At 36.8% G+C, this 144,179-nt stretch overlaps 1 protein-coding gene across 2 annotated transcripts; it reads right to left on the bottom strand.

The window, feature by feature from the left end:
- Positions 1-50,074: 50,074 nt before the first annotated feature.
- On the bottom strand, positions 50,075-140,249 carry LOC114709047 (casein kinase 2 subunit alpha' interacting protein). 2 transcript variants are annotated; one of them, XM_028892671.2, is made up of 3 exons: positions 140,035-140,249; positions 72,906-73,060; positions 50,075-52,549 (listed from the first exon to the last, which is right to left on the bottom strand). In XM_028892671.2, the coding sequence occupies exon 3, from the start codon at positions 52,257-52,259 to the stop codon at positions 50,106-50,108; it is 2,154 nt and encodes a 717-aa protein (XP_028748504.1). In that variant the 5' UTR covers positions 52,260-52,549; positions 72,906-73,060; positions 140,035-140,249; the 3' UTR covers positions 50,075-50,105. The 2 variants fall into 2 exon arrangements, with proteins under 2 accessions (XP_028748504.1, XP_037065560.1); XM_037209665.1 differs by having other exon boundaries at positions 72,910-73,060.
- Between the last annotated feature and the right edge of the window lie 3,930 nt (positions 140,250-144,179).

Raw genomic sequence — 144,179 nt, 5'->3', positions numbered from 1 at the left:
GGCCAGAGGCTAGACAGGAAGTATAGGTGGAACTAAAAGAGAGGAGAAAAGAAAGAACAGGAAGACAGAAGGAGTCACTGCCAGCCACCACCAAGACAAGCAGCATGTGAAGATGCCAGTAAGCCACGAGCTACTTGGCAAGGTATAGATTTATGGAAATGGATTAATTTAAGCTATAAGAACAGTTAGCAAGAAGCCTGCCATGGCCATATAGTTTGTAAGCAATATAAGTCTCTGTGTTTACGTGGTTGGGTCTGAGCGGCTGTGGGACTGGCGGGTGACAAAGATTTGTCCTGACTGTGGGCAAGGCAGGAAAACTCTAGCTACAAATGTACTTTAAGTTGACTAATATTTTTACTCGTATTATTTAAAAACTGCATAACTCAGTCACATATTTGCTTCATTGTATCTTCAGAAAATAACAAGCGTTTCTATTAATTATAAGAAATAAAATAATTTTTTGAAGATAATGTTATTATGTGAATAAAGTGGCTGACAAATAACCATACTGATCTTCACCCTAATGAAAATTAAGCCCATAGGGATTAAGCTGAAAATGTGTCTTATGGGACATTTTTCTGAATATTATTGCTATTTAGTTAAGCAAATCCAGTAATACAGAGCTGTGTTCTTTACTAATCATATCTCACGAGATTTTAGGAAAAAGCAGCTAAAGAAAAATGTGGCCATGTGTTTCTACAAGTGTCAGAATGGAAATAAAATTTTAACTATGAAAATGGATTCTGTAAGAGGAGACAAAGCCTTGTGGGAGCCTGAAACACTGAAGGAACAGGTGGAAGAAGGAAGTGCAGATGCCATGTGTGTTTATTCAGAGGTGATATTAGTGCAGACACACCAATCTGCAGCTGTCAGTCAAAGACATAACCTCCACGCTCACCCTTTGCAAATCATCAGGATGATATCTTCTCAATAATGGGAATTCATGCCATGGGGACATATTGGGAGTGACACCTGTCTTAAGAAGCTGATCCACCATTTACAATAAGTAGCCCTTACTGTCATTATAAACAATGAATTATTTTAGCTTTTACTTTTTCTATTTTTATACTTTGTTTTGGCATCAATATAAGTCACTGACCAAATTCCCTCACTTGCTTTCTTTCTCTTTCTGTCCATTCTTTGTGATGTTCCTCTTCTGCAGCATCCCAGAGCAGGGTAAAGTGATAGACAAGAGGGCGTGGGCTTATGGAAATGGCTCAGTGGGTAAAGGACTCGACCTTGAGAGTAATTGGTGCTTTCTTTAAGAGCTGCCATCCTCTACATTAAGTGGTATGAACACAATCCTTCTCCCTGTGTCCTTGGAATTCTCATTCCTCTACTCAAATAATGCTCTATAACACAAACACATTAACAATGGATAAAGTTTTTTTCTCTCTAAATTCCGTAAGAGATCTGAAGGAGAAAATTCACTGACACATGGATATTTACTTTCCAGAAAATCTTACACTTCTATGTTCTTAGCATCCAGCTACCCAGCCTCTGCTTTTCTGTCTCCCCTTCCAATACACAGCCTTCTGGATTCCCTGTTCCTCCTCCTTGGAATTACATTTTTTTTCTAGCTCTGTCTTAATCTCCATACCATTGCTTAGCACATCAAATCCAATTGGAGAGCCACTGTTTCCCAGGTGTAACAGCCATCTGTCTGATTGTATTTGGCTGTTCAGGTCTCTCTTGTCATGATAAGGGTGGAGTCACCATCACTGGAATAGACATGTTCTACACATGGAACTGTCTTTTGTGTTCATAATGCCTTTGTCAACACCGTCATTCAAGGACTCCACATACACACTACACAGTCATGACATTCTATATCACATGTAGGACAATCCAGGAATTCATTTGATATGAAATGAAGTCTAACCATAGGCTTCTACTTATGGTGGCATGTACTTTTTGTGCATACTCTATCGCTTAGTAATAGTTTTCTTATGTGTGGAATAAATGAAGCTACTAAAAAAAGGCTGGGTTATAATAACAGTTGAGAGGAAACCTTGAAAGTATAGGATTGCAAATAGATCCCTTTATATGTATCAGTTGTGAGAGCACTTATCCTTCACCAGCTAGCAACACGTTAGACTTTACAAGCAGACAGTGGAGGAACATTAAGATGGAAGTTCTGTTTTGGATTGGTCCTCCTTGTTCTCCTAAAGTGTGACTTCCAGCTCTGTAAGGGCAGGACACCAAGTGCTGATTACCCTCCAAGTATGACTCATGTTATTATTACTATTAGTATTGATAGCACCAGACAATGGACCATCTCCAAACAGCTGTGGCCAGAGTCAACCCACAAGTTTCTCTAGCCTGCAGCAGATCATACTTACCCCATCAAATTTAAGCATGATCTCCTTGGTAAACTTCCTCAGCCTTAGAAATGCCTTTAAAATTTTCTTCCCATTTAGTAAGTAATTTTTTAATGTCAGGTAATGATACAAATTCTCCCCTTCTAGACCATGAATGGTAGAATATATTAAAATTCTAAGTACAGTCTTTATTCAACAAATCACATGGCCGGTAACACATTTTTAAATGTCCTAAAAATAACTTAAATGTTGAGTTAAAATAAAAACATGCATTTTCCAACATACTAGGGGGAAACGGTCAAAGATAATGAGGTTAAAAAATGAATCAAGCAAAAGAAAAGTCTGTTAACTTTGTCATGTTTTTCATTAGAATCTCTCATGCTCTTGTCAAAATATCAGTTGCTTCCTATTATTTACAACAGGTGACATGACCTAAGTTGAAAAAACAGAACAACCCTAGTGACAGGGACAGATACAATTTCTTCAGAAGATGTTTGCCTGTCCTGAAGTAAAGACACCCAAGAATGCTGGTCTCCTGGGGTACATGTAGACTACTTTTCAGGTTGTAGATTAACTTGAAATTTCTCTCCTTTCTCTGTATTCAAAGCTGGACTCCACTGGAAAAGTTTTATTTGCTTTGCTTGGAAAACATAGTTTTACTAATATAGTAATAACAGGGACCAAGGAAGAAAACTGAGATTAACACTGGAGAATATAACTTCTCGAATGTGGCTACAATCATTGCCATAACATCATAGGAATAATAACCAAAAATCTTTTTTGTTTTTTTCCTTTTTTATGACTATTAAGAGATTTTTCTATTCATTTTACATACCACCCAGATTCCCCTCTCCTCCCTTGCCAACCCTCCCTCTATTCCCACCTCCTCCAAGGCAAAGTCTCCAATGGGGAGTCAGCAGAGGCTGATACATTCAGTTGAGGCAGGTCCAAGATCCTCCTCCCTGCACCAAAGCTCCTCTAAGTGTCCCATCATAGGCACTGGGCTCTGAAAAGCCGGCTCATGAACGAGGGATGAGTCTCAATCCCACTGCCCGCCTGGGGGGCCCCTAAACAGTTCAAGCTAAACAATTGTCTCGCCTATCCAGAGGGCCTAGTCCAGTACCATGGGGGCTCCTCAGCTATTAGTTAATGAAGACATCATGAGAATAGGGAGAAACAGAGTGCTAGAGAAGTTCCCAGGAATCCGCAAGAATGACTCCACATTAGACTACCGGCAATAGTCGAGAGAGAGAGAGAGAGAGAGAGAGAGAGAGAGAGAGAGAGAGAGAGAGAGAAATGAATTGGCCTACTCCGGTCATCAAAACTCTTATTTTTAAGTGGATTATATTCAATGCTATCCAATCCAAGTGGTTAGAAAAACATTAAGATTATGAAGCACATTCTTGAATGTTAACAGATTAGACCCAATTCCTATCTTTGGTGGGTTTTTTTTTTTTTTTTTATTCCTTGTGCAATCTTTGGGGTTTTCAGAATGATTTTATTATTTATAACTTTAGGCAAGTTTTGTCAATTATCTGAACACTGCAATCTTAAAATTATAAAATTATTATGCAAAGAGATTAAAAATACAGAGTTAAAACAAATACATGTATTTTCTATTATCTGTCATCCACATATTTACCAAATTATCATGAAAGAATGTATTTTTCAGAATAAACATGCCATAAAACTTGTAAGTGCATCAGAAATGTTAAACTGTTACCACTTGTGTTTGATCTAATATTGTACCATTTAAGTAGAAAAAAATTTAAGATAATAAAAAGCTGTGTGGACTCCATGTGAGGCAGTTAATTGCTCTAGATAAAAAATCTAAAACCTTGGGAATCTACTCAGTCTGAGCACAGTCATGGCTTATATTACATTACCACAAAACAAATTACAGAAAATCAAAACACAGTATAGAATTAGAGGTTGCATTGGAATGGTTCAGATGAAAATATAATTATCTCCCAGTGAGCGCTCACGTTCACAAAAGAAATATATATATATCTGTATCACCTGCCGGCTCAGTTTTCATTAATATGAAACAGGAAATTTCAAACACACAATTTATTCTACCTGTTGAAGTAAAATAAATGAAGGTGGGATTATCCTGCCCACTCCCCTTCAGGTTCACAAAACGGAAAGTAGGAAACTGTGCCATGTATACCCTCTGAAACCAGACTGACATTCAAACAAAACTTTGTAAAATATCATATGTCATAGGAAGAAAAACATCATGCAACAAGTACCATTGCTAGTGATTTATGAGTGTTTGAATGTTGTAGCTTTCTTGAAATAGGAAGGAAATTATACACATACACAGTTATAATATTTGTGGCAAGTTGTGGAATTTGATCACTCTAAGAATCATTTTCTGTATCTACAAAATAGATTCAATAATATTCTCTACATAGTTTTTGCAAAAATGACATACCACAATTGTAAGAAACTTAGTTCAGTCGCTAGAGGATACACATTTGAAAGTATTTGTTATTGTCTGGGAAATCACTTGTTCAGAGGTAAATCTGAGTCTTTCTATTCCCACATAATTCATCTTTTTGCTGCATCTGTTGAAGCATCAGTGAATCATGATAAGCATGATTTTTTTCATATTTGTACATGGAAAAAGAAGTTGGCATCACTCACACTACTTCTGTTGTTGGTGCCTGAGATAAAGTGACTTCTTTCTCCATCAACACACACACACACACACACACACACACACACACACACACACACATACAGATATCTTGATGTTATCTATACTCTATACATCATCTCCACTTTTGACATATGTAGAAGAGATTTGGAATTAGTATTTTAGTAGGATCCTGTCTTATCTGAAGCAAATATTAATAAATGAATTTGTCATGTCAATATGAAAAAACAACATTGAACACCAACTACTATTTACAAAACATTTCATGAGTTATCATACAAAGAAAGCACCCTTGTGAGTGTGGGTGGAAACCGGCATCAGAATCTATTACTAGATTACAGTAATGTCAATGGAAATTTTAGGTGGAAATACCCTTTGAATAAGACTCAATATCTTTAGTATTACACATATTGCAGGACAGAAGCATCATGTGAAATTGCATATGTGAAAATACACAAATGGAAAGATCAGCTAAGTTGTATTATAAATGTGCAATTGCATGACAAAGCCTCTTCAAAAGGAAAAGGAAGATACACTGTATACAGGAATAGGAAAATGCCTAAGTACAGACTTATGACTATCTCATTACATATGCTTTTCTAGTTCTTACATTTGGAACAGTTAATATTCTGTTGGGAGCATGAAGGTCTTTGTGTCTACAGATCTCCAAGGAAACCAGGAATGTTAATGACACAGATGTGTCTTCTCAAAAGAGCAGGCTGGGAATTGGAGGGGATTAACAACCTGGTGATCTGCATTGTCTGTTGGGCCAGGACACATCAAGCTTCCACAACTAGAAACAGAGGTGGCTAGTAGTCTAAACCTTTACATTATCTGTATAGCCAAGGTTTCCCCCAAGTTTCCACAACCAGGAACAGAGGTGACTGATAGGCCAAATGACCTCTACATTATTCATATGACCAAGACCAGGCCAGATCTTTCCTTAGTCCCTTAAGCTAATACAGGTAGCCTATCTTCAGAACCCATCTTGGAAGAAATGGCATGTACCTTGCATTAAGTTTTGATGTGATGATGCTTCCATGTGCACTGGGGATTGTATTATACCAGGAAACATTTTTCTTCCAAATTATAGTGTGTTTAAATATGCTAGTAATAAACTTTCCAGCATCTAGCATCCAAAGTTTGATACAGTCTAAATCAGGCAAAACTGAGTTTTCCTTTTTTTTTTTTTACTTCCCCTTCATTTTATTTATCATCTTATCTGTTTTCTTTTTTTATAACTTTTTATTCAAAAAATTTTCTTTCCTATTACATACCAACCCTTCTCCCACACCCCACTACCTGCCTCCATCCCACCCTCATCCCCTCCTCATAGGGGATAAGGCCTCCCTTGGGTAGTCAACACAGGCTGTTGTACCAAGTTGGGGCCAGACCTAACCCCTCCCCCACTGCATCAAGGCTGAGTAAGGCATCACTCCACAGGGAATAGGCTCTAAAAAGTCAGTTTGTGTACCCAGGATAAGTCCTGGTCCCATTGGCAGGGGGCCCACAAACACATCAAGCCATGTAACTTTCACCCACATTCAGAGGGCTTAGTGTGGTCCCATGCAAGCTCCTCAGTTGTCCGTCCAGAGTCCATGAATTCCCACTGGCCTGGGTCAGCTATCTCTGTGGTTTTTTTTCTCCATCATGATTCTGACCCCTCCTTGCTCTTATAATCCTTCCTCCCTCTCTTCAACAAAACTGAGTTTTCATGCTCACCTCTTCGTGGATTTTTCCCTGCCTGCCATGACAACTGCAGGGACCCCTTCAATATTTTTCCAAAATAAAATTCTTTGGGCAAAATAATTTCTTTGGATATTACTGGCAAGTAATTCTCAAATAGCAAACTGTCAGAGATACCACTCAGGATGCTATCCCAACAGTCTAGGAGATGGCCCAGTGAGTAAAGTGCCCATTGCACATGCATGAAGACCTGAATTTGATCCCCAGAATGTGTAAAGAGCCAAGCACAGTAATGCATACTGTATCTCAGCATTGGAGAGGCAGAGGCAGAACAATCTCTGAGGCCCACTGACCATCTTGCCTCACCTAATCAGGGTAGACTTGACTTTGGATGACTTTGGATATAGAGAAAGAAAGAAAGAAAGAAAGAAAGAAAGAAAGAAAGAGAGAGAGAGAGAGAGAGAGAGAGAGGGAGGGAGGGAGGGAGGAGGGAGGGAGGGAGGGAGGGAGGGAGGGAGGAAGGAAGGAAGGAAGGAAGGAAGGAAGGAAGGAAGGAAGGAAAAGAAATTTGGCAAGATTGCATATGGACCTTAATACAAAAGGAGAAAGCACAAAAACATAATTGATTAATTAGGAGATCATAGGAGAAAATGCTAAAACCAGTTTATGAGAACTGTTTTTAAAAGTTTGTTTTCTGGATATATAATGCTACATGTCTGTAATTAAGATAGTGTCAGGATGCATAAGCAAAGGTAGTGATAATTTGATTCCTGGTTTAAAATCACTCCACATTTAGCTAGTATGAAATAAGCTGCAATAGAAAAAGTTCAATGAAAGAACGCTTAAACTTAACTAGGCTATTCATTCATTGACATGTTTATTTGTTATAAATTTTGCTTCTCTCACACTATAAGGAAAAATATGGCTTCCTTCTGCAGCATGAATTTGTCTCAAGGATGTTTGCTGGTTGGTTTATAATTCTAAAATAATCATTTAAAATGCTTTGATTTTCTCTTTATCACGGGAATTCTGCCTGTGCTTGGGGCCATGGTGTCTCGGTGCTGGGTTTATATTAAAATAATCATTAAAATGCTGCTCTTACAGGAATTCTGCCTGGCTTCAAGTTAGACTCCCCTTTTCATGTGGTTCTGTTGCTAGCATTAATATACCAATACCTCCTTTTTTGAGTTTGTTACCCCAACTTATATTCAACATTTTTCTATCTTTATATATAAATTTAGAATGATAATATCAAGAAAAACTACAAAAGAAGTAAAGAGAATCTCTATGAAGCTTCATTTGAAAATACATTACATGCCTTTAATTCCCAGCATCAGGAAGGCAAAGCCAGGTGGATCTCTGTGAGTTCAAGGCCAGCTTGATCTACAGAGTAAGATCCAGAACAGGCACCAAAACTACACAGAGAAACCCTGTCTCAAAGTAAATATAAATAAATAAATAAATAAATAAATAAATAAATAAATAAAATACATTGCACAATGTGGAAGACAAGTATAACTTTGATCCTGTCAACCATGAGAGAAGAAAAAGCTTGGTTCACAGTGCTGAGAGGTTCAAAATAGAGAATACTCAGGTACAAGAACATTTCAATGATGACACATGAGAGAGCATTGAAGTGGAGCAAGAGCTGGGGTTCAGGGTGTACAGGTCAGTTTCTCCGTGGACCTACTACTGACGTTTTGGGACAAGCCTTTGTACTCTAAGCTTCATTCCCTAATAGATTTTTAATGAGATTAGCATCCTAAAAGGCTAGTAATATCTTCGGTTACATTTACTCGTGATATTGTTGCCACATTAAGAATAATGGGTGTGACTAAAGGCTTATTTATTAAGATTTTGTTGAACGTGGAGAGATGCTAATATGAAATCACACAAATAGAAGTCATTGCTGCAAATGGTTATAATATATCGAGTTAGTACATGTTGATATACAATTAATGAAACGGAGGCAAAATGAAATAATGTAAGAGGAAATCAGGACAAGGATAGATGGAAGAGGTTTTAATGAAAGGATTTTCGTATAAGGAAAGGAGTTGGACACAAATGTTTATTTAACCGACAGATCCTGTAGAAAAGAATTATGGGATTAAGTTTTTACGAAGAGCACTTACACTTTGCTCTTGAAGAGACCACATCGTTCTGTGCGCGATAATCATAGAAGAAAACAAGAGCCATCTTCCACCTGTCTACTAAAGGAGAGCTTGACTGCGACACTCGCTGATAACATACTCGGGCTGGCCTAAATTGTCAATTAGGAACAAAATTAGGGAGAGAATAGTTGTTCACAAAAGACACTGGAGAAAGGGGAGGAGAGAAACCAGGGGCACGTGTGGGTTTCACATGAGTTCAACGAATTACATATGGCATACGATCTCTATCTCTTCATTCTCACAAGACAGACATGGTAACTGCATGGATGTGTGTTCTCTACCACATACACCCTTGTATTACTGACTGCCTGACTCTAGGCATTTGGAGTTGTCTAGGCAGAAGCAGAGTAGCAGAGGAAAGAAATAGCTAAGCATAGTGCACGTAGCAGGCGCCAGGAAAATTACAGGTCGTTACATGACAGAATTGAAAGTTAGACAAGTGACCTTTTCTTTATGCGATTATAGACTTATATTTTGCAAACCTTAAACACTTGTTCCTGTTGAGCATCGCATCAAGTCAGTCTGCAAAAAGTGTGACAATAACCACGTAATTTGTTCTAGAAGCATTACTAGGACCCTCCAAGGATGTCTCCATGCACACGCGAAAGGATGGCGCTATCCCGCAAGAGACCGTTATCTTTTTGCGCCACTCTATAATCTGTATATTTAACATTGACTCATTAGCTACTCATGAGCATTTGCTGTCATTGTTTGAGTTGAAAACAATATTTCTAGATTCAGTCTCGAAATAACTTACCATCTCGTAACCTCTTGTATTGTGAGGCAAATCCTCCTTCTTGTTTTCATTGATCTCAACCCCTTAGTCGTTGTAGATTTACGCACGTGCGATTATCAAATGACGCCACATTTCCCTTTCATGGAGCCTCGAATCTCAGGAGCACAGCATACTCTGAACCAGGATGGCCTTCACACAGGTCGCACTGCAGATATAGAAGTGGCTGACTATGGCAATGTAAGCACTCACCATATGCTTTGCCAGAGACACGATATATCTATTTGTGTAATATTGCCATTTTCAACTTAGTTTCAGAAGCGAAAATATGTCTCAAGTGGAGTGACTATATTCAAACTGAGAAATATCCCGAGACATCTTAAGGGATAGGACCATATGCAGCTCTATAACAAGGTTATACAAATGGGAGTTGAAATGATTTTCCTATTGAAATATTCACAAAGTTGATCTATTACATAGGTCTCGCAAGCTGGACCCTTTCGAAATGTTAGGCCATTTGATCTCTGAAAAAGCAGGGACTCTCCTATTGTTTAGGGATTAATAAGGTTTAGTACTCTACTAATGAGAAAAGTCTTTCGCTCCGCTGTTTTGAATATTTCGAAGTCTTTTTTACGCTGCACTTCAGACTGTATTTAAGTGTAAGGTGTATCACATTGGATCATGTCATTCTAATATCAATAGCTCACTGACATTACACCTTGATCTCATATCAATTCACATTCCGAATCAGAGCATTCAACAACTAAAAAGTATATTATATGTGATCATAGGGTACCAGGTATCATGGCCAGATACAATTTGACAGTAAAGTTACACAGGCTATCTCAGTAAGTTCTTACTAGTATATGTATATACCACTTATGTCACTTTTGTTTATTACGATTAAAAAATAAATCTCACATTCACCATTTTCTTGAAATTTCATTGCTCTTCTCTTTTATAAGATAATGTGAAGAAACACATTCAGCATTGAAAGTTGTGAAGTATCCAAAAATAGCTAATCTGGGTCTTCTCATAAAACACTTGAAATATAGGCATTTAAACATTTGGTTTAACTGGTTCTTTTGCAGAGTTTAAGTGCTCAGTGGACCATAAAAAGTCAAGGTGAATCAAATGCTAAATGGATTTATTATGCCATCTTAAGAAATATGATTGCTTAGCTTAGATTTGAGAGGGTGCCCAGTGCATTATTTATCATAGAGAGTTAGTTAATAGTAATAATTGTAAATTTTAGTTAATTTATGACTGTAATTGCATAAATAGATAGTAGTTTATAATGAGGTCTTATGGTTCGTGGAATTTTATCCGTAAACTTGTACGGTTAAAACTACACTGGGACTAAAATGCTGAGGTAAGTTTATGGAAACTAGAAGTGACGCTCTTTCTTGGGTAAGATATATATTAAATATAAATAGATTTTTCTTTTAATTTAGTTCGGTTAGTATGTAATTTTTTAAGAAAAGAATTAATTCTGACATGGATTTTCTATCGCCTGTTAGCATCAGGAGAAAGTTAATTTTTAATTTATTCGTTAAAGCATTGACTTGGAGCAATTTCTTTCTATAAATTTGTTTATTATGTCTAGGTGGTGTATATGTGTGTGTGAAGTGGTGGGAGTTTCTAAATCTGACGTATAGCCTATCGTATAAGCACTTTATTAAGTTTTATTGAGGTGGTCTGACGCTCTGCATTATGGAAGACGGAGAGATGCAATAGACAGTTGTGAGCAACCAATGTGGGTCATAACGTAGCTCTTTGGCAAAAGCAACTCGCTATAATCATGTTCTGTCCATCCGGCTGAACTAAACCTCTCGTACTTTTGGTCAACCTTTACTGTTATCTATTTATGTATTTTAAGGGATAATTATGGTTCCCTCGTACAGTCGAGAGGAATGTTGAATATGTACATTGCTTTTCTGGCTTGCCAGCATGTTCCAGCTCAGTGTGGAAGAGGACCTTGTGACTGGAAGCAAGTCACATGGAAGCCACTCCAGCAGAGGCGCTAGGCACACACCTGGGATGACATGAGTCAGCAGAGGCGTTGAATCCCCTAGAACAAAATTTACACATGAGTGTTGTGATCGAGCCCCTGAACTTGGAGGTTCTGAATCGCCTGTGGAACATACCACTCGCGCGCTCGCACCTGCTCGAGGATGGGTAGCTTGACCGCCCTGGTCTAGTAACTAGCCGCATTCATCCAAAAAAGCAGTGCAGGCGAGGGGAGGTAGTCAGCTTTCCTTCAGTATCCAACCAACTTTTACAAAAACTAATAGGCAAGCCACATTTGAGCAATTCCGTTCTAGCGCATTTTTGACTCTTTTTCTCTCCGACTCATACAGTGGTTTGTGTGATTAGCAGTATGTAATGGTAATTGTAGTTTTCCTAGAATCTTAATGCAAGGTCAGGGTCTAGAAAACATATGAAGCTTTGGAGTGAAATACCTGGCAAGGTGTCATCAGAATTAGCTTTAGCTACACTTTCTCTGCCAGACGGCATAGTGTAGAAACACTAGTCGCTTTCACTATCATTCTAGTCATAAAGCCAGACGCAAGGCCCCCCCCCCCCCCTGCGCATCTGCTTTGCGTTATGTAATGGACCTAGGTCCCCTTTGGATGTTCCGGATACCACTCACAATTTAGAAAACAAAAAGAGTTTGAAATTTTGTTTTCTTTTACGGCTCTTTTGCGTTAACAAATCGGAAATTTCCTTTCTTTTGTGTTGTTTGTGTTCTCGTCTGTTTATATCTCCAGATCTTCTACAGATACTTTTCCTTAGAGTAACTGTGGAGGTAGGCTGAGGGAAGAAATGTTTGTAAAAGTTCTATACTCTCTCACAGTAAAATGGCAAGCATTACTGGAAAATGGTATTGTCATTACTTTTCATAATAGAGATGAACTGGGAGTCTGAAAGATTATAAAACTGCATAAAGCCTTTGGCAGATCAGTGAATGTATACAGGCAGAAAGTGTTAACAAAGAGACACAAATTCATTATGTCAAGATTTTTTAATATTACTATGTCTACAAACTGAGAATATGATATTTATTATTATGTAGTACTCTTTACCATAACCGGTTATCGGCTAGTGTATCTAATATGGATGCATCCAAAGGTGTGTAGTTTAGAGGATTAATTTTAACTTGCCTCACCAGGATGTAATGTAAAGTATAGCCCACATCATCTTGAGATTGGCCTGCAGATAAGATTATTAGTAAGTTAGGTATCAATGGTGTTTTTTCTTCCTTTCGTTTATATATTTTCAAGTGAAGCTGCTGCTTGATGTATCACCTTAAGTGATGCAAGACTTTTTAGTTATATGGATGTATTACCCACAATCCTATTTTGGTTAAAATATATAGTCCGTAGTGTTTGCCTCGACGAAACTTCAACGTTTCTATGACTATAGGCAATAATTTACAGCCTACTAGATTTCTTGAGTGTCGCATAAAAAAGGTCAAATACATAATACTCTAGATTTCATGGTTAATCGGCCAATTTCTTTTGAGAACACAAAGACTTGGTTGTGTCTCTTTTTTATCGGCCTTGACCTAAGAACTCATTACCTGTTTCTGACTAAGAGTTTGTGGCGTCCTACTACACATCATTACTAATTCAACCTTTAGTGCTATATTTATTATTACATCTATCTAAATTTAAGCTGAGTCAATCCTTCGTTTTGTGTGCCTCATATTGGGGTGTATGTAGTTGTCTCTGTTCTGAGATTAAAATATGTGTTGTTAGTGTGTGTGAGATAGTTTGCCTGTGTAGTTAGTATGATAAAGAGGACTCAAAGTTCAGAGGTCAATATCAAGGAAGATTCTTCTTATTATAGGAAATAAAATGTTTTGACGTATTATGTGTTCACTGTTTATGAAGAAATATTCGAGATGGTGAACTTGTCCAAGTCCTTCAATTGTCAGCTGGGCTTAGTTATCTATAGAAAGTACTTTAATTTCTTTTTATTGTATGGCGAGGAAAATTATTTATATTCTCACCTCGGGCGCTACGACTTGAGTGAACTTTTTTCCCTCTTTTACTCTTCATTTTCAATCACCTAAGTTATCCTAATAGACTCAATCACAGTAGATTCAACAGCAGCAAAGCACTTGGATATTGAAAAGTAGTTGGTGACTGTGTATGCTGAGACAGGTGAACAATCTTTCTGCTGGAAATCTTATTCAAAGCCCAAAGAAGGTGATTTTAGCTGTATCTGTGGAGAATAACTGTGATAGTGTGAGGCTCACTCATATATAAACCAAAACACCGACCGAGGGCAGCCAAAGAATTGGGATAAGCCGAAGAGGTAGCAGCCAGATAACTAAGAAAAGCATCGTGAAATGTTATGATGTTTGTTATTGCAAATTCCAGAATGGATTGGTACTGTATCTGGGTACTAGAAAAGACTACGGTATGTTACAAGTGTAAGTAAGTCACAAGTAGTGGGACTATCTACTTGTATCATGAATGACTCGGGTAATTTTTAATCTATTATTAAACATAAGCTACTATTTTTGCATGTTACTGAGAAAAGCAATGGTTTGGTTGATATTATAGATATCTTTAATGCATGTTAATATTTTTAATCAATGAGAAGCTTGGAATTTTATTTTTACATCCATTGGTACACACATTTAATTTGTTTAGAAACTATGTGTATTCTGTAATAATTTTGTTCTGTAAGCTTACCAATAATTGATTAGACACATGTATTAGAAAGAGTATCAAAGAATATTTAAAAAAAATAGCAGTGCTCCTAATTTGGGCATAATGGTACATAATCTAAGTGCCTGGGATTCAGAGGTATGAGAAGTGTTGAACACTAATATCAACACTACAAGTGAGTTCTAAGCCAGCTAGAGCTACATAATGAGACCCTGTCAAACAAAGACACACATACCCTAAAGCACATGATCCTATTTGTAAAATTTTTTTCACATTTAGTGCCTGAGCTCCAACTAATGAAAAATTCTCTTGTGGTATGTATCCTATGAAGCCATGAATTAAATAAGACATGGAGAATATAAGGACTAAATAATAACATGAAGGTTAACAGCATAGTTTATTTTGACATGTGCATAGCTTTAATTGAGTGTTCAAAGTCATGTGAATTATCAATTTGTGTGATTTCTCTTGTACAAGTATGGGAAAACTGTATATGCATATGGATGAAAGAAGTAGTGTTGATGGAAAGCATGTTATAACTTATGAGTCACAAATTAACCGGGAAATACACCTTGAAACATGCGGAAAAAAATTAAAAGAGGCAATGTCCAAAGCATTTTAAAGAATTTCATTTGGACACTTGTACGTCCTATTTTGTACTTTCAACTAAAAATGAGATTTGCTTATAATGAAAATAAAAGATAGATATAATTCATTTGATAAACAAAATGATAATTTTCATGAATTTTGGTTTCCCATTCTTAACTACATAGAGAACGAAGTTCAAGTTCTGTCTTCCTCCCTAGAACAACATACAATAAATCAAATGTCACACAGGTTTGCCCACAGACCAGTTTGGTGGGGAGGCACTTGTGACTCTAGCTTGTGTCAAGGTGAAATTAAACTAACCAACACAAGGATGCCACATGACAGAAATAATATCAAAATCAGAAGGAAAGGGAGGAACATATAAAGATATTTACTTGCATTATCAGATGATCAAAATTAAGTGAATTATAACCAAGAGTTGCTCAGGATGTAGAGGGTGGGCTTCTTTATGCTGTATGATAGTGACTGAACCCAGTCAGACATCATGCTTTGTAAGTATAAAATAAAAATGAACAGGCATGACAACCCACCATTTACCCTCCTAAGATTTATCTCATCATTGTATGAATGTCACAGGGAATTTAATCTTTGCAAGAAATAAATAGTTTGACTAGTGGAAACACATGAACTATGAACCAATAACTGAGGAGTCCCCATAGATCTGAATCAGGCCCTCTGGATAAGTGAAACAGTCAATTAGCTTGAACTGTTTGTGTCCCCAGGCAGTGGAACTGGGACCTGTCCTTGGTGCATGAGCTGACTTTTTGGAGCCTGGGGCCTATGCTCAGCCTGAGTGAAGGGAGGAGGGGACTGGACCTGCCAGGACTGAATCTTCCAGGCTGAGGTGAATCCCCAGGGAGAACTTGCCGTGGAGAAGATGGGAATGGGGGGTAGACTAGGGGGAGAAGGGGAGAAGAGAGGACAGGGGAATCCATGGCTAATATGTAAAATTAAATTAATCACAATAATAAATAAATAAATAAATAAATAATTTGAAACACCAATGTAAAGTGATGCCAAAATAGCTAAATAAATGTGGGACACACAAATAATTAAATTATGTAAGCAAAATTTTAAAATGAGGGGTGGCGCACATTTAGTGCACATCAAGCAGAGATATGTTGTAGTTCGAGCAGCCTGTTCAGAAATAAAAAGCACCAAAAAACAAGAAATGTTAAAAAAAAAAAAAAAAAAAACCCAAAAAAATTTTAAAATGAATATAACTGTTCATAAATTAGAGGAAATTGGAAATGTAATACTGAAAGAAGAATCCAGAAGATTTTTAACACTTCTATAAATTAAATCATGAAAGGTTGGAAATGAATGTTTGTGTAATGAGGTTAGAAAGAGGGAAAAAAGAGAAACAAATAAAAAAAACGCAAAAGGGATCATGCACGGATTACTGGTATTTCAGAAATAAACTGCTTTTCATTTAATCTTTCTAAAAATGTATCACTCAGGCAGTAACATTATATAACTTTGAATACAAACAAGGCATTTGTATAATTATCTTTTGTGCGGTGTTTCCTAGCATGAAACAAACAAACACAGATATGAGATCAATAAAAGACCAAAGCAGCAGTTCTACCAGAATCTAACCTGATGAACCAATGAGTTTATTGGAGTTATTTATAGACATGTAGGTAGGGATCACATACAAGAGCATGCAGCTTTATCACTTGTGATGACACATGAAAGTCTCACTCCGGGAGCCTCCTGCATGACTTGCAGGCAGCTACATGGATGTTTCCAATGGCCTGCAGCATATCATCTTTTTTTTTTTTTTTTTTTTTTGCGAGACAGGTTCTCTGTGTAGCTTTGCGCTTTCCTGGAGCTCACTTGGTAGCCAGGCTGCTCGAACTCACAGGATCCGCCTGGCTCTGCCTCCCGAGTGCTGGGATTAAAGGCGTGCGCCACCAACGCCCGGCACAGCATATCATCTTGGTTAGGGGAAAGGAGTTGTAAATTTTGTAAGATTCGGGAACTTTCTGAGACTTGTAGTTACATATTTCCTGGACCCTGTAAATTCTATCTACTTTATGAGTCATTAAAAAAAAACCTCCTTCCAGGATGGAGTATTTCAGTTGAGAGAAACTTGCTGCATGATGTCACTTGTGTCCCTTCTTCACATATCTTGATCATGTCTTTGGATTAACATTCCCTACCAAAACACAGAAATCTTTTGAGCATAAGGAGCTATATTTGTGTTCTACTAAACAGATGAATTAAATTTTAGTGACTTTCTCTAAAGGTGTATATTTAGATTGTTTTAATTTTGTGTCTACTAAAACATATGCCACAATGAATATCTTACAAATGTCTTTGGAAACTTATAAAACACAACTATACCTTTCTTACAAATAATTATCTTACTTATGTAAGTTTAACTACAGAATAAATGCCTAAACAGAAGTGATGAATTAAAGATTATATAAATTTTAATTATCTATTGTTATCTTCAGATACAAGGGATAATTTTATTCAAAACTAGATTAGGCATCTAGAGTTTCTATTTTTAATGTTTACATATTTGAGCCATATGAAATTTATTTTAATATGAAGTAGTGTTTATATAATTTTAATGAATCTGTTGTATCAGTAACAGGGACTAAAGTATCATTTCCTCACATTTCCTACTTACCAGTTATTTCCTATGATGTTCAATCTTTCATTTATTTGCATTCCTCTTGATAACATAAAACTTATATTCATGCTGTAGTATTGTGTTTTAAATGTTGCTTTTTCTTAATGCCTTTCATCAATATGTCCTTTGATATTTTCAAATGACTGCTTTGCAAGAATAAATTACAATTTTGTCACATTTGAGGAAGTTTGTCATAGTAGTTTATGTGGATAAAATTTTGTTTATTGGTCACTCTTTGAAGTATTAGCATATTAAATATTTTAATACAACAGGATAGAAACTAATCTTATTGGCTTCTTTAATTTTCTTCTTAAATTTTCTTCACATGAGCATTTTGTTTTCTAGATAAGCTTTTCTATATCATATTATCTTTTAATTGCATTAGTGGATGGCCTCATTCATTGTATTTCTAAGTTCATTAATTTTAAATTGTTAATTAAAATATAATACATCTTTTCTTCCCTTCCCTTTTCTTACTTAAACCTTTCCCATATCCCCTCCTTCAGGCCCTTCATATCATACCTTCTAGTTCTTCTCAAATTAGTGGGCTTTCTTTTTTGTTATTGTACATACATGTGGTGGTATTCTAATTGTACTGAAATGTGATTTTGATTGTATGTTAATAAATAAAGTTCCCGGGGGTCAGAGCTATTAGAGCCATAGACAGAGTGTGGTGGTGGTGGCGGCGGCGGCGGCGGCGGCAGCGCACGCCTTTAATCCCATAGATCTCTGTGTGTTCAGGGATACAGCCAGCATTGGAGACATATGCCTTTAAGACCTGGGGGCTGTACATACAGACAGTGATGAGGCAGTCACGTGTTTGGGTTTACAACCAATGAAAAGGCAGAATGACTATGAAACGACTTACACACAGGGAAATAGCTCTCTTTCGGGAAGCTGGGACCACCGCAGGAGGAAGGGTGAGATTTTAGCTCTGAGCTCTGACCTCTTGGCTTTCTCTTTTACGTTGGTTCTGTGTTTCTTATTTAATAAGATGGTTGGTTACATCTACACATACATGTGCAGACAAATTTCAAAATCGTCTTATTAAATAAAAAGCACAGAGCCTTAGAGAGATCAGGGAAATAGGAACAGCCACCAGCTAACCTTACCTCATCAACTCTGCAGCTTCCAAATGTCAGCTACTTCATGTATATCACGCCTTTATTGTCTTGCTTTCTGTCCTCTCATTGGCTCTTAGCCCAGCTACCTCACTTCCTTTTCACTGCCTATCTGTATAGACTTCCAGGTCTCTATGTTTGGTACTGGGATTAAAGGCATGTGTCACCTCGCTTAGCTCTGTTCCCTAGTATAGCCTTGAATACACAGAGACCCTGTCTGCTAAGTGATGAGATTAAGGGCATGTGCTACCACCAACTGACTTCTATGTTTACTTAAAATGGCTTGCTATTTCCTCTGATCTCCAGGCAAACTTTATTAAAGCACAAATAGAATATCACCACATACATGCACACACACAAAGTACCTTCAACCTGGTGAGTTTATTTAGTGTTACTTATATGTACATGATTTCATGGCTGACCACGTTGTTTTAGATAATGAATTAGGAAGCTCTGTCCTGGGGAAGACTATTTTTCCTGCTTTCACCATTCCTTAGTTGTCTTTAGTTCTTGTCTATGTGTGGGGGCCTGTGAGATTTCTCCCTTCTACATTATCAAGTCTATTTGTGTTGTTATTGTTCAGGTATTGTTAAGGCAGCCAGAAGTAGTTTGTCATTTCTAGGAGATACTACATAAGAAAGCCAATAATTTTCTATAATAATTTTCAAAATTATTTTGCGAGATACTTCTGCCTTTGAAATTTTTAGTTATATAATCATGCTATATACAACAAGAATAACAAATTCACACTTTCGTTCCCATTTTGACATTCATTATAACTTTCTCTTGACAATCTGCATTGGTGAGAAATTTTCTAACAATGTTAAATAATAATAACAAGTTGCTGTCCATGTCTGTAGACTTACTGCTGCCAAAATGTAAGAGTTTAAAACAAAACCAATATTTTTTCTTTCATATTTCTCTGCTCATTTTTGATATATATTGGAAATTTTTCTGCTGTTTTTATTTAGAGTTGTTCTTCTAGATAGCCTTGGTCCTGGAGACCAGATGGAACACTGTCCCTGCGAAGTTTATCTTGTTTCCACATCCTGTCACAGCATCCCACTCTTCTTGTTCTTACAGCACATTTTTTTCTATAACATACTGAGACTTTCAACACTGAAATTCTGAAGTGCATAGTTAGTCCCAATAACTTGGGAGGGAGAGACAGGTGGATCTCTGTGAGTTCTAAACCAACCTGGTCTATATAATGTGTTCTAGGACAGCCAGAGCTACCCAATGAGACCATGTCTCAAAACAAAATGAGAAAGGGAAATGGAGCATGATAAAAATGGCCAGAATTTTCTTGAGTCTTAAACTCAGATCCAGTTAAACTATTTCTGCCACCTTACTTTGTAAGGTCTTACATTAGCTCTATGAATCATTTTCAAAAAGCAGGAAAACTTTATTCCCTAATGGAAAGTGAAAAAGACATGGTTAAATTTAACTGTTCGACATAACTTGTAACAATTTGGGCATGGTTCAGTTATCCCCCACAGTTTCCTATGGTGGTTCTTTTAGCCTCAGGATGGTAAAATTGGAAAGTTAAGAGTTTTTAAGTGTTGGGACTAATGAGGGGTTCTTTGCTCCATTGGAGATGCGCCATCAACATACATAAAGATGCGAGAAGGCCAGCAAAATACAATGATAGACTCCTAGTATCTCAGTCAAGAACTAGGCTTCAGTTCCCACCTCTTGAAACTGGAGTTTCTGAAAGAACCACAAATGATGGACAATCAATCTCCAGCGCCCCCCATCCCACCCCACACACACAGCAAGGATGAGGGGAACTGCAAATACCAGGCCTGAGCCAGCCCCCACAGTATCTCAAGGCAAAGACCAAATAGGGACAAATCTTCTAACACGCCCCCCCGCAACAAGGAAATTAACCAAATTTGCCCAATGATGGTGAAACTATAGCCTTCGCCAACCCCTGCTAGCCCTAACCAATTAGGAACAGACAAACATGATTGCCACTCATGTAAGCCAATCCTAGAATGACCTCACTGCCCTTAGAATTCCTCTAGCTGTGTATAAGAGAGCCTACAAGCTTCTCTCATGGTCGTCATTTTGCCTTTGTGTCAGATGTGCGGCCCCAGCATGCTGGAACTCTTACTCGCGAAATAATTGCTGATTGCATATGGTGAATGGTGGTCTTTTGTGGGACTTCTCTAGGACTCTAACAAGATGTTTCTTATTGGATCCTTGTTCTCTTGAGAAGTTTGCTATAAAAGCCTGGGTCTGACTTACAGATGATGTAAAACCAAAAACAGGTTTTGTTGTCAGAATGAAAGTATGCACAGTAGTGAATTCTTGGACTAGAACTGAGCCTTACTTGTAAGGCTCTGTGGCTTGTGGTTCTAATCTTTGTGCTCTTGGCTTCATCCTGGGGCTTTTGTTCCATAAGGAACAATACAGGTAAATTATTGAGTAGTCTAGTTTATTAGTGAGCTTCCTGTCATAGGAGATGTGATGCCTAGAGTATTCTTATTTCCCTCCCTTTCAGAGCATATGTATACAATTTTTTAAACTATGCAACTTTCCTGTGTATCACAACAATTTACTCCAGTAAATAAAAGTCACACTCACTTACTTTTTCCAATAGCTCCTCTCTACCTTAAACTGATAGCCAAAGGACTATGAAACAACACCATTAAAATTCTTAGTGGCCTCTTGGGAGGTGTATTCCTGGAGACCTCTAATTCTTCTTCTCTCAGAAGCCATTAATTGCCTTTAGCTCTTCAATAGGGGTGGTGCCTTTTGAAGTTTCCTTGATCCCAGATGGGATGTCAACTATTATTGTCACTGTGAAGGTCATGTTCAGCACTACATTGTTCAGATGTCAAGGGTGCAGCATCCCTATCATATACAGAAGAACTTCAGAGAAGACAGACATGATTTGGACTTGCGGCTTTCACAATTTCTCCAGCCCCAAGTGATAATCCATAAATACACACAAATGTGAGCAATGCTAAATGGACTCAACAACAATAATGAAAGAATATGGTGGGATGAAGTTGAGATGAAATGGATGGGGCACCAGAGGAGTTGTGCAGTGAGGGGGAATGTGGGATAGAAATGATTTAGAGTGAGTACTCATTTATGGAATTCTCAAAACTAATAATAAATTGTGTAAAAGGTTCTTAGCAGCCATGCTATCTAGCAGAGGCCCAGACTCTCTCTCAGCTGTAGAAGAGGTAAACCACTAACCTAGAGCCTCAGGGGGCTCCTTGACTCCTTCTCTAGTTTGAAAGAGTTGAAATGTGTTCTTACTATTCATTGGAATTATGAAAGAGTTCATCTGTGAACCCATCTGGAGACATCTATTATTTTTACATGTTTAACTGTCTGAACATTTCCTCTCTCATTTTACAGCCACTACTCTATTGATTTGTTTTAGGTTTCAGCCTGGATTGATTTGCTTTTTAATTTCCCTAGGAAATTACATACTTCCACAGTTTATTTTTTAAATATATATAGACCAAAGAGGGAAAAATTACTCATATCCCTCCATTCTTGATAAATTTACAAATTCCAAAGTATAATTTGGTGTATTTTGGCTTCATCGAAATTTGGGTCAGATAAGGATGCAGACTGAACCAGATCAAATCTAAAATGAAATTCTTCAATTGTGATTTCCTCAAATAGGAGAAACAGCCCAGAAAAAAATCCTTTGGCAATGTTTGACTTCAAGCATAGTATACTCTTTCCCAATAAACTCAATAGGCCCACTTTTTCCTCTAGCTCTGAAAGAGATTTGTGTTTTTCTTTTGAACAACAGATGAAATACAGGCTTGCTTTGTGAGACCATGTTTTATGAAAAGTAGGTACATTTAAGCCCTAAAGTAGTCATCACATGCTGCATGCCAAAGAGCTCACAGTATGAAAAGCAGAAGTGTGATCTAGTCAGTTACCAGATAGTTCTCTTTTTAATGAATTAATATTTATTTTCATGGTATTGAAGTGAGAGCAAATGAATGATATTTATAAATTTTGACACAGAAAAATGTCTTAAGCATAACCACATGAGTTAAAAGAAGCCAAAACAAGCATAAATAATAACTGTTAATAATATATGACTACCAATATCCTTTTTTTTCTTTTCAAGAATAATCCATCCTTATCCTTTTTTATTATTTCTCTTTCTTCTTTGGCTAAGATTGGCCTTGAACTCAGTATCCTCTACTTCTTCAGCCTCCCACATGCTAGGACTACACATATGTATCATCTGGCTCCTGCTTTTCCTAATCTTGAGGGAAGATTCTGGAATCTCTGTAATGTTGTATTTTCTTTTCTTTAATCTTCTTTTCTAAGGAATTTTTTATTCATTTTACATACCAACCACAGATCCCCTTCTCTTACTTCATCATGCCACCCCCTTCCTTCCCCCCAATCCACCCCCTATGCCCTCCTTCAACAAGGTAAGACCTCCCATGGGGGAGTCAGCAGAACCTGGTACATCCAGTAGAGGCAGGTCCAAGCCCCTCCCCCTGCATCAAGGCTGTGCAAGGTGTCCCACCATAGGTAGTGGGCTCCAAAAAGCCAGCTCACGCACCAGAGAAAGAATACAAGAAACTAGACATCAAAATAACAAACAATCCAATTAAAAAATGGGCTACAGAGCTAAACAGAACATTCTCAACAGAAGAATTTCAAATGGCTGAAAGACATTTAAGGAATTGCTCAATATCCTTAGTCATCAGGGAAATGCAAATCAAAACAACTCTGAGATATCGTCTTACATCTGTCAGAGTGGCTAAGATCAAAAACATTAATGACAGCTTATGTTGGAGAAGATGCAGAGCAAGGGGAACACTCCTCCACTGTTGGTGGGAATGCAAATTTGTACAGCCACTTTGGAAATCAGTATGGCAGTTTCTCAGAAAACTAGGAATCAATCTTCCTCAAGACCCAGCTATACCACTCTTGGGCATATACCCAAAGAATGATTAATCATACCATAAGGACACATGCTCTATATGTTCATAGCATTGTTCGTAATAGCCAGACCTAGAAACAACCTAGATGCCCCTCAACTGAATAATGAATAAAGAAAATGTGGCACATATACACAATGGAGTACTACTCTGTGCAGAGAAAAACAATGACATCGTGAGGTTTGTAGGCAAATGGATGCAACTAGAAAATATCATCCTGAGTGAGGTAACCCAGACTCAGAGAGACAAACATGATATGTACTAACTCATAAATGGATACTAGATGTAAAGTAGAGGATAACCAGACAACAGTTAGTTCTTAACCCCACTCAGCTCCCATCAGGGCACATTCATAGGGAAGAAGATGGTGAGGCTTTTGGAAGCCCTTCAGAGTTACTGAGAGAAGAACATAACTGAAGATTTGAAGAGAAATCTGCTCCTAAACTCTGTGTTTTCCTTGGTTGGTACCAATCCCATGCATTTTTGCACGTACTCTTTCAATTTTAGTCGTCAAGGTCACAGTCACTTCTTTATTTCATTAAAGACTATGTTTTTTCTCTGTCACTTGGGTTTGTGTTCTGGTTTTTCTCATGGCATTTTTAGAAAACAAATTGAATTAAAGGACTTTCCTGTCTCACATTTAATCTAAAATCAAGCTTCTTATTCAATTTTGTCATTTTTATTTTAGGATTATCTAAAATTTTGATTTAACAAAAAAACTTTACATCTTAGTAAACTAAATAGTTGAATTATAATAACCTGTTTTTATCCTGATGATTAATTTTCCAATTGATTTGGTTTACAGTTGACTTTTAAAACATATCAACTTCAAAACATATATAATCTAATATAATATTGACATTAGAGTTTGTAGATACTTTAGGATTCTGTCTCTAAAGTAATAAACAAAGTAAATTTCAATTACAGTATTTTATTTCAAAAGTCATAACAATGTGTAATGTGTTGGATTTAATATTCACTGAAATGAGTATGGTGATTTAACTATATTAATTAAATAAGAAAAGTATGAGAAACTTAGAGTTCAAGCATGTGCATCTGTTCTCAAGCCCATCCATGCCAAAATCTATTGCTGGTTTTATTTAAATCACTGTGGAGCAAACTCTTCCTTCTGTCATATGTACTCATCCTGACTGAGTTCCCCAATTAATTTCTATATTTACTCATGTTTATAACAAGGGAAGGATTTGATTATAAGAGGAAGGTTTTTTTTTTAATATTCCCTCTAAAGTATATTCATTTCACCTATCATTTCTCATTATTCTCCTAGGACGTTTCTCTTTTCATTTCTTCATTCAGCTGTATGTGTAAACAAGAATTTAGCATTTGCCAAAATCTGTGCTCATTTGCTGGAAATATAATATAGAGCAAGATGAACACTGCCTGTGCCTGTATGTAGCCCAAAATAAGGTAAGAAAGTTATTTTAAAAGTGAACTGAAAAGTATAATGTGCTTTGACAAATGCTAAAGTAGAGGAGGCACCAAGGCTAAGACAGCAGATAGAAAAAAGACACTCCAATCTAGAGAGTAAAAAACAATAAAAATAAGAAATAGTTTATGTGTATGGCATCATCTTTGTATGTTAACTGTCTATTACAGCTCTAAGCTTAGCAGAATCTCTTGCCTGCCTGGGAAGTTCGTGCTTTAATTAAGAGGTCTGAACAATTTGTGAATTTAAAAGATAGTAAACCATTTCCATTTTTCTCATTGTTTGTATACATTAGTACAATTATTTCTTCCACAAAGTTTGATTAATATAAAGAGATAGATCACAAAAGCAAATCAACAGAACATTATTGAAAAGAAAAAAATCCTTGCTTCTCAAATGCTATCTAAGCTTGAAGGTTCATGGCTGCACATACAAGATTATAAGCATGAACGTTCATGGCTGTACAACAGGCTTTCACCAACTCTTTACATATTGAAGAAAAAAATTATTGTTTTTTAACAATATTAAAATTATAGAATACCTTCCAAACAACATTTCTAGCTTTCTATTTCTAGACCTTATCTTGACAAAAAAATTCCATTTTTTTCAATTTATTAAAATAAATTTCAAAATATATAAGGTCCATGTGATAAAGTAATTCTTGTAGGCTTAAACAATGAATATAATTTTTTCCTTCATCTATTTTGACTTAACAACCAGATAGTACTCTAAAATTTCTTTTATCAAAAAAAGCTAGTAATAATTTCTATACACAACTGCTTTACAATTATTCATCAGCTGAGATCATTCAAGCCAAGTTAGATGTCTCACACATGTACTTTGACATAATTTCATTGAGATACTATACATTTTCCATGTGACATATTTCTAGATAAATATTTTTTGACACTAAGATAAAGACGTTGTTAAATAAATTACTCTGATATTGAAATGAAGAAATAATATACAATAGGATATTTTCACCAACATAGCCACTGTATGTGAATTTTACTTCAATGGCTGTGACAGAGCTCTGGAATAAAAACACATTTTCTCTGGAAGATTTTGACCTCTTACATTGATATTGTCAACCAAAATTTTACTTGGCCTAGATATCTGAACCAAGGACCTTGGAAATTGACTGTATTTTTGCCCTATATAATTTTCCTACTTTATAGGATTATTATCTATCTTGTGGTGGTTTGAATAAGGATGCCCCAATGCATAGACTCATGGGTTTGAATACTTGGCCATAGGGAGTAGCATTATTAGAAAGTTTGGCCTTGTTGGAGTAGGTGTGGCTTTGTTGGAAGTATGTCACTGGAGGTTGGGCTTTGAGGTCTCATGCTCTAGCTACACTCACTGTGGCACACCTTCTCCTAATGCTGCCTCAAGATCAAGATGTAGAACTCTCAGCTCCTTCTCCAGCACCATATCTACCTGTAGGCTTCCATGAGTGTCTCCATGATGGTAATGGATGTAACCTCTGAAAGTGTAAGCCAGTCCCAGTTAAGTGCTTTCCTTTGTAAGAATTGCCATGACTGAATGTACCAGGAGACCATACCCTCTTGGAGGAGGGGGTGGGAAATGGGTTGCAGGGTGGGTGTGGGAGGAGAGATGAGACAGGGATCTGTGGTAGATATATAAAATGAATTTTTAAAAATTTAATAAAAAAAAAAGAATTGCCATGGTCAAATGGATGGAACTAGAAAATATCATCCTGAGTGAGGTAACCCAGACTCACAAACACAAAAATGGTATGAAGTCACTCATAAGTGAATACTAGATGTAAAGCAAAAGATAAACTACAACCCACAGTTCCAGAGACCCTAGGAAACAAGGAGGACCCTAAGAGGGATGCATGGATCACCGTGGCAAGGGGAAACAGATGAGATCTCCATGAGTAAACTGGGAATGGGGGGGGATAGAGAGTAGGGGATGAGGAATGAGAACGTGAGGGAATGGGATGGTCAAGCTAGGGGAGGGATGGAGTGGGAGAGCAATGAAAGAGATATCTTGATAGAGGGAGACATTGTGGTGTAAGGGAGAAACCTGGTGCTAGAAAAATTCCCAGGAATCTACGAGGACAACCCCAGATTAGAATACTAGCAATAGTGGAGAGGGTGCCTGAACTAGCCTACCTCAATAATCAGGTCGGTGACTACCCTAACTGTCATCATAGAACCTTCATTCAGCAGCTGGTGGAAGCAGATGCAGAGATCCCGAGCCAAACACCAGGCTGAGCTTCAGGAGTCCAGTTGAAGAGAGGGAAGAGGGATTATATGAGCAAGGGTGGGTCAAGATCATGATGGAGAAATCTACATAGACAACTGAACCAAGCTCATAGGAACTCACAAACTTTAGACTGACCACTGTGGAACCTGAATAGAACCATATTAGGCCCTTTGCATACAGGAGATAGTTGTGTAGCTTGGTCTGTTTGAGGGGCCCCTGACAGTTGGATCAGGATCTAACCCTGCTGCATGAGTTGGCTTTCTGGGCCTATTACTTATGGTGGGAGAACTTGCCCACCCTTGATGCAGGGGAGAGAGACTTGGTCCTGCTTTAATTGAATGTATCAGGCTTTACTGACTTCCCATGGGAGGCCTTACCCTTTTGGAGGAGGAGATGAGTGGAGGCTGGGGTAAGGATGGTGGGGGAGCAGAAGGAGGGATGAGATGGGGATCTGTGTTTAGTATGTAAAATGAATAAAACAATTTTTTAAATAAAAGAATTGCTGTGGTCACATGCTCATGGTGTCTCTTCACAGCAATAAAAACCCTAAGACACATCTCAACAAAAATACAACATTGAAATTCTCATGGTAGAAAGAATAGCAGAAAAACTGCTTGATTGAATGCACAAGGTATGGGTGGGGAATAACAAAATAGTGATTTGTGTAAAGATCAGTCATATTTAAAAATATGTAGAAGATAAAATACGGCAGGTGAGGAATCCAGTGAGAGTCCTTGTGTTTCTGTGTTTGTTTTGATGGAGAATCCCGAAAGGAAACTAGAGGGAAAGAATCCACCAGGTGGGAGAGGTAATACTGAAGAGAAAGGACCTATGATCTTTTGTGCAAACTTTCTGCAAAGTTGAGATCCTAATAGACATTGAAGCAAATCCCTTAGATACAAAAAGGACATTTCCCTGTCAGTAGTGGGGGAAAAAATGGATGGCTGTAGTCAGTTTGCCATCAGGATGTTGAGAAAGTAATTAGGGAGGAGATTCTCTGTTTTCAGGGAATCAGAATGTAAGTAATTACTGAAACTGATAATGGATGATGGGAAGATGGAAATTTTACTAACATCAAAAAGGTTTGAAAAAGGCATGATTTAAGAGGAATTTTTGGCTGTTTTACAAGGACATACAACAAGGTTACTGAGCAGGGCTAAGGAGCCCATTAAGTTCAGCAGCTGTTAATTTATAGTGAGACCACAAGATCCCAGGTGGTCACTTTTTGTACTTGCTTGACTACTCAAGTTCAAGTTCAGACAATTTACTGGTAGGCTTATTTCCAGAACTGAGATTCTGCCAAATAGGTACCTCTAAAAGAGAGTCAAGGAAGCTTATAATATTAAAAAAGAATTTTTAAAAGAAAGACCTCGTTAATCTAGGCTGCAAAACAAGAAAAAAAAATTAAAATTACCAAGGAAGTGGAATAAAGAAAATTCAACAGACTAGAATTTGATGGCAACAAAATGATCACAGTGAGATTTAACAAACAAGATCTCAGGGAAAAAAAAATGATAATGTGACAAGCTGAGAGAAAAGGAGAACAGGGAGGTTCAAAGGGGATAAAATCAGATGACTCTGGAGATAGAGTCTGGAGTTAGATGGGAGGTCAAGGAAGCCACTTCAGTGCTGAAGTCATCCAGAGAGGTAGCAGCTTTGTGTTATTAGGAGAGTCTATATAATATGCATTGAGAAATTCAACAGAGAGGAACATCTAGAACTGGGAGTAGGTGATATATGTGAAAGTCTTAATACTGAAAGATAATGTTTGGGATGTGGCAAGAAGAAATTGGAATAATATCGCTTTTTTTTATAGCATTGCAATTTGAAAAAAAAAAAGGCACTTGAAAATACTATGCTAGTTAAATTTCCACTAGGGAAACAGTTTTATTCATGACAGATACACTAGAAGACACTCCCAAGGATGTCTGTACATTGTAGAAGTTTGTTATGGGAGTTTGTTAATGATGAAGTTGCAATTGTGTTGTGGTAGTTCTGTGGAAGGATTTCTTCAATGGGGCAATAACATGGAGGATCTTATGCAGGTACAAAAAAAAAACATAGTCACTTTAGACACTCCATTCAGAAAGGCTCATATGTTCTTGCTGACTGATAAAAATGAAATGGGAGGTGTGAAATTAGTCTGAAACGTTGTTTGAAGAGGAGGGGCCACTAAGCTTAGAATCTGGGGACTGAAGCAACTTTGAAACCAGCACACACAGAACTTAGACTCACCCAGAATGGGTTGGATAGATGATACTGGGTTCAGACACGTCCAATGGCATGAAGATCAATGTTACAGAAGATAGCCTTACTCAAGGCAATGATTTAAGAGTATCACAAATACAATCTTGTTTAACACTCTAAATAACTTGAGGAGGTTATACCACTGTCATTACAGTTTCTTGGAGGGAGTGCTGCAAAACTGGGGACAAAGAGATGATGCTTCTTTCCTGGTGTCTCACAGGTAATAGTGGAGTTGGGGTTGAAATCTGGCACTCTGGCATGCTACAACAGCTACTGCTTAAAGATAGGAGAGGATTGAACCTCTTCAACTTGATATGAGGAAGTAAAAGGTATAAAAGAGGATACACATAAAGGAACATATACAGCTGATTACAACCAATGTCCTCTTCATTCTTTACAAAATTCAAATTTTGTTCTAGACGACGATACAAATGTTAAAATTATATTTTATTCTGTAGCATCCCTTTCAGAGTATTTTGCACAGCTGTGACAACATCTTCTTCAAACGTGGAGTGGATGACAACAGTCAGATACTGGCACACTCAGCTGGAAGGATGGTGACTTCTCTGTCATTTGTCTCCTTCTCCTGGTCCTCACAATAACTGGAGCTGCACCATCCATAGTGGAACCACAGGTGAACTTGAGGGATGATGCTAAAAAGTAGGACTCTGGATCCTCAATGATACCTTGGCATTGCCATATTCCTCTGACTTCCTAGTCCCAAGCTACTCTATGTGGAAACAAAACACCTTTCTTGATTTAGCCACTGTTTAGGTCATTTTTGTTTATTTGCCTGTTTTTGTTAAATTAACTAGTCAATATATAAATTCAAGATGCTTTTAAAAGACTATTTTCCAAGTGAGGTCCTTTATTAGCAAGGAAGTAAGTTACTGAAATGTGCTTATTGAAGTAAGTAAAAGGAAGCTACTGATGACTTCAGAAGTGAAAACTGCTCAACCATCCGTTCCCTTATGCTTTCATCTCCATCCCCTACTCTTTATTGGCCACCCCTCATCCCCAGTTTACTCACGGAGATCTCATCTATTTCTCCTTCCCAGGGGGAAAGCAATGAAAGAGATACCATGATAGAGAGAGATACCATGGGGATAGAGAGAAACTCAGTGCTAGGGAAGTTGTCAGGAATCCACAAGGATGACCCCAGCCTGGACTAATAGCAATAGTGGAGAGGGTGCCTGAACTGAATTGACTTGCCCCAGAAATCAGACCAGTGAATACCCTATCATCACAGAGCTTTTCTCCAATGACTGATGGAAGCAGATGCAGAGTCCACAGCCAGTCACTAGACAGAGCTCCAGGAGTCCAGTCAAAGAGGGAGAAGAAGGATTCTATGAGCAAGTGCATCAGGATCATGATGGGGAAGCCTGCAGAGATGACCAAACCAACCTAGAGGGAAGTCATGAAAGTTGGATCAATGACTGTGGAGCTTACATGGGATTGGACTAGGCCCTCTGCATGGCAAGACAGTTGTGTCACTTGATCTGTTTGGGAGGCCCTCCTACAGTAAGATCAAAATCCATCCCTGGTGCATGAGCCGGCTTTGTGGAGCCCACTACCTATGATGGGACATCTCGTGCAGCCTTAAGGCAAGGGGAAGGGCTTGGATTTGCCTCTGCTGGATGTGCCTCGCTGTGGGTGGGAGTGGGGGGGGAGTGAGGGGTGGGGCAGTAGGGGGATCTGGGGGTGGGAGGAGGGAAATCATGATCTTTGATTGGTGTGTAAAATGAATGAAAAAATTTTAGTAAAAGAAGAGAAGTGAAAATTAAAACACTCAGGACTAATGGTTTTAAAGGTCCTTGTTAATTATAAAATTAGAGATAAGTGCAAATAGTACAAAGTAGAAAAGGAAAAATGGCAATAGTCTGAATGTTTTAAACATTAGGACCTTGTCTTAAAAATAGAGTACAACGATAAGGGTAGTGAGTAGAGGGAATATTGGACGATTTAGACTTGATGGTTTGCTTTTGATATTAAGAGATGTAAAGCCAGGCTTGGTGACTGAAACTTGAGAGTTTGATATGAGATGTCATGAATTCAAGAGCAACCCAGACTATATGAAAAGACCCCTTCTCAAAACAAAGCAATTTATTTGGAGAAGGGAGAACTATAGTTGTGTGTGCAATATTGGATATGCACAAAATTATATACTTATAATTCTATATGAGGAGAAGGAGAAAGAAGAGCATAGAGACAAATAAATAAATGAGACCAAGAAAGGTACTTTCAAATGGTGTGCATTTCTATTTATGTGTACTGCTGTAAGCAAAATTTCTAAATGAGGTCAAATCAGTTTAAGGCTCTCAAGTGAAATAAATACATACAACAACTAAAGACATGTAAGTTTTACACCATAGTGCAGACTGTAAGATATGCTTGCACCTGCATAGTCTTAATTTCTACTCTTGCTGGTAATTACATCAGGATACTTTATTAACAAAATATATTTAGACTTTTGATCAGACCAACTTTAAATTTTCAGTTGACTTCCAACTTATAAGTATTCTGGTAGGATATTATAGTCGTGAATATTCGAAATTGAAACTGAGAAGTTCATGGTGCATTTGAGAAATAGATGTTTCAGGAAGATTCTGTAGCACACTGTTCATGCACCAGCAAACACTTTAATGGACATTTCACCAGTCTACTGAAGCTCTATCCAAGCCAAAAAATATAAGGAATAAATTTATCTCTTGTCTGCTTCCTTTATAAAATAGCTATCCTTTTAAAGAACCTACAATTTTTTACCCATGTGATTCTCAAAAAATATTGAGACATGGGGCCAGGGAAGCAGGTAGCCCAACTGTAATCTTAACATCTCCAGCATCCCCTCCCAATACAATCTCCAGCCTTAACTCCATCTCTATAGCAGATCATCTACTATGGCCTCCCCTATTCTCTGCCCTCACCTAGAGCAGATCTCACAGACCTCCTCCGTCCTTTTTCCCAACGTGTCCTGTTATCCTTGCCTGAACTCCAGTAGGCTGTCCCTTGGAACCTGACAGGCAAGCCTCCAAAGAAACAAGTAGGCCAGCAAAACAGGTACTTTAGCTTCAACTCTTCACTCTCTTTCCTTGTCTCCAAATTTAATCCCCCAAGTCTCATCCCCAACTCTGTAGCAGACTACATGTTCTCTCTCTTAACTTCCTACTCCCATTTCTGGGGGACTAAGAAGATCCTAGTAGAACACTATGATTTTCCCTCTAATGTGGACACCTTCATGACCCTCTGTTGCTGTCTGTTTTTATTCTTTTGAGGGGACCTGCCACCCAGTTTCCAAATAAATAACACAGGGAGGTTTATTCTTAATTGTAAATGCTCAGCCTTAGCTTGGCTTATTTCTTGCCAGCTCTTCGTAACGTAAATTAACCTGTTTATCTTTTGCCTTGGAACGTTTCCCATTCTCTTACTTTGGTAAATCTTACTCTTACTCTGTGACCTGCTATGTAGCTGGGTGGCTGGTACCTGAAGACCTCCTTCTTTTCTGGCTACTACTTCTTTTTTCCCCCATATTTCTCCTTCTCCATATTCTCTCTACCTGCCAGCCCTGCCTATCCTCTCTTCTGCCTTTCCATTGGTCATTCAGTTCTTCATTAGATCATCAGATGCTTTAAACAGGCACAGTAACACAGCTTCACAGAGTTAAACAAATGCAACATAAACAAAAGTAACATACCTTAAAATAAGTCACCAATACACCGGCTCACTTCTAGTTACCCCCATTCATAAGTGTCAGCTCCCATTACCTAGAAAAACATTTTACCTGGTAAACACTGTGGCCACACCTGGGAAGATCCTAGAAGAATTCCCTGCAAGGCAACCCACAGCAATAAAGCCTCCTAAGAACCACAGAGAAGAAGAGAAACAAAGAAAGAAAACACCCACCCAACAAAGACAAGACTAGATATCCACACCTATAATTACAATCATCCCAAACCCAGATTCATTGATGCCAGTGTAAAAACACAATCAATAAGAGCCAGGACCATATGTCTTCACTATAGTTCAGCAACTCTACCATAATAGGCTATGAGAAATGCAACATAACTTAAACACAAGACAAGGACCTTAAAATAACCTTTATGAATACAATAGAGGTTCTTAAAGAAGAAATGAATAAATCCCTTGATGAATTCTATGAAAACATAAACAAGCAATGGAAAGAAAGAAATAAAACAGTTCAAGTCCTAAAAGTGGAAATAGAATTGATAAAGAAAACTCAAACTGTGGGAAATCTGCAATTGAAATATTTAGGAATGTAAAAAGAATCATAATGGCAATCCTCACCAACAGAATGCAAGAGAAGGAAGGGAGAATTTGAGTCAATGATGACAAATTCAAAGAAATGGAATCCTCAGTCAAAGAAAATGTAAAATTTAAATAACAGCAGGCATAAACATCAAGGAAATATGAAACATTATGAAAAAGACAAATATATGGATAATATGAAATAGGAAGGAAAAGAAATACAGGTCAAAGGAACAGAAAATTGTTGCCAGAAGTTTTCCTGTGTCCTACCTGGTCTGCAGCCACTCAGACCCAAGTAAACACACACAGGCTTATATTAATTAAAACTTCTTGGCCATTAGCTCAGGCTTCCTACTGAATAGCTCTTACACTTAAACTCAGACAATTTCTGTTAATCTATATGTCGCCACATGTTCTGTGGCTTTACGTGTGTGCCATTACATGCTGCTCCCTACATGGTAGGCTGGCATCTCCTGACTCAGCCTTCCTCTTCCCACAATTATCCTTGCCTGCTATACTTCCTGCTTGGCTACTGGCCAATCAGCATTTTATTTATCAGCCAATCAGAGAAACACATTCACAACATACAAAGCAATGTCACCCATCAGAAAATATTTTCAGCAAAACCATAGAAGAGGAAGTCCCCAACCTAAAGAAGGAGGTACCCATGAATGTATAAGAAGCATACAGAATACCAAATAGGCTAGGCCAGAAAAGGTATTCCCCTCAGCACATAATAATCAAAACACTAAACACACAGAATAAAGAAAGTATATATAAAGCAACAAAGGAAAAGATTAAGTAAATTATAAAGAGAGAACTACTAAAATAACACCTAACTTCTAAATGAAAATCTAAAAGCAAGAAGGGACTAGACAGATGTTCTAAAAAAAAATCTAAGAAACTGCAGATGCTATGCTAGACTACTATGACCAGCAAAACTTTCAACTACAATAAATGGAGGGAAAAAAATGTTCCATGATAAACTATATCTAAGCAGAATCTCTCTACAAATCCAACAAAACAGAAAGCCATAGAAGGAAAACTTCAGCTTGAAGAGGTTAATCACACCCCAAAAAACCACAAGGAATAAATAATCCCAGATAAGCAAATTAAAAGAGGGAGGTTAGAAGTATCACCATCTCTGACCTCAAATTGTACTATAGAGCTATAGTAATAAAGACATTATAGTATTGGCATAAAAACAGACATGTTGATCAACAGAATCCAATTGAAGACCCCCTACAAAAATCTTCACACATGTATACACATGCATTTTTATAAAGAAGACAGAAATACACATGAAATAAAGATGGTATTTTCAACAAATAGTACTGGTCAATTGCATGGCTGCATTTAGAAGAATCAAATAGATTCATACTTATCACTCTTCATAAACTCAACTCCAAATGGATCAAAGACCTCAATATAAAACCAGGTACACTGAAACTGATAGAAGAGAAAGTCAATAATATCCTTGAACTCATTGGCACAGGAAAAAGACTTTCTAAACAGAATATCATTGGCATAGGCACTATGATGAACAATTAACTCAGAAGTTTCCACACAGCAAAAGACACCATCATTCAAAGAGGTAGCCTACAGAATGAGAAAAGATTTTCATCAATTGTTGTTTTTGTTTTGTTTTGTTTTGTTTTGTTTTTTACTTTTTGCTTTTTGGGGCCCTGCCACCCAGATTCCAAATAAATACACTTTTTCTTACTTATGAATGCTGGGCCTTAGCTTGGCTTATTTCTAGCTAGTTTTTCTTAACTTAAATTATCCCATCTACCTTTTGCCTCTGGACTTTTACTTTTCTCTACTCTATATTTCTTTCTTTACTTCTGACTCCATAGGTGTCTGTGTGGCTGATACCTGGAGTCCTCCCCTCCTCCTCTCTCTCTCTCTCTCTCTCTCTCTCTCTTCTCTCTCTCTCTCTCTCTCTCTCTCTTGCTTCTCTATTTTTTCTGCCTAGCAGCCCCACCTATCCTTCTCCTGCCTAGCTATTGGCCATTCAGCTCTTTAGTATAACAATGAGGTACTTTAGAAAGGCAAAATAACACAGCTTCACAGAGTTAAACAAATGCAACATAAAAGAATGAAACACATCTTTGCATCATTAAAAAAATATTCCACAGCATAAATGAATGGAACACCATCTTCAACTAATTATCCACAACAATCAACTCCACATATGGTAGAGGGCTAATATCCAAAATATATAAAGTACTCAAACAACTAGATATCAAGAAAATAATTCAATTTTAAAATGGGGTACATTTCTAAACAGTGAATTCTCAATAGAGGAAACCCAAGTGGCTGAGAAACTTAAAAAATGGTCAACATCCTTAGTCATTGGGAAAATGTAAATCAAAACCACTTTGAGATTCCATCTTGCACCTGTCAGAATGGCTAAGATCAACAAAACAAGCAACAGCTCATGCTGGTGTGGATGTGAAGTAAGAAGTACACTCATTCATTGCTGGTGAGAGTGGGAACTTGTACAGTTAGAATGGAAATCATGTGGTGATTCCTCAGGAAGATCGGAATTGATCTACCACATGATCCAGTTATATCACTCTTGGGCATGTAACCAATGGATGCTTCATTCAACCACAGAGACATTTGCTCATCCATGTTCATTGCTACTCTATTCATAATAGCCAGAAATAGGAAACAATAAGTATGTCCTTCAACATATGAATTTATAAGACAATGGTATATTAATATGCTATTAAAGAAAATAAAATTATGAAATTTGTAGGTAAATGGCTAGAACTAGATAAAATCCATTCTGAGTGAGTTCTCCCAGAACCAGAAAGACAAATATAGCATGTATTCCCTTATATGTGGATATTAAGTGTGAAGCCAGTGATAAGAAAACTACAATCTATAGAACCATAGAAGTTACATATGGAGTAATGATCATTTTTATACTAAATTATGTCATAAAACTGCAACTATCATTAAAGCACAAAGCAGAGCAAATGAACTAAGGAAAACAGACTACCCTCTGTCATATGAGGATAGGGTGAGAAAAGGTTTCCAGGAACCAGATGTTTCTTGCATTTGCCATTATTTCACCCTGGATTTAGCAGAAAAATATTCCTGTTGATTGTAAGGCACTAGTCTATAACATATAGTTGTAGCTACCCAAGTACGCTAAGTTGATATTCCAGCTCCACATTTTTTGTTTATTTGTTGTTGTTGTTGTTGTTGTTGTTGTTGTTGTTGTTGTTTTTGTTGTTGTTTTCAGGTGCAGACTTTGAATGATTTCTTGGAGATTTCAGGGTTTGGCGCGCAAGTGATTTACATAAAATGAGCAATTTATGTTATGTAAATAAGTAAAGACCTGAACCTAATTACATTTTAACTTGGTAATTTTAGAAACGTGCACATTTTATGAATTTAAATAAAGCAAAAAATTATGGTAGTTTATGTATGTCACAGTAAGTAAATATGAGAGCAATGAATACAACAAATTAGTTAACCCATGAGGCTACTGTTAAGTATTTGGAATACTGTCAACAAGGGCATGAAGAAGAAAATCACATCTCATGTGATTTAGTAGGGAACAGACTTAGCTGTAATTTTAATACATGTAAGTCCACTGTGCAGACAACGTGAAGGACTATTGAAAAATGTGTACTTTCAGATGTACAAGTGAGACTAAAAGAGGCAAAGTGACTGGTCAATTGTCCCATAGTTTGCAAATGTGAAAGCCAGGTGCAAATTTTGTATGGGAAACTCACTGGTTTACTGACACTATTGGGAGAGAAGAGGCCAATGTATGGTGGCAGTTGTCAGCAAGGATGACAATTGTGACAGACTGATATTAAATTAAGACAAAGATAAACTCATGGACTTCCTCCTAGTAAGGAAGAAGCCAATACAATATGTTTAAGTTCTATTCTAGTGTTCTATTTGACAAAAAAAAAAAAAAAAAAAATTACACAGGTTATTCTAGAACAGAAGAAAGAGGAGTTGGTGGAAGAGCACAAGAAAAGAAGTAGGTAAAAATAGCACTTAATGCAAATTAAATTTGAATTTGAATTTTGGAGACAGTGATCTAGTTTACCCATCAGAGAAACAAAGTTTCACAGAGGTCCCGAAAATAGGGTAGAAGATGGGGACCCAGGTCACCAGCTGGTGGTGGGTGCTGCCACTCTCAGGCAGTCTGGTTACTTGTTTGTCTTGACCCTCTGGACAACCTGTTTTCTCCATCCTTTCCTTCAATTATCCATCCTACTCATTCATATTCACATAAAATTTTCCAAATAATTGAAAAGTCAATGAAATGGATTTTATAACCATTTATAAATTGAAAAGCAGCACATTAATAATTCCTTTGAATGTCCACTATTTCATCTTCTCATATTCCCATTAAAGTCATGGAAGATGAAACTTAGCACTCTAAGGTTGAGCACATCTGGCTATGGAGCACATGAAAAATAAAGGCGAGAAAACCTACATGAAACTGACTTTAGACGTAGCCTTTCTACATTTTCAGAAACAAACATCAGCCATCAAAGCAGACTCCTCAACCTGCACTATAAAGCACTGAACTTCACAATGGACAGACCAGGCACAGACTCTGCAGAATTCTGCATTAAGATTTACTTAAAGATTTCAAACTGTAGGTCTTCAAGGCCAAGGACAAAAGAGAGAAAACCTGAGCTTCCCAGTAAACTCCTGTAACCTTCCTTCCTGTCTTTGTTCTTGCATATGTTCTTTATTCTAGAAAAATAACATGCCAGGTTTTCAAGTACTGTTTTTTAAACTATTACCTTACACTTTAAAGTATTATCAAATATCACCAATTTGTGCCCAGAAAGTGGTATGGCTTATTTGATATTCAGTGGTGATCCATGCATTAGAAATTCATAAATTCTGGGTTTATATTATAATCATTATTATTAATAACCAGGAATAATTCTCTACAAGCATGCTGTAAGTAGGAATTATTCCGCATGAAAAATGCTAGTGATTCACTTAAAGGAAACTCCATTTAATAAAGTGGGTCCCAGTTGTCTGATTTTTTTCGTTGATACTGATGGGGTTGAAAAATAAAGAGTTCTTCCTAAGACAAACAATCAAAACTCCCAGGCAAGCCCTTTAAATATTTCAACCCAACAATTTCAAGTAATGTGTAAGTAAATGAATACCTAAAAGGTTATTCATTTGAACACCATGAAAATGTGTCCTAACTCTTAGACCCAGTGGATATGTCAAACAAAAAAAATAATCATTCTATTATCCAGTGCATTTACATAGTGTGTGTGCCCTGGCAAGTTCACTACTAACTACATACATATAGAAAGCTTCTGTTGCAAGTAGGTGGACGGGAGGAGAGGGAGCAGAGAACTGGGGAGCTACATTCCTTAAGAAGGAAAATGGAAAGAACTAGCCAGGGCACAAGGAATGTACTCAAACTAAAATATCTAATTTCTCCACAGAGGAAGGAAGAGCTGTGCTGGCAATTCCTAGAACGAGAGTGGTTTGTATGCATTTCAATTTTATGTCAAATCAAATAATTGTGAATCTTGATAAATATTCCATTTCAAAAGTATGCAATAAGATTATTAAATGGTCTTGCGAATAGTCCATAAAGCATGAAAATTAAAAAAATACATTTTTATAATAACTCAGAGATGTATCTTGCTGATGTGGACATTTGAAAGTAATGATGAGTAACCAAAAATTTTAAGAGTTTGGTTAAAACTCAAGCGGGAGACAGAAACAAACAAGCAAACAAAAAGTGGCAGTGCAGGATGATGATGCACAAGAAAACCTCAGACGATTTTCTAGATTTTCAGAGACAGAAGAAACCAATATAATGGTAGGAAATACTAAAAACAATATACCATCACCAATGCACAACAAACTGGGAGTCATAAGGAAGGTTCAAGGCCACAGTGGATGGAGTCATTTGCAAAGTTGAGCAACAAAAACAGTGATTACAAAAAGTACTCGTACATGCACTACATTCCAAAGACACTGGCTAGAAACATGTTTATATGAAAATTTAAAAAATAATTTAACCAGAAGAGGAACAAGATGGTAACAGAGAAAGTTCCTCTAATATTTCTCTCCAGTTTGAACAGCTGTGATCAAAATTACTTGCTTTCCTAGTCAAGCAGATCAAGACAGGAACTCAAGGCAGGAGCTTAAACAAGAAACTTAAAATAAACAATGCTTTCTGGCTTGCTTCCTCTGGCTGGCCCATGTATAGCCACGGTCTACTTGCACAGGGATGACACCAAGAACAATGAGCTGGATCTTCAAACATCAATCATTAATCAATAAAATGCCCTCAGTGGTTGGGGAGCTAGCTCAGCAGTTAATACTCACTGTTCTTGCAGGGGACCTCAATTCAGTTGCCAGCATACAAATGGTAGTTCATAACCATCTGTAACTCCAGTTTCAGGAGATCAACATTCAATATAGTTACATCCATGCAGGAAAAATACAAATACACATAAAGCTAAAATTATGAAGAAAAAGAAGAAGAGGAGGAGGAGGAGGAGGAGGAGGAAGAAGAAGAAGAAGAAAATAAGAAAATGCCCCATAAACATGCTCACAGGCTAATCTGATAAAGTCATTCCTCAAATGAGGTCCCCTATTTCTGAGTGACTTTAGTTTGTGTCAAGCTGACAAAAACTAACCAATACAACTTATATGAATGTGCTTTTGGCATGCATTACTATGCACAATGAATATGTGTAGTGGGTGGCCATTCCATCTTTGTCCTGGAAGTACTACCCCTATTGAGGCTTCCAGCAACTGTCATGCCTACAAGGCAGGGCCAAGATAGGAGCATTTAAGACTTGAGATCCTCTTGGTTCCTGGATCCTGAACACTGGAGGTAGACAGAGTTCTCCAGAGAACACTGCTGGACTGCACAACACCTTTCCTGGACCCTGTAACCTATACCTTTATTTGTAAGTTACCCCACAAAATCAACCTTCTTTTTAAGTACATAGAGTTGCCTTAGTTCTTCCACCAATAAATATGTGCTTATAAAACAAATAAATGAAATAAAAATTTTGGGTCTTATCCAATTCAGATTATGATTCATTGCATTTGAGATTGTGTAAAATAACTTACTTGTAAGCCAGGTCTTAGATGATAAACCCATGAATCAGATGCAAGCTATACATGATAGAGACTTTCCACATGTGTGCAAAATAGAACATAAAAAGAATGGCATTGAAATACTCTGTCATAACAAAAAAAATTTCATGAGCACCATACAACCAAAATTAGTTTAAAGATTTGTAATAAATTTGTACATTGTATTTATACATGGGTCTAAGTGTAAATACAAACATATACATACATACATGCACACACATACACACACACACACACACACATATATATATATATATATATATATCAGTAAAACTTAAAATGAATGTCTTACAAGGATGAACATTAAGCATACATGAATAAATAAGACATTCCACATTGTGAAATACATTGTGATAAAATATGTGCAGTTTTAAAACATATGAAAGTATTGTTGCTATGACTCTATAAATATTGAGCATGCTAAATATAATAGAAAAAAATGTACTATGAACCAAATTTATAATTATGCTCTAAGGAATGGATGACAGATCCTGGATGTTTACATAGATTGGTATTAGCATTTACTAAAGGTTTTCTTCTTTGTAAACAAAAGATTCAAAAAGGCTAGGTGGAGATGAATGATATTCAACACAGACCTTTAGAGGTTTGAAGTCTTTCATAACAAAAGCTAAATTGAAGATTAAAATCAGTTAAATAGTCAAAGAAAATATAACACTTAGTATTGAGCAGAAATATAGAACATTTTCAATGTCTTGGAGGACCTAATTTCAAAGCAAATTCATTTCTTCTAAAATGTATGTCTTATTAAAATGTGTATTTCCTATGGATTTGGATGACTATGAATAATAAGTGAAAGGGGGTAGCAGAGAAAACTCATATGCTACACAGTCACCAAAACTAAGAGAAACAAGAGAAGTGTTCATTTTAGGACACATTTCCAGGTGTTGATTATGGTAGACTTCTTTAGAAATTTCAACTAGAAATCTATACATGTAGGGAAATATCCATCTTTCTGTAGTTGGATTTTCTTTTACTTTAGCCCCATGTTGGGTGCCAAAATGTTGGGTTTTTTTTTATCTCTTCGCTCTTTGGAGGCGTGCCAACCAGCTCCCAAATAAACCACACACAGGTTTATTCTTAATTGTAAATGCCTGGCCATAGCTTGGCTTGTTTCTTGCCAGCTTTTCTTAACTTTACATTATCCCATCTACCTTTTGCTTCTAGTTTTCTTTCCTTTTCTTACTTCTGTAAAACTTTCTTTCACTCTTTCTTTGAGGCTGTGTGGCTGGGTGGCTGGCCTCTAGTATTCTCCTCTCCTTGGCCCATAGCATCCTCCTCTCCTTGTTCTCTTGCTCTTTCTTCTTCCACTCCCAGATTTTTCCTTCTATTTATTTTCTGTCTGCGAGCCCCACCTTTTTTTTCTCCTGCCTCACTATTGACTGTTCAGATTTTTATTAGACCATCAGGTCTTTTAGATGGGCAAAGTAACACAGATTCACAGATTTACACAAATGCAACATACAATGAAACACATCTTTTATATCATTAAACAAATGTTCCACAGCATAAACAAAAATAACACATCTTAAAATAACAATTTTATAAATATTTTGTTGTAACTATTCCCTGAAAAAAAAACCACTCTTAATATACATTTAAGTGTTCACTTCCAGTTAATCCATCTTCCTTGCAGGTGTGAAACATTTTAAAAAGATATTTGCACACATCTGTAAAACCAGCACTCAGGAGTGAAATCACAATGATGGCAAGTTACAGCACCTCCAGAGTGCTGGGTTTACAGGTGTGTGTCAATAGACCTAGCTCATAGTTTTCTTCCTTAAGGTTAATCTTAAGGAATAAGACAACAGGGAAACAGCTATAATTAGGTTTTTCTACAAATACCAAATCATCATCCAGGTATGTGAAACCACATTATATGATTGGCACAATTGAATGTGAACTCACAGGGTCCATGTTTTGTTGCCCTGCACTTCATTAGATATTACTGGTATTTTGAGATTATTTTCTCAAATAACCTCCTTCTTCAATGGATAAATTGAGAATACTTGCGACTTTCTTTAAATATTATCTCATATCTCAAAAACCTGAAAAAAAAAAGTATTTCTGACACTGACAAGTGTAACAAGTCTTTTTCTGTCCCAGTCAGTCAGTTCCCAAATAATGACACAGAGACTTTTTATTAATTATGAAATCTCAGCCTATAGCTCAGATTTGTTCCTAACTACTTAAATTATATCTTAAATTAACCCATTTATATTAATCTATGTTCTATCATGGGGCATTGCTTCTTCCATCTTGTACCTTCTGTTTCCTCTCCTTGTCTCCTGGTGTCTCCTTCATGCCTAGATTCCTCTTCCTCTTCCTTTCTCTCCCTGGAGAAACTACTCTATTATCTATCCTATCTTGGTGAGTCCAAAGTTTTATACCTAAACCACTTTCTATCATAACTTGGATTACCTTGCTAAAAGATATCTTATTAGACCTTAAAATATCTTTTTAGATAAATAACTTAAGCTTTTATGTTTCTCAATCTTATAAACTTTACATCTCTTATGTAAGGTTCTTTTCTGAATTTGATAACAAGGAAAACTGTAAAACTATAACTATCTAGTCTTCAACCACATCAGAGACCCGAGAAGGATATAATATTACCTGAATAAAAAGGAAATACAGAGCAAGCATCTTCCAAAACTATAGAAATTATAGAAGCATCTTGCTATCTGGATAGTTACTCAAGATTCCTCTGCGATTTTGGGGTACCATCTTTGGCCTATGGGCCTAGAATATCTGATTAACTTTTCTGTGAGGAATTTTGAAGGATTGTCTTACCATGTCTTGCCAAAGTCCAGCAGTAACTTTCTTTTGTGTTCTGCCCATCAAATTTGGACAGAATACTGTCAGCAGAGAAGGCAAGGGTAGTTTTTTGTCCAGTGTCCAACTTTGCCACAATAAAAGCAAACTACATATGGAAGTTCTTCAATTCTTGTCATCCATTTTTGAAGTAAATTGGTGCTGCCAGGAGCAGATGTGTCTCAATGGCATAAAAGCCTTAGATTATTAAACATTTTAAGTCCAATATTCTGTATGTCTCTGAAGTATTTGAAGACCACTTTAATCTCTGTTTAACTTTGACAACATATCTAACATGACTACAAGTTTGATTATTAAAGATGACTACTAAGCTGTATTTCTTAATTATGCATTACATTTTTAAATGAGCTACATAGGTACAATACCTTAAACAAGAGTAGTAGAAATATATACAGCATAAAAATACTCTAAATTTGTGTCAACATACAAAATATCTTAAACAAAAGTAGAAACAAATATAGAGTATGTTCTAACAAAAATAACCTTAAATTTGTTTCAATATACAAAAATACCTAAAACAAGAGTAGGAACATATATGGAACATATTCTAACAAAAACAACCTTAAATTTGTGTCAATATAAAAAAATCCATAATAATGTAAAATATTTGAGATTAATAGCTGCTTTTTAGTTTATAGTAGATTCAATAATCTACCCTCTTATCCTATATTTTGCATATCCCCTTTTTCTTTTCAGAAAGAGATCCTTGAATCCAACTTCCCTTGCTTAGTTTCCTCTCTTGCCATTACTAGTAACAATTTGAAAGCACCCCCCCTAAACGATGACAAACATTTGTAAACCACCAAATGACCAAAAAGCACACACCCACCTCTTGGGAATGTGGGTGTTGTAGCCTTAAAATTACTTCATGTTGTCTGGGGGCACTGGCATCTTCAGGGGATCCTGAGAAAATTGAGATAATGGTCAAGTCCTGGGAGAGCTAGCTGCATCATTTGTTGTCCAGTATCTGTGTGATGAGAAAGTGCAGGCTTATCTGAAATCTTGGCTAGAGTAATCATTTTGAAGTTGATCTGGATGTAGAATTTTTGAGAAATGAGAAACTTCAACACAGGCATTCTGAGACACTTTATCATCTGGTTTACTTATTTTTATTGGTGTCTGGTACTTTTTTTCTGAAAACACACAAACTTTGAACGGATATATTTCTGTATTGACACAAGTGTGGAATGTGTTGTGTGCACAAATCAGCTAAAGATGATTTCCTCCTCTATGTTGAGCAAGTAAAAGGCATCTGTCAACTTTATAAGTCCATTTGAACTAAATAATCAAGGTGTAATATAAATCTATGTTTATGTCATATGAAAGGATGGCATTTAATAATAAGTCATGAGGACTCTGCATCCAACAAGACTTATCATGTCTCATCCCAGTCTCAGAGCTGCTCCCATGTCAAGGGATCAGCTTACATGTTGCCTGTCTTATAGTTTTTCTCACTTTTTCCCTTCAGTTCTATAGCTAAGATATTCAAGAGGGCTCCCCTGGTCAAATCTGATCGCTATTAACTTTGAAGAAATCCATAGCTTTTCCTTTCCTGTGGAAACAAAGGCTTAACCTCTTCCCCAATGCAACACATTGCCTGACTTCCATTTTGAAGTCAAGGCGTCTCTAAAGGATATAGGCTGGTTTAACTCAGCAGCCCCTTTCATAATCCAGTGTCTCTTGGCAGCAATTGTTTTGTGTTCATCAGCATTTAAAAAATTTAGTCAACAAAGCACCATACCAGATCAAGATGCACTGTGTATTTCCCATCCTTACATGGATATATATATTTCTTTACTCTTTCTTAAGGACTTTATTATTTTTAATTACTTATTTTTTTCTGTAACTGTCCACTCCCATTTTGTACTGTATCTATTTAAAGGCTTTCTCAGTCTAGAGTGCTTTACTGTATGCCTGCAGCTTTCTCTGACCATGTGAGTCAAGCCTTAAATCTGCAGCACAACTCTGCACATGGTGCTGGCTGACTTAAGCCCAGAGGCAACAGCTAGGAATCGAATCTGTATATAACATGGTCTACCTGAGAGACTGAAGGACTAGGAAGACATGTCTGGCCCTGTGTTTGTATGTTTGCAACTTTTTTTAAAGTTTTCTCAGGTCCCATGTTGGACACCATATGTAGTGAGTCTTTTTCTATCCCAGCCAGCCAGCTTCCAAGTAATGACACAGAGGCTCTTATTAACTATGAAAGCTCAGCCTATAGCTTAGGCTTATTCCTAACTGGCTCATAAAACTTAAATTAACCCATTTATATTAATCTAGGTTTTATCATGTGGTGTTACCTCTCTTCTATCTTGCACCTCCTGTTTTCATCTCTGTGTCTCTGATGTCTCCTCCTTTCCCTTTCTCTCCCTGGAAATCCCACCTATACCTCCAAACTAGCTATTGAATGTTAGCTTTTTATTATGCCAATAACAGAAATACATGTTCACACAATATACAAATCTCCTACAAGAGAGCAGATTGTCCCCTCTTTTGGGATATACTGATAGTTCCCAGAAGATACAAGACAGAGTTGGGTCAGTGTTGTTCATACCAATGTTGTCCCATACATTTCATGAAGTCTTACTTAAAACACATTGAAAGTAGACATTGTTAGAATCCAGAGCAAGATAAATAACTTACACAGCAATTCAGAAGTTTTTAAAAGGCAAATAATTCTAAAAGTAAATCATGTCATAAGTCAAAAAAAAATCAGGAGGGAAAAAAAACAACAAAATTAAGTGAATGCAAGAGAGTGCAAAAGGAAATTAAAAAGAAGACAGGTCTTCTGATGCCATCTGCTTTCTTGGCATAACACGGACTGTGCCAATAACAATATGGCAGTAACAGCAGAACCTAGCTTTTGTTAATGTCATCCTTTGATGCAAACTCCAAAATATCCCCTGATGATGATAATGATGCTATAAGACCATCAGGTCTACACCTCAAGGTGGTTTAAAACCTAAACAACAAAAAGGAAATCCTGACATACATGAAGACATGACAAACAAATAGAAGGATTATCTGTCCCAATTTTTTAGCAAGACTGCATAGAGTGAATAAATTACATAGAATGGAGCTTCAATGAAAAGCTGAGTAAATTACATTAGTAAATAAACATCAGTTGAATGCCTCAATATATATATATATATATATATATATATATATATATATATATATAGAGAGAGAGAGAGAGAGAGAGAGAGAGAGTATGTTTCAGCACCACTATTTTCTAAGGATTAGTATACAATCAGATTGAGATAGGATCTCTCCTCATGGAATTTTGTCTTGTTGAGAGGATATCACAGAAACAATTACAAAAATGATGTGTTATCATCAGAAGTTTAACATGAAAAGAGCCTGTGGCAGGGATTTCTGAAGAGGTTACAGAAGACCTCAAACACATTAACATTACCAATAGTACCATTTTACCTATGTTTTTTGCCAATATAAGAGGTAAAAAGAACAATTCATAATTAACTGTATTAGAATGATTCAGACTAATGAAGCACTACTTCAATTTTTTAAGTGAATAGCTTCAATAGTATGAATTCAATATTTCCAAATATTTTAGAGAAATTTATTTCAAAGACAAGATTTAAACCAAAGCAAAAGAAATCAGAAAAAAATTCCCAACAAGAATTTTTAATGCAGTGAGTTAAAAGCTGCATTATGTTATAGTAATTGAGAGCAATACAATGGGTGAACATAATGTTTCTGATCACAGGAAAGCCAATTGACCCTTTTTGTATGCTGAACAAGAAGAAGTTTCCCAGAACATGCCAAGGCAAAGCAGATCCCTTTTGGATAAAAATACACAAATAGAAGATCTTTCCAGACAAGAAGATTGTGGGTTTAAAACATATGGTGGGATAAAGCCCTTACTATAATTTATGCATTGTAAAGAAATCATAGTGTCTGAAGCAACTAAGAGGACACAAGAGAAAAGAAGTCAGTTTTGAAAAAGCACTATGATTTCAGCCAGTGAGGTGGCTCAGATCCTATGGTACTTTGAATGAGAACAGTCCCCATGGGCTGGAGAGATGGCTCAGCCGTTAAAGGCTAGGCTCACAACCAAAAATACAAGAGAACAGTCCCCATTAGACTCATATATTTGAATGTTTGGCCCCCAGTTAATAGAACTGTTTGGGAAAGACTAGGAGAGTGGCCTTGTTGAAGGAAGTGTCGTCTTGGAGAAGGTGTCATTAGGAGTAGGGCTTTGAGGTTTCAAAAGCCCACACTCCTGTTCCTAGTCCCCCCCACCCCTCACCCCCCGCTCTGTTTGCTGCCTGTGGATCAGGGTGTAAAGTTCTCAGCTACTACTCTAGCACCATACTTGTTTGTTTCCCACCATGATGATCACGGACTAACCCTCTGAAACTATAACCTCCCAAGTAAATGCTTTCTTTATAAAAGTTGTCTTGGTCAAGGTGCCTCTTCACAGCAATAGAATAGTAGCTAAGACAGGTGGTAAAGGCACTTGCCATGTAAGTCTGGTGACCTAAGTTTGATCTCTTGAACCCACATAAAGGAGGAAAGAGAGAACTGATTCCAGAAAATTGTCCTCTGATCTTTACACATGAGTACTATGGTACATAGACTGACAGACAGACATACACACACACACACACACACACACACACACAGAGAGAGAGAGAGAGAGAGAGAGAGAGAGAGAGAGAGAGAGAGAGAGAGAGAGAGATAGAGAGAGAGAACTTTCTCCAGTCTTGCCAGCCCTGTGGTTGAGATGAATCTCTCCCACCCACTTCCCGAAGCTGCTTGGTCCCAAGTAAACACACAGAAGCTTATATTATTTACAAACTATATGGCCTATAGGTCAGGCTTCTTGTTAGCTAGCTCTTATAACTTAACTCAACCCATTTCTGTTCATCTCTATGTTGCCACATGGCTGTGGCATTACTGGTCTGCTGGCATCTTGTTGCTTCTTGGGTGGTTGGCTGGCATCTACTCTTCACACCTGTCTCTTTCCCTTATCTCTGCTTAGATTTTCTGCCTGCCTCAAAGCTGCTTTGCAATAGGCCAAAGCAGCTTATTTATTAACCAATGGGAGCAACATATATTCACAACATACAGAAAGATATCCCATAGTACACAAACAAACACAAAATAATAATGATGATGATAATGATGATGATGATTATAAATTAAAAAGAAAGAAACCATCATATTTCATCTAGGAATTTAAACACCCATAAAATAGAAGATAATAGCTGACTTAAGTTATAGACAATGGAGAACTATCAACTTTGTGTATCTCAGATGTATTCAGAAGTACAAATGCAATTTTACAGGTCATTGCTACAATCCATGTGACAAATAGCTATGATCACAACTAGGATAAACTGTGAGAGTGATGGGGGCTGTGGGGCAACAATGAAGGGGATCCTAGCAACAATAAAGCTGTACAATTCATGGCCTGAGTAGGAGACAGGTAGTGAAAACAGTCCCACATGATTAGATAAAGATGGAAATTATCATTGTAAAAATGAGGAATTGTGTCTTGGCCATGTTGAGTTTGAGTTGTTCCAGCCATGTTCAGTCTGCATTCTGGTGATCTGGGTTGGAGAAACAGGAGTGTAAATTACTAGTTCTTAATATAGACACTGATTATCAGCCTTAGGTCTATCAACAATCTATCAGTAGATCCTGGAAATGAAGCATATTTTAAGGTATTCTTTTTATTAACTCAATGTTTGCTTATATGAAAGTAATAAGCAAATGACATTAAACACGGTGTCTGAAAAGTCTGCCCCATCACCATTCCATAGAGCTGTTTATTAGTTACTCTTCCTTCAAATTTGTTACCTAAGATTGAGGAAATTAATCTCAAACTATGTGATAGTGACAAAAAAATTATTCTAGAAGTGAATGTTTGAAATGATTTCTTTTGTGTATGTTCTCACCTATTGAATGAGACAGAGATTTCCTTTAGAGCTGGAAAAACAGATTTGCATAAATTGGCTTAATAATACTGCTATTAACATACCTTATGAAGGAGAATAACCACATACTGTTCAGAACCAGATGGGAGGGGTATTTCTGATATTTTGGCCAAGTCTCATAAGCTTATTTATTATCATTTATACAGTTGCTGCAATAAGCAAGGAATTCTGTTAAAAATGTAGAATTTGGTATTCAGCTTTTAGAAGATACCAGTTTAACCTCCGACTAACAAATACATTTTTAAAAAATATTTCTCCTTAAATTAGGTGCTTCATTAGCTAAAATAGTCATACTCATTTTTTTAATAAGAATATAAATAAGCATGGTAGGAAAACAGGCATTAGTGTCAAAGAACTAGAAAATCATTGCTTTCAAAGAGACAGAAAGTTGATTTAATCAGGATTTCTCATTTTGGAACTTTGTTTGGAGATATCTGAGCAGTGTGTTCGTTCCCTTTTTCCCCTTTTTCATGGTTTTCGTGTTGCGAGTCCTCACACGTTTGGTTTTGGGTAACGCGGGTTGTCTCATTTTCGGGGTTTCAGAACTTGTACCCCGTATGAACTCAAGCCAGGAAACCCCTGGGGGTAACCGGTGGTGACTTCTTACCTTGGAAAGGACATAACTTGGGAGGGGAGCTGGAGTGGGGTCTTTGCAAGGAGAGGATGAAGAGGGAAAGCCGGTAGATGAGGAGGAGGAAGAAGAGGAATAGGAGGAGCAAGAAGAAGAAGACGAAGAAGATGGGGTTTGAACTGGGGTTTGGGGCTGAACAGTATTCCTGTTTTTAACATAGAGCAGCCAGTCAACAGCCTGGGGTTCTTGGCTTATACCTCTGTCCTCAGAGGATACAGCCAACCACTTTTGATTTGTCTTAATCCCCTGGATAAAATCAGATTCAGATGCAGGAAAAAAGTGTGTTATCTTCTCTAATTCTTCAAGATTACCATCAAGGGCTTCTGAATTATCTTCAGGTTGATCATCTTTCATGGGTAGTTGATAGCAGGATGAGGAAGCCTCTGGTAGAGAAAGGATAAGGACTATTTTCACGTCTACTTTCCCATCAGCCCTGCTCTCAGGTGTTGGAATGACGAAGAGTGTTGCACATCGAGGATCCTTCTTTCCTGTAAGATGGCTACATTGAGATTTTATGCAGGAACCACATTCTAAACAAACAGTGTATGTTGATGAAAGACGGGGACCAGGACGAGGATTTGGCTTTCCCCTCATTCTTCGAAAGAGAATTTGCCTAGAGAGATCCTTCTGAATTGTAGACTTGGAGATAGAATTGACAATTTTATTGACGACATCGACAGGGACAGTTCCACCTTTAATAATGCAGGGATGACTATAATCTAAAGACCATGGGACTTCATTCTCTGCTTCTGTCTTCAAACTTTGTTCAACATTTCCTTTACTCTGGAGTCTGGAACTCGGAACTGAAGCATTTTTGTTCTTCGTGCACAGCTTGGGACTTGAAACTCTTTGGCCTGAGATATTTGGTTTAGGATGAACTGATGGTAGTTGACGGGCTCTGTGTTTGTCCTTGGGTGAAGTAGTACTCTGGACCTTGGATTGACAAACAGGTGAGCTGAGGACCCGGGTACTGTGATCACCTTTGAGCGCTGTTTTAGGTTTTGGCTGGCACACAGGCAAACTGTGAGATGGATGAGTAGAATGTGATAATACAGGTGGTTTCCTTGATTTTACTTGAGACAATGGCAAACTCAGAACATTGTTATTAGAGTTTGATGCAGGACTTTTCAGAGGTCTACAGTCAGGCAAGGTTGAATTCTGAGCTGTTTGACTGGACTCCAGGGAAGATAAAGTTGAAGGGGAGTCATTTCTTTGAAGTTTGTGGTTGAATGGTGGTGAGCTAAACGTTTTTTGACTGGATTCTAATAAAGATGACCAAAGGCAATCCAATGAGGATTCCTTCTGTGATATAGATCTACATAATGTTGTGTTAGGTTCACTTGGACTCGATACCAAAGAAGGTGAAGTCCAGATGATATTTAAGGAAGGTGTTTCTTGATATTGAAGGGAAGATGATGATGATGTGGAGTCTCTTTGAGTAGACTCCAGTGAAGATGATTTCCAGCAAAGGTCAATACCTGATGATGTCTGAGGCTTTGGAAGGGGTAATCTTGATCTCACAGATATTTGGCTAGGTTCCGATGATGAAGTACTGCTAAAGCTAGATGAAGATGTTGTCTGAGGTTTGTGGTGAGACAAAGATGAGTCCAAGGATTTCCAAGAGGGGTTCAATGAACTTTTTGAGTAGGGGTCTTTTTGAAAGTGTTTGGAATATAATGATGATGATTTCATACCCCTGGTAGTGGAACCTTGTCTCACTTTAGAGTTTGGAGAAGGCAGAGTTGAGAAGCTCTGGGCCTTTTTGTTAAAGCTTGATGGGGGCACTGTGACTGTATTTTGAGATTGTTCTTTGGCCACAGGTTGACTGGTGAATTGGTTTAGCACTGAATTGTTTGTAGTTTGTTGCTGAGAATTGTCTAAATGCACCAAGTCTTGATCATGATATGCTAATGGTACCATCTTGTGCTATAGTAGAGATCTTTAGGGAAACAGTTTGCCTACAGGAATGTTTTAGTAACAGTCTTTAAAGCAAGGATCCATGGACAATGGGCACTTAAATAAGCACTAGTAGTTCTAATTTCTATCTTGTTATATTTGTGTTAATGGTAAATGTTGTAGAATGTATCACAGTTAAGCAGTAAATGAAATAGGGGAAGGGATGTCACCATTTAAGATTATCCTCTGTCTTCCATTTAATTTCCAAGAGCTTTTGGTTTTTTTCCTCTCTGTCTCTCTTTAAGGAAAAATTCCTGTTAAGAAAATAGTAAAGAGTTTAGAAAAATTCCTGTTAACTAAATAGTAAAGAGTTTACAGGATATAATTTTCTGACACCGTAGTGACTAGAACACAGGATTTCTAAGCTAATACCCAGAATGTGTACCCCAACCACCACACATACCTTTTGAGTTAAATTTTCTAAACCCATTACAAATCCATAAAATAGATATTTTCAATTTACTGAGCTAAAGATGAAAGTAGCACACCTATCAATTTCTAGCATTTCCTAGGATGGATGTGCTCAAAAAATAAGAGCCACAATTACTTCCACCTTATCAATTATTGCATTCCTTCACAGAGATTCTTAGGCCAAACAGTAGCATCTTAGAGAAAGGTGAAATACAAGTTTGAAAATGTTAGCTTCAAATTTAGATTCAGTTCTTCTTAATTGTCACATATTGACTTGCGTCTAAAACTCAAAACATCTAATTGAAGGTCTTCTGGATTTAGTCTCTTTTCTGTTTGTCACCACTGCATCATTGGAAGCATGTGCTCTGCCCCTTTTAAGATGACTCACTTTGTGAAATGCTTCTTTCTTCCTGCATCTCTTTTCTGTCTAGGTTCCTACATTATTCTTTATTTGACTCTCACATACAACACAGTTTTCAGCCACATCACTGTGGTGATTTAAATGGAAATGGCCCCTAAAGGCTCAAAAATTTGAATGTTTGCCCCTGCCCCAGTTGGTAGAAATGTTTTGGAAGGATTAAAAAATGTGGTCTTACTGGAGGTGTGTCATTTTCAAGTTTCAAAAGTTGATTCCCTTCCCAATTAGCTTCCTCTCTCCCTCTTGCTTATGAATGAGCTATGAGCTCTCAGCTACTCCTTCAGTGCTGTGCTTACCCGCCTACTGCCGTTCTCCTAGTCATGGACTCATCTCTTGAAAATGTAAGCCCCAATAAACTCTTCTAAGTTGCCTTGATCATGATGCCTTGATGCAGCAATAGAAAATTAACTATGGCAATTACCATTTCTCTTTTCATGTAATCCCTGAGTGAGTTAATCAATTATGTTTAGAATTTGAAAAGAAACTACAGAAGTTTCATAAGCTTCTTTCCTGGTGCTACTTAAAGAAGTGCACACTGAGATATGAGACATGATGTGTTACTGCTTTTTCTACTCCTTCATCCCCCTACCATGACCAACCTAATATATGATGAAAACAGTATACTCCTCACATTTATCAGCTTATTCAAATAATGTAATGGTGATTGCATTATTTCCAAAGACATTCCCATTTTGTCAAGGATAGCTTTCATAGACTTAATCTCACTCTCCTTGTAATTATTTCAAGCATATCTTGTGAGTATCCTAGTGTATCTGCTTTTAAGTGTTCAGTCGTTAGTATCAACAGTACTTATTAATTATATATCAATCTTCCTTATACTGGGTTTTAGAAAACCTGGTCTTGGTTTTCTCTTCTGTATAAAAAATGCATTTTCAACTAAGCACCAAACTTCTCCATCTATAAGTGCCGATGATAATTCAAACAGAAAACAAATAAAACCTAGTTAATTTCTCTTCTAGAGAAATTTATTTTCCCATGTCTTCTATAGTGGTCCTAAAATTTAGACCTTAATTTTAGAATCTTTATAATGACAGAAGATAATTTTATTTTCTAAAGCTATTTAAATGCCAAGATTCATTGATTTTGCCACTTTCATGTCTTATTTTTCCAGTCGGACCATTTCAGTTTTTCTACAGGCACATCTCATGCCGATAAATGTGTGATTATAGTTTCTTCCATAAATCACTTGCCCATTTTCCTCCACTAAACATAAAATAGTGAACTCTTTCTGGACAGACACTCCTGATGCTCGTTCAGCTTTTGGTGTGTCTGCAAAGAAGTAGTGTGTGTGGACTTTCTCCAATTTCTGACTTTTGGTCTGGGATGTATTGTCACCTAGTATCTAAAAGAGAAAAGAAAATGTGAACCCTATGAGACACTGAGTGGCACCCTAAGCATCTAATGGTTAATATCTAGCACTCTGTGTTCGCCTCCTTCTTGACTTCCACATCATCTTCCTGTGGAATAATACCAATTAGACATTTTAATCAATAAACTGTCACTTTCCCTTAATTTTAGAAATCAAATTTAGAAGGCAAATGCAAATCACAGAAAGACATACATATGACAACACACACATGAGACAAACATGTGGGTCATATTGATGGTCTCTGGATAGTACAAAGAAAAGACAAATAGGGAAATTAGAAAGATAAGGCAAACACAAACAACCACTTCACAACTGAGGATATTTGAATGATCTGCACATACGTGAAAAATAAAAGTTCAGACTCCTCAGAAGCCAACAAATTACATGTTTAAACAACTGAGTCAAGACAGTTGTTTAGCTTGAACTGTTTAGGGGGCCCCCAGGCAGTAGGATCGGGATCTGTCCTAGTTGCATGACCCAGCTTTTTGGAGCCTAGTGCCTATAGTGAGACACTCTGCACAGCCTTGGTGCAGGGAGAAGGGGCTTGGACCTGCCTCAACTGAGTGTACCAGGCTCTGTTGATTCCCCATGGGAGAAATTGCCTTGAAGGAGGTGGGAATGGAGGATGAGTGGGGGGCGAGGCTGGGGAGTGGGAGGAGGGAGGACAGGAGAATCTGTGGTTGATATGTAAATTAAATAGAAGCTCTCTTAAAAAATTATTTAAAGAAACTGAGTGATGTATTAGTAAACATCATCAGAATGTGATAGACAAATGAAAACTGAAAAAGTCAATACCTGCAAAGAATTTATATTAAATAGAATGCTCATGTGCTGCCCTAGAAATGTAAATTGGCACAGTCTGTTTGAGAAATTACCTAGTTAGATCCATTAATTAAATTAGTTTCATTATTAAAGAATTTCCACTACAAAGAACATTACAGCAGACATATGTGCATTGAACAAGGCATTCTTTGAGTTTTTTCATAATAACTACAAACTAGGTCAAGTGTTGATCAATGATAGAATATGTATAATGTATATTCATTCAAAGAAATATCAAACAATGAAAATTAACAGAAATATAGCACTAATGCAACTGCATACATAAATCTCACATGGAAAATATTAAGTAAAAGAATCATATATAACCACTGGATATTTCATGAATTTATATACAAAACAACAAGTTAGTTTCCCTGACCACACTGCTAAAATGAGTGTGCTTGGTGAGGCAGAGATTAGGAGAGAGGCTCATCTGGGGAGGTAATGCTGTTCTGTCTCTGGACCTGGATCCTGATGGTATAAATGAGTTCACTTGGTGATAATTGAGCCCTAACACTTATGTTATGCGCATTCTTGTAGATCCCTTCACTAAAATAAAAGTGTTAAAGTAGATGACTTGAGGCTAATTAGAAAAGACACGTCTGAAACAGAATTGCACTGAAAGGTGGAACATTAAAGAACAAACTAAGATCTGGCTCACAGATGCAGTGAACCCCACACCCCACCCCCAAAAAAATTGAGAAAAGGAGAGGAAGAATGCAAGGTAGAAATTCTGCTAACATATCAACAAGAATAAAGGAATTCAAAACAGCTGGAAAGAGCAAGAAGAATCTAAAGGCAAAAAAAAAATATAGAAAATAACATTTCTGAATGCTTCTACTTTCAGAATTACTAAAAAAAGTCACTTCTATTTCAAAAGCATATCTTGCAATAAGCATAGAAAAATTACAGGTAGCAAACGAAATGCTAGAACTCCAGGTACCAGGTAAAGCTAAAATTACTGCAGAAAATGAACACCATTATAAAATCATTAAGTCAAATATTAGCTATGATCTAATGCTTTTATTCTTGAGTTGATTCAAATGTTCCATCAATAGTCATAATATTAAAGGTCTTCAAAGTAAGGTAAATATAGAAAAGATCGAAAATTGTTCTATAAAAGTATGTATAATTCATATATTTAAGGATAACAGGTGCATATGTAAAGGAAAATAATACAATAATTCACAAGTGGAAATAAATGAAACCCTTAATCATTTTTAATGTGTGTATGGGAGTTTTGTCTGTATGTGTGAATGTGTACCATGTGCATGCCTGGTGCCTGGAGACCAGAAGACAGCTTTGGATTTCTTGAAACTGAAGTTTGGTCTGCTGTGAGCTGTCATGTGGATGCTGGGAGTTGAATCTGAGTACTTGGGAAGAGCAGTCAGTGCTCTTATCTACTGAACCAGCCCATATTAATTTTTTGTATCCTTTTCCCTTTTCTCTTCCTTCTTCCAAACTCTCCTATATACCCCTTCTTTCTATCTTTCAAATTCATTGGCTCTTTCTCGTGTGTGTGTGTGTGTGTGTGTGTGTGTGTGTGTGTGTGATAATATTAATTATACTTATATTTTATGTTTTCAGGACTGATCACTTGATACTGGATAACCAATTCATGTGTTTTTTCCTGGACAAGACTATCTCTCCCATTTGTAGAATCCTGTATTTGCCCATAAATCTGTCTAGGGTTAAGGCCTTATGGGCTCTCTGCCTTCCCTGTTAGCTTGTGTGTTGATGTCATCACAGTTCAGGTCTTATTTAGGTAGTCATGCTGTTGAGACTCCACAGATGTAGATGCTGACATTTCTAGGAGACATAATCTCACAGCAAACTTTGTATTCCTCTGGCTTTTACAATATTTCTGTCACCCCCTCCACAATGATTGCTGATCCTTAAGTGCAGGATTTGTGTTGTAGATATATCAGTGGGCACTGGGTTGCACAGCTTTGCATTCTGATTGGCTATGTTTTTCTCTAATGGTCTCTGTCTGTTGCAAAGAGATGTTTCCTTGAAAAAGATGAGAACTACACTTATCTGTAGGCACAAGGACAAATATTAAGAATGCAGTTAGGGACAAAGCAGGTTTACTAATGGGCTAGCTATAGGTTCTTCTCTGAGATCCATGATTTCACTATCCCTGGGTAGTAATCTAGGTTTCCAGTTCAGGCATGATTTCTGCAGAGTTCACGGCCAGTGAGATTTTAGGTATTTGGTAATTAAGATATCCACACAAGATTTGTCTTTCTAATATGTTTTGTTTATTTCCACAAACATTACCTATAATACCAATCCTAATATAAATGTTAAACAGTCTTCTCATCAAGCAAGGAACAGTTGGTCAGGTAGAAAATACTGCAGGGTTCTAACTGGGAATGTACTCTGGTTGTGATTAGAACGCTTCAGGAGCTTTTAAGGTGCAACCCACATCCATCATGAAATCTTTCTTCTCTGTGGCAGGCCAGGAGGATGGCACTGGTGGAGATCCAGAACATCCTTGAGAGTTTCTCCCGGGGGCTAACAGTAAGAGGTGGGCATGTGTGAGCTCAACAATGGTGCTTGGAACCCCACAGTCACCAAGGCCAGGACCACACACAGAGGCCAGTCTCAAAGTCCTCTTGCCAGTGTGTAGCAAAGTAGAGGCTTCTGATGCCATGTCCTGGGAGCACAGCATAGCATTGCTAAGAACCATTTCTCATTGCAACAGATGGAGACCATTACAAGACCACCACAACTTGTCAAAATACAAATAATAACTGATTGTGGGGTTCTGGGACAAGCAGATTCATCTACAACACAGGTCTTGCACCTCAATTTCAAGGAATATCATGGGAGTGGGTATAGAGAGACTATAAGGGCCAGAAGACCAGCAGGTCTTCTGTGAGACTGAATCTCCTAGAATTAACAGGAAAGTTGTATCCCTGAAACCTCAACAATATGGATGCCTGAACAACAGCAATGATAATACCAAAATACATGTTGATGTGGAAGGAGGAGAATGCCCTGAATTTGAGATGAAGTAAAAGCATACATGGAGGGGGTGAGAAGAACAAATGGGAAGAGAGTCATACATACATACATATATTACATTTTAATTTTAAAAAGTAAACTGTATGTTTGAAAAGTAAAAAAATGAAAGTATCATTTCTAATACTCTAGGAATGCACTTTTTAAATGGGAAACCACAAAAGAAGTCATAATTCAACAAATTTCTATAATACATATTAAGTGGGTTAAAGTGATGGTGTAGACAAAAAGGCAGCAATTGCCACATATTTGATAGATTTGAGTAGAGAGACTAAATAGGTGTGATTTGCTATCCTAGACTGGCTAATAGACCAGGAAGATGACATTAACTAAAAAATTCACAAAGTTCTGTGAAATTCTGTAGGTATTGCTATCCCAACAGTTATGTCTTTGTTTTGATAAATGACATCATTTCACCTAATGAAAACCCTAATGACCCTCATAGAAAATCAGTGAAATATAAAAGTAAATTCAGTGAAGTTGCAGCCTGCAAAATAAATATACAAAGATCAGTTGCATCTTATAGAGATAATACAATAACAAACCATTCATAAAAGCCAAGATTTTTTTAAGTAGGATTTTCCCTCTTGGTTTCATTTTTGGCAAGTTATTGGCATAGAGAAAAATCTCTCAATTTTTGCATGTAATTTTATAGCTTGCTAATTTACTGAAAGTGTTTATTAGTCTTAAGAGTTTCTTTAAAAAAGATTTTCTTAGTGTGGAGTCTTGATGGCTTTTTACATTTAGAAACATGTTTCCTGAAGATAGAGGTAATTTGGCTTCTTCATATGTGTATTTCTTTTCTTTCTTCCTCTTGTCTTGATGAGCATCACACTGAAAAGGAGTGGTCATTTTTGTCTTATGGCAGATTTGAGAGGAAATGCTCTAAGGTTTTCCTTGTTACTATAATGTCTCTAGATTATTGTAGATGCCTTTTATTATGTTGAAGATTATGCCAAGTTGTACTGTCAGCTCAAGTTGTGATCTGTCCCCCACCACCCTAAAGCTGTATCAGTTTCAGTGTGCTAACCCTAGGGAAATGCATTGGCATAGGAGATCACTTCCTAAATATAACACCAGAGGCACAGATACTGAGAGAAACAATCAATCAATGGGATCTCTTGAAACTGAGAAGCTTTTGTAGAACAAAAGACATGGTCAACAAGACAAATCAACAGCCTACAGAATGGGAAAAGGTCTTCACCAATCCCATATCTGACAGGAGGATAATATCCGGAATATATAAAGAACTCAAGAAATTAGACATCAAAATGCCCAACAGTCCAATTAAGAAATGGGCTATAGAACTAAACAGAGAATTCTCAACAGAGGAAGCTCAAATGGCTGAAAGACATCTAAGGCCCTCTGGATAAGTGAGACAGTTGATTAGCTTGAACTGTTTGGGAGGCACCCAGGCAGTGGGACCAGGACCTGTCCTTAGTGCATGAGCTGGCTGTTTGGAACCTGGAGCCTATGCAGGGACACTTAGCTCAGCCTGGGGGGAGGGGCCTGGACTGAATCTACCAGGTTGAGCTGAATCCCCAGGGGAGTCTTTGCCCTGGAGGAGATGGGAATAGGGGGTGGGCTGGGAGAAAATGTGGTGGAGGGGCAGGAGAGGGGAGAACAGGGGAATCCGTGGCTGATATGTAAAATTAAATTGAATTATAAAATAAAAAAAAAAACAGTTTATTTCAGTTTATAGTTCCACATCATAGACAATCATCACAGGACATAAGGGCAACAACTCAAGCAGAGTAGGAACCTGAGCTCAGGAACTGGAGCAGAAGCCATGGAGGAGTACTTACTGGCTTGCTCCCCCTGCCTTGTTCAGTCTGACTTTTTACATACGGTATGACCACCTGCCCAAGGAAGGTAACACCCACCATGGGCTGGGCACTCCCACATTAGTCATTGATTTTTAAAAAATGATCTATAAACTACCCTACAGGCTGAATTTATAGAGGCATTTTCTCAATTGTTCCCTCTTCTCAGATAACTCTAGCTTGTGTCAAGTTGACAGAAACAGCAACAAAAACTAGAACACTGTCCTTTCCCTGTTAACCAAGTCACAATGTAATAGTGTGTTGAATGTGTGACTACACAAACATTGACTTTATCAATGATAATGAATGAGGTGTCAAGTTTCCATAGATCAACCATTTCTGCCAAGGGCTTTCTTTGTAGAAATGGTCCCTAGATATAAATGAGTAGTGACAATACTTTGAATACTACACGAGACACAGTTCTCTAGAAAGCAGCTGTGCAAACAAATGGAAGAGCCTTGGAAAACCATGGCACATTTGCAGGCTTGTTGATTGCACTGCATGTCTAATTCAAGATATTTTGCTTATACAAAATCATGAAGGGAGGCTGCAGAGGATAATTTGGTAGGTTACACATTGACTTCATTTTATTTGTTTCATGTTTTCCACTTAACAGAACACTCTCAGTTGTCTGAATCTAGAATGATTAGATTTCAGTAACACAGATTGTCTTCCAAATGCATTAAACTAGCTAATGCATACACATAACATTTCCATATCAGTGTATATGACAATGGCCAAATGTTAATCTTCTAGAGATAAGAAAGAAGCATTATATTTTGAATTATCATATTTGACAAATAGTTAGCAATATTAGTTTCCTTTTTGCTAATGTAGGATGCCATTTTCTTATCATGACAACAAACCCAAATATCATCATGAGAAGTAACATTATTTTCTGCTATGTTTTATAGTTTAAGTATTATATGACATTTGCTGATCAGAAAGAAAGGCTTCAATTACTTCTTAAAATGAACTAGTATTAATGTCTTTGACTAGTTTAAAACATTTTACAAGGTTTTCCATTAAAGATTAATTCTTTTGTATCCTTGATTCCATGATTCAAAATATTTTTATTTGATCTCAGTGATTTTTTTAAATATAATATTTGTACAAACCATTCCAGGAAAAAACAAATTAATTATGAATGGAATTAAATACAATTTTAGTTATCTTCCTTACCAATTATAATTCACTTATTTATATTAGTAACAGTATGAATTAGTGTTAGAGACATGGTCTCACTACATTGCTCATCATAGCCCCAAACACCTGGATTTGTGGGATCATCTTGCTTCAGCCTCCCAGCAGGCTTAGATTCCCTCCTGCCTTACACCAGAGTGCCCAGCTAGTAGCTTCTGTTTTAAAATATAAAAACTGAAAGATCTATGAGACAGCTCTACAATGTTTCCTATAGGAAATATTGCCCGTTGATGATTTGAAATGATTTTTCTAAGTATTTTCCCTTAGTATTATATTGAAAGTAATAATATGCATATATATATATATAGAGAGAGAGAGAGACAGAGAGAGACAGAGAGACAGAGAAACAGAGAGACAGAGAGAGAGAGAAGTCTACTTAGATTCCTGACATCACAAACACAAATTTGAATCACCCAATCAAGCCTTTTATGTTTTGTCTTGTTTCTTACACATTGCTACTCCCAGAAAACTAGACAATGAGCAATGAAGCCATATCAAACACAACATTCAGTACTCATTCAGCCTTCAGCACATTGGAAGTTGGTTCTTTTTTAATTATTTATTTTTATTTTATGTATATTGGTGTATTGCCTGCATATATGCCTGTGTGAGGGTGTCAGATTTTCTGGACCGAGTTTACAGACAGTTGTGAGCTGCCATGTGAGTGCTGGGAATTGAACCCAGGTCATCTGGAAGAGCAGCCCCTGCTCTTAGACACTGAGCCATCTCTCCAGCCATGATATGTTTCTTTATGTTGCACTCTGGCAGCCCCTTCCACTGACATGAACTAATATCCTTGCTATTTCATAAAGAACCCCAGCCTGGCCCCGCAGCCCATATTCACAAGATACTTCAATCTTGTTCTCTCTAGTGCAGGGTAAGAAGGACTTTCCACCCTCAGTCCTTCCCTCTGGACTTAGAAGTTTGTTTGATTTCTGTTGCTCTATTCTAAGGGATAGATATCCTTCAGAACCGTCCTCCTCTCTCCCTGCCTGCTGCCAGCATCTGTTTTCAGTCATGTCCAACATGTCTTCCAAAGGCTTCCCCTCAACCTCCTGACCTTTCCCTCCTGCCCAGATCCCTGCACCTCTTCTCCCAATTTGCACTCCATTTTCCTAACTCCATTCTAAAGCTGTCTTCTCCTTCACATGCAAGTTCATTGTTTTTATACATTCCAGCACTTCTGGGTCTATCAAAATGACTATGCCAGCAATTTTAAGTATTTGAGGTAAACACAGATGCTACATAGAACAGCAGTGCCAAACACCAAACACTTAATATAAACAGTATGTTTATGAACCCCCTGGTGCAGGCTAATGTATCTTATCTAGCCAGAGTATTGAATGTGTGTAAGAAAGGGGGGGAGGGAAAGCCTTAAAAATGTTGGACTTGAATATCACACTTACGTATTATTTTCTCAGATTCCTTAAGCTAGAAGTGTCTGAAGTATGGGATTTGTGCCTCAGCATTTTCTTAAAAGCACACACAGTTTCTTTCCATGTTGAAACCCAACCACAGGGTCAGTTATCAAAGACATTAGAGTAAAATATGAAGTTGAGTTATGTTGTATGAAAATCTCATGAAGACACATTTTAATTGATTGTAATATGTGATAATTGGTTATATGCAGTTTCTTTATTTTAGGAAACATAAAAAAAAACCTCATGAGCACCTATGTTCAAATAGGAAACGAGGCAACAGTGCGGAGTTGTTCATGTTTCTGGTGTGGTATCAGAAAATCTAAGTCAAGCAGTCAGAACTAAACCCAGCTCTGATTTATTCTAACTTTATACCTTGAGCAAATTATTTAACCTGTGAAATAAATAGAATCATACATATCTCATAAAAGCATTTTACAAAGCAACTATAAAAATGCAGAATTCTTGGCAAAACATGTAATAATACATGCATGATCAATAACATCTTTTTTTAAGATTTGTTTAATTTTAATTATGTGTGCATTCACACACATGCTCACTTGTGCATGTGCACATGAATAGGTGTGAGTACAGGTGTCCTTGGAGGCTAAAAGAGGACATAGAATCCCCTTGAACTAGAGTTATACAGTTGCAAGTTGCCTGATGTGGGTGGTGAGAATCAACCTCAGGTCCTCTGCAAGAGCAGTGTGTTCTTACTACGGAACCATCACTCCAGCCCTATTTCAACAATTTTTATTACCATAAAATAATCACCTATGTCTCCATATACAGCAGAAACTCAAATTATGAAAATATCTCCTTCATAATGCTTTATAAGTTGACTGATCACTGTGTTCCTGAGAACCTGAGGTAGTTTTCTGCACCTGTACATTTATAAGGAGATATTGAAACTTGTGAATATTTGAGCTGGGGATGGAGCTGAGTGCAAGAGTTCTTGTTTCACATGTGCCAAGCCTCAGATTCAATTATTTTCACCAAAAAAAAAATAATAATAAAGAACAAATGAAAAAGAGTGAAAAATTTGTGAATAAGTAATTCAGAAATCAAATCAAAATTAAAGAGACTTTATGATGGTTTTATATATGTACATCTATATATACACATATATGTATATACACATGTGTATATATATATATAGGTGTAATTTATCTGTATATATTTGCTACATAATATCATCATATGCTCACATGCTAATATAATATTAAAAAATTAACACGATATATAGACTTTAGCTTTCCAAACATAATATTGACCTTAAATAAAAGTAATTTTTTTATTTTCTCAAGAATTATATATTTTAGCCTCTCACATTATTTAAAAAGAAGTTTTCCTAGCTTATCATTGTAGCTTATGCCTATATGTCTGACCCTCTGAAGGCAGAGGATGGAATATTATGAATTCAAGGTCTGTCTGGATTACATGGAAAGTTTAAGGCTAATCTAGGCTGCATCGTGAAACCCTGTCTCTAGACAAAAATAAACAAATAAGCATTACTTATCTTGGTTTCTGTTTTTAAAATAATCCCTTTCTATTTTAAGTCTAAGACAATTCTGTTTTACTGGGGACACAAAACACAGGTCTCATCTCAAAGGGAAAAATAAATTTGTGCAGAGCCCAATGTAAAAGACTGTGGCCCAGGACATGAATACAAATTGCTCTGGAAGACATGTTCTGATATGGAAATGGCTACTTGAATTTTATAATCAGAAAATAAATTTGTAAATCAAGGAATTTTCCAAAGACACTCGTAGACATCAGGCAGGCAGAGGAAAACCAAGCAAAGATAACATGATAGGCTTGGGGCATTATCTGTTCATGTTCTTACAGAGTGGTTTGGAAAGTCAATAGATCCCAAAGTGTTTGTCTCAAGGTTAGACTCGTCTAAGGTGAGACACAGAGGAAGGCAATGAACAAATACTAAGGAGCCTAAAGTTAGCTCAAGCTAACTCTCACTCCAGATTTACAATATTCCAACTCTGTACAGGAAGTCCCTACTAATCTCCTTCTTAGAATCCTTAACACAGGAGTACCTTTTTTCTCTAGGAATCTCAGTTCGTGTTAGTGACAGGAAAAAAAGAGAAGTATTTTACCAAAGAAAGAACCCATCTTCTAATTCATACCATTTTTCAAAAATGTGTAGAAATGTTAGAGCAATTATGAGGCCATTGAAATTGAAGAATCTGATAAGAAAACAACTCTACATTCAAGAATTTAAACCAGTATACAATCAATCATAGAAGTACACTATATAAATTTTATTGCTTTTTTTTTGGGGGGGGGGGCTGGTATAACAGCCAAAGAAGAAATAACCTCAACCTCAGCTAGGGTAGGAAACCAACAAGCATGTTCCATTTAAATCCTGTTTCTTTATTTTTCTTCCTATAGTTAAAAAAAAAAACTCTCCTCTCTCTCTCTCTTTCTCTCTCTCTCTCTCTCTCTCTCTCTCTCTCTCTCTCTCTCTCCCTCTTTGCAGAAGCTACACCGTCTTAAGAGTCTTAAGAGAAATGTGAGGCAGGCACGTTTCAGACACACTTGGCTTCCAAATCCAGACCTTGAAGAATAACAAACTTTAATTGTTTTCTTGGCAAGAGCTAAAGATTAATCAGATATATCTTTAAAAAGAAACACCTTAACACCTCTCTGGTGTCTGGCAGTTAGCTAATAGAAGCTCCTTTTGTTATTGCAATGTAATGTTCCTTCCTTTGAAAAACTCATGAACTTCTCTAGGCAACAGAAAGATAAATCCGTCATTTATTAAATTATACTCTCCTTTTGAGTCACCTTTGAACTCTTGGCATGGGTTATTAAGCAAGGCAGCCAAAGTTTCTTTTTGCACCTGCAAAGGACAGTTGAATCTACAATTAAGGATCATTTCCTCTTCTTTGAAATTCAAATAATGGTGCTAAAACAGTGTAATATTTTCTACATGCATCTGGTCAGGCGATTTCCTGACATGTGCGATGAAGTAACAAGATGAATGTATAAGATTGATTCAGAAAGATGCTGAAATAATTTCTAGGTGACTCAAGAAAGGCAGGCAGCTTCTAGATATAAGGATGAGTACAGAGTTGTGTATACAGACACCCTCTGAAATGATTTTTAGGGACAAAAAAATAACAAAAGATAGCATCAGCTTCTTCACACACAAATAAAAATAGGGTCAACATTAATGGTACTTAAGGTAAAACATACTATAGAAATTACTATTTCTAGTACCTGCTGTGAGATGTCTTTCTGTACACTGTGAATATGTGTTGCTATGATTGGTAAACAAAGAAACTACTCTGGCCTATGGCAAGTCAGGCTATAGCCAGGCAGGAAATCCAAGAGGGAGACAGAAAGAAGGAAGGCAGAGGCGAGGGAGAGGCCAAACCACCATCCAAGAAACAACATGTAATGGGACGCAGGTAAAGCCATGGAACATGTGGCGATACATAGATTAATAGTTATGGGTTGAGTTAAGTTATAAGCGCTAGGTAGCAAGAAGCCTGCCATAAGCCATATACAGTTTGTAAATAATATTAAGCCTCTGAGTGATTATTTTATAAGCAGCGATGAGACCATGGGGCTGAGCGGGACTGGAGAAAACTTATGCCTACAAGTACCCATAAGGGTGATCCTTCCAGAAGGCTTATGTTCATGACTTACTTCCAGAGCAATATCCTTTCCTTGAGGAATGTTCACACCATGGTTTCAAACAGAATGTTCACTATTGGACTGTTCCAAAGTCCCACACACATACCTCTTTTGTAATGCCTGGAGATTGTATCTAGTATCTCTACTAATCCATTGGATACACTGTATCCTAACGCCTTGATTTTTGTTGTTGCTTGGTGCTTTTCCAGCTAATTTAAAGAGGAATTCGCTTTTAATTACAAATTCTACTTTTCTAAATATCATTTTGTAGAACTTTTTTTTTCCTTCATTCACATTGTCCCTGATTTCAAAATGCCACATGCAAAAGAGACAGTCATAGACTAATAAGTATAAGGAACTCACAAAACAGTTGTAGATTTTCTGTTTCCAGATCCTTCATTGAAATGATTTTGGGAATGATTAATGTGGAACTCAGTGTCCATAAGGATAAGTAAAATTTTAGAGTACTTAAGTAAATGCTAGATGTTATTGAATTTGATGTTAATGAAATGGGTCTGCTATGGTGGAGCATGCCTATAATCCCAGTATTTGGAAGGTAGAGAGACAGGAGGACTGAGTGTTCAAAAACAACCTCAAATGTATAACAAGTCCTGGGCCAGTATAGGGGACCACATGAAACCCTTTCTCATAAGAAAGAGAAGAGGAGAGAAGAAGGGAGGAGGAAGGCAGGAAGAAGAGAGGGAGAGGAAGGGAGGGAGGGAGAGGGGAAGGAAGGAAGGGGGAGAAGGAGGGAGGGGGGAAGGGAGGAGGGAGGGAGGGAAGAAGGATGGAGGGAGACAGAGAGAAAGAATAGGAGACAGAAAGAGACTGGGGTGGGGTGGGGGAGGAAGATGGAAAGGAAGGAGGAGGAAGGAGCTGGGAGAAGAGAATGATCATTGCAGAAGTGACAACAAAGATACTAAATACCGAAACAGTGCATGGGGACAACACACATTTTTAACAACCAGTAATAAGTCAGTGTTTGATAGCAATGATTACACATCATTCTGTTTTTATGCTAAGATCACTTTAAATTAGAATTTCTGGCATTAAGAAATGACTTTGTTTCAGAAAACATGCTTGTTTGTCAATTCTCTACATAATGACATGTGTAAAAATATGAAATGAGATGCAAGGTGCTAATAGATTTATAATAAAAAAAAGTTATTGAAAGTTCTTTTTTTTTGTCTATGATCGTGTGAGTATTGCCCAATTTTATAATGTCCGTTTAGCTCCAGTAAACAGAAACTATAGTAATTTGCATTTAACTGAGGGCCATATGCTATGAATTCTAAGACATATGTCACTAACTGAGTAGGGCCATTAATGGAATATACTTTATTTTCTGTTAATGGTCCTCTAATAAGATAAATTCTGGTCAGGTCAAAGCAGATTGAAACTACTGAAAAGGAAGGCAGAAAAAAACTGGTCCCCAACTCCCATTTCATTAGAATTATTTTAGTTGGACATCAAAGCAAGTGAATGTGAGAAATTAACTTGACATGGACTTAAAAACTTGGAGAAAGCATCATTTTGACCTGATAATAAAAGAGCATCATTTGCCTTTTACTCAGATTATTTATACAATTATTGAATCAGGCAGATTTCAAATAAATCAAACTCAGCACATTTAATTTTAAGAGAGAGTAAAATTGTTCTAGTCTTCAGCACTAAGAATTTGACTGGGAGGTAATGCACTTCACACTTTCTTATTTAAAATTCTCTTAGCAAGCACGTTCATAATCAAGACAGGATTGCTGTGAGCTTTTTGAATACTGACCATTGTATGAAGATGGTGGAGAGTTCCATTTGAACAATGGGGTGAATACCAGTGACAGCTTCCTTTGGGTTTGGGTGGTGTTGCACTGCAGTAGGTAACTACCCAGAAAGCTAACCCCCCTACTCACCAATGTGCGATCAAGACCAGATGAAGAGTCTCCCCCTCCCCCAGATAATCAGGGAGTATTTAAAAGAAATGCATACACAGAGATAGGACTTCCAACGGGTCAATGTTGTTTTGATTATTCTAATTATGAACTAACGTTGTGTTTATTTTCTTTTCAAATTTATACACTTTCACATTTTTGTAATGAAATTTAGAATTTGTTTAAATTTCAGGAAAGGATTATACTTAATGAAAAAGCATCCTGTTAGCTTGATTGAATTCAACCATCAGTTAGACTGTGAAATGTGGCCAGAAGTGACTTTTAGGATCAAAAAGATGCTTTAAAGGGGAAAAGATTTCACTTCTATTCCTCTTCAATTTATATCCTCTTGTCAGACTTCTGGAGTTATCTTGGTAGCATGTCACTCGACCCCTTGAGTTGGAAATCTCCCTTAATGATCTCCATCTTATAATTTCATTTAATCCAGCATTTTAGTCAGTACAGAGTGACCTTTCATTCCTTCAAATGTGTTACCACTTAAAATTCACAAAATATTTTGGCATTTGGTACTGCATATTACATAAAGTGTTTATGAGGTTTAAATGTAATGTGTTCCATCTTGCTAATTTGGGTAAGGTCGTTCAGGCTCTAAAGCTCTGTAGTAAATATGATTTTCTTCTTCCTCCTCCTCCTCCTCCTCCTCCTCCTCTTTGTTCTTCTTCCCCTTCTCCCCCCCATCTCTCCTGCACCATAGTTATTATGCATGTGCCTGTGACATGATACTTAGATAACAAAGATGTGCATAGTGATTCATATAATTCAGCAAATTCTCACAGTCCTTATGCATCAAGTCCCTGAGGAGAAGATGGGTATGGCAATGTCACTGTGATGTGGATGCCATGGAGAATTCATGATACCTGGTTTTAAATTCTGATTATGCCATCTTCCCAGCAATCAATAACTTACTTTTCTGTTCAAATCAATGTGTTTTGCATACTTGCAATCAAGAGTTAATTCACTCTCATAGAGTTGATTGTTTTATTTAAATATATGTTCCAAAATGTAGCTAAAATCAATTTTTTTATGTTAAAGCCAGTATCAATGAAACATTTAGATGAGACAGCTTGAACACACAAAGTATGAAGAAAGAAATGAGAAATAAAAACAAAAAAAACCTGGTTATTTAGAAAATAAAACTATCTCAGTTCGATAGCAACTTTTATTTAAAAATGATACAGTGAGTTTCATCCCACCACTGACCCTGGGGTATATTATATAAAATAATGGGTAGCTCAAAACCCCAAAAGAAATGGTACTAAATGTTTTGCCACAAAAAATGTATTATGGGTATAATTTGTGTGTGTCAAATGAAAATATAATAGCTTAGCCATTTAAATCAAGTATCCACAAAAGTACGCTTGTTATGTAAAGGATTTACAAGTCAAAGAAAAAACCGTATGTTATGTTATATTAAAAAGTAGGACAAATTCCTGGCCACCAAATCTAAGAATTTAAGTAAAAGGAAAAAAAGTGGTTGATGACCAGGTTTAAAGTATCTGGAATAATGTGGACCAAGTTCCAATCAGAAAGTGGTTGGTTACTGCCTGAATTTGCTTCTCTGTTGCTGTGATAAAACATTGACCAGAAGTAATTTATGAGTGGATAGCTTTATTCAGCTAACAGGCTATAGTCCATCATCAAGGCAAGCCAAAGTGAGAACTCAAGGCAAGAATCTGAATAAGAAAACATGGAGGAATACTTTTTACACTTGCTTCCTCTGGCTTGCTCAGCTCTTTCTGACAAGCCAAGCGCACCTACTTAATAAGGATGGTATTGCCCATAGTGGGCTGAGCCTTTCTTTGTCTCCAGAAACCAAGAATATGCTCCAGAGACAGATGTACAAGCTGGTCTGGTAGAGGGCATTCCTTAATGGAGATTCCCTCTCCCAAGTGACTCTAGTTTGTGTCCAGTTGACCAAGTTTAACACCATACAACTACCATGCCACTGGGCACCAGGGAGCACATCTCATCAGGCAGGTGAGTATTAATGGATGAAATTACCAAAATACATTTATAAATGTATACAATTTTCAAAAACAAATAAAATATTATTTTTAAATTATTGACTATTAGGGGAGGAAGAGTAGAAAATGCACATACATTTGTAATCAATGGATTATTTAAAAGTAGCCAGTAAACACATTAAAATAGTTCAATAATAACTATTTTAAATTAAACAAATTGTGCTCTGAAAATTAACATTCAGTTCTCATGATGGTCTGCACAGATTAATCCTTGAAATGTCTGATAGTGATTTAATACAGCATAAAGTTCTTAAACTTTTTAAAATAAATATTTAAACCCTAAGACTTGATCTTATGCCTACTCTGCTTCCTCATTTAACTTCAACCAAAGATTTGAGACCTCATGGCAAGTTCAGCACTGACCTGGAGCTGACTTATGGGGCAAAATGCTCTACAACCTTTCAAAGCACAGTTTTCAAAGAATAATCATTGGTGAGGCAGATGAATCAGTCCGTATTATGTGATATACACAGATGCAGAATTAGACTTGGAGCTTGACTGTACTGTGAGAAAGGAAGGTGGTGAAGCCCTACATCAAAACTCCCTCTCCGGTTAACTGAGATGGTTTCATTCCACTCTCTGACTTGTGCTTGTTTCTAAATCAGTTTGTGTGTGTGTTTTGGAAATATTGTTCTATTCTTTTTTCGCAAAACTGATTTTATTGTGCACATTTTAGATCTACAGCATGATCTTTGGATGTTCTTGCCTTGATCATATGTACATCATGACTTGTACAGTTAAGCAAATTAACACTATTACAAAACTATCTTCTATTTTCATGCGTGTTAGAATGCTTAAAATCTACTCTTGTGCAAATTATTGTATGATACATTTATTTATATTATATACCTATTAGTTACAGTCAGCATGCATTCTTTAAGTGATAAACTTCAGATATATGATAATGAGTAAGTTTCATGTTTTTCTTTCTGCTTACATGTATTATATATGAACTTTCATTAAATTTGAGTTATACAGAATTGAACTGAAATAAGAAATTAATTTCTAAACTTTAGATAAATATTTTTCTTGGTAATGGAAACCCTTTCCTGAAACATTCTCCTAAATTAAAACAATTGTGAAAATATTTAGTGGCTGGGACTACTTGTCCAATTTCTAAAAGTATGAGTTTTATGAACTAGTATAGCTTATTTTTTCTGCAGAAATAACATAGGAATGAATCCTTTAAAAATGAGAAGGCATTGTAAATGTGTAAAACAATGAAAATAAGCTATTTACTAAGGCATACAAATTTTAGAGAAATTTAAAGATAAATATGTGGTAACTTAAACAATCTCCAGAAACAAAACTTTTTAAGAAAAAATTCACAGTTATCATTGGGGAAATTATCCATTACATTTTGCATAAGTTTAAATATTAAATGAGATATCTAATTGAAATTTTATATTTAGTACATTAATACACTGTGTTGTAAAGGAAATACATAAAAAGCTAAATCATAACTCTCTTATTCATATTATTTCAAGATATTTTAGTCATTTTGGCTTACTGTTGCTTTTTTTCCTACCTACTTAGCTTGTATGTATTTTGGAAAAGTTTAGTCATTATTTAATAGGTGTGTATATTTAGAGCCTTCACATGTTTATATGGTATTTACACTGTTGCTGTTTTTCGTTTCTTTCTTTATTTTTTTTTTTTTTTTGGTTTTGGTTTTGATTGTTGTTTTGCTTTGCTTTGTTGTTTTGTTTTGTTTTGTGTTTTGTTTTGTTTTTTTTGTTTGTTTTGTTTTGTTTTGTTTTGTTTTGTTTTGTTTTGTTGGAATCAGGGTCTCTCTATGTAGTCCTGGCTGCCCTGAAACTTGCTATATAGACCAGGCTGACCTCAAACTCAGGGAGATCCACCTGCCTCTGAACCCAAATGTTGTGCTTAAAAGTGTGTGCCACCATGACCAACGGTTGTGCCTTTCTTAAAACATGTTCCTTAATAGCTGCTTCATTTTGTAATGTTTTAACAGCTTTATCATTCCAAGAATTTCAAGTTAATTTTCCTTTCTGTCTTGGCATAAGTTCGTGCTATAACTCATGAAGAATTTCTGTGTCTTCTTCATATAATCAGGTGGTGGTTTCTAACTCTACTCTGGAACTCCAAACCTACTATCTAAGGTTGGAGCAGCTCTATACTCGGTGCTACAGGTGCAGAGATAGATGGGACTTAAGTTGGATGGTTTGATCATCGTTACTGTCTGCTTTAGGATTTACTTATAATTAAATTCATTAATTTAAAAGTCTATGTTTTAAAATAAAAGTCTATTCTATGTTTAAAGGTTGAACAACATTAACTTTCATTGGTCAAAGTTTGCATTTTGAAAGGGATCTACATCAGATAGCAGTCACAGAGAGATCTACAACCCTGCCTTGTCATGAGTAGAAAAAGAAAAGTTAGGAGATTAAATAGTATATAAATGCTTAGCGATTTTTGCTATTAAAATTTTGCAAGAAAACTATGCGGACCTACTGAAGAAATGATTCCTAGGATAGTTCCTGCTAAAAGTTGTCCTTATGAATACGTTCACAACACAGTGAAGAGCAATCCCAGATGGCTTCTGGGAGTTGTGCTTTGTTGGTGGAATTTGATTTCTTGATAATAACAGGCAAGTGCTGTCGTTCTGAAAAATAAAAAAAAAAGAATTATTTTTAACTATTGGAAATATGAAACGAAGTCATGCAAAGGGAAGAGAGATTTTACAGCAAGTCTACCCCTGCTGCAAATGGAAGGCAGAACTTCCCTGTAAGGTTACATAGCTTGACATAACGGAACCCTAAACACATAAGCATCCCCGCTTGAAAATGAAACACAAGGGCACAATAAATGATTATAGTCACAAAAGATTATTTTCCTCCATTATTAAAAAAAAAACCACAAGCTATGGAAAAGTACAGTCTGAACAGGTTTATACAAAGGATATTGTGCAAATCAGGTAGATCTAATGATATGAATGAAAGAAAAATGAGTTCAATGTCTTTTTGAAACATGAAAAAATGGAGAAGACACAATACAAGCCCCAAATAGGTCTCGAACAAATGCCTGTCATGTGTGCTCTCCCTAAACATCTGTTTCAGGGATTACATTTACGATTCAATTTATTTAATTTAAAATATCTTTATATCAGATATTTTAAATATTTTTTCTAGTTTGTCAAACTGCAACTATACAAATTGGATCTAACATAAATTAGCAAAACATCATCTGCAATTAGGCATCCATATTGTATTTCTGTCTTCTTTTTCTGTCACAAACCCATGAGTCACAATCTGGGAAATATCATTCTCAAAGTTTTAGTGGATACTCTGGGCACTAATAATAATTTAAATATTGATCTGCCTTCTCCAGATTTTCTTCTCCCAGCCCCCATTCCTCTCTCTCTCCCTCTCTCTTCTCTTCTCTTCTTCTCTTCTCTTCTTCTTCTCCTTTTTTCTTCTCCTTTTTTCTTCTCCTTTTTCTTCTTCTTCTTTTTCTTCTTCTTCTTCTTCTTCTTCTTCTTCTTCTTCTTCTTCTTCTTCTTCTTCTTCTTCTTCTTCTTCTTCTTCTTCTCTTCTCTCTCTCTCTCTCTCTCTCTCTCTCTCTCTCTCTCTCTCTCTCTCTCTCCTTTCTCTGGTTATCTTTTATCTTCCTCACAATTGAATCTAGTGCTAAGTGTCTACATGCTATGAAAATATAGCTTAATACTGCAATCAGAAAACATATAAAATGTTTTTTAAAAATCTCATTGCAAAAGGCTCTCAGGAAATTCTTGATGCTTAATTTTTGAACAGGGTAACTTTTTTATGAAAATTATATTTCATTAGTCATGTATTTTCCATTGAAAAAATTATTAGCTTTATTTAAGCTAATTGAGAATAGAGAACCATTAGAAATACCTGTTATGTGAGAAACTTAAACATCAGCACTGACAAGAAAAAATTGTCATTAAGTCTTTATTGTGTAGTGATAGAGGCAAGACAAGTGGCCATCTATTACTCTAAGCTTTTATCATCTAACAAGTGTAATTTGGGAACTAGGTAAGGCCCCACAATTAGAAAGACATGTACCAAAGTACATATTTTATATTTATGTTGTACTAGAATAGATAAGTTGTTAATTCTTGCCTAAATTTTGGAATCATCTGAGAGATATTGAAAAACACCAGTATCTATTTTCTTTCTGGTTAAAACAATTAGAAACCGTATTAGAAGATTGAGTGTAATCATTATTTTAAAATGTACTCTGATGATTTTGATGCAATGGAATTGTGATCTATGAAATTTTACTTTATGAAAAATTCTGCATCACTCATCACTCCTTTTGAGATTCCCAGACATCAGACTATGATTTCATTTGCATTAAAGGGAGTATCAACCAACATTTAGAAAGACTGACTTGAGTTTTTAGCAATGGGTGTTTTGTTGCTATTGTTTGCATTAATGGAATTAATTCATTACAATTTTTATAAAATTCATTATTTTCTCTGTATTTAAAGAAAACATTTAGAACAAAAGGCAATGATTCTAATAATCATATATAAAAGGCTTAGTCTTAAATAACATTACACTTAGAATTTTATTTCGTTTCTGACCCTTATCTGTCCTCACTGAATGAAGCTATGTAACTAGTAAAACGTAATGTGCTACTTAAGAATAAAGTCTTAGTAGTGAACACACACAGAGGAGAGAAGAGAGAGAGAGAGAAAGAGCGCTTCATTTCCCTGTAGACATTTGGAAGTTGTCAGCGGTAGCACGGTGACAATTCTAATTAGGAAAATTCCTCTTGTATGGAGAGTACTTTAGAACAAGAGGCCGACAGGCATGCAATATGTTAACTGTGTAACAATCTTTTCTTTCAAAAATAAATGAAATTCTGAGAAATATTCCACTGGCTTTCATCAAAACACCTCTCGCCACCCCAGTGACATTCACCTTTTCACAATTCCCATGGAATTACCAATAAATTCTTATTTCATAAGGAATCCAATACTACCAAGATGTATTTTTACTATTATGTTTGTTCAAGAAATTCCATTTAACTCCAACTACAAAATATTCTGTGCACTTACATTTTTCTGTTTTATATAATCACATTTTTAGAAATTCTCAAATAATGTATGGTTTCTTAGACATGCTATGATTAAAATACTATAAATTTTAAAAATGTTTCAAAAATAAATTCCATTGAGTCCCAAGTAGAGCTAAACTTAAACTACCTACTGTAGACGATATTAAATTTATACTTTAATATACATGTCTAAATGACTAATTATTCTACACAATTCTAATTTAAGTATTTTGTTGTCTAACACAGGCTACTCTAGATAGCAGGAAATGTCCAATAGAGGCAAGTGTCAAAAAGCGAAAGAAGTGGTTTAAATTACTCCCAGAAGAACCAAGAAGTTGCTGGTCACCTGGAGCAACTTTGAGATCAGTGTACAATAAAGGGAACAAGGTGATCTAAGTAACAAAAACAAAAAATGGGGCAGGGGCTGGGGCTTTGGAAGTGGCTCAGTGAGTGCTTGATGAGCACATGAGAAGCCTTGGTCTGATGCCCAGCACTCCACAAGCCAGGGTGTGGTGTTGCACCCCTAAAACCTCAGGAGCTCTGGAGGAGGAAGCAGGAGGACTGTGGAATTCAAGATCATCCATCCATACTGAACTTGAGGCCAGCCTGGGTTACAGGAGACCCAGTTTCAAAAGTCAACTATTTTATATGAGTTACTAAAGTCTTGTGATACTTGTGGTTGTCCTGGTTCAGTAAATATAATGTGAGAACTCACCATCTTTGAAAATGATACAATTGCAAACAGGAGGCTATAGAAATTCTCAGCCAACTCCATGAGCCATGGAAGAAGTGGCCAACATTCACTCAGACACAGGGAAGGCCCAGCCCAAACACGGCTTACCATGCCTCTGTCAAGTGCAGGCTCTCTTCCTAACCCAGTCAGGAGAGGTATTTCAATATTTGAGTTTTTTAATGCTGACCCTGCCAGCTCCCATGCATGCTTCTGCTGGGCCAGATAACTAAGAACAAAGTCTACCCTCAAATTGTTATCTCAGAGAACAGAAGTAGATTTCTGAAGGATAAACAAATAATAAACATTAACTACAAACACACATGGCTATTTACTTTGTGAATAAACTAAATAGCCTCCTTGTTTTTCTGTCATTCCATTATCCTGTGTGTCAATCAGTAGAGAATGTAAATTAAAAGTATACCATTTAGGGGTCTGTATCATAGGTCTTGTACTCAGACACAATGCCAAGTTCTTGTTTTCAAAACAATGTTTGATATAAAGGATATTGAATAATTTACGTAATATTTTTAAATGCAGTATATTAGGAAAAATTCATACAGAGAGTGTGGTGTGCTAAATTCTTTTCATGCCTCACTATCCCACAATTTTATGAGTGCATACACCAAAATCTGTTAGCATGGGATGTTCAAAAGAAAAATACCATTTTAATTTGGAAATAACAGACAAAATGCTTTTTTATTTTGAATAAAAAGAATAGGCTTTTTGATCAAGTATTTTGATGAAATTAAGATGAATGGGCTACCCCGTATTTCATCCCTTCAGTGCTTGGAAGCAACTCACAATGGAGGAGCCACACTCATCATGAGATGCTTTGAACACTCAGTGATGGAGTACTGTACGCAAGCTACTGTAAACATCTAATAGTTTCTACACGGCCTCGAAGTTAGAAGGCTACCTTACTGATCTCCCACTACCCTTTAATTTTAATGGCACTGGGATCTATTGATCTGCAGCTTGAAAACACCATTGGTTCTTTTTATTCCAACAATGTACTCAGCTTACACCCATGAACATACAAGCAGTATCCCAATTCACAAAACAAAGGCTACAAAATAAGTAAATACATGCATACATATATGCAGAAATAAATAAAATAAATGATAGCATATTCCTGCATTTCCTCAACAGTCAACTATTTGGCTGCTTAAAAAGCATTTTTTAGTGTTTTTAGTTCAGGCCTGCTAAGAACCAGGGGAAGAACTTGGCTGCTGGTGTTCTGAATTCTGGCAAAAAAAAAAAAAAAAAAATTACTTGAAGGTGTCTTCAGTGGAATTTAAGCTGTAATGAGGGAAATGGTTCCCTCCCAGGAGGTCACACCTGCCAAAGCCACCCCACTCTGATTGCTGGACCAGAGGAAACACTACACCTCCACAGTCTGGCTTTAGGGCTTATAAAGCAGGCTCAATACATTATCGCAGCTCTGGAAATTCAATGACCTTTGCAAAGAGTTATACCTAGAGTACCTCACTGTTCTGCAAGAATTAAATGAGAGCATGTGCATCCAAGTTCGTCATGGTAAATATCAGTGTTTCTGCCTCTCTTTTGCCGCCTTTTCTCTGCTTTCTTTTATTTGCAGACCACAGTACCCTTATTTAGACTAATTTATTATCAATTTACAAATGAGAGGCGAAGTGAAAACTGAGTTCAATACCATTTTTTTTTAAATGGTATTCTGATAAACGTTGAAACCAGCATTCAGTATGGTCAGCCTGATTTCACCACGCCAACCTCTGTCTTATAAAATGTGCCCCACCCTTGTTATCAGCTGCAGAATGCTTATTAAGAACACGGCAGAAGACCCCAACTCAGCCTGAACCCTGCTACCTCGGTTCCTTGGATGCATCTTTGTTGGTTTTTTTTTCTATAACCTGGATTTGAAACTGAAAATCACATTCCACTTTCCAGAGGAGAGCATTGGCTGTTGTTTTCATTTTTGCTTGCTTTTTTTTTTTTTTTTTTATCATCGCCTGGTTAAATAATGATCACAATTTAGGGAGAAAAATAACAGGAAAAAAAAGATACTCTCCATAATTCTGCTTCTTAAAGAATGGTTAATACTGCTTTGTTCTTTGGCTTTTTCTACTTTTACAGGACAACAATTAAAGTACTTCTGTGTGTCTTTACAAAGTTAATATACTGAGAGCTGTTTTGCAAGTATTTACACAAATATTGATTAAAAAAATCTTTGGATGCTTAAATTTTAATGAAACCAGTTTCCTAGGATATTTAAAGCATAATTTATTCACACAGTCCCGTGGTGGTCTATGTTAGTCATTTTTATTGGAATACTGTAGTGAGGGGGGGTGTATTCTCTCATCAGTTCATTAGGCAAGATGAATTGAATACTCATTCCATTGAACTGCTGAATAACTGTAACAGCAGCAAGATGCAGACATTTAAAACCTCCCCTGCTCCTAACACAAGGTATGTCAAATGTGTAAACATGGGCTTTTAAAGGATATGCTGTTTAAAATTTCTTTGACAACTTTTTGTTGCTATTTTAGATTTTCTGAGAGTCACTGATATAAGTTTACAAGCAATCTACTCTAGATACTACATTTATATCAGCAGTTTAAGGGAGATTCTGGGGTGGAAGAGGTGACTCGGTGCATAAAGAACTTGCTGTGGAAGTGTGAAGACCATGTTTGAATCCCCCCAGAACACGTGTAAAAGCCAGACATATGTGTCTGTAATCCCAGTGCTTCTGTGGTGAAATGGAAGATAGGACTCCCTTAATACTTGCAAGCCGGCCAGCCTGTAGTATGCAACAGCATCCAGCAAGAAATACCACTTCAAACAAGGAAGCTAGCAAAGAACCACACCCAGCTGTGCTCTGACCACTTCACACATGCCGTAGCACACACATTCGGTATTTATTTACACATATGCAGGAACATGAACACACACACACACACACACACACACACACACACACACACACAGGAGAAAAAATATTTCCCTTAAACTAACTCATTATTGATAATTTTAAATTATTTTATGAAATAAGAAATTTTCTCTTGCTCTTATATTTGACATCTATAATAACTGATATCTCTGTATCTGCATACATCGAATGTGCAGATACATACCAGTGCCTTCTGTCAGACTTTCCAAAGAGTGTCTACATGCCATGCCTAAGTACTTCATTCAGCATGAATCTTCCTCAGAAAATGTGACACTTCTATGACACCACACCATCAACTCTAAGAAAATAAATTCTATCATCCAAAAAAATTAAATATCTTTCCAGTATCCTGTGGTGACAGGTTTTGTCTCACTGGTGGCCTTGGTTTTTGAGTCATGTTCTCTCATTGGTACTTTATGAAATTGATCTCCAGGTGCTCAGGTGAGTCAACTGGTAGATGTTCCCATATTCAGATATATCTGACTGTGCTTCTCAACATTAGACATATCTCACAAGAATGTAACACTGAGACATATTCCTCCATTCATTACATCATGAATCTAGGCCTGCTAAATTAAAGTCACAGGAAGCAGAGAGAATTGATAGTCTATCAGCTTTATTGCTCAAAATGTGAACTATAGGAGTGAGCTTGTACCTAAAGTCAAAACAGACATGCCTACTTTTACTCCTTAAAAATGTACCAATTTAACCAACCCATCCCACCCTAGATGGCTGCAATGACATCCTATCCCTCTCTATATTAGTTACTTTTGGTTGTGATCACATACTATGATCAAACATGACTTACAGAAGAGTTTTTTTGTTTTGTTTTGTTTTGTTGTTGTTGTTTTGGCTTATGGTCCCAGAGGGAGAATCCACAATGGTAGCAAGGCACAGCAGTGGTATGCTAGAGCAGAAAGCTGGGAAATCACATCTTCAGCCCCAACTATATGGAAAAGACTGAACTGGGAGTGGAGTGAGGCTATCCATTCTCAAAACCTACTCCTACCTCAACTGACATGCTTCTTCCAGCAAGACTCCACCTTCTAAATGCTCTATAACCTCTCCAAAAGGAATGATCAATTGGAGACTAAGTGTTCAAATACCGGAGCCTATCAGGGACACTGTTCATTCAAAATACACACTCTCATAGCCATATAATTTTTGTATACTCAAAATGGAAAAAGTAGATTCAAGTATACAAGTTGTTCCAAGAATATATAAGTAATCCAGTAACTGAAATGTATCACAAAACAGGAATGGAAAAAAGTAATGTTTCCCTGTGGAGACAGAGATAAGGGACAATACAGGTAGAAGAATAAGATGAGTTAAGACCTTATCTGAGGACCAATCAGGATCCAAAGAATGGTGCAGCGCTCTCTACCTCTTAAAGAAATAAGATTTCCCATTGGAAGAAGGTAATGAGCAGCTATGACTACATTGTGACCTGGTGCATTGTATGCATGATCAACTCATAAAATACACACATTATACCCACTAGCCATTGTTCTTATAGCCCAAGCTAGCAAAATATTACTTATTAATTCCTCTTTTCTCTTAATACTATGAAAAGCACATTCTTTCCAAGACAGTGACTGTTTGTCTTCTAATTCCACTGTAACTTTTTTCGTAACTTTTTTCAAGCCAAACACTTAATTCATATCAAACTTACTTCTATTTGCAAGGCGCATTTTTTTATCTTTATTCTTGGGATTCTAGTCTAACAGTACTGGGAAATATAAATATAAAAGTCACACAAGTATCTCCAAATTTCTAGATAACGCATAAACAAAATTAAAGAGAAACATGAAATTATGTTGAGAATATTTTTATTCAGACTAATGTTTCCAAAATATTTAGATTTGAACATTTAACAATAAAAGTTAAGAAAACAATTTGCATTTTTAAATAGTCATTGAAAAATGGAATATACTTCACACTTATAATGCACCTTAATTTAGGTATTACATTTTTATCAATAATACTTTGCATGTATTTAGATTTAATAAATTTATCACTGAAAGAATAGAGTTTCTTGATTGTTGCAAACAAGCTTTAAAAGTCTCCAAAACAGAACTAAAGAATACTTTTTGAAATTTAAATTAAACAATTTCTAGAAAAACTGTTTTTTTAATAGTCAAATAGGCATTTAAGAAATATTTAGATTCCTCTGTGTGTGTGTGTGTGTGTGTGTGTGTGTGTGTACTTAACACAAATAGGTATTCTAAATGTGTTAGACCTTAATAAACTGTTAGTCAAAAGAGAAATTATAGACAGATGATAGAGATATTTATCATAGAGAGATAGATCATAGATAGATGATGGATACATATTGGTAGCTAGACATACAGATAGATGTAGGAAACAGAATGAGATAATGTTATAATGTATGGGAAATTCCAAGTTGTATAGACATCAATGTCTAACCTAGAAGGAAAAAGCCTAAGAGCAAAGGTACAAATTTAAGATTTGTTCTGAACTACACTAACAACTGTTTCTTTAAAATGTGCTTTTATTTTTACATTTATTACTTGACAAAGAATTGCATTTCACTATGGCACTTTTCAAAGGTAATTTGTTTGTATTGCCCTCTGCTACCCACCATGCTCCCACTCACTGTGCCCTCCCATTGACCTCCATTCCAGTTTCATGTCACACAAACGTGAACTTTTACCCTCATCCCTTTTGTCAGCATCTCTGGTTATGGTCACCTATCTAGCTTCCTACTCTATATCTACTCTCTTAACATACAAGCATTAACAGTTAGGATCTACATGCAAGTGAGGACAGATCTTTATCTTTCTGAGGCAGAGTCACCTCACTTAACATAATCTTTTCCAGTTCTATTCATTTTCCCGCAAATTTCATATTTTCATTTTTCTTCACAGCCAAGTAAAATTCTATTATGCATATATGCCACATTTTCATGATCTGTTCTTCTGTTTTGGACATCTAGGCTGGTTTCTTTTCCTCCATATTGTGAATAAAGTAGTAATAAATGTGGGTATGTAAGTATCTCTGTGGACAGATATAAGTCCTGTGGGTATATGTGATCGCTTGATCATATGGTGGTTTTGTTTTTAACATTTTGAGGATCCTCGATACGGATTTCCACAATGGTTGTCCAAGTTTACACTGATGAGAAGGCCCAGTAGATGAAATGCATTTTTAACCTGACTCTACTCTTGGATATTATTGTGGGATATTAGTTTAAGATGCATTACATTCATTTATACCGTGGAACATTTGCTTTAATGATGTTAAGATGTGTTGTATTCTTTTATGTTGCATTTATTTAATTCTGTAAAGCTGTGTTACTTTGCCTGACTAAAACATTTGATGGCCTAATGAAGAGCAGAACAGCCAATAGCTGGGCAGGAGAGAGGGATAGGTGGGGCAACCAGGCAGAGAGAATAAATAGGAGGAGAAATCTAGGCTCAAAAAAAGAATGAGAGAGGAGGAGAGAGAAAAGAGGAAGGAGAGGAGGATGCCAGGGGCCAGCCACCCCACCACACAGCCAGCCATGGAATAAGAAGGAAAGAAAAAATATAGAATAAAGAAAGGTAAAAAGCCCAGAGGCAAACTGTAGTTAAAGAAAAACAGGATAATTTAAATTAGAAAAGCTGGCTAGAAACAAGCCAAGCTAATGTCCAGCATTCATAAGTAAGAATATGTCTCCATGTATTTATTTGGGAGATGGGTGGTGGGCCCTCAAAGAGAAAAACAACTGCAAAACTACAGGATACATTCCTCATTGCTGTTAATAAAATAATTTTATAATATAGTTAAAAGTCCATTTATATAGTTACTTACAAATGACAAATAAATACAAATTTTAGTTGCATTCATAGGAAATTTAGTTTGTTCTTAATGTAACATAACCTGCTTTCTCTTCCACATGGTAAGCATTTGTGTTTCAAACAAGCTACTTCTAATCCAGTCAGTAGTTAAGAAATCACATTTTTTGGAGTCAGTATTAATAGTTCATAGACTTCTATTTGTTTTACTCTGTTTCTCACAACATAACAGAAGTCTATATTTCACTTATTAATTTTGGAGATTCAAAGCTGTGTGTTCATCAGAGAATTCATAATGTAAATCAGCCAAGAAACAAGAACTCATTGTGAAGGTGGCTTCTTAGAGCCAGGAAAGAATTAATGGTGCCATTTGCAAACAGTTCAATTCACGTTTCAATGTCACAGATAACAATAATAGCAATAGAGACCAAAATTAATAATGAAATAATTAAATTTGTAAGAAGTGGTTTATATTTAACCCCAAAGCACAAAATATAACAATGTTATTCAAAGTGTGTCACCTCATGAGTCGTCAATTGGAAGATTTTTGGAGCTGCTGTTGGTCAAAGGGCCAGAGAAGACAAATTGCTTTAAAAGACAATAATCACAGAAAGGCTTACTGAGTAGGTGAATGGTTTGCACAGCAACAAATAAACACATGGAGAGAGAGAGAGACCACACCACACCACACACACACACACACACACACACACACACACACACACACACACACACACACTCCTAATCCAGAAGCTACTGTAACTAGAGCTATTGATGAATATAAGATACCCAACCATCTGTAGTATGAGTGCAGATTGTCCCAGACTTAAAGGACAGGTGCTTTTATAGCTGTAAGAATGACTCACAGTATGAAAGGAAACCCCAAATTCCATAGGGGCACACAGCATCAGGATATTCTAAGTATGGGAACTTCATTAAGGTTATTGCCATGGTGTGGATTTCTGTTCACCTCCTCAGTGTACCAATTTGCCCCTTAAAATACCATAAAAGCCCTGTATGGTATTGATCATTTTCTAATAGTAATTGATTTTTTTTTTTCTATTGAAGACTTTGGAGTTTTCCGATTTATTGACTTAGTTCGGATAGGCTTTCTCAGCAAGAGTTAGGTGAAAGACCTCTTGTGGCATGCAACGTCCTAATTCAGACACAGCCAATAGGCCTAAGGGGGCAAAAAATATGTCACTGTGATGCCTTTGTTACAAAAGTTAGTGACTGACTATGACTGCCTTCATGACTTTCTGCAATAAAGAATAATTTAATATTTTATTGTTTCAATTTACAAGTGACCAATAAAACAAATACTGTATGTCCTCAAAATAGTAAAGACACGAGCATTAACTTTATTGGAAAATGTGACAGAAACAGAAATCTGAGGAAGCAACCCTGTGACTAAATATCCTGATTCTTAAATTATATTCAACTTGCGGGCAATGTCCGTACATGACTGCTGCAAGGTGTGCTGGGAATTTCGCTTCACACTCTACTGAATCAAATGATTTTTCTGCTTGCTTCATTTTAAATAATTAGGTACTGAGAATCCAAGGGAGAAATTCCAGTTCAGAGAAATTTTCCCAAGTCACCTAATCCTAGACATTTTTTTTTCTCCCTGGAAGAGCCAGGAATCATTTTCTTCTGTGACAGGATCAGCTGGTGTAGCAGAGAGTGAATGCTGTACGGTCTCAGCCCATCCAGAGTCTAGGCAACTCGTTTGAATAGCCAGCGAATTTCTGCGAGCTGTATTTCAGAAAATGAAGGAAAGAAGCCTGAATGGGACAAGAAGACCAAAGTAGAAGGGGGAGGGACAAGCAGAGGCAGAAGTGGAGGAGAGAACGGCTGAAGCATGGCTAATCAGAAAGGACACTTCATGCATATTATGGACCCTTTGTGATAATAAAAATTGGAATCAAATTGCCTACCCAAGCCACTCGAGGCATTCAGCATCTTTAATTTTTAAAGTTATGAAGACACTTGACACAGAAGGGGATCAATTATCGTGAGTTTTCGTGCAAATACTTACTTAAGCCATGCAGTGGGTCAGAGGCAGTAGGGAATCTGCAGGCTAGCAGCCACATAATGGCAGCTAATTACACTGCTCCGTGGACCCTCTCCAGTGGGCTCAGTTGGCAGTAATGGTCATGGTTGATTTATTTGGATTCATTTTCAGGGGCCTGAAGTTATAATAAATTTATGTATTTGCTGAAGATAACTGGTTTGGATCATGAAACCACCACCACATAAAAACAAAAGGGATTCCTCCAGCTAACTTGTTAGGACTTGAATTATCCCTGGGAAAAATATCTTGGCACCACATTATATATTTTATATATGGAAACTTAATATTTATTTAATGAGGCTTCTCAAATCATGGTGGGGGAGAGATAACTCTTTGGTGAGGTTACAAATACCATATTGCTTTTAGAGTAAAAAAAAAAAACTTTCTCACTACCTAAAACTATGGTTTGAATCTTAAATGGCTATGTGTGAAAGGATTTCCTCAACCTTAGCATTGTTTAGAAGGTGTGGCATACCACAATGGAATAGATGCATCTGGCATGTGATAGAGACAACTTCCAAATTGAATGCATGTAGGCAGGTGAGAACAGTGTGGGGTAGCTATTAGAGGGCTTTATTTCATGTAAAGAAAATTCATAAATTATTTTGCTTTCTGTAAATCATTAATTTGAAGACCTTCTTAGGCACTGGTAGGTTTCTGGATTATTAAACCCAATCTGGGGGTTATTTAAGATTTATATGTATGTGATTGTATGCTGCGAGTGAACATGCTCCCAAAGGCCAGAAAAGGGCATCAGATCCCCTTGTGCAGGAGTTACAGGTGGTTGTAAGTAACCAAAGTGGAAGCATGGAGACTAGAACTCAGGTCCTCTGGAAGAGGAGCACATGCTTTAAAGTGCATGAACCATCTACCCAGCCCCCAAATTAAGTTTTATGATTATTTTGACTATACTACCTAAGAGTAGTCAACTGATTCAGCAGGAAAGTCTCCACTTATCTTTCCATTCCATTCCCATAAAGTCTTGAGAAGGTAACGTTACTTCCATAAGGAAAAAATAAGGAAAAAATAGCAAATTGGTCTTAGACAAGAAATTGAACTGCAGCTTTTGAGTTCAGAAAGAGAAACCCTCAGAAACTAAATGTGTGTTGTTTAACTTGTGATGAAGAACAAAATGAAGGAAACGTCCCCCTGGTTGCCTCAGTTTCCTCAAGGGAAAAAAAAAAAAAAACTACAAATTGTTTACATCACTGTGACCACTACCTAAGTGGACAAGGCACGGGAAGACAGGGCGCTCCTTTCCTTCTGTTTCTTGGCTCTGAGCACTTTGACCATCAGGGAGTAAGTTCAGTAACAGGGAGGGAGTTGCTTTCCCTTCACATTCTGCCTTAATGTATATTTTAATATTAGCCCATTACCTACAAAAATAAACCCACAGCATAGCACATTCCAGAAGCTGTTACAAAGATAGCAGCTTCGTGTGAAACATGCTATCCACCTTAAAATAAATAATTAATTAATTAATTTCAGGAAGGCCAGCAGTGTTACCACCTGTACAGCAGAAACATGGCACAGACCTCTGTCAGATGAAATGGTACTGGTTCCAACATGGAAAGAGAGAATACTCAGTGTGGCATAGATCCCCAGAGAGCTACTCACATTTCAACGACCATTCCATTGCTCCCTTGAATCTAGTAACAAAATATTGTTCTGCATTAAACATAAAACATCTCTGTTTACACATTCCACACAGGCAATGGTATAAGAAGTACACAGAAAGTGCAGGGACCTTGGTTCATCTCCTAGATGAATCATTAAAACATTATTAAGGAGTTGATACAGAATCATGACAAGTAAACAAACCAAAAGCAACAACAAAACAATGTGAACATTCATTAAGAATCTCCTGTCTTTATCTGAAGTTTTTCCTTGATTTCAGGTTGAAATTTAGAATGTGTTAGGACTTGGAAACAAACATCTGTACAATGCTGGGTGACTGATACCTGGCACAGTAGTGTGCAAATGATTCCTTTCAGACTTTCTACTTCATATCAAGCAGTGGGGGAACTACAAGGCTACAATTCCCTGTGGATATTTGAATCAATATGGTTAGCAGAAGTAGTTTCTCTTTGTTTTATCCACTTTGTGGTCTATGTGGGAATATGAGGCTGTTAGCTTTGGGATGGGAACTAACAGCATTACATGCTACAGAAAAGCAACTGCCTGAGCAATTTTCCTAAGGCAGAGCCAAAGCAAAGTGAATAGAATCCTCCCCCTCACCTCTCTGTCAGCCACATGAGGGTGGAACTCCCAGATCTTCTCCACAGGGCAAATTCCATGACAGAAATCAGCTTCTGTGGCCAATCATGAGTGGTAGAAAGCATGGGTCTGTCTTAAGTATGGAATTTAAATATTAAGTATACATACATTTTTTTCTTTACAGGGATTAACAAAATGAGTGATTTTTAGTAACACAGGCATATATGCTTGACCTTACTGAAAGAAACCCCTGTCCTGACTAAAGAAAAATGTCCAATGTTTGGAAATACTATTGCATGCAACATTATGGATTGGTGTTTTAATATAAAACCAAAGAAGATAGTGGCCCAAAATCCCCTAAGGATTTCCTATACCAAAAACACAAACAAAATATTCCCAGAGGCTTGACCTTTGAGAAGCTAGTGCCTCTTTTACCCTTCTTAAAGTGTTATACATTTCAAAAATTATACCGTTGTTTCCGAACAGATAAGGAGAAAATTAAATGACATGATCTACATGCAAGTAAAACCTTTTATATTTCAGAAAATATTTGAAGCAACTCAATGTACATCAAATAATTACCCAAACTCAACTTTGTTGTTTTTTTCTTTCTAGTTTCCAATAAAATTTCAGTGTTTAAAGTCAAAGTTCATCCTCTGTCTCTGGGCTATCCAGCCTCTGGTTCCTGGCCATCCAGGCAGTGTCTGGCATGGGCTCTTTTTCACAAGGTCTTGATTTCTGTCCCTGGGAGGCCTGCTGCTTTCTAATGGGAAATGGAAGAGGAATGAGAGGGCAGAGGGAGGGAAGGAGTGGGAGGATTGTAGGGAGGGGAAACCATTGTTGGGATGTAATATATGAGAGAAGAATAAATAAATAAATAAAAAGTTAAAATTTAAAGCTACATAACATTATAGTTATTTATTTGACATTTTTATGTGTATTGGCACTTTTGTAGTTTGGAATCTTTCAGATCTATTACCTTTCTCATAGAATTTTTAAATACTTTCCCAAAACACAGACTAAAATTTAACACTCCATGACATTAAAAGATCATATATTCCTTATCTAAAGAAATAATAGAATCTTAAAGTCAGAAGATCCTTTTAGCAATGATCTAATGCAAATCCTCTAACTTCTATAAGGAAAAATAATGAGGTTTGGAGGAAATGAATCATTTAAACTGACTATCTACACTTTCTATCTTGAAATATTTTTATTCTGTAAGCTTCCTAATGAAATAAAGATTAAAACACATTATAATCGCCTTTGTAAAGAATTGAGTGCCTAAGAAGTCTTAAGTCCGGAATATGTAAAGGAAAGGAGAAAATGATTTAAAACAGTTGGCTTGCTCAGGTTCCCAAAAGGATATAGATGATACACTCATGCTGAGATAATTGAAAGAGAGTTTAATAAATGAACTGCTTGCCAAAATATGGGCAAAGTATAGATATCACAAAAAACCAAATCATCAGAGTCCTTCTGTACCTGTTGAAAAAGTTGATGTTTATTTATCTTAGAATAAAACCAATCTCCCTGATTAAGTAGCAAGCACGGAAGGGCAAAGCATGGAGCTCATTAAAGAAACAGATGACTCCTGGTACTTATACCGATGCTCAGAAGGGCTTTATTTCAGAAGGAAAGCACAGTATGAAGGATGTAGGAACCACTAGAATGATACTTTAGTGATGCTAATGCAGATTGAACTAGGGGCACCACATACACTAACCAATACTCTATCACGGAACTTAACTCAGCCTTCCAAATGGAATTACTGTATTTCAGGAGAGAGCTTGAGCTGAGCTCCAAGTATATAATGGGTGAATAGAACTTACAGCCAAGGAGCAGAGTAAGGGTCAGTAGATGGAAAATTGCTAAAAACAAACATCAAAAGCAAGATGAATTCTGGGTAAGTCAACAAGATCCATGCTGAAGGTAGACCTCCACCCAGAAGTACCCACATCCCCCCTAAATATTCATCAAGGTATCATCCCCCAAACCACCCCTGACACATTCATATGTGCCATGCTCCATAAATTTATCACAGATCTCTGGCCCACTGTTTTTATTCTGTTATTCCATCTCTTTCTTCTGGTTACTTAGTATTTGATTTCTTCCACAGGAATCCACAGGAAAGGCAAGCCAACTGAGAGAGATTTGTCTCCCATGAAAGTAGAATCAGCTAGACTTCCAGGATCCTCATGTGTTTTTCTGCCCCTCTCCCCAACATGTCTATAATTCTCTCTCATTTTCCACCACCCAAATCTTTTTCAAGTTCACACCACATTTTTCTTAAAATTTTGTTACATCTATTTATTTGTGTGAAAGTTTAGAGCATGCACATGCCACAGTGGACTTGTGGAGGTGAAATAAAGCAGCAAAAGATAAAAACTGGGGATAGGCAGCAAATGTCTCAATGGTTAAAGGCACTTGCCACCAAATGTTTACATTTCTTGAGACTACATTGATTCCACAAAAACTTCAATTCCTGTATCCAAAGAAGTCAAAGACAACAGCTTCAACCACAAGTCACTAAACTCCTGCCTGAGACAAGCTATAAAGTTGTGAACACATGTTACATGTAACAGAAACATTTTAGATGTTACATTATTATTATTATTATTATTATTATTATTATTATTATTATTATTACTTTCTAAATAACCATGGCGAGCTGATAATTTATTGCAGAAAAAACTGGTAAATGAATCAAGCTACTGGGGTCTAGCCCATGCCACAAAAGATGAAGAAGAAAGAACTTAAAGTGCCCTGTGTCATTAAACTAAAGTATTCTCTAGTGACAAGCTGGCATTTTTCTCAGGAGTGATGAATATTTATTCCCATAAATCAAATTGGATATTCCAGAATAAAGCCACAATTTTTTAATAGAGACCTTAATTTTTTTTAGAATTTGTACATAATGAATCATATATTTGGGGATTCAATTTAATGTTTTTAAAAAAAACAATAGAACTAGGCTGTAATTCAATGGATATTTGAAAATCTTTGAGAAAAAATTTTGGAAAAGGATCATCAATTGAATTATGACCTATACAAAGGATATCAAAGTGGAAATGTGGACTGACGTGTGAAAATACAGTTCTAACCTTGAAATAAGGTATACAGAACCATACAAAATAACCCAGATTAAACCACATAATGTTTCAGACATTAGTCCACATTATAAAAAAAAAAGCTTCATTTTTAAATTGGTTAAATACATTTGAAAGTACACAAAATTAATCTAACAAATACCATTCACTCACCTCACAGATTTAATAAGTATATCACATTTTCTTTGGAAAGGTTTAGAAAGGCCAAACCAGTAAAGTTCAGTTGAACCTTTTCTGTGAAACCTACTATCACCCACATGCCCCACCCCCAAGACCAGGATCATGCTGAAATTGAGGTATGTTCCCCTTGCTGATGTTTTTATACTTTATACATTTATACATTTCATTACATATGGATATTTAATATAGCCATGTTTCTTTCAACACAATATATATTATATTCTTGATACAGTGTATCAGTTTTCTCGGGGTCTTTATTTCCTCTATCCACTGTGATTGCTGTATATAAAACTATCCACTTCTAATAATAGATCGTTAGGTTGTTATGGGTTCCTTACTGTAAACAACAATCTTGCGTTCATTTATCTTATGCACATATGCAAGAGTTTTCCTCAAGTAAATACTGCACTTAGAGTGCTGGATCCATGTCAACTCAACTAAGCATTATCAAATTGTTCTCCAATCTTACATCAATTTATACAATCACTGGTGCTTTTTGAGGAATCCTTTTCCACATTCTTACTGGTACACAGTACTGTCAGAATTTTTGAATGTTTATTGTTCTGGTGAATGTAAAATCAAATAACACTGTTTAGATTTTATTTGAAAGCCAATGTTAAAACAAATTTTCAAATGAATGTCTTCTAAGCAATCAGTTACTGGGTTGTGGATTTGAGGTAGCCTGCTACATTTCCATTTAAACCATATTGCACCTATATGGAATGTTACCATGTGCAATAGATTGAGTTGTCCAAAGGATGACAAGTGAAACATGGCAAACTTCCCGTCTCTCCCAAAAAGAGGGCAACGGTTGTCTCATCCCATTTTTCTCTACTCCTGAAAGTAACCAAACATTTAACAGGAGCTCAATTAAATGGTCCAGACTTTTGGGGGATTTTGTTTTATTTTAGAATTTCATAGATGAGTCCACTGTACCTACATCATTTCTAGCTCTCCCTTTCTCTATTTTACTATTCTAACTCATCCTGTGCCCCACCCCACCTCCTCATTCATAGCCTCTTCTTCTATAATTATTGCTGTTATGAATACACACACCCACAATCTACTGAATCCATTCAATGTTGCTTGTTCAGTGTACATATTCAGGTCTGACCATTTGTAATTGGATTACCAAGCAGTGGGTTGGTTCCTGAAGAAAACTAAGTTTCCATCTTTCAATAGCCATTGGCCTGTAGCTCCTCATCTAAGAATGACTCTTCTGAGATTTCCTCCATTCATATGGCATGTTGAATAGTGTGTTTATTAGGCAGGACTTCATTAACCAGCTGTTTTGTTGATATTTCATGGGTTAGAGTTTCCTATCATATCTAGAAAACACTATCTTACAGCAAGCATCCTGCTAGTCTAGACATTTTTTTTTTTTCCAGATTTATTCTTTTCTCATATAATATATCACAACCTCAGTGTTCCCTCCCTCCACTCTTCCCGTTCTATCCCCATCCCCACCTCTCCCCCAGATCCACTCTGCTTCCATTTCCCTTCAAAGAAAAGCAGGCCTCCCAGGGACATGAACAGAGCACAGCATAACAAGTTACAATAATACTAGGCACTAACCCTCATATCAGGGCTGGGAAAGGCAACCCAGTATGAGGGAAAGATCCCAAGAGGAAGCTGAGAACCAACTAACCAGGGCTCAAAAGGGCTGAAAGAGAATGAAGCAGTAATCATGGAGTCTGCATGAATCTACACTAGATCCTCTACACATACATTATGGTTGTTTAGCTTGGTTTTTTTGTGGGACTTCTAACAGTGAAAGTGTGGGTGCCTCTGACTCTTTCATCTCTTTGTACAGACTTTTTAAGTTAACTTACACTTTTGTCATTCCTAGTTTCCTTTGATGTTCTTGTTTTCTTCTTTCTTTGTTTTTTCCTTCATTTCCCTTTTCCTCCTGTTTTTGGGGATTCTCCTTCTTCTTAAGAAAAATCCTTTCAGATTATTGAGTTGTTTAATACCTATGGCTTAAGCACTTCACAGAGAGGACAAAGATTCAAACTTCCTTTCTTGGCAAAAAAAAAAAAAAAAAAAAATGGAGAGATTCACTATACTTCATTCAAAGTTTTAACAGTGCTAATGAGCATATCTTTGTCCTAACAAACTGCAACCCCAGCTGCTTTGGACTCTGAGGCAAGATGATTGAGACTTCAAGGTTTGCCTGAGCTACAGAATGAGCTCAAAGTGAGCCTAGGAAAGCTAACCACATCTGTCTCCAAATACAAAGTCAAACAGGGACTTAGGAGATAGCACAATAGTAGTATATTTGCCTTGTGGAAGGCCCAAGATTCAGTCCTCAACTACCTCAAAAATGCAAGAAAAATAAAGATCCCGACTTCTGACATTTTAATTGTGATTCATATTTCCAATATAGTCACAGCACTATTTGCTCCAAATCGAATTTTCTACAAAAGTATCTTTGTTCTTATGGTTCATTCCTAGGAAATGGTTTTAATAAAAGGAAAATTTTTTATTAAGATTTCCTTTGCCAGCACCAGCAATAACTGCATGAATATTATTAATGTATCTGTTTCACTGTTATTGTTGATGCCCACATAATTGTGCATGCAATGTTAATTATTTTAGAGAAATTTTAACTTTCTAGAATTAAGATTATTTGAAAAATTATATATAAGGTTTAAATTCTCATAAAGCAATCAGAATTAACTCATTAAATATGGATACCAAGATTGTTAGTCTTCATTTTCAATATGACTGGATTTAGAATCACCATAGAAACACAGCTGTGGGCATATCAATAAAGGAGATTTTGTTTTGTTTTGTTTTGTTTTGTTTTGTTTTTATTGTTGTTTTGGTTTTTTGAGACAAAGTTTCTCTGTGTAGCCCTGTAACTAGCTCTTTAGACCAGACCAGGCTGGCCTGGAACTCATAGAGATCTACCTGCCGCTGCCTCTGGAGTGCTGGGATGAAAGATGTGTGCCACCATCACCTCCTACCCTGTATAAAGGTGTTTCTAAAAAAGGGCTTAACTAAGGGAAAAACAGGCGCTGAATATGAGTGACATGATCACATGATCTGAGTCCCACAGGGACCCCAGGATGTCAGCGGCGCACCAGCAATCCTCTCTCTACCTTCCTCTTGCAATGTGATCCATCCCCTCAAGCTCCTGCCCCCATGATGTCCCACCATGAAAAACTGCATCCTCAAGCATGAGGCTAAATAAACTCTTTCTGAAGTTCTGCACTTGTCCACTACTTTGTTATGGCAACGGGAAAACTCACTATTAAAGATACTATATTGCTATTCATCCTAAAAGACCTAATCTTTGATCTCTATGTTTTATCAAAATACAAAGAATAAAATTAAATATTTTCACCTGAGACTTCTCAAGCCTCTAGCTGTTATTTATAGCATTATTTTTATCATGAAAATAAAACTGTTGCCTAAGCTTCAAGGCTTTCAATAACTTCACCCACCATAGTTGTACTGACTCATCCTAAACCTCAGTGAAATCTCTTGGTGCTTCCTCAACCACTAGAGTCTATTTTTCTCCATCAGTAGCATGAGTCATATTACAATCTTTCCTGAACAATTGTGCAATGTTTTCCTTTTGCTAACAGCCACTCATTTAATGTCCTAAAACAGCATGAATTCGTTTATTTCTTTCTTTCTTTCTTTCTTTTTTTTTTTTTTTTTTTTTTTTGGTTTTTGGAGACAGGGTTTCTCTGTGAAAACAGTGTCCTGGCTGTCCTGGAACTCACTCTGTCGACCAGCCCACAGAGATTCCCCTGCCTCTGCCTCCTAAGTGCTGGGATTAAAGGCATAAGCCACCACCACCTGGCTTCATTTCTTATTCTTTGAAGATTAGAAGTTCCACATAGGTTTCAATGAGGTACAATTAAACTACTATCGGGACTGTACTCATGTGACGTTTAATATCGACAAGTTGATGAGATCTGGGTATTGAGAAGATAAACATTGGGGTATAACCATGAGAAATGATCTTGAGTTAATTGGTGTAGGAAGATCCACCTTAACTGGGTGGAACTATTCCAAGGGAATGAGTAAAAAGTCCATAGTGAGCTGAGAACTAGCATTCATGGCTCTCTGTTTCCTAACCACAGACATAATATACGCAATGGCCTCAAGCCCCTATGCCACGACTTCCTCCTATGTGGACTGTGAGCCAAAATACCTGCCCAATCCCCACTCCCCATCCTTAACTTGTGAGTTACTTTGCCACAGCAAGTACCTAAACAGCTCCTCTTCCAACTTGTAGAGTCCACCCACACTGCTTGACTTGGCATCTGCCTCTTGAAATAATCTTGAAAATAATAAAAAATCTTGAAAATAAGAAAAAAAATCACACAGCAACATTAACCAGACCTAAAGTCTACACAGCTTCAAGAACTTAAATGTAGTTAGAATTGACATTTGAAACGGAGGCTGGGGAGTTCCACATTGAATTTTACTCTTTCGGTATCCAGCATATTTTATGCACTCATCCACTTCGTCCATTTTCACTTTACCATCCTAGGAAGTGTTTTCCAACCTTAAGGTCTCACAGAGTTAGATTAGGTCCACTTCGATAGTATTCTCATCTCAAATGCCATCCCCACTTACCCAACACTGCAGACTCCCTTCTTCTACAAGAATGGGCTCAGGAGATTAGCTCATGGACACATCTGGGGAGGAAGGCAACATTTGTCTCCTACAACTTTTCCTTTTGATGAGTCCTATTAAAACATTTTAATTTTTTATCCTTACACACAAAGCATGTATTAACTGATTTACATACAGCCTCCCTGTTTACAAAATGAGGTCACCAGTCTTGTTAACACTATGTATTCAGCTTTCAAAAAATATTTATTAAATGCTAGAAGAAATAGCTTGCCTTTTAGATTATAATAATTTTAAGTCTTAATTATATCAGTTTAAATGGAATTCTCATGAAAAATTTCTCTAGTATTTACCATCTTATTACTAGTTTATAATCTTAAATTTATTTTAATGACAAATACTTTTCCCCCTCCAATGTTACATCAATTGTATATTCTTTTAAAGATGTTTCTGCTATGTTAAAAAAACATTTTATGTTTTATTTTTATACTATTTTCTACAAATCACTTCTTTGTACAGTCGGTGTGGTCTATATCCACTATTTTAAAATCTGCAGAAGCATCCCACCTACAGTATAGGCTGAGATTCCCCCTTTGGTTTTTCTTTCAGAGATAATGCACATCGGATAGTAGGTAATGATATATCACATGAATTTCTTTTTTTGTTCTCTAGGACTGTGAGGGTTCCATTCACACCTTAGCCCTTTGTATCTTTAATTTATGGAGGAAGAAGAAAGAATCCTCACTTCAGACCTGGATGATGGGTATGTTATATTATTTACAACAGGAATACTCATGTCTATTCGTCATTGCTGCTCAATGCCTGGCATGTTACCTGCATGTGAGCTGCACTTAGAAAACATTTATCAAATGAATAAATGAATGGTTGACAGCTCCCGCTAGTATATATCTGTGTCTGAACTTTGGATGCAGAATAAGTTATCTGAGATATGTTCACTCTGCTTTTCCCAACCTACCCTGGATATTCACTCCTGAATATTGCTAATATTGGCAATATTCCTCAAATTTGCAACATGTGTACTTTCAGTTAAAAGATGTTTATTTTTGAGGAGGGAGTTGTTTAAGGCAGTGTTTCACTATGTAACCAAGGCTAGTCTGAAGCACACAATATAATCTAAATTGACCTCAAATTTATGGTAATCCTTCTATCTCAATGGAGTATCAGGATTAAAGGCATGTGCCACGAGGTGAATTTTTTTCAAATGTTAAAAGTCAAAAATTATCTTAATCAAACCATGAATAACAAAACACAAAGCAATTTTTTTTTCCTAAGAATGAAATATCAAAACAGCAACAGAACTCATAGTAATAAGACATCCAAAATATGTTTTCAGGGCCTATGCTAACTTTAGAGAATACATTCTTCAAACATGACTTCATCTAGAAACATCACACACATCAACACTGATGTCCCAAAAGTTTACCATTTTATTATTATTGCACTTCTTGTGTGACTTCTTTTTCTTACAAATCTCTAATTCCTCAGATATACCTTGGTATATCTTTGAATAGCTATGCCTAAGACAATATCTTTTTAAAACTGTAATGAATGTCATACACAGTGGCATACACCAGTATTCCCAGAACTATAGCCAGAGTAATATGGGTTCACGTCAAGCCTGAGCTACACAGACTTCCAAACTAGACTGAACCACATATGAGATCATGTCTCAAAACCAAACAACAATGTACTAGTTACTTTTTGTCAACTTGACACACACAAGAGTCATCTGGGAAGAGGGGACATCAATGAAAGAATTACCCCCCTCAGATTGGCCTGTAGGCAAATCTGTGGACATTTTCTTGATTAATTAGTGATGTGGGGTGACTTGGCCACCTTGGGTGTTGCCACCTCTGGGCAAGTGGTAGGGTTACATTAGAAAGCAAGCCGAGCAAGCCATTAGAGCAAGACACCAAGCAGGTTACTCCATGGTTTCTTCCTTAGTGCCTGCCTCCAGACTCCTGCCCTTCTTCGCCTTGGCTTCACTCAGTAATGAACTGCGAGGAGGATACGTAAGCCAAATCAATCCTTTCCTCCCCAAGTTGCTCTTGTTCATGGTCTTTATCACAGTAATTGAAAGTTACCTAGGACAAGCCACAACAAAATCCATAATGAATGCAGTAGATTCCATGTTAATAACATTTTATAATAACTGAGAAAGCAAAGGTCCCTGTACTATTGTAAAGGAGGGAAAAATAACTCCAAAGAAATTTCTGTCTCCCTATACAGATTCCCAGTGAAGGTATCACATGAATTCTGCTATCTCAAGACTTTATGGTCCGATTATATTTTCACATTTATTCATAAACAAAATCTCTTGGATGGTGAGCTGAAATGTGTAGTCTGTTTTGATGTTCAAGGTGTTGTCTTTATCTGTCCCTAAAGATGAACCAACCAGAGTAGGAAGAAACACACTGGTAAAATGAAGCACATATTTTAGTGTACATATAAGTAGATACCATTTAATACTATTTAAGTCCACATGCACCAAATTTGTGTTAGGATTAATTTACCTAAGTGGTGCCTAGATTTAAACAATTTTAAATTCTAAGGTTTGTGTTTATACTACTAGAATACGCCTAGTGTTGCTATTTCTTTAAAACTGAAGAGTTGAAGGACAGAGAAAACATACATTTTTCTTATTTTACTGATGACAAAACAGAAGCGTGGGATTTTTAAGTATTTTGCTCTATATCATATAATGATTCCTGATTAAAATCGCTGTTAGAAATCAGAGCTTTCTATTCAATGGGTTTAACAATTGGCCATTCATCTTCCTCTGACATTTTGCATAAGTAATAGCAGCTCAAGATGAAGAACAATTCCAGAAGCCATGATGTCCACATTCTTCTGAACATTAGAGCATTTAATTTTCTGTTTATAAATTCAGCATATTTCTCTGAGTTGGATGTAGTTCAGCGCTTTATTATAGGAAATCATATTTTTTTCTGTAGGTTGTCAGGAAACAGTTACCCAATTTTGTTAAGTTATAACAATGGTTCTTATCCAAATAGCTGTTATAAGTAATGAAAATGAGATCAATTTACTGGCTCAGCTCCCAGTCAGGGATCACTTTATGAATAAATAAAATAATACATGGCATCTGAAAGGAGAATGGACAATTTATGTATTATCAAGCCACTTCTTACTTTTCACTTTTAGTAATGAAACACTATTTAGAATTGAAACACCTCAAACCATGATTTAATTTTGCAAAATGAATGCAGAAAATAAATAGCTAAATACCCTATTAATAAATGGTTTTTAAGTTTAGTTTGCACAATAATTTTGTATGTACTGAATAATTTTAATATTTTACAAATATGCAATTTCTCTTACCTTCTACATCACCAATGTACCAAATTAAGGTAAATTCTTTCAAGTTTTATACCTTGTTAGAAATCTCTCACAAATTAATGAAGGGGAGAAAAATGTTATGTGAGATACAGAGTTTGAAGAGGAAAATACAAAGTATAGAATTTAAAGAAAGGAATAACATGACCTCAGTGTCAGAATTATTATTTTGAAGGGAAAAATGACACATTGGAAGACAGTTTCAGTACTGAGGAAGTTGCATGACACTGGCCACAGTACATTAGTTAGCCAGTAATATTTTGTTTTGTTAATAAAGGTTTCCCTTAATGAAAATAACATTATGGTTGGGGTCAGCACAACATGAGGAACTGTATTAAAGGGTTACAGCATTAGGAAAGTTAAGAACCGCTGTTTTAAATGCTCTACAAATAGTGGATGTCTATCATGGAATACTGGAAAGATAATAAAAATTACCTGAAAGTAAAAAAAAAATAAAAAAAATCATAAAATAAAGATTATCTTTCCTTTATTTCATTTCAACCACATATTTTATGACCACAAAATTAAATAGTCTCATTAAACAGCTCTAGAAATTCCACTATATATGCTTGTCATTCTGCTATGTTGATTATTGTTGTGTTTTGTTTGTTGGTTTGTTTGGCTTCAGTCTTTTGAGGAAGGATCTGATGTAGTCAGGCTGACTTCAGCATTACTATGTAATCACAGCTGGATTTGAACTCCTGATCTTGCTCCCTCTTCCTTCTAAGAACTGGAATTACAGGAAAGTTTCACCATAGCTGGCTAATAACACTTATTTTAAAAATACTTCTATGTGCTACTGATTCAATCATTGTGTATTGTACACACATCAAATAATCAAACTGTAACCCATAAGGTTTTATTCTTTTTACAATTATTTGTTTAAATTAACTATTGCTCAGTCCATTGGCCCACTGCCTTTTCTTTACATATACCATGGAGAATTTCTTTTCTGGTCCTATCAATTGGTGTTCTGTAGGCCTCTTGTTCCTGTATAGACACCTCTTCCTCTTGTTTGAGGAAACTTTCTTCTTTGATTTTACTGAAGATATTGTCTGTGCCTTTGTCACAGTTTTCTTCTTCTATGCCCATAATTCAGAAGCTATTCCCAAAATTTTCCCATTTTCCATTCATATTTTTTTTAGCTTCTCATTGAGCTTTGATTGGTAATACTGTTCCCCTTCTTCGCCTTCCATCACTGAGTCTCATTTTGACATGACTCATTCTATTGCCGGGGCTTTCTGCTCAGGTTTTTAAATGGTTTGTTGAATATTTTATCTCCAATCATTTCAGCTTGCATTTTCTTAAAAAAAAAAATCAAACTCTATTCTCATGACTTGGACATACATCTCTTTGTCTTCTTTGAGTTGTTGGCCATAATTATAATCATGTCTTTTGTGCTCTTTGTAAGTTCTTACACATCATTTTCACAAGAGGTCACTACCACAGAATGTGTATTTTATTAAAGGGATGTGTTGCTTTGGTTTTTTTGCATTGTTTTTATTTCTGAGTTGGGATTTTCACATCTGGGATTAGTTTATTGTGGAGTTTTTCTTTTGTTTTTCAAGTCACCTTTCTCCTTTTAGCAGAGAAGCTTACAATGTTCTGGATAGGGTTAATTCATAGCAGGGTTAGGATCTTGATTTCCTTTGTTTCTCTGCTATTTGGGAATACAGTCTCAATCCAGGTCTTCTGTTTCTCAGCTACAGTCTGGTGCCATCAGCATCTTGGTCAGGCTTCCCCTGGCTGTGTCATCATTCTGGACCTGGTCTCAGGGGAAAGAAGGTAACTGGAGCGTCCCAGTCTGGCAGGTGGCAAGGAGTCAACAGTTTCCGTCCAGAAGCATCTCTAGAATGCAGAACTAAATACACAACTGCCTTCACGTCACAAATTTTACTTTGAAGCAACACATATTATGTTCTATTGGTTCAATCTTCACCTGCTTCTTTACTGTATGTATTATTTTTATAAATGATATTCTGATCTTCTTACGTAATCCCATCCAGAAATCTGAAGCCATTTCCTAGACATTCTGTCCCTGTCAGCCCATAACAGGTACTTTTGCATTTGTATTCACAAGAATACCCAAGAGAAGACAACTTAAGTGAGAAGGATTTGAGCTCAGATTTTCACGAGATTCAGAACATGGTCGGTTAGCCCTGGTTGCTTGGGCGGAACATGATAGAAGTGTAAGCATGTGGCAGAGGACATTCTGAACCTCAGACGGAGGGGAATCAGAGAAAAATGGGTGACATCCAGGGTAGGATACTATTCCAATGCCCACCCCCTCCAGTGACCTAATCCTTTCAACCGGGTCTCACCTTCAACAGTTTCTACTGCCTCTGCCTCATCTACTCAAAAGTTGGATTTATCAGTGGATGAAATGATAGGATAGGCCACAGCCTACATGATCTAACCGTCTCCATAAATGCTCTCACACACAGGTGAGCTTTATCAACCCTCTGGTGGCTCTCAATCCAGGCATGCTGACAATTAAGATTAAACACCAGACATGCCTTCTCTCATCATCCAATTGGCAACAAATTTTTTTGATTCTACATCCTAAGGATCTTTTGGGTCTGTCTGTTATCAAGTATCTTCAAGCCAACATCAGCTTGTGAGTAAACTACTCTGACAACCTTGTCACTATTCCCACAGCAAACATTCTCAGGTATCTTCCTCCTCCCTCAAATCTAGCTTCACACTAATCTTTTTTAAGTGCATAGGTGATCACATTACTTTGTTACAAATCATTACAGGTACTTCCTGCTGCTCTTAAGGTCAGGTTGTGGGTCTCTGGCCTAGCTCCCCAGTCTTTACACATTTCATCCATTCCTATCACTATAACTCTTCAATTGAAGTCTACTTTTGCTGCTTTCACTACAATTATATGGATTTATTCATTTCTTGGACAAATAGCTCTTGCTTCTGGGTTTTGGTCCTAGAATACATTTTCAAATTCTTTACCTGGTTTTGTACACACACACACAAACGCACAATCATGCAGTGATACTTCAACCATAATTAAAAACAAGACTAGAAGAAAAAAAATGTTCTTAGTTAGACCTGACTTGTCACACAGACCTATAGAGACCTGCCTTTCCTCTAGCTGCATTTTTAAAAATATTTTTAATACATTATTCCTCATATCTTAATGTCTGTGAGCGGCAAATTATGATCATTTGCCACTGTGTGGTGTATAATAGTTCTTAATATTTGTTGAATAAATAAATAAGTAAACAGTATAAACCATAATTTGAATTTTTCAAAAATATCAATAGCTAACAATTTTCTTTTGTTCATTAGATATTGACATCAGAGTATCTATGCATCTATTTCTGTATTTACAGACACAGCTACTCATGTATACCTTGAGAATAGTGGGGGGAGACCTGGTCCTTTCAGATTCCTATTATATGTCATTGTCTTCATTTTACTTGTGTGAAAAATAAACATATAAAAGTGAAGAAACCTGTACAGTCTCATAGTTAGAAAACAATGGCAGGTAAATAACACAAGGAAATTTGATTCCAGAACCACATGTTATAATCATCCAGCAAGACTTTTTTGATTCCTGATTCCTTTTAATTTTTTTTACTTTAGCAGAGAGCTACTGTCTTAATTAGGGTTTCTATTACTGTGAAGAGACACCATGACCACAGCAACTCTTATAAAGGAAAATATTTAACTAGGGCTACCTTACAGTTCACTGGTTTAGTCCATTATCATCATCGTGGGAAACATGGCAGCATGCAGGCAGACATGATGCTGGAGAGGTAGCTAAGAGTTCCCCATTTGGATTAGCAGGAAGCAGGAAGAGAGAGTGAGCCACTAGGCCTGGCTTGAGCTTCTGAAACCTCAAAACCCATTCCCAGTGTCACACTTCCTCCAACAAGGCCACACCTTCTAATAGTGCCACTCCCTATGGACCTATAGGGACCACTTTTATTCAAATTACCACAGCTACCAAATAAAGTAATGCTATTAATGTTGTTATTAGTGTATTCATAAATTCCATCACTATACTATCACAGCTATAGCTATCAAAATATGCGATCTAGGAACCACAAAGTTCAACTGTTTCCCTCTGTGATTTGCCTTCAATACAGGTTAACAGTTTGCCGTGTATACACACCAAGTCCTCTTATCCCTCAGTTCACCAATTTTCCATATCAGTCACAAGAAAAGTTAAAGTCCTTATGGTGCCTTATAATCACATCCACCATCTGACAGCTGAAGTCCTCAATGCCACCCCTTGGATGGTCACCCTGTATCATCACTTTCTCTAGACACACTGATTTGCCAGTCAGATTTCCATCTTAAGAACTTTCTGCTGGTTGCTTCTCATTCCTGGTTACCCTTCCCCTCCATAAATATCTTCAAGTTTGACCAGTGCTTCCTTCTAAGAGAGACCTTTCCCCAGCCCTTGTTTTAAGTTGTGCCCTTAGCCTACTACTCTTATTTTTTTCCATTTGGTGTTTCCTATTTTTCTACAGAAAACTGATTACCATCTAACAGTACTATCATATTAAAATAAGCAAAGAGAGAAAACAATGTTATGGGACAGCAAATACACCTTCTTCAGAAAACTTCCTTATGGTTAAACAGACAGTCATAATTCACGAGGTATCAAGTAACCAATGATTCCGACAGCTTGATGAAATAGTGTTTGTGCCTATGCGGAACATAAAGAACTTGGGTCATAGCAAAGAGAAATAAATAAGACAGCAATGAGAAGGACATCCAATTTTGTGTCTGATCACAGACAATAAAATAACTTTCTCCACTTCCTGACATAGATGTATTTGCAGTCTCTATCCTAACACTGAATTACAGACTTGCATTTAATTAGATAATAGATTCTGTACATTTGCACTTCCTGTAAAATAAAAGACCATCATTTTGACCTTTTTAATTGACTTAATCTGCCAAGATTCTGACCAAAGACTGTAACATTTTGACACTACATTTTGCAAAAAGCTTTTATATATTGAAGCTTGATCAAATTGAATAATATATGTGCAGGGACTGGAAATATGTACTTTGCTTAATATACTCAAATTAACATAATTGGCCTAGAACCAAAACATGACTAGAAGAGTTACATCTTTTAAAAAAATACAGATATTAAACAGACCACTCTTTCATATAAGATACAAACAATATATGTGTGTTTTTTTATAGTTCCATCAGGAATTTATATGAATGAAGTCAAGTGGTACAAGGAATTGTTAGAACCCAAAATATGAATAGTTTAAAAAAATGACTAAAAATAGCATTGTCATTAGGACAAAAACAAGCAAATAATGTACTCTGAAAGGTAGAAAACAGCTAATTAAGAAGCCCCACAACAGTAGAGGCTTCTTAATATATATATACATAAATGAAAGAAGTCTAAACAGAATTAAACAGTAACAGGAAGACAAATCCCACCAGCTAAAAATCTCTCACCTCCAAATGAAACCTCCAATGCCAGGAATGGGTTACATGTAATTGAGTTGTTGGCCAAAGGAACCATATGCAAATCTCCAAACATACCAGGCTATTGCCAAGATTATTGGTTGCTCTACACAAAATGATGGTAAGGCCCTTTAGCTGAAGACAGTATCTACATAACTGATTAAACATGGAAAAGTCAAGCTTATGCCTACCAAAAGCCTTCACTGCTAATGACTAATGTTTGTGGTGTTGGAAGGCATGCTGGACCAGAGTGGAAGGGGAACACCAACAAAGCTATAAACCCTTCAGTCTACAATGGTGGCCTGCCTGCATGATACACTGAAGCAACAGTGCACAAAAGAGAGAGTTACCAACCATTATCTTTCTGAATTTAAAGCCTCTCTCCATGAGCTGGAATTCAAGCCTGGCAGTGCTCTGGTGGCCAAGAACCGGGACTAAACAGGTCATGGACCTAGGGGAAAACAAAACACTATTGTTCTGCTAAAGAATTGTATCATGACTCATAATGCCACTCTGCTGCACCCATCAAAAGCTTCCTCCTGAAATAGTATGGAACAAATCCAAAGATTCACAACTGAACAATGTTCAGAGAGTGAGAGACCTTGACACACTCAGTCCTAAATGGGAGGTCTCCAACAAACCTCTGCCCTGAGGACTCAGAGAACTTTGCAGAAGAGGAAGCAAAATGATTGTAAGAGCAAGTAGGGATGGACGTCACCAACAGTGCCTTCCGGACACAACAGAACTCATGCACATATAAACTCAAAGAGACAGTGGCAGCATGCACAGGGCCTGCACAGGTCCAACCCAGATGTGGTCACAGAGGGAAAGTGGACATGATCTGCCATGCCTAACCAAAATGGTACCTCCAATTGAAACAGCTCACAAAGGAATAATTAGCTTTCTTTAATGTAGTCTCATTGAGAATACAAACCATTCTTAGGTTCAGGCTCCATACCCAGGAATGGATTGCCAACTCAAAACAAACTCAGATATTTTTGGAGATATTTTTGCTTCATAATGCTTTATCTATAAATCTTTATCAAACCCATAAATGCTTTGACATTTTTTTTTTTACACACTGGTCTTTTGCTTATATATTATGGTTTCTGATTTTCTGTTTTTAGTAATTGTCTCTTGTGTGAGTATGTACATGTATCTCTGAGGTTATATGTGTTTTTCGTGTTTATTTTGTTGTTTTTTTCTCCCTCTCTGTATGGCTTGTCTGTTTGCTTTGTTCTAGTCTGCTTTGTTTGGTTTTATTTTCTTTTAATTTGTCTGTTTGTTTTCTAAAGAGAAAGAAAAATATGTAAAGTAGGATAGGTGAAGAGCTCTGGGAGGAGATGAGGGAAGGGAAACCATGATCAGAATATATTTTATGGAAAAAAAAAAACATTTCCAATTTCAAAAAAAGATTGAAAAGAAGAAGAAAAAGATAAAACTTGGGCTTCAGGTTGAACTCTAGTTACTGCTCAGCCCCTGGTCCAATGCGGTGTACTAAAAAACAAAGAAAGGAAGGAAGAAGGGAGGGAAAGGCGGGAAGAGGAAGGAAGGGGAAATGAGGGAGGGAGGGAGAGAGGAAATGATAGAAAATTTAAAGTACATTTATAGTATTTATAAATTACCTCAAGAAAGTGCCAAGTAAGAAAAATGGAAGGCAAATAAAATTCACACACCAATACCTCCATCTAGGGTACTATGTTAAAATAATAAGCTCCATATGAAACTCTAGTGCACATCCTCAAAAGTTTGGTTTCAAAAGTAATGACCATCATGGGGACAAATCCAGTCTCCAGAGCAGAGCACAAATAAGCAAGTGCATACTAGTAAACAGTACCTTTTAGCAAAACCCTGTGCTCGCTGCCAGTTGTATTTAAAAGGTAGTGGTTGTTACAGTGTTGAACACACAGAAATACAGAATGGCTAAGGACTGAGAATAAAGTCCACACATCACCTCTAACTCCCTGTTCATTGACAGAAGAGTTTTGCTTTTTCCCCATTGTGTTTCCATTCCAGGTCTCCTTTCCATCTCGTAGGCTAGATATTTTATTGGTGACCTCATCATATGGGATCACCTGACAACTGATCTCTCAGACTCTTGCCTTTGTCAACTTTGATTACCACTCTTCCTCCCCCACAAGGTCAAACCCTGCACTTTGTCTCTTCATAACAATAACAGTACATTCAAAATCTCCATTTCACCCTTCCAGTCACTGACCACCATGTGCTTTTCTTCCATTTCCTTGTGAAAATGCAGCCTTAATCACCTCCGCATGATTGTTAATCCTCCTCCCAGTCTTGGCTGCATCCTTCCCTGCTACCCTTACACTCTTATATTCCACCCTACAACAAAAGTTTTCATCATCACAATCATTGCTCAAGAATGTACCCGATTCTTTCATTTTTCTTTCTGGCCCACCTGCCTGGCCAAGCCTCACTCCTGATTCAACCGTATTGTTTGCTTTCTTGTCATTTCAATATAAGAAATCAATTATGGATGCAAAAATATTTATCGATGAATAGCTGGCACTTCATTTTACACTCATAAATTTTAACCCAAATTGAATTTTTCATATTACTGTCACTTTTTCATCTGCAAAAAGAATCCTTTTGCCCACTTTCTAGCTTCTGTTTCACATAGTTCCCAATGTCCTCAGACAAAATAATCTATACTGTAACTTTACCAAATACTTTTGCCTAATACTAATTGAAAAAATACAAGCAGTAAAATTATTTTCCACTCTCTAACTTCCAACTATGCATAAATTAAAAACATTTTTTTTACCTTGTAACTTTCCTAGGAGAATGAAATATCAAATGACCCTCTAAGGCTTAGTTAGCTTGAGCTACAACTTTTAGCTGTTCTCACCGAGGGCACTGTACTTCATCAGCTGCTTGCCTGCCTTACCCATTTCTCCTTTAAAAAAAAAAAAAAAAAAGAAAACATTGTCAGTTGTCTTAATCATGTCCTATTGCTGTGAAGATACAGCAAGACCAAGGCAACTCTTATAAAAGAAAGAAATTAATTGGGCTTCCTTACAGTACCACCATGGTAGGAAGCATAATAGCACACAGGCAATCATGGTGCTAGAGAAGTAACTGAGAGTTCTTCATTTTGATCCACAGGCACAGGAAGCATTGTGCCTGGCTTGGGCTCTTAAAAACACAAAGCCCACCCCAGTGACATACTTCCTCCAATAAGCCCACTCTTTTTTTTTTTTTTTTTTTTTTTGACTTTTCTGTAGTTTTGCCTTTCTGAGTCACTTGGTACCAGCTGCCTCGAACTCACAGAGATCCCTGCTCTGCCTCCTAGTCTATTAAAGTGTCACCACACTCTTACTCCAACAAACTGCACCTCCTAATCTTTCTCAAGTAGTGCCATTCCCGGAAGACTAAGCATTCAAATATATGATGAGCCTATGGAGACCATTCTTATTCAAACCACCACATACCAATCATTCTACAAATATGTTCAGTAGCATGCACCTTAATGAGAAGAAAAATATTAATACAGCATGCTCTCCTAGATACCATTTTAATCTTTATTGAGTTTTGCCAAAGTAAGGACCTCATTTATTTTACACACTGTGGTAAATATTGCTGTGCAAAATGTATTTGTGAGTATATGGATTGTGACCACATAAAAGCCAATTGAGTAAAGTTGTTGTTTCTTTTACAACATCTACAGTAAATAAGAGCAGGAAGAAAGAAGATGCTATTGGCTGTTCAAAGTAGACCAGTTCCAAACATGGAAAATCAAGCCTTAGGCTATGTCAATTTGGGGCCAAATGATAGCAAGTGAACTGAAAACAGGTTCTTTGGCAATCTGGGAATTATTGAATGCACAGCAAATCTCATGCTGGGAAGCAATCCTTTTTAACAGTAAAATACACTCCAGAGCATGCATCCTCACCACTATTTTGCAGCTAGCAATTTTAACCTCAGAAAAGATTTCCTAAAATTTCAACAGCAGTGAAAGATGGGTTTCAGATTAGAGACTGTGTCTACCCAACTCCAAAGCACATATTCTTTCTCTAATACTATATAATCTCTTGTGTCTTTTTTTTTTCTTTTTCAAAAGGTATTAAAGTTTCTGCCTCATGGGCTTGATAATGGCACTGTTATGTAGACAGTGTTGGAAACAGAAATGTGTTTCTAGCTTTTCACTCTTACAGGTCCCGTCCTTCTAACTCCTCCTCTGTGTTGATCTACTTTTTCAGTCATAACTATAGTGGAAAGTGAGGAAAGGGAAAGATGGGAATATGGGCCCAATGTCCAGAAGACTTTGGATACAAATTCTGACTCCAGAGCCTAGCAAATGACTGAACTGGAGAAGTCTGCCTGTTATTTAGCTACAATATTGATCTTTGTTTCATCTCTGATAAGCACATGGTTTGTTTCTACTTTTTTTTTTTCATCAAGCCATGGCTCTACCTTTCACATTTTGTTTCACTCAGCACTTTGTCTCTAAGCACTCATGTTTTATTGCGATTTTTCATTTAGTGCAGGATTTGATTAATGACTGCATACATTCTAAATGGTGTCATTTGGAAATTTATATTTGCTCAAATTCATGTCTAATCAGCAAGTATATGTTTTTTTGGTGTCTATACTTCAGAAAAAAAAAACAAGGTAATATCTAAAGAAATCTATAGAAGTCCCATTTTTAATGTGCAATGGGACCTGCAAAGATTAAGGAAAATATGAAAGAAGAGGGGAGAAATCTGATATGGAGTGTTGACCTGCAAGGTAAGCTATCACAGTAAGCCATGCTAGGGTCAGTAATGGGAAATGGAACTCGGAAATCATCTTTTAGATTTACTCCAGTACTTGCATTCAAACAGCTCACTCTAATCTAATCTAGAAGCACATAGCTAAATAATAATGTACAAACAGAAGGGTTCATATATTACAGTAAATCAATCAAATCAGCAATGAAATCCATTGGTTAAAAAGAAATAAGATTGAAAATTCCTCTCAAAATCCAGTCACTTCAATCACAGTGCAAATTACTCAGAACATCAACAAGGACACAAGAAATGACTTCTATCTTGTCCATCTTCATGTCTTTATTATGCAACCAAGTACCCCACTACTAACCACAAAAAAAGTTCTGAACTGTTGAACACATTTTGTCTGAACAATCTGCAAAATATGTTTTACAAAGAAAGTGCACCAAAAAAAATTCTTCAAGAGAGAAATACCTGATAGGGAAATATTCTCATTCTCAAGACTTTGACTGCTTTCGCATAGTCATCTCTAAACTAACAGCCCTGTAGCAATATCACACTTCTGAATCTATCACCCTTTCCTGGCACTAATAGCAGCCTCTTTCCACTCAGTTTCTCAATGCTGATATGCTGATTTTAGAGGATCACACCAATTCCCATCTCAATGCAGCCAGACTTCATGTACAATGATAACCCTGCAATGAGTTAGTACAAGAACCACATCCAAGAGGAATTCTGATACTGAAGACTGACTTCCTGATCAAATTAGATCCACACTAGTGAGGTGAGTGAACAAGAGGAATGCTTAGTCACTCCACAGTTAGAAGTGCATAAGGTGAAAAGCAGGTGTTAAGAAAAAGAAGTTGACCAAAGAACTTGCTGCAATATGTTCTCAGAACAGGTAAAGCAAACAGTCTTAGGTGCTTTGGGGGGCTCATACAGATTTTCTTGATATTTTGAAGATTTATTGAGTTATGTTTAATATATAAAAACCTGTAATTAGTTCTTATATACAACTTAATTAGGTTTGAGGTAAGTGCAAGTCCATGAAGCCATCACCATAATCAACAAGATAAATTAACCCAACTCCCACTCTGAAATCAAGCTTATGGATGTCTCATATCCAGTCCTCCCATTCTGTCAATGCCTCTCACTGTTAAAACTGTGATACTGTGGGCATTACCTTGAAATATCTTATAGGTCTTTGTGCAGCTATCATTCTGGAAGCCTGATGATACACGCATGTTAGAAACCACTCTCCCACCCCAGTAACTTGTTTCCACTTCAGTGTTAAAGTCAGACCAGGGTCCATCCTGCCTTGGTCCCATGCTGTAGGCTAACCAGTAAGACTTCAGAGACCACTGCCAAGGACAACAATTGTTAGTCTTTTAGATACCTGATAAACTAGTCCATAGATTCTTTTTTCATATAATTTTTTATTTAAAAATTTTCTTTCCTTTTACATACCAAGCCCTGTTCCCCCTCCCTCCTCTTCTCCCGCTCCCCCACCTACCCCCATCCCACCTCCACCCCTCCTCATAGAGGATAAGCCTTCCAAAACTTCTTTTGTAAAGTAAATATTTATTAATTCCTTGAGAAGTTCATACAATATATTTTGATCATATTCAGCCTCCCTCTTTCAGTTCCTCCCAGACTCACACACTTTAGTGTCTTTCTTTTTTAAACAGTTGAATCCAACTTGTGCTATCCATATATCCTTAGGTGTGGTGCCATCCACTAAAGCATGGTCAATCTATCATAGACCACATCCTTTAAAAAAAAAAAAAGTCTCTCTACAAGTAGCTATAACTTGCCAACAGTTCTCAGCAAAATTGAAGAAGATACCAGAAGATGGAAAGACTTTTCATGTTCCTGTATTGTTAAGTGATACTATGAAAATAACCATCCTAACAGAAGTAATCTGCAGATTCAATGCAATCCCCATCAAAATTCCAACACAGTTCTTCACAGAGATTGAAAAATAAGCTTAAATTTCATCTGGAAACATGGACTCCTTTTCTATATTATTTCAGGCTCTCCTTGCCCACTCTGACACTAAATATGGCCAGGGCTATTTAGTAATTCAGCTCAGATTTTGTACCAAGGTTTTGGGGGGGGAATATTGAAAATACTGACTTCTTTCCATTCTTAAAGCCTCGGGTCTTCTTTTACAACTAACAGAGAAGCCTTTCTCTTGGGAACATAGTTTGTGGTTGGAGACCCATGAGAGTGGAAACTTTGACGAATACTTTCTAATGCAGGACAGTGACCTGATCATAGAGTAATAGAGCTATGGCTCTAAGAGCTATGGCTCTAACCTGGCATAAGCTCGGGGCAATCTGGGGTATCATTTCCTTGCTTTGGGATCTTTTACTCTCCACCTGAGACAAGGAAGAGTAAGACATTTTAAACAACTTCTTCCGTAGGGAATATATTTAAGCTTTAATTTTGACTGACATATTGCTTACACATCTGTAAAAGATGTATTTCAACCTCAAAAGATTATGACATCTAAGCTCCTTGGCAGAAATAAACATTAGCAGGAAGATACTGATTTTTTTCAAAGATGTATTCATTTTATTTTATGTGCATGAGTGTGTTTTGCTTGCATGCCTATATGTGCGACTTGTGTGCCTGGGGCCTAGAGAAGTAAGAAGGGGGTATGGGATCTAGAAGTGGAGTTACAGACTGTTCTGAGCCACCATGTGGGTACTGGGAATTGAACCTGGGTCCTCTGCAAGAGCAGCAAGTGCTTTTAACCTCTGAGCCATCTCTCTAGGCCCCAAGATACTGATTCTTAGTAATTCATAATGTGAAAGGAGTAGAAACAAATCTGAGGTTCTTTCTCCTAAAGTGTTATCATTAGACACTGGGCCTAAATGACTCATTTTCTTTTTCTGACACCATTTCTCCAGTGATTAATTTTATATATATATATATATATATATATATATATATACATTAAAATATATATAGTGTTTCCTTCTTGTCTTAACTGTGAATATTACTTTAGCTGTACTAAATAATGGTATCAAAATGTTGCTTTCCCCATGAAAGATCTATAGTATATAAATAAATAATCAAATTCTATTGCCCCTAATGATATCAATAAATTACATTAAAAACCAACTACAACTGCAATGTGTAAAAATTTGTTAATATAGGGTTTGGGTTCTTCCAACAAAAAGTCTTTTTTAAATGTACCTCTAGTATTCATTGGCTGTCTTAGAACTAACTCTGTAGACCAGGCTGGCCTCAAACTCACAGAGATCCACCTGTCTCTGCCTCCCAAGTGCTGGGATTAAAGGCATGCGCCACCACCACCAGGCCTAATATCTAATAATTTTAAACTGGCTCTTTTGGTTCTTAAATTACAAACATTTGTTTGTGCAATACATGGCAACCAGGTAATTGTGCTATGCTAAAAAATAAAACATTTCCCCGTGAATTAAAAAAAAATGATAATCAACTGCTGAAGGAGAGGCTGAAAGAATGCAAAAGCTGGGAGGACTGTGAAAACGCTGTCTTCTGGACACCACAAGACTATGAACTCATGAACTCACAGCAGTTCAGACTTCACCTGAGCAAGACCTACATACGATCAATGAAGCTAAAATCCCAGCAGGGGTGAAGGGAGGGTCTCCCAAGGCCCCAGTCCTTACTGAGGAGCTCTTAGTCTGTGAAAGCTGTCAGGAGAGGCTCTCTAATGGTGTAGTCACTGGAAGGTTCCTCAAGCGCCAGTGGATATCCCCACAACTGTGTATATACATAGGGGCAGTGCTAATTGAACTTAGTGAGCAGCAACAGAGGAGAAGGAGGGAAGAAGAGGGAGGAGAGAGTAGGATGGGGGAGGAGGAGAAGTTTGGAGGGGATTATGGAGGGACTACATGGAAAGTTAGTGGGAAAACCGGGATTGCGTATATGACTGTATCTTAATGTATACATGTACAGACTCTCAAAGAACAAAAAGATTACATATATATGTATATAATATAATATAATATAATATAATATAATATAATACAATACAATACAATACAATACAATATAATATAATATAATATAATATAATATACACAGAGAGAGACAGAGAGAGTGTGTCCTCATTCCAAAGCCCCAAGAACAAACACCAATAAATGCTAAAGAATTTTTAGTGTGCGTGTGCACACACACACACACACACACACACACACACAAATCTAAATGTCATGATTGTCATCCTAATAATGGCAGAAAAAAACTCAAAAATTTACAGACAATAAGTAAGGTAATCACAAATGTGACCCTTCTACCTAGTTTCTTCGAACTAGGTGGACTTCCATGGGGTCTTTTGTACTTTCACATCACTATTAATTTTCAGAACAGAAGGGGAATACCCAGATGGTGGACTTAAGGAAGATTCAAACAATTCAAACTGTCAAAAAAGAAAAATTTATCTGCCAGTTTGAAAGAACTTAAAAGACATTGTGATGCGAAGCAAAATTATCACTACTATTAATTGCACAGGCATATTAAAAAGACCCCAGAATGTGACCTCCTCTAAAACAGAGAATGCATGGAGAAAACGTGTCTTAATCTTCTATTCTGCACTTAAAAAAATGTCAAGTATATCTATCACCTCAATTAACCGTAGGAAAAACCTGTCAAAATCTAATTCCTTTTCTGACAAGGCATTTATTCCGAAACCAGCAGAGGGAGAAATAGGCAGTTGCATTAGAAAGAGACAAGTGTCACAGGGGTCTCAGCCACATGGGGAGCCTTCCACATGCATGGTGCTGATTAGAACCCTGGTGGGTCTACACTTCCATGCTTAGGACTTCTTGACTCAGCCAGAATAAAACGAAGAAGACTTTGTGGTCAGGTTAACTTTCGGGGTGAAACTGTTGTTACAAAAGGTGTTTTAGAAGCATTTTTTCTTCAAAGAATTGTTTGAGCAATTGCAAAGATGAACACCAATGGTATTCTACAAGCATTTTGTTTGCCTTTATTGTTATGAAAAAGTAAATTATGGGGAATCTTTTTTATAAGACTAATGCTATCATAATTAAAGTTAACAGGGGTTTATCCAGGCACCCTGCTACATAACAAATATTTATTGTGTACTTCTAAACAAACAAAAAATGTACTCCACGCATTTGGATACACAAACAGTTGTAAAGTGCCGGTTTAGCCTGGCTAGATGACTCAGCAACGGTTTTTATCCTAAAGCCTGAGTTCAATCCTCATGACCAACAAGGTAGAAAGAGAAACCGACCACTACAGATTGTCCTCCAACCACAACATATGCCCTGTGCCGTGAATGAAGTACACACACACACACACACACACACACACACACACACACACACACTACATAAATCAGGTGTAGCTTCTTCATTGAAAATGGATTATTGCACCCACAATATATTCTGATTATGGTTTCCCATCCCTCAACTCCTCCCAGATCTTCTTCACTTCCCCCTTCCCCACCCTTTTTTTCTCTCTCACTAGAATACAAACGGGCATCTAAAAAAAGAATAATAATGATGACAAAATAAAAAAAGAAGTATAATTGTTATTTTTAAATAGTAAAATATATAGACTGAAGAATTTGATCAGCAGTCAAAGTGACAGTCAGTCAATTTAGAGGACCAGATTGTTGATCTCTGGAAATGGTGTGTATAGTAATCCACCTGTAATTCCAGCCCTGGATGGCAAAGACAATAGACCCCCTAGAGTTAGCAGGCTAGCAAGACGAACCCATATCAGTGATCTCTGTGTTTGAGAGACCCTGCCTCAAAGATATAGTGGGAGAATGATGGAGGATGATTGCTGATACCAACTTCAGATTTCCACATGCAGACAACTTGATTGAATGAGCAACACATACATATGTACCCACACACCTACAAAAACATGCACATATACACTTGCATGTATAACACAACACACACACACACACACACACACACACACACACACACCTGGAAAAGTAAAAAAGAAAATGCAAATAGATCCTTCTCTCCAGGTAGGTATAAGCAATAAAAAAAAAGACAGTTATATACTTACTACAATAATACAATCTTTAAGCAGACTAGTCATTCAAAACTACCAGTGTATTGTATTCAGTTGATAGGACAGAGCTTAGTATCCAATATAGAAACCATTATTCATCTGTGGGATTTAAAGTGAAATTAACTAAAATCAAATTAATCTAAAAATTGACTTCCTCAGTCCTAGTAGTTATATTTCCATAACTTGAATGTTTCTTATTCTTCATTGTGAAATCTCATTGTGAAGAACGGATTTGAATACACAAATATATCAAGCTCTAGGAATACATTAAAACAACTAAACTGAATCCTTTATGTGTAGACCAAATAAATAGAATTTTGACATAAAAAAATTCAGATATTAGGATATCAAAGACAAGGAAAGAGCATGACCTAGGTCTACAGGCTAATGGAATGAAGTAAACAGAGGGAGGCAAGATTAGGTTTATTAATTTATAATTTACTCATTTTCTTTTTTAAAAACTATTTTTATTTTTAATTTATTTATATTTATGTGCATGCGTGTTTTGAAAGTATGTTTGTACTTGTGCCACATGCGTGCTTGGTGCCCACAGAGGTCAGAAATGGACATCAAATCCCCTGGAACTGGAGTTATGAATGCTTGTGAACCACCATGTGAGTGCTGGAACCTAACCCAGGTCTTCTATAAGAACAGCAAGTGCTCTGAAGCAATGAGCCATCTCTCCAGCCCTAATTGTTTACTTTTAAAAGTGAGACAACAAGCAATAAAAAGGGGAGCTATACATTTTACTATAGGATTTTAAGTAGTATACTGATGACATTTTTTATTGGAGTCACTGAGTGCATAGTTTACAGACATGCAAAAAATGGAACGAACCCATTACTGCAACAAGACATTGCAATCTGAAAGAAGCAGTTGAAATCAGATGAAAGCACTCCAAGCTGGGATGGCTCTGTGCCAGAACAGGGTGATAGTAACAGCAACACAGACGAACAAATGAGTGTTGTAGACACAGAACAATGAGAATAGCTAGACTTAAATAAGTTAAGACAGAGATAGAGGAAAGTTGGAACTCAAAAGAAATACTGAAGTTCTCAAGCCTAGGTAGAAGGGCACCAATATATAGTGAGAAGCAGATGTTTGGGAAGAGAGATGATGGGTTTCATTTCAAAAATATTGACTTTGAGGTTATGGCAAAAACTTCAAATCAAGGCATCCAAAAAATCAGTGGGAAGAAGGGCCTGGAGCTATGCAGAAAAGTCAAAAGTGAAGGTTTATAAATCACCAGCACATTGTTAATGATTAAAACCAAGATACCACATCAGGTTGCCATTGGAGCTAGGATGGAAGAAAGAATTCCTCAGGAACACCTTTCTATAGCAGGAAAAGTATCTGAGGCTGTGGTTGGAACCAAAAACAAGAAGGCAGAGATGTGGGTGAAATGTCAGGACATGCCCACAAAAGCCAGGGTACAGAAAGGTTAGTAAAGGCCAGGCTGATAATCAGTATTAACTGCTGCAAAGCAGTTAAAGAGGATGAGAACTGAGAGGAACCACAGAGTTTCATAACTGGGAATTACTAGTCAGCTTAGAAGGAAAAGCTTGGGACAAGCCAGAACCAGTGTCCAAGGTGGACATGAAGGTCAAGTACGGAGGCTTTCTCAATAAGCTTAGTCACAAGAGAAATGAGGGAAAATATGTTCACTTAAGAAGATGGCAGGGAGAAAGGAAAGTTCTCCCTTGATTTTTCTTTGAACATATTTGTAGACTGGAAAAAAAATGTAGCTAACATAAACAATAACTGAAAACCAAAGAAAGACAAAATTCAAAGAGCTCGGTTTTGAATTCAATAATATAGGTGTGCAATGCATATGTTTTCATGTATTAGCTGAAATTAATTTTTAAATGTCCTAAAGGTATCTTAGATCTCCATTTTTGAGAAGAGGAAAATTTCATCATGAAAGAAAAAAAACTGAATATTGCTGAAGTTCTACACAAAGTTAAATACTCAAGTCAGCTGTCGAAAGTGGCTAATGTTTCTTCTGGCCTTGATATCGATTCACTTGTTCAAAAGTTATTTGATGAACAATGTATCGGATATACCTTGTTCTAAAAGCTGGTAATACAGAAAAAGAAATGCAGGATACAGAGCTGATAAGACAGTTCACTGAGCAACAGTACCTGCAATACCTGCCACCAACACTGAATAACTGAGTTCTACCTTGTGGCTCACATGATTGAAAAAAAGAATTGAATGGAGCAAGCTGTTATCTGACTTCTACATGTATATGATGATGTATGTGGCCCCCACATGCACACATACATATGTATACATGCAGACACACATACATACACTCAGATGCATACATCATACATACATACATATACACACACATGTAATAAGAAAGAAAGGCAAGAACCTGAATTTATGGAGTGTATTTTAAATTGAGGAGAAAGAAATATAATAAACAAACAAAAAAGCGGCAGAGGTCAAAATAGAGGACACACCATTATACAGAAATGGAGAAAAGTAGGAAAAATAATATTTAGTAATCAAAGTCATTTTACATAATGAAATGGCTTTGGAGAAAATTAAATTGTCTAACAGAATAGCATATGGCTGAGGAGGCAAGAAGATCTCATGGAGTTTGTATAACATAGATGAAATCTAAACTGAGCCCTCACTACAGGAAAGGAATGCTCCATGTAATAGAAAACAATGGATTCGTTAGATAGATTGATAGATAAAGAGAGATAAAGAGATAGAGAGAGATAAAAATAGATTATAGAGAGATAAAGAGATAGATGATAGATAGATAGATAGATAGATAGATAGATAGATAGATAATAGATAGATAGAGATAGACAGATAGATGATAGATATAGATAGACAGATAGACAGGAGATAGATAGAAGATAGATAGGTGATAGATAGATAGATAGATAGATAGATAGATAGATAGATAGAGAGAGATAGATAGATAGATAGATAGATAGATAATAGATATAGATAGACAGACAAGAGATAGATAGAAGATAGATAGATAGATAGATAGACAGATAGATGATAGATTGATAGATAGATAGATAGATAGATAGATAGATAGATAGATAGATAATAGATATAGATAGACAGACAAGAGATAGATAGAAGATAGATAGATAGATAGATAGATAGATAGATAGACAGATAGACAGATGATAGATAAGACTCAAATGAAAATGACAGTCTGAACGGAAAGTGACAGAGGAAATGGTGTCATCCTCAGGAAGACATGGCATCTTGAGTGAACAGGGATGTATGGAATGAAGAGTTAGATGTTTATACGAATCATTTTGGAAGAGTTACAAAGAACTAAAGAATACTGAATAGAGAGACACATTATCTATTATTCTCATATGCTTCCAAATGACTAGCTAACCACAGGCATCAGTCCAAGGAAGCCTCTACTCCACAGCCTATAGCTATTGCCCAGATGATCCCATCCAGCTTCCTTATGGAAACATGTCTGGGCACTGATAACACCTATCTTCACTTGAACTTGAACAGACAAAACTATTCCAAGTGATGTTTCACTTGGTCATTGTGGAAGCATTTTTAATTCAGTACATGCAAATCAGAATTCTTCAAAGCTCCTTTATCCATGTCCCTAAATTCATCCTCTGTAGCTACCTCCACTGTAATCATTTGCATCATTTAATAGTGTCTAGACAAAGACTAGCAGGCATCTTGATTGGTCCATTACGTTCCAGAACTACCAACACTCAGCAAATGCCATCAGTGTTACATCTACAACACTAATTTAATTCACTGTCAATTTAATGTACCTGGTTAGAACTGGCTGTTAAAAAATTTCCCAGCCTCAGCCTTTGCCTCTCTGTGATCCATTCACTAAGCATCGGGTAAATGAACATTTTCCAAAAGACTACACAAAATTGATATCACTTGTTCTTTAAATGCTTGATAAGATCTGATCAATCACACCATAAATTTTCTGAGTTCCTTGGGAAAAATTATCTGTTCATTTAGTCCTAATTTGGTGAGTAAACAAGAACTTTGTGTGTGCTAGACATGTGATCTGTCAATGAGCAATACTCTCACATTGGAAAGGCTTCGCTCTAGTTTTTAATTGATGCTGGACCACTTAGGTTTTCTTCTTCATTTATAATTGGCTTTTTAAAAAATAATTTTGTCTATCTCATTAAATCTTTTCAAGTGACTACCACAAAATTGTTTGGAATTATCTCATTCTTTAAATTTGATATTTGTATGCAGATAGTACATTTTTCCACATCCTTGTGTCACACCATACAATTACGAAGAAGCCGACATTGTCTTGAAGGAAAAAGCTGAGGCTAAAGTCTGATACAATTATGCTTTGCTACAAAGAAAAGAATAATATGTCTTTGCTCATGAACACATTGTGTATATAATCAGGATGCATTTAACAAATATGGCTATTAGAAGCAAAACTATGTAATATTTGTACTACATCTGATTTTTATTCTTATTGTTGAGCTTTATCTGATTTTTCTTAATATGTCTATATAGATATTCATCATTTTATTATTTTTAAAGATATTGTTTTTAGCTTTAAGTTATGTGTGTAGGTTAGAGTACATGCACAAGTGTGCAAGTGTCCTTAGAGGCAAGCAGAGGGCATTAGACACCCTGCAGCTGGAATTATAGGCAGCATCTAAGCAGCATCCTACATGGATGCTGAGAATTGTACATCCGTCCTCTGCAAAATCAGCAAGTGTTCGTAACTGCTCAGTCATATCTCCATACCCAGTCGTTTTTTTCTCTTAAAGGACTGGTTTGGCTTAACGTAGCTTCTCTTATTCATTATTTTCTATTTTCACTGAGTAATAGTTACAATAACTCTTCTTTCTGTAACTTAGATTGGCCTTGCTGCCCCTTTTCCTAGCATCTTGAGGAGCTCAGAATGACTTGAACTCATCACTCTTTTCCAAGAGAAGCATTTGCTGTTACAGATTTCCTGCTGAGTACCAAGTCTCACAAATCTTAGTAAGTCATATTTTTAAGTTTTATTCATGTTAAGATATTCTCACAGTTCCTTCTATTTCTTCTTTACTTCAGGGTCACTGAAAAGTATAATCATCGCATGCAAAATGTATAAGAATTTCCAAGATATCCCATTGATCCATAATTTAGTTCTACTGTGGTCGGGGGACATACTTTCTATGACATCAGTCCTTTCAAATAGATTAATAGTGTTTCATTGTCCAGAGTATGATCTCTTTTGTAAACTGTTCTGTTTCTGTGTACTTCTAAGAAAAATTACACTCTTGTCAATTAGAGTGTTTTATGAAATATCATCATGGTCAGATTATCTGACAATATCAACTAATTTTCTGTATCATTCATAAGCTTGTTCTGTGAAACATTGAAGATTAATATAAACTGCAACTATAGCTGTTCATCTACCATACTTTCTCTCTTAGCTTTTCTTTTTAGAGTTCATGTTTTTTTATTAAAATTCATTCATACAATATATTTCAATCATGTCTCCCCATCTCTTCACCGATCTTCCCCAAATCCCTAACCTAATCCCTACACATCTAACTTTACCTTCCTTCTCTCTCTTCTCTCTCTCTCTCTCTCTCTCTCTCTCTCTCCTCTCTCTCTCTCTCTCTCAAATAAAAAAATAGAAACAAAAAAGCAAGAAAGAGAAAATAAAAATCCCAAACTAAGGAAAACAAAACAAAAGGTACAGAAAAATACCACTGTTTGTTTTGTGTTGGCCAACTACTGCTAAGAATAGCACCTGCCCTGGAGTGTAGTTGATATACCCAGTGACACTCCATTGGCAAAAACTGATTATTTTCTTCCCAAATGTGGTCCTACCTCTAACCAAGAAGCTATATACATTGTCTTAGTTTAATACATCTTTAAGTATTTTTACAAGTTGAGTTCATGTTTATAATTGATTTATCTTCCTGTATTGATCTTTTAGCAATATGAAATGACTATGTTTCTCTTTTGTAATAACTGTTAAACCTACTTAATTCAATGTTAATGCAGATATTCCAACTTCAAATAAATTTCTGTCATTTCACTTTCAACAAATATTTACATTGAATCACTGAATTATGGTGTTTCATCTGTGACAGATCTTATGATGGTCATAAACATTTAACACAATTACCTAGCTGGATTTGTCTCAAATAGACTTTGTTCCCTTTTTTCTTTATGTTGTCTTCTTTTGTGTTAAACAACTATTTTGAATTAGGCAATTTAATTTTTTTCCTTATCATCTGTAGGCCTTTCTGTGATAATAAGTTGGCAAAGTATCAATCAAGCACGAGAAACTGAGCTCAATTCTCAAAACTCATATGAAGACTTCAGGCTCGTTATACACTTCTGGGTTATAATCCCAGAGCCGCACAAACAGAAAGGGGCAGATCCCTAGGACTTGCTGCTCAGCTAGTGTGGTCTACTTGATGAGTTCAAGGCCAATAAGGACCCTGTCTCAAAAAAGAAGGAGAAAAAAATGAACTAATGCGAACAATGCCTAAGAGCCAACACATGAGGTTGGCCTCTGGCTACCACATACATGCCCATAAAGTACACATACACACATATTTACATATTTACACACATATATACATGTGCACACACACAAAAAAAGTTTCATTTGAGTACATTTTTGTTTTCATTTCTCTGTTAAAATTTCATTTCTGTTCAAGCATTAAAGACACATTGCTCTGTTTGAGCACACTTTCATTTGCTGAGTAATCTCAAAATCATCTTTAATGTCTGTGATAATTTAACATCTGAACTAATTGTAATCATATTGCATTAAGAATTTCTCCCTGCACTAGAATCCACATTTCATTTTATTTCTGTGGCTAGCATTTTTCCTCAGCATACTTGTCATGGTAGGTAGGATACCTGGGCAATCACAGTGAAGCACATCAGAATAGGTGGATAAAATGACAGAAATTTATTCTCTCAGTTCTGGTGGTTATAATTTAAAGATGAATATGCTGGCTAATTAGATTTCTGGGGAAGGTTTTGGGGGTCTTGCAGAGGGCCATCTTCTTACTACATACTTACGGGCCCTTTTCTCTGTACATCTGCAAGGAGGAAAAAAAGTGCTAGCTTTCTGTTTCACCTTATAAAAAAAACAACCATATGGGATCAACACTACCTCGTGGCTGCCTTCAATTAACTGTTTCTTTAGGAGTAATAACTTCCATCTAAAAGGCTCAGTGAAATACTGCATTTCAACAGATATAGACCAATGGTCAATGTTAACACATTGGAGAATGAAATAGAAGAAATGGAAAAAGTAACCCTTTGGGTCCTTGATGACTGTGGAAGTTAGGAATTCCACATAAGAAGCTGTGGATAAATGAAGCACAAGCATTCTCTCAATAACAGGTATTCTATATTAGAGACACTGAAGTCCTTCTCTTTTTCTTGGGAATCATTGGATTGGGTTCTAGTAAGAGACTAACTCATGTGAACTAATACTACAATCCAACTCCCCCACGGTGTGGAAAGAAGCTCATATCACTGCCAAGCTTTCTTGGCTTCTAGTTACTGCTGTTTTAGCCTGGCCCCCTGGTGGTCTCTTCCATGCCTATTTTGTTTAGGCGTCTGCCAAGGAATTCAGCTGAGTTTATACTCAAGATTATGAGGCTCACCCTTTTGGTGGTTTCTTGCCTGTAGACACCCCCCCCCCCCGGTAAATTTCCAGTTGGTCTTCTATCCCATAATTCTGTCCTCTGACGAATCAATCTAATAGGCTTCTGTTTTCTGCCACCCAGGCTGTGTGCAGACTATAGGATTCACTTAACCAAGAGGAAACTCCAATGTCTCACTAGAAGCAGTCATGTCTTTCACCAACAAATTCACATCTCCTCCTTCCTTTTCCACGATGCTCTCTGAATTAAGCGCACACATCATATACACTAGTCATTCAGAGATAAAGATTTTATTCTCTGATTTGTGGATTTCAGATTTGTTTGTTTGTTGTTTGTTTTTTTAGTGTCCCTGCTTCTAATATTTACCACTGATACACAATGATTCTACTCCTCTGAAATTACAGCCTTCAGATTGTCAACAACAAAAGCCACAACCCTTACCATTCTACCTCAGAATGTTAATATTCCAGTAGGAAACTGGACTTAAGTTGGTGTCAGCATTTAATTTCCAGGCCTTCAGAATTATGGATTTTGATTATTTTCCAGTGTCTGAAACTGTATTCTGCAGGAAGAATGATCTGATCTCACACACACACACACACACACACACACACACACACACACACACATGTTTTTTTGTACATATAAGCACTTAAAAACACAAAATATAATTTTCTTTCAAATACAGTAGAATTCAAAATCAATATCCTACAAGATTCTACATAATCTATACTCAGCCTTGATATCTGGCCTCATCTATTTCTAGTCTTTTTCACAATGCTCCAGTATGAGTACTTATAATCAATAATCTTGTATTGAAGCTTATAACCAATAACCAATTTCTTTCTTGTGTTGACCATTAGGTTGCCTTACCATCAGTTTTACTCCATCCTTCTTTTCCAAAAGCATTATGAATTTGTTTTTATTCCCTTCCTTCTGCTTTGCAAGCCATGAGTCTCTGGGGAGTTGGGACAGTAAAACTCTCTTTCCAAAATACATCAAAGGCGGAGCTGATTTACCAAAGGAAAATTTTATTCTCCTCTCCGGGTTCTATCTCGAGAGTGCTACCCTCAATGATGTGGAGGCATTTGAGAGGTCCACAGGGCTTCTAAGAAAGTTGCTACCACTTTATGAGATACTTTGGGACAGTCACTTCCTAGCCTTTGGAACATGATTTGCAAAATTCCCATAGCTCCTAGAACACATCTTCCAGTTACAAAGTAAACTGGATGCAGGGGATGTTTAGTGGTGCAGAACAAAACTAATATAAACACACATATAAGCACACTGGCAAAAGGAATTTAACAAGGAGAGAAAAATAAGAAAAATAAATCTCTTAGTTATTATTCTCATTATCTCTCTTTACCAGCAAGAATGCCATGTTCAAGGCAGACACACACTATCTTGTCACAACTATGTCTCCAGTGCCCCAAACAAGCCCCAGCACCTAGTAGGCCTTCAACAGGAGAGTCTTTACTGAAAAAAAAAAATTACACAGATATCCCAAATTGTCTAGAAGGGGTTTTAACAATAACATTTTCTGCATTAAAGTAGACCTCCCCCAAGCATAGATTATAAAACTATTTACTTCTAAGAAAGAAATGTTAATAATGCCATGCGAAGTCCATATTGTTTAGCTCATCACTTCTTTTCCTCCTCGTCATTCCTGGGAGACTCCTGCTCTCCAAGATATTTGTATATGCATTTTCACAGCAGAAAGGGTTCTACCACTTGAAAACTAATTTAAAGGTCATTGTTTCCGTCACTCAAATTCCTGGAATCCAATCTGTTTACTTGGAAGAAAGACAAAATATTATCATCTTACCATTCATTAGTCAAAAGACTTGCATTTTTAATAAATGCTATCCAAGTGAGCTTTTGGGAACAAGCCTCTTCAAATTAGCACTGGATCATATGCCCATGAAACCAAACAAATCATTTCGATAACACAGAACTGCTTCACGTTGTTTAGCATTCAGCAGCATCAAGTGGATAGTTCACGAGTGAGGCAAGGCTAGCGTGTGCTTTGTTGGTATAATGGTTTACATTAGCCTGATTAGACTTAGGAATCTGCTATCCAAAGCATTGCCTGCCACGAAGTTAAAGGCCAGTTCTAAAAACTGAGACTTGGAGCTATTAAGGAAAAGTAGGAAAGCAATGTGGACTTTGCTCAGAACATCTTCTATCTCAAAAACTTTTTCCATTAAAATTGCAAATATTGCGGAGCAATAAAGCATGAAAAATGAAATTCACCAGGCACTGAGCCACCCCCCTCATTATCCCAGCCGCTGCATCCTCTCTGCACGTGCTGCCGAGGACATCTACTAAACCGCCATTGAGGGAAGCTCGGGGAACAACTGGTACAGGAAGACTCAGCTTCCCCGGTGCCGCTGACTTTCCCCCTGTGAACTGAATAGTTCTCTCCTCAATAACAAGGACTCGGGGGCAGGCTAGACTCGAGACAAGAACACACACCCAGCAAGATTAATTACGCTCTATTTAAGTTCCTTCCCCTTAGCATCGGCTCAGATAAGCAGTTTCACTCTTCACTTCTGCTTTCCTCCACTTCAGGGTAGTCACCACCCATTTCATTTTCTTAATCCTAGAAAACGGTGATCACTTTACTACCCCAATTAAAATAACTAAAACAAACATGGGAGCACAAAATTATGGCTTGGGGAAATATTTTGCTTTTAGTTTCAAGACTCACTCAATAACCAAGATTTAAGACTTGTTGACATAAAAACATTAAATAGCTTAAAAAAAAAAAAAAAAAAACACCAGTTTCCCACCCTCCCTAATTTACTGTCCTATAGGTGGATTTTACACCAGGCCAGCATAATTTGGTTTTCAGTCAGCTCAACGTGGTGATAGAACTTGGTGACAGCATGATTCCCAGATGTGACAGTAGCTGGGTGTCACACACCCTGAGCTGGAATGCCAGTGTTGTCCTGTCACTGATAACCACTGAAGAATCTAAGCCAAGCCCCCCGGCCACCACAAGAAATCCACATCCCAGCACAAGCTAGCGGATCTGTAACACCTCCTAAAAGAAAGGATTAAACTAGACCCTTGAGGATTTTTTTTTTTTTTAATTTTCCAGTGAAGGATAAATGCTACAGACCAGAAAACCCACATTAAACCAAGTCAGAGTAAGAAAATATTGCCAAAATGCAGGGACCTTGGGACTGAATTCCATACTGTAAGCCTATGGGGTACAACATGGAACTGATAAAGGACTCCTTTCTCACACTGATATTGTGTACCACCTTCCCCTCGAAACTCCATCAGAAAATTTATGTAAAATAAGCCTCTTTAAAAGCATGTTGTTAGTAATAATAGTGGCAATATGCTTTTCTATTTTAAGTTGGCATGCGAGAGTCGATGGGATGGCCTGAGTTCTATCCCCAAGACCCACCTGGTAGAAGGAGAGAACTAATTCCCACTAGTTGTCCTCTGCCTTCCACACATACACTCTAGCACACCTGTGTGCAAGCTGCACATGGGCATACATACACACACACACACACACACACACACACACACACACACACACATGTATGCACATGTGCATGAACACAAAGACATAATTTTTTATTTAATGTAAAAAGTAAGAAGGCATCTGAAAAAAAAATCACCAGGACAGCTATACGTTGATGCACCAAAGATTGTGGAATCAGTTTCTGGGTTGCTTGCTCAGTATTTGGGTGAGGACAATACAGAAAGCCTGGAATATATTGAAGTTTCCACCAGTGAAGTGTCAAGTCAAGGAACATATAGTTCAAAGACACTAAGTCCCAGTAACAGTAAAACCATCCCCGAGGAAGACTCTGGATTATTTAGGAGAGACAACAAACAATACACAGTAAAGAAGCAGGTATATCCATTTACAGTCGGGTGGTAGCCAGAGATACCAGACAACCCTTATTTCCCAATAGAACAAGTTGTCCAATGATGGGACTGTGAATTTTTTTTGAAGACTTAGAAGAAACCATTTGTAGAGAGAAGTTCATGACTGGGGGGGAAAAAGGGTCATGATTAGGGACTATCCACAATGAAAGACTGGTCCAGGAAGTGTCCCCAGTAGGTACATAACAGAAAGCAGTGACCCCTTTCTAGCCAAACCAGTGTTAAAATTATTTGACTTAAGCATCCAAAGAGTAACTTTGGTGTAGGCTGCCCCCCATATCCAGAGTCAAACATCAACCAATTAGGACCACCCTCATTTGCATGGCAGGAACTGCTTGATGGAAACTCTAACTAAAAACAAGATACCTTCCATGGAAAAGTTTCTACAGAGTCAGTGTGACTATGTGTCATGAAACTAGAAATGGGACTACAAGAGGAGAAAAAGGTTTCAAGAAAGGCTGTGCAGAGAGGAGCTGGCAGCCAGGTGATTCTTTTATTGCCATCCTTGCCCGCTTCTTCCTGGTAGAGTACTCAATAAACTTATATTTTTCTACTCTGGTCTACAATGAGTGGATTCATTCACTCTCATACCAAACCACACCACATCATCAACAATGGCTAGTTACAAAAATAAAATTTTATTAGTCTACCCTCTAACTCCAATTCAGCCATTACCATGGGTGCACTTAATGTCTATGAACATGAATCATCAAAAACTGCCTAAAAGTTCTCAAATGGTCAACTCCAATTACATTTGCTTCAATTCGACTTTCATCACCCACTTTAGGTCCAGCATCGCCCCAAACTGCTCCGTCTCTGGCATCTTTAGCATTAATATCCTGCTTTCTGACCGCAACCCCCAATCCTCCCAGCTCACTTGCATATTTTTACCCATTCCCATTTTAAACTCATTGGCAAGGTAGTCAGTGGTTACATATGTGGGCTCTTAAATCAAGCTGCTTGGACCCACATCCTCCATCAGTCACTTCCTAACTGTGTAAACTTGGGCAAAGGCCTCGATTTCCTCATCTAAAGAAAATGGAATTATGCTCAACCAAATGGATGCCCGTACCTTGCCTAATATGTTTGCAATGAGGGAATCTAGGATCATCCAGAAGGTGAAACACAGTGAGAGTGCCGCACACAGTAGGTTCGAAATAAATGTTACCCATTGCCTACTTCATTTATTCCTGGATTTATTAATTTTCTTCTTATTTTCCATAATCAACCTAAAATCTGTGTTTTATTATTTTCTTTTTTAAATATAATACATAATAAATTTAACTAAATCTCTTCTCTATCTGATACCAAGACTTTGGAAAATGATGGAAAAATATTTCACTATAACAATGAATATTACCATAAATTGGATACTTTCTAAAGCAACTATACTGTGTCTATTGCTCAAGAGCTTTTTTGCTTGTCAATTACTAGAAAAGCTCTAAAGAATACCCATGTATGTTGCAATCTTTCACCATGTTATTCAAATATCCTCTATTATCTCCTTTCTACGGAAATTTTAAAATTATACTGCTTCAAGACTTTTTCTATACCAGTTATCTTCTTCCACTGTATTTTCACACTCCTTTCTCAGATTTTACCAAAGCCTTCAAAAAACTTCTTAAACTTAGGGAGACAGCATAAATGGGAGCCTACATACAATGTCCTTAGATGTGTCAAAATTATAAATCAGTCTAGTGGAACCTTCTTATTCCACTCAAAATGTAGCAGCACTGACCAGATTTATTATCCTAGATAAAGCAACACCCAACCCCTAAATAACAAAAATAAAAGCTATAAGACAAGGACATTTGAGACAATGGATAGTAGTCAATAAATGCCAATGGTTCCTGAAATGAGATGAGCCATACAAACTTTTTAGTGTCCTGACCTGATAAGAGTTCTCAGAGAGGAATTTAGGAAAGAAGCCCAGAGTCTCCTTGAGTTGAGGGATTAGAGCCTGAGGGTGCAGGAGAATGCACCTGCTAGAGTCCATGGACCAATATCAGAGGGGAGGGAAACATTTAGAACCCAAACCCTGAAAGTCTACAGAGGATCTCCTTAAACACTACACAGAGAAAATGTGTACATGTATGAAGAAACTATCCAAAGCCAGCGAAAAATCCCTGGGAACATACCTGGTACTAACATAACATCAAGAAGGGGCTCTTTCCTCAACAGGCAGACTCATCAGCAATGGAGTAGGATGCTCAGAAAAGACTGTTTCATTAATGAGGAAAAATTAACCCTTGACTGGGTAAAATAACCCTGGAACAAGTCATACAAGGAAAAGCCAGAAGCAGTAGCTTAGTTAATTCACTTAAATAAGCCTAATTAATTTGTTTAAATAAATCCCAGATTGAAGATCAAGAGTAATCATAGGGACATAAAAGTTCTTCTGAAGTAGAAGAGTAAATTGTCACTAATGGCTTCCAATAGAATTTGTTGGTCAAACCTACCAACACTCAAGAAGCATGCCAACATAAGAACAAGAGTAACTAAAACAGAACTGAGCTAGAATGAACAATTTATGTTAGAATTATCAGATACCAGTAAAATGTTTATAATTGTATTGTGAGCTAGAGATAATAAAGATATAAAAAATGAGGGCCAAATCTAATTTATAAGGATTAAAATGCCATAAATAGTATTATCAATTATCAGTAGACAAAACATTTTAGGAAAAGATTAGTAAACTGGCAACCTAATTAAGAAAACGTTAAAAATCAAAAAGGAAAACTAATATAAAAATGACACAGTATAAATTAACTGTGGGAAACATTAAGAAACCTGAACACAAAAGTGTGAAAGAATATTTGTGAAACACCCCAAGCAATACCAGACTACACACTCTTTTCAAAAGCAGAGTGTTTGCCAAAACAAACCGCAGTCTAGTCATAAAACAAGTCTCCAAAACTCATAAAAAAAGTATATTATTTGACCACAATGGAAATAAATTAGAAATTAATAAAGATATCTGGAAAGTCTTCAATTACTTAAAATACTACACTTGTCTAAATAACCCATGAGTTAAAAAAGAAATGAGGAAAATTAGAGAAACACTTTAAAAACCAATATGGCAGAAGGTCAATGTCAACCAAGAACTGTGTCTTAAGTCTTTGTACCTTGAAAGTGAGTAGAAATGTTTGAACTCAGAGATTCGTAGTCATTCAATAGATACCAGTCAGTTCCCTTGCAGTAGGTACAGATGTGGCGACCAGACAGGCCATTTTAAAGTCTGACCCTGGGAAAATGCTCTACTTCTCTGGGCCTCAGAACAGCACAGGCACACATATGTTTGACTCACTCCCATCATAAAACAAATACCAAATAAGTCTTTTCACTCTGTGAACCCATTTTTGCTTCTGTTGCATTCAGTCAAATTTTTGGAAACTACTACCTACACTTGCTTCTAACATCGTTTTACAATCTGCCTTGATCCTCCACCATCTACCAAAATCATTCCACATATGCCAGCAATGACCCCTCATTCTCAGCTGCCACAAAGACTCAAGAGGTATCTTGCTTTGCCATCGTCTATACCCGTACTATTGTCGTCCCCTGATCACATCCTGCCCTTCTTAGGCATCCATCATAGCCAGTGTTTTTTTCTCTGTCCTGTTTATTCTCCCTAAGAGCAGTTGGCTTTCGGCAACTGGTAGAGTATTAGTGGACCAGCACATCCATTCCATCACTGACATTAAAAAACATAAATAAATCCTGTGAAGTCACGTCCATCCATTATTTCAGTGGTGTTCCAATCTCACACTTTTGGTTAGTCACTTTTCTTCACTGCTACATTACTCGTCTTCCTAAAATGTCAATTTGACCCTAAAACACATTTCTCCACAACAATCCGGGCAATAATTACCTCCTAGCAAGGCAAATGGCACCATTTTCTTTCAGGTCTTGCCTACTTTTCTAGCTTTGCTTCTCATATCATCTGTATTTTACATTTACAAGTGACAGCCACCTAACCCATTGCTCTGCCAAAGTTCTGCGTTTACAGGTGACAGCCACATAACCCAGTCTCCATTCTTCTGCCTTTCTTCTCTTAACAGATGACAGTCACCTGTCACAGCCCCCTGCCTCTACCTGACATGCCTGTCTTGCAGTTCACTAGCTCCCCAACTCCTCAACTTCCAAGATTCTCTTCACCATTTAAATAAAGCTGATAGATCAGTGGCACCTACTCTGTATCACATGCATATTTAGAAAATACTAATAGCAACTTTTCTATAAGTGGTCATCATGCCACTAATTTCACTATTATGGCCACCTATGTGATAAATAATAGTTTAATATATGTTTAATTATGTGATAATAATAGTTTAAATAAATAATCTAATAGTTCCTATTAGATTAGGACCAGAAAAGCACTATTTTTTTTGTTTTTTGTTTTTTGTTTTGTTTTTTTTTTTCAAGACAGGGTTTCTCTATGTAGCTTTGTGCCTTTCCTGGAACTCACTTGGTAGCCCAGGCTGGCCTCGAACTCACAGAGATCCACCTGGCTCTGCCTCCCGAGTGCTGGGATTAAAGGTGTGCGCCACCAACGCCCGGCTGACAACCTCTCATTTTATCAGTAGTTCAATAAGCCCTCCTATTTGTCCTCCATTGGCCAGGAGAATGATTCTGTTTAATTGTGGTCTCTCATGGGTCTAGGCTGGCAGGAGGTCCTTCTTACCAATGCACTTCCATGGTATAGGAACAAATGTCATGCCAAGTCAGGGACAGGAAAGAAATTGTGACAAACAAGGGGTAGAGTCATATCTAATAACAATCTCTAATGGTAGACAAATATTAATAAGCACACAATGCCTTAGAACTATAAAACTATGACTAGCTTCAGTGACTACTACAAAATTCTCCTTGTATTTGTTTCCTTTTGTCTAGCACTTTTTGCATATGAAGCAGCATTTAAATGAGTGTAGGTTTGTTGAATGAATACATGATGAAGGCCTTTCCAGGAGTAAAATACTTGTAGGGTTAAGACATTAGGGGCTTGCTTTGGAGGAGGTGGGAATGGAGGGTGGGTTGGGTGGGAAGACTGGGGGACAGGAGGAGGGAGGAGAGGGGAATCTGTGGTTGGTATGTAAAATGAATAGAAAATCTCTTAATAATAATTTTTAAAAAAAGAAATTAGGGGATAAAATGTTGAAATTTGAGAGGAAACTACCACGAAGGAGGATTTACATGGCTAGTAGAATTTGTTCTAAATTTCTAAAATAAGTTTAGAATGTATTTTTTATATGTAAGTTTATACCTCAGTGTGACATTGAATCAAGACTGATAAATTGTTCAGCAGGAGACCTCCTGATTGGATCTCTCCTGTAAATGTGTGTGGAACTGAGAATGGACTCATTAAGCCTGCTTTCTCATTCACAAATGTGTGCGGACTGTGAGAATGGACTCATTCAGCCTGCTTTCTCATTCACAAATGACAGGTTAGTCTATGAACTCACCTTCAAATTAGACTTTTTTTTTATAAAAACGTCTACCAAATTATAAAATATAAAAGCCTTTATGTCTCTTTAAAATCTCAGGAGTATATTTCACATGATCATGTCATACCTTATGTGTAACATACATGGTCAAATAAAATAAATTATTATTGTTATTATGGTCAAATAAAATAAATTTTCATTATGCAAGAAAGGCACTCAAAAATAAAAAAGTTAAATTAAGGCAAATTTTTCCCAAGGGTAATTTCTTCATTCCTTTGTCTTTGTTCAGAGACTGGGTGAAGATATTGGTACATTGGTCCAAAATTACCTTCATATATGTTAGTTTTAAATGTACATATTCTTAATCAGACAGGAAAAAGAGAATAAATGTGACTGAAATAATAAAAAAATAGAATTATAGAAAATTAGAATAAATCCAGAAGTTTATTCTTGGAGCTAAACCACAGAATTCCAACTGCTGAATTAATGGCAAAGAAGGGTACATTAAAAGCACTGTGATAAATTGTCATATTGTGGAGATTAACAAAATACCAAAGAGAAGATTGTAGACGAATTGCTAAATGGTCTTATTAATAAAAAACACGGAGCCAGAAATTGGGGTTAAAGCTGAGAGTTCAAAGGAATAGAACAAGCCATAAGCCAACTTCACTTCACTGACCTTCAGTCTCTAAAGAGACCTATTTCTGTATACCCACACCTATATTCCTTTCTATTCTAAATGATTTCCTCTCTCTGCCCAGCTACATCACTTGCTCTTTCTGCCCAGCTCTGTCATTTCCTGTCTGTCTATACAAACCTCCAGACTTTTATAGTTAACTAGAGTTGGAACTTAAGGCATGTACCACCAGCATGATTCTATTCCCAGTGTTGCCTTGAACTCAGAGAGGTCCAGACAGATCCCTGCCTGACAAGTGATAGGATTAAAGGCGTGTGCTACCATTGCTGACTTCTATGTTTAACATAGTGGCTAACTTTTTCCTCTGATCCTCAGATAAACATTATTGGGGGACACAGATAAAATATCACCACAGAAGATCTGAATATTATGTAAATGGGTACTCAGGACTTGGTATAAAACTTTCAGTAAACACTTGCAGAAATAGATGATGGGCTTAGGGGGAAAAAAAAACAGCAACTCCAAAGGATGTTTCTACTGATGAATACATCTCACACAACAGGAAATTTTTAAATAATCACCATTTTCAATGAGCTCAGTAGTTATTAAGATAAGTGGTTAATATGTTTTCATAATTAATAAATTAATCCTCTAATGGAGAAAGTTGGGAATCATATTTAATACTGCTTTCTATTGGATATAAAATAATTAGTACACTGCATCTGACATGGGAAATGACTACATTATTAAGTAATTTTCTTTATCTAATAAAGTTTATCACATAATTATTTTTAAAATAACTAGCTATACAATGTTATACCTTGGTAAGTTACCCATCCACATGTTAACCATGTCCAACACCAAGTGGAAAAATGAGATTCAGTGTAACAGTTCTGTCAGTTTTTTTTTTTTAATCTATGTGTGAATTTTCAATTAACAGGATAATTTTGACAAAATATGCAAAATAAACATCTTTGAAGTTATCAGTCTACATTATTTAATTGAAGAACTGTCTATTTATCTAGTAAGGGGTGGTTTCCCATATTGGTTACTTTTCTATTGTGATAAAATACCATGAATTAAGATTTGTCAGGTTGGTTGGTTGGTTGGTTGGTTGGTTGGTTGGTTGGTTGGTTGGGTGGGTGGGTGGGTGGTGGGTGGGTGGTTATTCAGTTGGTTGGTTGGTTGGTGTGGATTTTGTGATTTTAGTTTGGGCTTGGGGGCACACTGTCATCTAAGTCTCTAAGTAGTTTCCAGCTGATACAAAAAAAATTGTAAGCTGAACAGAAAAGAGCATTTCCCAACCACCTATTTATAAGAATGTTCTGTAGCTGGGTCTATTTGAGGGACCCCTGGCAGTGTGAGCAGGATCTATCCCTGGTGCATGAGCTGGCTTTCTGGATCCCACTGCCTATGTTGGGACACCTTGCTCACCCTTGATGCAGAGGGGAGGGGTTTGGTCCTGCCTCAACTGAATGTATGAGGCTTAGCTTCCCCCATGAGAGAACTTACCCTGTTGGAGGAGGGGATGGGGGTGGGTTGGGGTTTGGGGGAGCAGGAGGAAGGATGAGAGGGGGATCTGTAGTTGGTATGTAAAATGAATAAAATAAATATTAATTTAAAAAAAGAATATAGAAGTTTTAGGAAATCTTTAAAGTGGTTTATTTTTAAAACCAAGTTTCATATTCTCACTTCTCTTTCTGTGTATCTGTGATGACCAATATTTTTGTCTTATTTAGATAAATTCAGAATTCATGGTAAAATTCATGGTAGGTTTCTAATGATTGTTTACACGCCACTAGCAATAGAAAAGCAAACGTGCATATTTTCCACCATTCCTTCAGCTCTGTGTGCACACCCTCTGAGCTGTAACTGTTCTTTTGAAGTCTAGGAGAAGTGGGCAACACTCAGCTCACTGATAGCATTTTGAAGCTGTCTGCCCCATTATGGCCTAGAGATGAGCGTTTCACTTAATAAAGCCTTACAGTAACACAATTTGTTACACCCTAATTAAAGATGGACACATCTGTTCCATTTTAATTCAAACCCCTTTGAACATAATTACATAAAGCTGCAAGAAAAGAAAATTCTCAGTCTGAGAAATTTGCAATAGGAAAAAAAATCCATTCTGTCCACAGAGTCTACGTGGTCAAAGGACAATTTGTAAAATGAAGTCAAGTAGATGTCTCTCCCTCTGTATCAAAGCATGCAACAAAGCTAAAGCCCTGGATTAAAGTGCTCGCCCCCCCTCTGAAAGCCGCAATTAGTTCAGGAAAGGGAGGTGAAGGAGAGTCATAAAGTATTACTATCCCATCCCTATGGTAAAGCTCTACCTTTATATATTCTCTTAACCCACAGATATATTTTGTAAAGCAAAGAACAAATATTAAAGATAAAAAAGAAAATATTCAGCCTTGATGTGTTACATGAATTTTCCTAATAAATATTAAGCTTTATGTCATATTGATTTTATAGAGGATTTTCAAAATAGTATATGCCTTCTTGTAAGAGCGTACCCATCATATCCAGAATATTTTGTAACTTAATACAATCTGATATTTAATTAAACAAAATAGAGGTTAAGGAAATACTATTTCAAAATGAATTCTGAAAATCCAGTAGCCTGCACTGACTGGAAAGCCATGAAAACAAATGTCCCCAAAATGTAGGCCATTCCTCTGTTTTATTTACATCTCTGTATCCTGAAGATGGCTTAATGAGGAGATGCAATCAGTAGTAGCCAAGCTGTGAGAACTTGGAGGGAATGGGTGGCAGTAAGATTTATATAAATATTTGCAGAGACCGGGAAGAGCAGATGCTCCTCTAATCCAGAAAATGTGTGCACACTTGATTTTAAAATAAAATACAACAGTTGAAAGCCAAAATGTAATTAATCAGAGGAAATGCTTTAATCAGCATCTTCCAAATCTTTAAGACTGCTGAAAAGATTAAAGAAACATAAATGAAATTAAAATATAATATTTGAAAGGAAATCAGAATTAGTCTATTCTGATATTTTTTATTTCAGATGTGACTAGAGCATGGAATTAATATGCATTACAAATTGCTGCCAACTAGTGAGATTCGCTGGGTTTAAGATACTAAATAAATCACCTAAGACTTACTGTATAATTTACAATGTGGTAATGATATCTCTCCCTTCATTATTAATTTATTATGGGAAATGTGCATGCTTGCCCTTATTGCCTATAGATTTAAACACCTTTCTTCCTAACATAATGTGAGACACTGTTTAAATAAGTATTGATTTCATATTAATAGGCTACATGTATAGATTTTTATTATTAAAATGTTTAAAATTTTCATGTTAAGAATTAATATATTGAATCCATATAGGTATGCAATTTGTTTTATATAAAGCAAAACAAACATGATTAGCTTTGAATTCTGGGCTCATCTCCTGTACATTCTAAACTAATGTTTTCTGCCCAATATTTGATGAGCTACTCAATATGATCCCATAATTATTGTTCAAGCTCAGGCAATAAACAAAGGATTTTAAAACAATGTCTCAACAAAATAAAAAACACATGCTTTCATTGAAAGTTCAAATACGTAAACATCTAAATCTTAAAGTATTTATGCTTTCCACAAAGAAAAGTTTGTCGGTGGTAGAAATTATTTTATATGTCTTACCAGAATGTGATAAACAGATATTAAAGGGATGGTGACCCTGTGCAGGGTGGGGGGTAGGGGAGATTCTGTTAATTCCAAGAATACTTTCAAGTACAATTTGAACTTGGCTGTAACTCCTATCAAAAAAAAAATCAGTTTGTATTAAATTTCTACCACAAAGTTTCTAGCTCTTAGGATTTATCAAAAGTCATAAATCTTCAAAGTTAAACCCTGCAAACTCATTATAGAAATTGTCCTTATGGAAGCCAAAATTTCTTGTTGTGTGTCATCCTGTAAAGAAATATTAATAATAGAAAAGAAAACTGATTGACCTAAAGAGATATTTTCTAAAAGCTAGATTGGGAAGATAAAGCAGCCATATAGAAATTTCTTCTGTGTTCTATCATAAAACACAACAGTCTACCAATTGCTAATGCAACCAAAAAAGACAGGATACACACAAACTTCATTTAAATGGAAACCTCTTCAAAATACAAAATATTAACAAGTATTAACAATCTGATTTAACAATACCAAATTACTTACACTATTTTATACAAACCTCTACTTAACAAGAAATAATAAATAGAAGCTGAGAAGATAACAATTCTCAAAGTACTTGTAGTAAATACATTAAGACCTGAATTTGGATCCCCAGATAAAGCTACCCACCTACCTCCCCTACATACACACACGCGCACACACACACACACACACACACACACACACACACACACAAATAACAGGTGTGGTGTGCTGTGGGATGTTCTGTATGTCCTGTGGGAGCCCTTCTTGGGTTCCTTGTGGCGTTACCCAGCAGGTCCGTATAGAGGATGATTAGAACCATGGGCCTGAGTGCAGGTGTTTGAGATGGTCTGCACTTGGCTGTGCTGGGGGATGGTCTGTATGTCAAGTTGTTCTGATTGGTTAATAAATAAAACTGATCGGCTGGCTAGGCAGGAAGGATAGGCGGACTAACAAAGAGAAATAAAAACAGAAAGCAGAAGACTGCTGCAGCCGCCCCAGACAGCAGCATGTGAAGATGCGGATGCACCACACGTGGCAAGTATAGATTTATGAAATGACTAATTAAGCTATAAGCACAAGCAGAAGCTGCCACGCCATACATTTGTAAGCTATATAAGTCTCTGTGTTTACTTGGTTGGTCTGAGCAGCTGTGGACTGTGGGAACAGAGATTTGTCCTGACTGTGGGCAAGGCGGAAAACTCAAGCTACAGTGGTGGTCCATGCTTACAATCTTAAGCTAGCCCCGAAGCCACTCCCTAGGGCCTGGTACCTCAAGGTCATAGGTGGAACAGGTACCCATTACAATTAATACTGCCAAGCTGGCCAAGAACCTGAGACTAGATAGGCCTTGAGTCTAGGGAAAACCAAATACTACTGACATAATAAAGAAACATAACAATAAAATGACTCCTCGTGACATTCTACTGTAACCATAGATAGGTCCCTTGCTCATCACCATCAGGGAAGCTTCCTCTTGCAGTATATGAGAATTAATACAGAGATCCATAACTGGACAATGTGAGGAGAGTGAGAGACCTTGGAACACTTAGTCCTAAATGGGCTATCTTTATCAAAGCCCTCCCTTCAGAGCTCAGGGAACTCTGCAGAAGAGGAGGCAGAAAGATTGTAAGAGTCAGAGGAGATGCATGACTCCAAGGAAACAGTGTCTTCCTGCAACAAAGGACTGATGCACATATGAACTCAGAGACTGTGGTAGCATGCACAGGGGCAGCACAAATTCAAGTCAGATGAGTCCCAGTGCTGAGAGGGGAAGTGGACACAAGTGCCCAACCCTAACCAAGAAGCTATCTCCAACTGACAACAACTTGTAAAGAAAAAACTAGTTTTCTGTAGTGGAGTCTCATGGGGTATATAAACTACACTTAATGGTAGGTAGGCTCCGTGCCCAGCAGTAGATGGCCAACACAAAATGAACTCAATGATCTTTTCGTAAATTTTTTCTTCATTTTGTTTTGTTTGGGCATTTTTTTTATCTGACTGGTCTTTCACTTATTATATATTACAGTTCTCCAATTTGGGTTTTTATGGGTTTTGTTGTTTGTTTGGGGGGTGTGTATGTGAATGTGTGTGTGTGTGTGTGTGTGTGTGTGTGTGTGTGTGTGTGTGTGTGTGCTTCTCATGCTTTTTCCTTGGTTTTCTTTTTTCTGGTTTGTTTGTTTTTTATTTGTCTGTTTTCTAAAGAAAAAAGATGTGGAGTTGAAGAGGTGGAGAGGTGGAGAGTATCTGAGAGGAGATCAGGAAAGGAAAACCATGCTCAGAATATATTGTATGAGAAAAAAATATTTTTAATTAAAAAAACCCAGAAAGCTGCTGCAGTTAAATTCTTGAAGCCATCCATTAGCCCTTAAAGTTCAAGGAAGCCACCAAAGCCTAATCCTACCCAGCCTGCTGCTGGCACTTGAATTTACCAGTGATTAAGAACACTCCACAAATCCCAACTGGACCAATAGTTTCTTCTCCAGTAACACTGAGACCATAAAGAAACGCAATTCCAGGGAAGAGATATTGGTGCTCATGTGTGTGTTGTGGGGAAGAATAAGGGGCTTTCAAATAGCAACTATGATTTGAGAATGACAGCCGATGACCATAAATCACAAGTCAGTTGATTTCTAGGAGTCTCTACATAGAAAACACACAATTTTAACAAAATTGAAGAAAGCCACACACTTCAGAAGTGATACTAGCTAATGTTTTCTCTCCTAGACATTTCCCTTCTCCACATCGTAGCCCATTTAATCACTCTCCTAAATACTGCTGCACACTTCACGGCAGGCAATTAAGATTCTGTAAGTATTCAGAGCATACATCTGTGTACCCATTTCTTATAAAAAAAAAAAAAAGAAGAAGAAGAAGAAGAAAGAAAGAAAGAAAATTACTTAGCTGTAATTCTTAGTCTCAATGAGTTGCAATTACAACTCTAAACCTCCTGAACCCAAATGCTTCTGTGGCACATTTAAGATAAAATATTCCATCTAGCAAGTTGAAAGCCATTCAATGCCCTCACAAATAGCAGAATGTATATTCAGTTCTTCAGGTTCAATGAATATCTAAATATATCTGCTTTCTATTTCAGGACAGAAAATGGTGAGTGAAGACAGTTACAACAATGGCCCAAAGATCAAGGAGAAAGGAACAAAAAAGATTACTTCAATAGATCTAAATAAAGTGTTTCTCCGTCTAGGAAAATACCCGTAAGTTCTCACCACCGTAATTGGGAGCTGTTCTGGTTGACATTCCTTTTAACCAAGAATTATATGGTTTGTCAATGTTCACAGATTTACGAAGAGTACTAAATCAATGCTGAAAATAGTTTAAGTGTGGATGATTCAGAATTTCCTCTTGGACTTTCTTTCTGCCCTGGGCTTTATCATTACACATATATCAGTTCTCATTGTACACTCTTACACTCTTTATACAGAAATTGGAAATGGGCACCTTTTTTGTACATACTTTAAAGTCTTCCTTTGATATCTACGATGAATTTCTTCAAAGATCATAGTAGATATGAAATCCACAAATTCCAGTTTCTTATATAAAATAGTACAGCATTCGAATATAACCCATACACATCCTTCCGTTTACATTGGCACATCTGTAGATTATGCACAATACCTCATAGAGCATAAATGTTATTTTGATGGTTGTTCCACAGTATTGTTCAGGGAATAAAAAATAAGAAAATGTTGCCTGTGTTTATTCACAATACAGGCAATTTTTTTGGAAATCTTGGTATGTGTTTAGATAAAACACAGATGCCATGGAAATAAAAGTTAATAAATCCACTTTTAATCTACTTAATGAGAACTTATCTCTTAGTCACAGAAGCAGAGACCTGAACAAAGAATTATTCACTGACCTGTCTTCAGTATATCCAGAACCAAAAAATAAATAAATAAAACCCTCACATATGAACACACACATAGAAACACAATGCTTCACAACGAAGACATAGTGTGACAAATTCTTGACAGAAGAAGACATGAAGGAAACTCACCACCACACTGTAGCTGCTGAACGGTTCTTTTCATCCCTATAGCTGTGAGTGACCCTAGGATCCTCATTTAATATTCACTGGTAATAATCCTTGTGTCTGGGATCGCCATTACCCCATTGCTTTTGTATTTGATGCCAAGGGAGCCTTCCTGTCCTACCCTCCCTGATGGTAGATGAGGGTGTGGAGTGTGAGTAAGAGGCCGTTTCCACTCCTACCTCCAGATATACTTCACAATGGGAGGTGAGTTCCAGAATCTTGAGTTTGACACTGGAATGTGTTTCCTCATGGAAATAAAAACCTATATAACTGAACCTTCTCAGACAATGAGTGATGTGATCCAGTCAAGTTCTAGTATTTGAAACGTAAGTCAGGATAAACAACTTCTGACCACATCAGTCTTGTTATAAAAATGTATGACTAGCTTTAAAATAACTACAAAAATATTTTTGAGATACATCTTGTCCATTATTTGAGAAATATCTATAGATTAAAAAAATGAATAAATTGAATCACTGTATAATAAAATCACTAAATTTTACATAACTTTAGTGAGCATACTTTTCAACTATTAAATTGAAAAATGATCAAGTCATAAACATTAAAGTTGATATGATATAAATGATATATGAAATATTAAGTCCCTAATCTCTATGAATAAATTTCATTTCAACTGGTTATTTCAGTTTTTGGTTGTATTTTTTGTCCACAGACCTGATGGCATTGGACAGTACTCTTCACCATCTTCTTATTCTCTCCTAGTTCAACTCTGAATAAGCTGTAAATCCATCATTCCACCATAACTGTCCTTGTAAATTTTTTTTTATTCCAGATTGCTCAGTTCAATGGCCAGCCCTCCAACCTTGACTGTACAGCAACATTTGGCACAGTTTGGGTCACTTTTCCTTTCCAGGACCCCTTTCCACTCTTGGATTTACTCCTATAATTCTATCACTTCTGCTTAATTCCTCAGGCCCTCTAGCTATAATTTTCTGTGATTCCATTGTTCTTTTGTGTAATAGAGTTGTCATTCCCACATCATGTGATGTCTATTGATACACTCAAGGTTCTCCTCTTTTTTTTTTTTTTTTTGGAAGTTTGACTGTAATTAATGGTCAAACACAGTTTGATTTCTATCTAACTTGGTCTGCATGTGTTTAGCCTTTTGAATCTATAATATTGAGTATTACACCCAATTGAAGGTATGCTCAGCCAATTCTTTCATCTAATATTTTCTGCCTCTGTCTCATTCCTCTTTTCTGAACTCTTATGCAGTTTTGTCAGATCTTTTTATTTTTTTTCATAGAATGCTAAATCTGTTCAAATTTCTGAATCCTTATTTCCTTGTTCAGACTCAAAAATACCTTTTATAATTTTTTCAAGGTCCCTAATTCCTTCATTCCCATTCTGCTATTGATGTATCCATTACTTTCTTCAATTCAGATGCAGCTATTTAGTAAGAGGATTTCCATTTGATTTTTCCATGTTTTCTTCTGAAATCAACTATGTTAGCAGTTATAAGCATTTTTTCAGTGATTACAATTAAAATAATGACTTTCCATTCATTTGAGCTGATTCTGAAATCTGAGGTGTCTTGAAATGGTTTTATTTTCTTAATTCTTCATTAAAGGATCTTTGACTATCTCCTGACTGTCATAAACATAATGTTGTAGAGATTTTATATTTGATTCTTCAAGTATCAGTTATTGGTTAATCAGACAGTTCATTTAACTGGACTCAGACTGTAAGCCCTGTTCCTCCAAAAGTAACTCAAATGTTAATGAACCTCTGCCTCCGCTGAAGATGTTACTAGTATAAAGTGGACAAAGTGTTAGCCACAAATTTGGTAGCATCTGTATACAGAGACTAGTCCTCCCATTCTCTGCTTCTCTGTTTCCCAGTTCATTATTTATAATCTGTGGTCATTCTTAATTCTGTCTTCTGATTCTTCAGGCTAGAAATATTAAATTTTTTTCTGTTAGAGTTTTAGACACATTTCAAAGAAACTCATAAAGATAGTATACAAGCAAACAGTTTCAAAAGAAATAAGTGGTTGACACAATGAGATTTACTTCTTATATAGTTAAATTTTATCCCATAGTCTGGCCAGTATATTAATTTCTTGGAGTTTTTTGAGTAGCTCTCTTTGGCATTTTGTCTGAAATTTATAGTTGTCACTTGCAATATGATATTCTATCACATGGCAGGTCAAACATACTAAAGAAGAACCTGCTCTCAACTCAGCCCATGGCTTTCCATATTGTGTCAATGCTGGAATAGCCTTCAACTGATATTTCCATTCAAGACATATTAGACTCATAGCACTACATGCTCAACACACCAGGTGGATGCAAAATAGGCGTCTGAAATTTATTGTGCCCAACTCATTGATTTCCTCATCATTCCCAAAAGCCTTCTTCATCTCCAGCTTCATTCTCTTAGCCACTCAGAAAAGGAAATCTGCCCTCATGAGAAATATCTATAGGAATCAAACCTTATGAATCCCAGAGCTGGTCTCTTCAATTTTTGGATATCAAAATTTCTGGTATGGGTTTTTATCAATGTCTTATTCACCTGTTGTGAAAAAAAAATCTACAGGTGGGAAGAGGCAAAGTTTGGGTCCAACTACTTTTTTTTATTCTTTTCTCATACAATACATCACAACCATAGTCCCCTCCCTTCACTCCTCCCAGTCCCCTCCCCCATGTCCTCTCCATTTCTCTTCAGAAAATCACAGGCCTCCCAGGGATATCAATCACAGAATAACAAGATACAACAAGACTAGACACAAACTTTTATAAAAGGGCTGGGTGAGACAACCCAGTAGGAAGCAAAGGATCCTAAGAACAGGCAAAAGAGTCAGAGATACATCCACTCCCACAAGACACCAAACTATACAACCTTAACATACATGCAGAGAACCTAGCTCATACCCTAGTTCAGGCTCCACAATTGTCGCTTCAGTCTTTGTGAGCCCCCATGAGCCCTGATTAGTTGATTCTGTGAGCCATGTTCTCCTGGTGTCTTTGACTTCTTCCATGGGGTCGGCCCAGTTTCAAAGAGAGGGACCCAATAGAGATCTCCAATTTGGGTTCTCTCTCTGCCTAATGTTTGTAGGCCCAACTCTAACCAAGCTTATCTGTCTGGCCTCCTCTCCTCTGAGCTCATCTTAATAGTTCAGAGATTATCTGGGCAGAAGCAGGGCAAGTTCAAAAGCAGACAATAAATATTCTTCCTGCATAAAACACAAAGCCTTTCAATTTAAAATCAAAGATTTGCTGCATTCTGTTTTTCCTCTTTTTAAGGTCCCCACCTTTTGTTGTTAGTTTCAGTATACAGTCAATAACTAATTTTTCGATACCTAAAATGGAGAGAAAGGGGTTTTAAGACTCAATAAAGGAAAATCAACTAAGTTTAAATGTAGAAGAATCAGTGTGGGGAGAGGGGAGTAACAGAGACTTCAGTGAATGCTTCCAAGTGTTCACAAATTTTAGCTTGAATTCACTCTATTATTTGGACAATGTACAACTGACAGTGTTTTCTTAAAAAAATCATGTAATGAAGATAATAAAAAATATTAAAACATATAATTCCTCTTTTCTCAGAAGATAGTTCTCCACAGTAATACCGAACTGACCAGGTTTTTTGTTTTTTGTTTTTTTAAAGAAAATAAGAAGCTAGCCATCTGACCTGCTGGCTCTGAAGGTCTGTTGAATTAAGTAAAAGCAATCAAAATGAGGAAAGAGTGTAAATGACTTCCTGTCTGCTCCCAAGGATGGCTTAGAGACTCAGGAACACACAGAGAAGGAAGAAAAGGAATTATCGCTCTTTGACATAAAGTGCTGGGAAACAACCAGCGTTAGCATCATGTAAAGCCAAAATCTAAATGAAGAAATTCTTAGCTTTAATGAAGGTCGTGTGTAAACATACAGAGAATTCCACACCCGTTTTAAAAGGAAACTTGGGAAATTAACTTCCACATGTGATTAACTTTGAGCTTTTCAGAGGAAGGTAACTGCCTATATCCAAAGTAATATTATTTAAAACTTAGTTTCTTTTATAATTAATGAAGCAATTGAAAGTGGTTTCCTTTTTATTGCAAGGGATTAAATTAAAAAAATATAAGTCCTCAGGATATTTGTATAGAC

This window comes from Peromyscus leucopus, chromosome 12 (genome assembly GCF_004664715.2).
Source record: "Peromyscus leucopus breed LL Stock chromosome 12, UCI_PerLeu_2.1, whole genome shotgun sequence".
Taxonomy (NCBI): Eukaryota; Metazoa; Chordata; class Mammalia; order Rodentia; family Cricetidae; genus Peromyscus; species Peromyscus leucopus.
The sequence above is the reverse complement of the archived record's forward strand: the minus strand, read 5'-3'. Positions and strand labels throughout refer to the sequence as shown.

Bases quoted from the DNA above. Each gene is read 5' to 3' on its own strand.
- LOC114709047 (XM_028892671.2), bottom strand. From the start codon at position 52,259: ATGGTACCATTAGCATATCATGATCAAGACTTGGTGCATTTAGACAAT.